Source organism: Triticum aestivum, chromosome 7A (genome assembly GCF_018294505.1).
Source record: "Triticum aestivum cultivar Chinese Spring chromosome 7A, IWGSC CS RefSeq v2.1, whole genome shotgun sequence".
Lineage (NCBI taxonomy): Eukaryota > Viridiplantae > Streptophyta > Magnoliopsida > Poales > Poaceae > Triticum > Triticum aestivum.
In genome coordinates this window covers 126,765,774-126,909,952 of record NC_057812.1, presented here as the reverse complement: position 1 = coordinate 126,909,952, position 144,179 = coordinate 126,765,774, and the positions used below count along the sequence as shown (strand labels likewise).

Sequence of the window (144,179 nt, the reverse complement as noted above, 5' to 3'; positions counted from 1 at the left end):
TAAGTAGCTGCGGTTGATTCTAAAAATCCACATCCAAAGCGATTCTCAAAAATCTGTAGCCCAAACAAAGAGAGCCTCAATGGAATGGCATATTAAACAGTAAAGGTGTCTCTCCTATCATAAGCTTTCCCAGCTTGGTTAGGACCCATATAGTCCTGGACAAATGATAATTGGCAAGGGATGAATGGCCTCAGCGATGAACAATACTGCTCAAAGAAAGGATGACAATGGTGGCACACGCTTAGTAACATGCAAGATATATCATTGGAGATTCTCTAATTTCTAGACTTTAATTTGGACATGTCAATATAGAAAAATAACGTGTTAGCTTGCTCTACTTAGGCTTTCACTTTTTCGTATCAGGCTATTAGCTTCCCCCACCTTACTATTTTATATTTTATGTGTATGTTGTGCGCTGACATCTTGCATCTTCATATGCAAAGCCCGAGAGGTAAACTATTGTGCAGATCTATCAGCTTGATGTGATGGTAAGATTAGTAAAATTCATTATCAACCAAAATATGTATGAAAAACTATTTGAATTTTTAGTTGAGGAGAATGACACCTGAATCTAAGCAGCAGAACTAGAAAATGGAAGGGAAATGTATGTTACCTAATAGTTGATCCCCACTATCTCTAATTCTCTCAACATGAAGTTTTCCACATCATCAAACATGTCATGTCATCATCCACTAAAACTATTTTGTAGCACATGCATACTTCAATTTAATTGTTTCATCTCCAATAGTCCAGCGCACATGCAGACTTTTTGTTATCCCACTAATTCTAAATCTCTCAACATGCAGCCCTTCACATCATCAAATGACGTACGTCATCATTCACTAAAATTATTTTGTAGCGCATGCACATCCCAATGTAATTGTTATGTCTCCAATAGTCCAACGTGCATGCATACTTTGTGTTCAGACACAATTACTTTAAAAAATAAAAGCTTTTGATTTAGGTCATCTCGTCCAGACAAAATTATCCAAAATTAATCTTCAAAAACTATAATAATTAAATAGTTGATCCCCACTAACTCATATTCTCTCAACATGCATCCCACCACATCACCAAATATGCCACATCATCATCCACTAAAACTATTTTGTAGCACATGCATACTTCACTTTAATTGTTCCATCTCCAATGGTCCAGAGTACATGCATACTCTCCATTATCCCACCAAGTCTAATTCTCTCAACATGCAGCTCTCCACATCATCAAATGAGCCACGTCATCATCCACTAAAACTATTTTGTAGCACATGCATACTTAAATTTAATTATTCCATCTCCAATGGTCCAGAGTACATGCATACTCTTAGTTATCCCACTAGCTCTAATTCTCTCAACATGCAGCCCTCCACATCATCAAATGAGCCATGTCATCATTCTCTAAAATTATTATGTAGCACATCTATATCACAGTTCCATCTCCAATAGTCCAGTGTACCATGCATATTTTCTGTTCACATACAACTACTTCCGAAAATAATAGCTTTTCATTTAGGTTATTTCATTCATACAAACTTTGTCCGGAATTGATCTTTCAAATCCCTCAGCAACGCTTAGGAAAATCACCTAGTTTGTCGAAAACTGCAGTTAGGTTCTAGTCCTCGAGGGATGGGAGAAGTTCCCCTATTGCCAAGTTTGCATAGATTAGTAGATGAAGATCTTGCACTTCCGCTTTCATATTCTTCGTCAATGCGGTCTGTATAGGGCGCCCCCATGTCTCGCTTCTAGCGAGACCTAGGGAACTCTCGCTGAAGGGGAGAGCCAGGTGGGCCGGCCTAGGCGCGCCGGAGGCCACATTTTTTTTTCTCTGTTTATTTTTATGTTTTATATTTTCGTTTGTTGCTTTATTTTTTATTTCTGATTATACTTTAAAATATTCCATATATATAAATATATACATATACTACAAAAATATTGACCAAGCATTTGAAAAATGTTAAATGTGTATAGAAAAAAAATTATCGCGTATACAAAAAAATAAAAAAACATTGATAAACTTGTATTTGAAAAAAATGTTAATCAAGCATTTGATTTTTTAAAAACAAGTATAAAAAATGATAAACTTGTATTTGAAAAATTTTAGATGTATAAAAAGTGTTAACCATGTACTAAAAAATGCTAAACATTTGTTTGAAAAACATTGATCATGTATTTATAATCTTAAATGTGTACAGAAAATATTGATCAAGTATTAAAAATGTTAAACACGTATTTGAAAAATGTAAATGTGTATAGAAAATATTGACCATGTATTAAAAAATGTTAAAACTTGTCACACATCACACCAAGGAAGGAGCGCATACTAGTCACTGCCGGGACAGAGGCGCCAATCTATCAGCTTCAAACTGGAGCTATAGCTGTGTCGCTGTCAATGGGGAAGAACATGCCATGCCGTGTGTCAGCGATAGCACCCAACCACCATCAAACGAGGCGTCGCCCGTCACAGTGACACTCTTTAAGCATCGCAACAGTAGATTGAGTTCGTGTCCGCTGATACATATACCAACCAAAAACATCGAATAAATACATACATGATGGTTCCTATGGAAACCGTGCATCACACGGTCGTTTCGCAGCACGGCCGGAAAAATCTCCTGTCCCGGCCTTTTCCAATCAAACGTTTGCATTGATGATGTGTGAATCGCCCCCGACACATAGGAACAAATAAACATGGCCTTGCAAGCCGGACTTGAACTACTCCTACAGGAAAACTTTTATTTCTACCGTAATGTTACGGCGAACGTCAGCTGGGAGAGGGATGGCAAGCGCACGCCATTTGATAGTAGTTTTAGTTTTTCTTTTCTTTTTTTGGAAGATAGCAGTTTTAGTTGTGAGAAAAGATCAAACGACGACAGTTTTAAAATAAAAAATGCTTTCTCTGAAGAAACGATCAGGTTGCTCTAAAGAAACTGTCATCCCCTCACAACTAAAAGTGTCACCTAAAACGTTCAGAAATGCCACCCACCCCGACGAACGTTCGCCAGTAAGAAAATGTAACACGGTTTAGATCACTATTTTTGAAACAGTTTAGTCGTTCGACATGTTTCGACGTGGCTGGTGTTTTACCACATGGCATCCACCTCATTCAGGCTTTGCATGAAAGAACAACATGACATCCTTCCACCTCCGGACCTCCACCTAGACCTCCCCTTCCTGTCTCTTTCCTCCCTCCTCCACTTCCCTGTAAAAAGAGAACAAGAAGAGAAAACAGAGGAAGCTTGTCTTGCACTCAGAGGATCAAGCAACGCCCACTCTCCCAGACCCAGTAGCTTGTTGTGCGATGACGACGCTCGATGATGAGCCAGAAATAACTTCTCCCCGCAAATAAATGTGCATTTGATCTTCGTAAATGGCGTGCATTTACACCACATCCATATGATATGGTGGGCTTCAATGTAAGTAATTCAAGTCGTCCGCCAGATCCCCTGCAGGTTTCAGCGACGAAATGAAAGGGGGGAAGTCGGAAGAGAGACACAGTCGCCTCCCCTGTTCTTAATGAGATGCATGCACGGCCTCGCAAAATCATTGCGGCTTAGACTGCCCGGGCAACGTCCGATGGATGAGCCGTAACATTTTTGAATCCGATCCTGCGTGAATGCATGCACGGCCGCGCGCGTACTACGTACCAAGTACCACTACTTGTTTGTGCAACCACTGAAGTACTGACGAGTACTAAACCCTAGCTACAGGCGAGGTGACTCGGTGTTCTGTACAGTAACCAACTCGATCGACTGAACCACTGAATGCGGCTGCTAGTGGTGTACTGGTGCTGCTCCTGCTACCCTTCACCTCACTAATGCAGACGTGCCGTGGTGCCTAATAAAGGACATCACGATCAATCAGACCGGCTCTGTTAGTATTCAAATACGATGGTATTCAATAGATCACAATAAAGGAGGAACAAGCCTGCAGGGTTGAAAGGTTTTTAAGGATCTTATAAATGATCATTTAGTGTAATATTTGCCTTGCCTTTTTTATGGTCAGGACACCATGTGTATCCAGGTTTAATGGCAGTACTCATTACTGTTTGTATTTCTAACTGATTGATGTTCAACATTTTCCATATGTCCTGCATTGAAAAAGCACTCCATTGATTCTAGTTGCTGTCTTGAGGGCCCTTATTGGGTGATGTCGTTGATCAGACTAGTGACCACCTCAATGACAGTGACCTTCTTCCATGCTATAACATCAGCATCAATGAACTGGATATGCACCTTAAATAGCAGAATTGACATTGGCTCATGTCTTCTCTGCCATAATTTGATTTCACGTTGAGTAATTAGTTCTTCCATCTGCCCTTTGTCTATTTCACATTTGAAGGTGATCGGCAGAGCTTAGTGGATAGCCAGGCATTTATGCCTGTGAGAAGTACTAATTGGTGTGTTATAGCGAAGCCTTTAGATTTTATGGCTACAGTTCTTAGGTGGTGTTTGGTTCTCTAATCCTAGGACTTTTTCTAGTCCCAACTGAAAAGTCCCTAGTCCCTAAAAAATCCCTCCCTGTTTGTTTCCAGAGACTAAAAAGTCCCTAGTCCCTTCCTAGAGGTTATTAAATGACCATGTTGCCCCTAGTATATAGAAAAATAACAATCAAACAACACCATGGGGTGGCGGGCCAATAGATGCATGAAGGAGCATTGTTGGAAAAGTCCCAAAAAGACTCTCCTTGAGAGTCTTCTTCATTTAGTCCCAAATGCCTAATTTAGTCCCTAAAAAGTCCCAAAAAGTCTCTAAGAGAGCCTTTTTCTAGTCCCTACACAAAAAAGTCCCTGAAAACAAACACCCCCTTACTCTTCTTTTTTCTTTTGCGGGGAGCTACAGTTAATACATTGAAGAGATGATGGAGAGTAAGTGTGTACTCAGTTATGACTCGTATGACCAGCTTCTGGATTTTAAAAAAGTGTGATGCATTCCTCGACAATATAACCAGATTTTTTTAGAACAACTCGCTAAGCTTTATTGATCATCAGGAATGTGTATAGGAACTATTGTCGGATCATAAGGCTCTACAAGCCATCTATAACGATATAATCTGACGATATAGCTGCTTCCGAGCTCAAATGGACCCTCGTAAACAGTTAAAAAGGGCAGCCCGATGCACGTAGCTCCCTCTTGAGCAGGCCCGGGGAAGGGTCCGACCCTCGTAAACAGTAAAATTGAAAGAAAAAAACAGAATATTTATGGAAACAAACATTATTGAATGTATCATACATGCAAATTTCCTTGAATGAAAATATTCATGATGCTCTGGGCAAAAAAATGATGTTCCAAAAAGACTATTTTTTGGAAGTATTTTGGAGTGCAGATTTAGTTCTTTTTGTAGGCCTTCACAAATATGATTTCATCACGAAAATTTGCACGCAGGAATAAACCTAAGGTTGTTTTCATACGAAAGCATAAACTTCTGGATTTGTTTTCTAATTATTTCAATTTTATTGTTCATAGAGGAGCATGTGAGCTCATCTATGAACACTAATGGGGGATTCGAGAGAGTTGTGGGAACATATAAAAGAGGCTGCCAATTCGGTGGTGTTAACAGATGAAAAAGATAAGATGAAGTGGACTCTCACAAAAAAAGGGATTTACACAGTGAAATCCTTCTATAGACATTTGATAGAAAATGGGATCAAATACCCACCCTTATATATGTGGAAGATTAAAATACCACCTAGAGTTAAGGTGTTCATGTGGTTAGCTCTTAGAAAAAGCATCCTCACTAAAGATAACTTGTTACACAGGTGCTGGAAAGGAGATGATAAATGTCCATTCTGTGGAAGAAAAGAAAACATCAATCATCTGTTTTTAACCTGTTCAGTAGCTAGGCTTCTGTGGATTATTTTGAAATGTGCTTTCAATCTCAAAGATATACCAGACGATTTGGATCTGGTGATGAGGGGCTGGGCTAAAACTTTTGGAGAAGAGGAAAGGGGTTTAGTTTGGATAGGTATTTCTGCTATTTGTTGGACTATTTGGAAATTGAGAAACTGTGTGATTTTTGATAATAACATGGTAAATGATCCCTGTGTGGCTGTCAACTTGTTACTTAAAAACTTACATGATTGGAATCTCTTGCAGAAAAACCCCGTAAGAAATAAAATGATGGAGGCTGGACTAAAGCAGATCGGTGTGGTGGCTGAAGAAGTGTTTCGAGCAGCTCATGGGTGGCGACTGGCGACTAGAAGGATCATGGGGTGAAAAGCTTCAAGGGTCTTCTGGATTCGATGACGCTGCGAAGAACTCTACTGCCTCAAGCCTTCCCACTGTTTTTTCTGCTTTTGTCTTTGTCCTTCAGAGAAGACTAGTGTGTTGAGACTGTTTCCGTTATCGCTGTTTAGTTGTTGTTCTAAAGACTTTTTAAACTCTGTAATGCTAGTGCTGGGACCGGTTTTGAGCCCAGGCCTTAGGTCTCCCCCTTGGGAAGCTCTGCACTTTTTGAGGACCTATGGGCAGGGCAAGGGATGGCTTCCCTCCTACCTCAATGCAGTGCTGACAGGGACCAGGGGGAGACAGCTTAGTTTCTTTGCTTTTATTTTCTGCTAGTTGTAAGACTTGGTGATTTCTATTAATGGAAATCGGAGAGGAGAGCTCTCTTTTATCAAAAAAAAAAAAGCATGTGAGCTCATGATATGAAGGGCACTTTCAGGCCTTCTGGTCTGCTTTTTTCATCTATTATGAATTATGAAACGGCCTTCGGGTCTGATGAAAGCTGGACCAAATTACCTAGTGGGCTTTGGGCTCATTCCTGGACATGGGATTAATTTGTGTGCTTTATTTATACTTGTTCTTCGCTAATGCAGTCCTCACACATATGTGGTAAGCAATTCAAACTAATCAAAAAGAGTTTCCATCTTTTCATACACATCTAAAAAATGTTTTTCCTCAATAAAATTAAAAATAAATCATTTTTGTTTGCTCATCCGCCAGGAATATAAGACCGTCTATGTCCAAAGATTCGACTGTAAGAATTTTTCTGTAAAATATAGTTTGTTTGTTGTCCGGAACCAATTAGAACCATAATAAAAGGTTTCCAAACATAAATTTAGTTTGTATTATTTTTGTGTTATACTATAACCAACATATTATTTGATAAATTGTTGCTTAGGAATTGAACTTTCTTTTTTTGAACATAGTGCAGACGCAAGCGCTCATACATACGTGCATACACTCATCCCTATGAACGCACACATACACCCTACCCCTATAAAAACCTTCGAGAGACTGAGCCGGCATATTATCTTGAGATTTACGAAGTCATCGTAGGCGTCTCGTCGTCCATGGGAACATCTCCTCTCATTGACAGCGCATCGCCGAAAATTCTGAAATAAATTCAGAAATAATGCAAGCACCAAGACTTAAATTCTGATGGGCTAGGGATACCACTGTCCCTCTAATCATACAACCACAGGTTTTAAATTTTAATGGTAATAATTAAACCCAAGCAAAGGAAACCCAACTTGATGACCCGGGAACCCCTAGTTAGCGCCTTCAGCGCCACGAACGGCAACTGGCCCTCACAGAAATCCCTCATGGGCCAGCCCACGAATGCGAGGCGACGCGAATTGAATTCTTTTTTATAGCGCAAAAAATACTAGAAAAAGGCACTACTAGGAATCAAACTCTCACCCTACACTAGTACACACGCCTAACCATTGGACCTTATGAGCTATAGTGACTAAATTCATGGCGTATTATTTAAGAACGATGGCAGCCACGCTATCTATTGCACAAAATATTGTACGATTTACTTTATAGCTTAGATTTTCGAATTTTTTGAATACATTTTTGAAAAATGTTATTTTTTTGAAAAAAGTGAACAACATTTGAAAGTTCTCAGGTTTCAAAATAATTTCGTCTATTAAAAAAAAAGTTCATGAAATCAAAAGAAGTTCATGTATTCCAAAAAGAGTTCACAAATTAGAAAAAACATGAAATTTCGAACTAAGTTCGCAAATTTGAAAAATATTATTTGGAGAAATTTCATCAAATTTGAATTTTTTTATCGAATATTTAAAGAAAGGTCATAAAATTTGAATTTGTTTTAATTTAATTTGAAAAGGTTCATCAAAATTTAAAAAGTTTTATCAAGTTTTTAAAAAGTTCATCAATCTTTTTTAAAAAATCATTGAATTTCAAAAAGGTTGATCAAAACTGAGAAAAGGTTCATCGAATTTGAAAAAAATTCGTGGATTTTGATTAAAAAAAGTTCATTGGACTTGAAAAAAGTTCATGAATTTTTGGAAAAAGTGCACAATTTTAAGAAAAAAGTTCATCGTCCATAAAAAGTTCATCAAATCAAGAAAAATTTCACATATTTGCAAACAATTCATCGAACCAGGAAGAAGAAAAAACAAAAAAGGAAAAGGAAAACAAAAAAGGGAAAGGGGAAAACGAAAAAAAGGAAAAAAGGAAAAGAAAAACAGAAAAGGAAAATGAAAGAAGAAAAGGTTAAATCTTAACCGTTCGCACTAGGTGGCGTGGTGGTTAGATGAGCCTAACTAGAGGAGGGAGGTCGCTGGTTTGAATCATGATAAGAGCACACAGAAGCTAAAAACTCTAGATGGGCCGGCCCAGCGCGAGAGCGCTGCAGGCGCCCGTTAGCAAAATGCCCTATAATGGGCGCATGCAGCACCAAGTAGGGTTTACCTAATGACCCGGCCTGAGACTGGCTCAAAATTTCCATACCAGGACGGGTGGGGGTTGTCTCCATTGCTAGGTTAGGGCCTCTTTTGTGCCTCGAAAGATAATGTAAGGCATGCTTAGACTTCTATTTTTAGCCCAGAAGTAGTGACGGCGCCTCTCCGGTAACATAAGATTGAAGCAAAGTCCAGAGGCCCAAAAGTCCATCCTGCACAAAGCCATGAGCATATTTACCCATCCCTCAAAACATTATGCAATAAAGAGTAGGCGATGATTTTAAAAAATATGAGCACATTATTGCGCTCCCCACCCGTTTGTAACCCTAGTTACCATGCCCCCTCCCCCGGTGCAACGATGGCACCACTCGCCAACCCTTTTCCTCTATACTGCCTCCGCTGCAGGGCCAACCCTACCTCCTGGTCTCATTTGCCATCATAGTGGATTCATGTTGTAGAGGTTGACACCGCTTGCTGAGGCTGACAACGACCTAGACGTTTTCGCCCTCATCGAGTGGAAGATGCGACGCAAGTGTCGTGCCATTGAGCTCGCCGGCTCCGACAACATCACCTCCTTTGCCATCATTGAGGTGCTTGGCTCCACCATCAACAACAACTCAAGAAGTACTCCCAGGGTATCATGAAGCTTGTCGACCTCACCCTACTCTGTCGGCAATGGAGTTTCATCCACCCCATCCTCCACTTCTACCCTCCACCTCGATGTTGTTGTTCGCGACCATCATGTTCTCCCTCAGTGTTGCGGCGCTCCACCGACCTAGTTCACCTCAACCGGTGTTTGTGCTCCTAATCCGGCAATTTTGTTTTGTGACGCTACTTTTTCGTTCTATAATGATGTTGTTCAAATATGTTTGTGAAATTGAATACATTTCAGAATGAGGGGAGAATAAAATAGTAGAAATAGTCTTATCATTGCCCATTTATACATGTATTGATATGACCATAAAGAACAACACATAATAGTATTACCTCTGTCCCAAATTAGTTGTCTAAAATTTATCTTGATACGGATGTATCTAACACTAACACGTGTCTTGACGGCAAATCTAAGACAACTAATTGGGGATGGCAGGTGACTCCGTGTTCTGCATAATTGACCAACTTGACTGAACCACGTGGCATCCCATTTCAAAAAGAAGAAGAAGAAAAAACTTGACTTAGTCGCTGAATGTCAGTAGTACTACTGCTAGTGCTGTACGTTTGCTGCTACCCTTTACTCACTATGCAGACGTGTCATAGAGCCTAATAAAGGACAACAGAATCAATCAAACCGGCTCTGTTATTCAAATATGATAGTACTCAATGGATCCCAATAAACAAGGAACAAACCTGCAGGATTGAAAGGTTCCTAAAGATCTTATGAATGATCGTTTATACTAATATTTGCCTTGCCTTTTATCATCAGGACACCATGATTGTTTATGTTAACAATGGAGCATCTAGGTTTAATAGTAGTACTTTCTCCGTCCGGAAATACTTGTCGGAGGAATGGATGTATCTAGATGTATTTTAGTTTTAGATATATTTATTTTTATGCATTTCTATGACAAGTATTTTCGAACGGAGGGAGTACTTATTAGTGTTTACTATACTTCTAATCGGGTTGGGTTGATGTATGTCCTGCACTGGACAGCACTCCACTGATTCTACTCGCTTTCTTGAGAGCCCTTGTTCGGTGATTTTGTTGATCGGGAGTGCTGGAGTAGTGACCCACTGCAACGACAATGACCCTGTTGGCTTCTTCCATTCATCAATGAGCTAGATATGCATCTTAAATAGCAGTTTTTTTTTTTTTGCGGAAACCTTAAATAGCAGAATTGGCATTAGGTTCTGTCTCTTCTGCTATAACTTGATTTCATGTCGAGTAATTAGTTCTTCCTTCTGCCCTCTGTCTATTTCACAGTTGAAGGGCAGAACTTAGTGGAGCAGGCATGCATCTGGTGAGCTAAAGTTCACACATTGAATAGATGATGCAGGGCAAGTACTTGGTTTGAGTGAGTTAATGGCATCTTCAATGCCGACTCTTAAACTGTCCGCATACGGGCTATGCGGTCCAGACCTGTTCTACCATCCAATATGGACTTATATCGGTCCGCCGATCGGTCCGGACATACTTTTTCCCGCAAATTGAAAGCAAAGTTGAGGGGGCTTTACGGTGGTACAGACAACAGCCACATAGGACTCTGTCACCCTGGCCCACTAGACCTCCCCTCCCGGTCACATTTTCTTCCAATCCGCGCCTTCTCCCCTTTTACTTTGCATACACACCCTATTCCTCCGACGCTACTGTTGTACCTCTCCAACCGCCGCACAAGCACTGTCAGACCTCTGCAACCAGCACCTACGTGCCCGCTCACCTTTTACGACGGTGTCGTCCACCCAGTACCCGTCTGTAGGCAGGTCTCAAGAAAGTTTTATAAGATCTTGAGATTGAAGTTTGTTTGTAAAGATTGAAATATGTCTATGATTAAAATTTTGTCATGTTCGTCGGGCTTCTCACTTTTGTCTTCGGCCAAGGTCGGGCATCTAGACACTTGAAGTTTGGACTTCTGTAAGCCCCGCCTGAAATACGTAAACACACTTGAGCTAGACACTTGATTTAGAAAGGTGAATCATTCGTTGTTCACCGCTAAAAATCCACACATTATTTCCTTTTTGTTTAGCTCAATGTTAAATTATTTTGTCATCAAAACTATACATATGTGTAGTATATACATCCATATTATCGTGTAAAATTTGTTTTAGCGGTTTTTAAAACTTAAAAAAATGTATGTTTTGAACTATTTGAAACAAAGTGCTCGCTAGCGCCCGTATTCCACGGCAGTGGCGAATCTAGAAAAAAATGGAGGGCGGGCTGAGCTGCCTGGGTCATGCAAATATGTATTGAATTGGGCCTGCAAATAGCTGGGCTGGGCCTTAAAATTAGTAGTAGAAACAAATTTTACAGTGCTGGAGGGGGGCTTGAGCCTGTTAAAACCCCCCAGTAGAATTGCCCCTGTTCCACGGTGACTTTTTGATAATTAGCGCTCTTTGTAGACTCCCCGGCACCTTTAGGACACAACATGCTACTCCGTCCGTTCCTAAATACTCCCTCTGTAAACTAATATAAAAGCGTTTAGATCATTATTTTAGTATTCTAAACGCTCTTATATTAGTTTACAGAGGGAGTAATTGTCTTTCTAGACATTTCAAATGGCTACTATATACGGATGTATGTAGACATATTTTAGAGTGTAGATTCACTCATTTTGTTCGTATATAGTTATTTGTTGAAATATGTAGAAAGACAAATATTTAGAAACAGAGGGGTAGATTTTTGCCTTGTTTATTACCTTATCTTTGTGGAGAATCATACTGATTGGCATGACTTGTATTTGTATCCTATGTTAACAGCTTTTGACTTGACTCCGACGTCATGTCCAATCCAAGTTTGCATTCGATTTCGCTAAGCATGTCATCACGGACTCTAGAACATCATATTTCCAAACCTGGGGTCCACAGTCAGTGTCCCATCGGTGGAAGGCTCCGTGAAGCTTCAGCATACGGAAGAACACGGCTCCGTGTATTATTTCAGGCAGCTCTCGCGATGCCATTGCCATGAGCTTCTCGTCCTAAAGCCTGCTTCCATTTCAGGCTGCGCGGCGCCCCAGCCTCCGTCGACCAGCATGGACCCCACCGATCAGTCGCCGGAGGAGATGTACTCCGTATGGGCCCTCCCGCCGGAGCCCGTCCGCCGTCGCCTTCTCGGCCTCATGGCCAGCCTCCGTGCCGCGCACGGCGGCGCGGTCTTCGAACCGCACGCCACCGTCCTCGGAGCCATGCGTCTCCGCCGCTCCGCCGCCATCGAGGCGTGTTAGACTCTGTATATACTGAGCCTACATGTGTTATAGTTGTAATTGTATTTGTACATGATGATGTACCCCCTATATAATACAAAGGTCACCCCATGTTGAAGGTGTGCCACAAACCCTAAAACCCTTTGTTTTACATAGTATCACGCCTACCGATCTAACCTAAGTCTTCCGCTCCAACCCCGCCGCCAGCCGCCGTCGTCATGTCGCATCCGGCCGCCGACACTGCCGCTGCTCTCGCAGCGTCCCTCGCCGCCGCATCGACTACTGCTGCCGCTGGTGCGGGTCTCCGATCCGTCGCCACGGACCATGCGTTCCTACCGCCGTCGCTCGCGGCTCTCCTCTATGGAGGGGCTGCGCCCTACACGACGGAGGGTTCGCTCGGCCCCCTGTCGACGCGATCTGCAGGCCACCAGTACGCCGGCCCCGTCGCCTACCAGTACGCCGGCTACTCCTCGTCGCCCTCTGCATCTATCCTGCTTCCGGCCGCCTCGTACCCGCTGGTACCTGCGCCGCCGCCCTCGGCCGCCCCGCATCCGATGATGCGCCCGGCCGTGTCTGACCCGACTGCTGTCATCTACCCCGCAGCGGGCTCGTCTGTCGCCGACGCCCCTCACGTGGCCTACGACGGCTATGGTGGCCTTCCTCTATATGGTGCCCCGTACGGCTCTTCGCCCGCGCCTCGGTCCGGCGCCCCCGCGGCCTCCTCGATGTATGGTCCGCCGGCAGCGTACGGTGCACCGTCGTCCCACGGCGTTGCGGCGTATGGCGCTCCACATCAACCCCCGTCCGCGCCGCCGCCCTACATGGATCTTGAAGCTGCTTTGGCTGCGATCTCCTCGCCACCGTTCCTGTTCTCGCACCTCCTCCCGGTCAAGCTCAAGCCGGATAACTACCTCTACTGGTGTGCGCAAGTGCTACCTTTGCTTCGCAGCCATTACTTGGAGGGCTTCGTCGACGGTACCCTGCCATGTCCGCCGCCGCATCATCCGATGTTTCGTGCGTGGATTGCTCAGGACCAGGCCATCCTCTCGGCGATACAATCCTCCCTGGGCGAGGGTGTTGCCGGCCTGGTTCTCTTTGCCGCGACATCTCATGAGGTGTGGGACATCTTGGAGTCGAGTTTTTCCTCACAGTCTACTGCGCAGAGCATGTCCATCCGCGCTAAACTTGCTGACACTCGCAAGGACAACGGGTCGGTGACCGTCTTCTACAACAAAATCAAAAAGCTGGCTGACACTCTTGCTTCCATTGGCGAACCTCTTCGTGACACTGAGTTCACATCCTACATCCTTGCGGGCCTGGATAGCGACTATGACTCGTTGGCGGAGGTGATCAATGAACGCAAGGTTCCTATCCGTCCTCAGGATCTCTACAGCCGCCTCCTCTCAACGGAGCAACGGCTCAACGCACGCCGCCCGGACACTCCCGTGGACCTCTCTGTTAACGTTGCGTATCGTGGCAAAGGAGGTGGCCGCGGCCCTTCTGCTTCCTCGGCTGGGGGGGGGGCAAATCCGGTGGCAGTACATCCTCGGGTCAGCAGCCGCCCTCGCGTCCTGGCTCCTCTGTGGTCACTATTGATGGTCGTCCACGTGCATGTTGTGCTGCGTGTGGAGCGGCCCAGCAGTGCCAACTCTGTGGTCTGCCAGGTCATGTTGCCTCTCGCTGTCATCGTCGCTTCAAGACCGACTTCCTCGGCCTCGGCAACAACGGCAAGGGCAATGATCGCCAAGTTCTTATGGCGCAGCAGGGACATACGCAGCAGGGACATACGCCTTCATATCCTATTGATCCTTCCTGGTACATGGATACTGGAGCAACAGCCCATGTAACGAATGAACTGGGCAAGCTCAACGTTCAGCAACCCTACCATGGCCACGACAAGGTTCACACAGCGGATGGGGTAGGTATGCGCATCTCTCATATTGGTCAGGCATCACTTCTCATGAACACCTCTAGGAATTTGCATCTTAGAAATGTTCTTCGTGTTCCCTCTGTTACTCGTAACTTGCTCTCTGTTCCTAGACTTACTCAGGATAATAATGTCTTTTGTGAGTTTCACCCGTTTCATCTTTTTGTTAAGGACCGAGCTACGAGGGACATACTTCTTAGAGGTCGTTTTCGCCGAGGCTTGTATGCTCTGGATGCACCCACCACCGTGCCTGCTGCCGCTGCTGATCTTCAGGTCTTCAGCGGGGTTCGCGTGTCTCCTGCATTGTGGCATTCACGTCTTGGTCACCCTGTGTTACCCATTGTTCGCCATGTTCTCCACCGTCATGAGCTACCGTCAGAGGAAATAATGATGCTGCTATCTGTGATGCCTGTCAGCAAGGCAAGAGTCATCAGTTACTTTTTTCTGTTTCCAACCACATAGTCAAAACTCCTCTTGAGCTTGTGTTTTCAGATGTATGGGGCCCTGACCAGCTGTCTGTTAGTGGTCATGAATATTATGTCAGTTTCATTGATGCTTATAGTCGGTTTACTTGATTATATCTTCTTAAACGCAAGTCTGATGTTTTGGTGTATTTCTTAAGTTTCAAGCACATGTTGAGCGTCTTCTCAATCGTAAAATCATTTATGTGCAGTCGGATTGGGGGGATGAGTACCGCAATCTTAGCACTTTCTTTGAAAAACTTGGGATTGCTCATCGTGTGTCCTGCCCACACATACATCAGCAGAATGGTTCGACTGAACGTAAGCATCATCATATTGTTGAAACTGGGCTAACCTTGCTAGCACATGCATCTGTTCCGTTTCATTTTTGGAGTGATGCCTTCACCACAGCCTGTTTTCTTATAAATAGGCTCCCTCCACGGCTCCTTCATATGAAAACTCCACTTGAACTCTTGCTTGGTCAAACTCCTGATTACATGTTCCTTAAGGTGTTTGGGTGTGCATGCTGGCCACACCTCCGTCCTTATAACAATCGCAAGCTTGAGTTTAGATCCAAACGATGTGTCTTCCTTGGGTATAGTTCTGTTCACAAAGGGTATAAATGTCTTCATGTTCCATCTAATCGTGTGTATATTTCCCGCGATGTTGTCTTTGATGAACATGTTTTTCCCTTTTCTGCTCTACCCGCATCTGTTGCTGCCTCCACACCGCCTGTGCACCCCTCCAGTACCTTGCCTGGTCAATTTTTAGATGCTACACATTCGCCCCTTTTGTTGTCTAACCATGGCGCAGGTATTGGAAGAGGCGCACGCTTGCAGCTTCTGGACGAGGAAGAACCACCGGCTCCCTCCTCCACGACCCCGCACGACGACCAGCCGGCCACCTGCATGCCCCATGCAGCTTTCCCGCCATCTGGCCATGCCCCGGCTCAGCGGACTGCCTCGCCTGGGCCCGGGACTCCTCCGCCGGCTGCATCCACGCCGGCCTCACCTGGGCCGGCCTCAGCTAAGCCGGCCTCCCCTGTTCGGCATGCTACGCCGCACTCGCCTGGGCCGGCCTCGCCTGTCGGGTCTCCTACGCTGAGCTCACCTGCGCCATTCGTGTCGCCTGGGCCAGCTTTGTCCTCCGGTGGACTGTCATCCCTTGTTCTGTCGCCATCGGCCACGTCTTCACCGGCTTCCTCACTGTTGGACTCTTCTGAGGCGGTGGTTCCTTGCCGCTGTCACTGGCTCCTTCACCACCACCTGCCCCTGCTCCTGTATTGCGTCCTCATACACGCAGCAAGAGTGGCGTGGTTCAACCGAAGAAGCGCACGGACGGGATTGTTGCCTGGCTCGCGACTTGCATGGCGCAAGCACAGGCGGATCCTACTGCTGAACCAAGGCATTTTCAGGTAGCTATGAGCATTCCTCACTGGCGTCTTGCGATGGAACAAGAATACCAAGCTCTTCTTCAGAATGGCACGTGGTGTTTAGTTCCTCCCAGGGCAGGTGTCAATGTTATTGATTCTAAGTAGGTGTTTAAGGTTAAGCGACATGCCGATGGTTCTATTGAGCGATACAAGGCTCGGCTGGTTGCTAAAGGATTCAAACAACGTCAGGGTCTTGATTATGAGGATACCTTCAGTCCGGTGGTTAAACCCACTACCATTCGACTTTTGCTCTCACTGGCTGTTACTCGTGGATGGTCTCTTCGTCAACTTGATGTTCAGAATGCCTTTCTTCATGGGGTATTAGAGGAGGAGGTATATATGCGTCAGCCTCCTGGCTTTGTTGATCCCGCTCGACCGCAGCATCTGTGTCGCCTTGTTAAGGCGCTCTATGGCCTGAAGCAGGCTCCGCGTGCTTGGCATGCATGTTTTGGCACCACTCTTCGGGCTCATGGTTTTGTTCCCTCTACGGCTGACACCTCACTGTTTCTTCTTCAGCGTCCTACAGTTACTATGTACCTGCTAGTTTACGTTGATGACATCATTCTTGTCAGCTCTTCAGTATTTGCTGCGGATCGCCTGGTGTCTTCCTTGCGGCTGATTTTGCGGTTAAGGATCTTGGAAAACTGCACTATTTTCTCGGTCTGGAGGTCTTGTACTCTGGTTCTGGTTTGACGCTGACCCAGCAGAAGTATTCTCTTGATGTTCTTGGACATGCTGGTATGCTCAAGTGCAAGCCTGCTACTACACCTATGTCCTCTACTGACAAACTGTCTGCCCTCGATGGTTCTCTTCTTTGTGCTGATGAGGTCACTGAGTATCGGAGTATTGTCGGTGGTCTGTAGTACCTGACTATTACTCGTCCGGATATCTCTTATGTTGTCAACCGTGTCTGTCAGTTTCTGCATGCACCTCGAGATTCTCATTGGACTGCTGTTAAGCGTATATTACGCTACATTCGGTTGACACCTTCATATGGTCTGCATTTGCAACCGGCGACCTCTGGAGCTCTTTCCGCGTTCTCTGATGCAGACTGGGCTGGGAATCCAGATGACAGGCGATCAACGGGGGGCTATGCAGTGTTCTTTGGTGCTAACTTGATCGCCTAGAGTGCTCGTACACAAGCAACAGTGTCTCGCAGTAGCACTGAGGCTGAGTACAAAGCAGTTGCAAATGCTACAGCTGAGCTGATTTGGATACAGTCCTTGCTTCAAGAGTTGAGGATCTCTCAGGAGCAACCTCCTGTTCTTTGGTGTGATAATATCGGTGTTACGTATCTGTCTTTGAATTCTGTATTCCATGCCCGAACAAAACACATCGAAGTTAACTATCACTTTGTCAGAGAACGTGTTGCCCAGAAGCTGCTTCTCATCAAGTTCATCTCTTCAAAGGATCAACTTGCTGATATCTTCACCAAGCCACTGCCGCTTCCTCAGTTTGAAAGGTGTAGGCGTAATCTCAACCTAGTAAATTCTTCTGAGCTCGGTTGAGATTGAGGAAGGGTGTTAGACTCTGTATATACTGAGCCTACATGTGTTATAGTTGTAATTGTATTTGTACATGATGATGTACCCTCTATATAATACAAAGGCCACCCCACGTTAGAGGTGTGCCACAAACCCTAAAACCCTTTGTTTTACAAGGCGCTACGAGCCGCGGCGGCCGGTCTCCGCCCATTCACCGCCCGCGTCGTCTCCATCGGCCGCTACGGCGTCAACCTCCTGCTCGAACCAACCCGTGAGGTCGGCCTCCGGTATCCCTAGCTCACCCCTATCTGCGCCGGTTTGCTTTGCTCCCATCAAATTATCTTGATTTTGCTTGCAGATGATGGCCACGAGCGACCACTGCCGCGCCCACTTCGATTACCAGACCAGCTCGTGAGTCTTCTGCCTGAACTAAGTCCGTCTCCGTAAAATTACAAGCTGATGACAGCTGATTAAATATACTCGCAGCGTACGTGCCGCATCTGAGCCTCTTGTATGGGGATCACCTGACGGAGGAGGAGAAGGCAGCGGCGAGGAAGAAGGCAGGGGAGATGGACAAGGGAATATTTGGGCTGCAGTTCGAGATATCTGAGCTCGCGCTTTACAAAACGGATCCGAAGGACAAGAGCTTGGAGTCGTGGGAACTGGTTGAGTTGTGCCACCTTCAGAAGAAGTGATCTCAGTTTGCTCCCAATGCATGCTGATGCTGCATGCTGCATGCTGCCATGTATCTATATTTGCGACTTATGTTGTGTACGTGTAGTAATAACCTCATGTATAATATGTCTCCCAGAGACCAGAGCCCGGCTTGGAATAAGGAAATAATGTAATATAAGGGGTTGCAACTGTTTTGTCTTCTTAAATGTGCAAAGAAGATTTATGTAGGAGTACAGTTTAATTACCTAATGTTTTGTTTTGCCAAAAAATAGAGCTGCTAGTCGGCTCGTAGGACGATGGGGAGCCAGCAAACGCGCACCATCGTTCTCTTTTTTGCATGGTAATACGTGTCTTATTTATATAATAAGGATCATAGTACATCACGTACGCATTGACCTGTCAAATACGCACCCCTCCTGACGCGATAGCTAACTACACCGGGCCAATTAAAGGATAGCCAGGGCCATCGACATATTCTCTGGATTGTTAGATATATGTTTTATTTATGTCAGCTTTCTATTATTTATTTTTAAATGCTTAGGCATTCAAAACTGTCTACAAATTTTAAAAACATTCAAAAAAATGAAAACATGTTCTTGAATTTTAAACATGTTTTCTAAATTAAAATATATTTGTGATTTCATAAAATGTGAATGAACTTAAACATGTTCTTACATTAAAAAAAATCAATTTTAAAATGGAAAAGGGGGAACCATAAAATGAAAGCAGGTAAATAAAAATCCGGAAGAAACCCGTTAAAACCAGCAAAGAAAATACAGAAAGAACCTTCTTTGACCGGCCCCAGTAACCATATAGTGCACTGAGGCATGCATTTGGTCGACAATTGTTCACATATGCGCAGAATCGGGAATCCTTGTCTGCGTGCACTGCGTTAGCTTTTTTTAGAAGATCGCACTGCGTTAGCTAGTGAGCAAACGCACACCCCTCAACACTACATGGGCCAGCCCAATTGGTCATTTTTTTGCCATGTGTTTATCTTGTTTTGGGATTTTCTCAAAAGAAAAATCTGGTTTTGTGAAGGTTCTCCCTGAACCTGTTTTGTTTTACTTATGGGTGTAGGTATCCCTGAACCTGTGTGTGTGTGTGTGTGTGCGTGTGCACGCGCGCGCGTGTGTGCGGGTGCCAATATATAGGAATTATCATTTTTTTAAATGTCAGATTTTAAAAAAAATCTGAGAAAAATATTCAGGTTAATGAACGTTTAAAATTTTGAGAATAATTTTAAAATTTGTGAACAACTTTTTGAAATCAAAAATAGTTTTTCAATACATGAACACATTTGAATTTCAGCATCATATATTAAATTCAAAAAATTGAATTTTTTTAACATCAGTACAGACGCAAGCACTCATACATACACGCATACACTCACCCATATGACGCACACACGCACACCCTACCCCTGTGAGCGCCTCCAAAAGACTGAGCCGGCATGTCATCTTGAAATTTAGAGAGTCACCGTAGGTGCCTCGTCGTCGACGGAAATGTCTCCTCCCACTGAAAGCGCATCGCCGGAAATCCTAAAATAAATCCAGGAATAATGCGAGCACCAGGATTTGAACCTTGGTGGGCTGGGGATATCACTGCCCCTCTAACCATCCAACCACAGGTTGGTTCACTCTTGAATATATTCTTAAATTCAAGATTCTATATTTAGAAGGTATTTAATAAAAAAACAGCCCATATAAATAAAATGACCGAAAAACCATTTTAAGAAAAAAAAATCATGAAGCGGGCGCACACTGGGCTGGCCCGTTTACCATTCCTCGCGTGGAGGGGTTCCGAAGCGAGTGTGGCTGAGGTGCGCGTTTGCTCGCGCTCACTCGCCCTACGGCGTTGTTTGGATAGGCAGTATATGCAAAACCGGATCTCCACAAACCAGGGAAACTGTGTAACAAACTAAAATCTTGTTTGGCAACTCTAACCAATTCGTGAATATAGAAAACTTGGCTTTCCAAAAACCCAGATTTCAGGTATATAGAAAAACGACTAATAGTCGTTTTTTCATAAATGAGATTTACATAAACTGGATCCCAACTGAGAGCAGAGCAAGTGTTTGCCGGCAGTTGCATGCCGGGTCGTGCAAGACGGAGGGGACGCGACGAGGCGGTTGGTCCGACGACCTCGGGGAGCAGTGCAATCGCTCGCCGGCGGCTGTGCATGGAGTCGTGCAGGCCGGAGGGGACGCGAGAAGCAGCTGACGGCAGAGTCAGTGCATGGGGACGACCGGACGACGACCTCGGAAACCAGCAGATGCCCTCGCCTGCGGCCGAGTGTGGAATCAACGAAGGTTGAGGGGAAGCGAGAAGCAACCCGAGGAAGAGTCAGTGCAGGGGGGCGACCACCCAGGGGCCAACGGATGCCCTCGCCGTCTGCCGCGCGCGGAGTCAGTGGAGGTCGGAGGGGATGCGAGAATTAGCCTGGGGCGACGACCTCGGAGACCATGGGAAGTGCGAGCAGGAGGCCGCATGCAGAGTCATGGAGGCCGGAACGAAGTACGGCAGCAGCATGGGATTCGTACGGCATGTTGTCGAGCTTGTATGTCTCGTCAATGGGAAAGCAAGGATGAAGGTCATGGACGAGGTAGGATAAAGCTAATGTTTGTTATCCAAACAAAAAACTCTAAGGACCTTAGTTTATTAATTCTCTACCCAAACAAAATTCCTGTAAACACGTTATTCATAAAATGAATAGTAAAACCGGTTTCCCTAAAAATGAGCTAAAAACTTGTTTTCTACAACCCCACCACTAATCCTCGCTATCCAAACAACCCTTACGCAGAGATTAGATGCATTTGCATGGATTACAAACAAGCCAATGCTTTGGAGGCGCGGCAACTTTTCTTAATGGCCCTTGTTTCTTCCCATTTTGACGCCCGTGTGCGTCTTCAACTAGGGGTTATTTCACCGATGCCAAGAAAAATATGGCAGCCCACTATGCCCGTAAACTGCTTTTATTTATTTTTCGGTTCTCTGTCTCAAAAATAATTTATTTTTCGGTTTTTTAGTTGGGTTTCCACGAATAAAACTGGATGTTCTTTTTTAAGAGCTAGAAATTTTTAAAAATATTAAAAATTAGAAATGTATTTTACACAATTTTTCAGTTTTTATTTTATATAAATTTCATTGCATATTGAAAACAGTTCACCATAGGTTAAAAAATATTAAGTGTGTTTAAAATAACGTTCATCATGTAATTATAAAAATTCATAGTATATTTCAAAAATGTTTAAAGTAAGATCAAAAAATTGTTCAAAGTATATTATAAAAATTATTTTCTATTTGAAAAATGTTCACCACATACTTAAAAAATACAATTTGTACTAAAAGTATATTCATCATAATTTGGAAAAAGTTCACCGTATATTGCAAAACCAATAAAAATATGGAAAATAAAAAAACATAAGAAATGCCAAGATCTGAAATAGAAAAGGGAAATGAAAAAGAAGGAATAGGAAAAAAATCAGGAAAAAACGCACCAGAACAGCCGTTACGTGTGCCAACCGGTTTGAACATCTATACGACGCACGTGATTCTCAAAAAATCTATACGACGCACGCGGGCTTCATATAGGATTGTCGGAGGTCCGTTTTCTTCCTGAAAGGACACGAACTGAACTTATTTCTTAGAAAGAATGACCTTCTTTTTTAGAGGGACGCAAAATGAACTTAAGAGAATAGAGTTTGCGCATGATCTGGACCGTCCGTCGATGGTAATATGAGGACCGCGTTCGTTGAGCTTTGGCATTTCACCAACGCATGATCACCTCACCGAAGTAATGGTCATAGTGATGGCTCCATTTGCATATTCATGCATGCTCGAGCGCCTCACAAAAAACAAGAGCTAAAAGAAGAAGAGTAAGACGACATCGACATGGATAACTAGAATTCACCGCAAATACGATGAAATTCAGCCCATCAAGAACGAAAAAACGGGTATATGTGCTATATAAAAGAAAAAAACAGAAAAATAACAAGCAACATGCCGTCACTAAGCGTGTGGTCCATGTATATGCATCCAGTATTTTAAGCAACAAAATAATAACCAATGAAACAATAGTATTAAGTTGACTGACGACCGGAGGCCGGATGCAACACTTGTTTTTCTTGCACCATCATAAGCCCCCCCCCCCCCCCCCCGATAGCTTGACTCGTTGACCCGTCTATGTCTTAGCCAGCCAGGTCACCGCTTGTGACACCGGCCCAGACCGGACGTGTAATACTTGACCCTGAAATGAATTTTTGTACATCAACGCCAACAAAAAGTTCATGCATGTTACGTCAAGATCGAACTGGATAGATAAAACTCGATAACCAGGATGACAACATTTGGCCCTCAGTGGCACTCAATATCCTCTGGAAAATCTGGGACTCCAGAAACTCATTGGGCTTTAAGGGCACTGTCACACCGCTCATGTAACCTTACAAAAAGTTGTTCATGACTTTAGTCTTTGGACTGCTAGATTTAGTGGTACTCTTTAGGAAGTCGGCAATTAAAAAATTCCATCCTATATTTGAAAACTGTTCAAAGTAATATAAAAACAATGTTCATTGTATATTATAAAAAATCCATTTTCTATTTGACAAAGGTTCACCATATACTTAAAAAGTACAATTTGTACTGAACAAATATTCATCATAAATTCGGAAAAAAAGTTCACTGTATATTGCAAAACCAATAAAAAAGGTTCAAAATAAAAACAAAAAAACAGAAGAAAGACCAAGATCTGAAATAGAAAAGGAAAAGGAAAATAAGAAAAAGGAAAAGGGAAATGTCAATAAAAAATGCACCAGAACAGCCGTGACATGGGCCAGCCCGTTTAAAGGAGTCTTCGCTATACGGCGCACGCGGGTGTCATATAGGCTTGGCGGAGGTGCGCGTTTGGTCGCCCTCGCTGGCCTTACAACGCAGGATCATTTCACCGAAGTAATGGTTCCATTTGCATATTCGTCCATGCTCGAGCGCCTCACAAAAAACAAGATCCAAAAGAAGAAGAGTAAGACGACATCGACATGGATTATCAGAATTCACCGCAAATATTATGAAATTCGGCCCATCAAGAACGAAAAAACAGGTATATGTGTTATATAAAAGAAAAAAAACGAAAAAATAACATGACCTATTACAGCGTGGAGACACATGCACGCCCCACGCGAACAGCAAGAGATGCCGTCAGTAAGCGTGTGGTCCATCTATATGTATCCAGTATTTTATGCAACGAAATAATAACCAATGAAACAATAGTATTAAGTTGACTGACGACCGGAGGCCGGATGCAACACTTGGTTTTCTGCCACCATCCTGAGCAACCCCGATAGCTTGACTCGTTGACCCGTCTACGTCTCGGCCAGCTGGGTCACCGCTTGTGACGCCGGCCCGGACCGGACGTGTACGACTTGACCTGACCTGAAATGAATTTGTATATAAGTTACCAACGCCAGGAAAAAGTTTATGCATGGTCCGTCAAGATCGAAGCGGACCGAGAAAACTCGAGGAAAACCAGAAGGGAAAATGAACTGAAATTGCCCGAGCACCAAACCAACCAAAAAGAGTGATGGGTAAAATAACGGCTTGAGGACAACGGCGTCTATGTAGGTACGCACGCCCGTACCTGCAGAATAATTGACGGATACACTCCAGTTGAGGAGAGGTGGTGGTTGATGGTTAGTACTACGTGCCACGACGGCCCGGCGGCGCGGCGGCGCCCCTGCCGGGACAGGGGCGGCCGGCACGGCGGCGGCGGCGGCGCAGCAGCCACGAGAGGAGGCTTTTGAGCACCCGCTTCAGCACCAGGCCCCTCTGGGGGACGTAGCGTCCCGGTGTAACTCTAGGGGAGTCGGTGGCTCGTGGGGCTGGGCGCGTGAACGGTGCCATATGGGAGTATCGGAGCGCAGGACGGTGGAGAGAGCAAGGGCAGAGGAGGGCGAGAGGCTGGCCGAATGGTGAGGTCTGAGGTGCTCGATAGCCGTGAGCCCAGGGCCATGTATATATAGGGGATTGAGTCGTTGGGACGTCCGATGCAGAAAGCGAACCTGCAAATGGGAGGGATGGTTTGCGCCAGTGCCAATCTGGGCGAAGCACGTCCGCACGCTCGATTTGGTTGCTACGTAAACATGCACGTTCATAACAAGAAGAAGAAATATTCGATATGCATCGGAGTACAAGTTGCACCGATGAAACCCAGGCCGTAACTGTACACGTCGGTACGTGCGCAGCACGCTCGCGCGTGTATGTAACCATCGTCGGATGTCTATCTTCGTAGGACATCCAAGAGCCACATGTGCATGACACATCTAAACGGAGAATCCCACGACGACCGCGTGGAGATTTCATTCGTCCATGCAGGTATTACCTACGCTTGCAAGACCGAACCGCGTTAATTCGATCGATCGATCCATTATCCTTTGCTTTCCTGCACTGCGCTGCATGTGGCTCAGCTCGCTCCCTTCCTTCCCCGAGGCTTCCTCAGTTGCTTTCACTTGCGTAACGCGGTAAGAATTCCCGGGCCGATCGACCCCTTATTTACGTAGTACCTTTTTTGATAGTGCAAACACGTCCTTCAGCTTACAAGACAATTGAACATTCATCAAATTTGGCCATGTTCATGAAACACAAATCACTTGCATGAGAGTTAGCAAATGCGTTTTAGTGGGCAGGGGTGTTTTACCCGTGCAATCCGGGCGCACGCAAATCAGTTGCATCGGCTCATCGTGCCTGATACCGCGTGCCGATTGGGACGTACGCGTCCGTAGTATGTTAAATCGCCTGTCGCTCATGCCAACTAGGAAAAGCGCGTCCGTCTCGTTTGGCTACACTTAGAAGCGTCCGTGTCAGACTGTCAGTATCATACTGCTTGGGGTTGGATCGGATACATCGATGGGACACGGTTAGCTTATAGATAACGCGCATGAGCAGAAGAACCAAGTGAGCCGCCAGGTCCCTAGTGTACTGCGACTGCGTGATTAGCCGCCATGCATCGTCTTGTCTCGATGTCTTTTCTGCGTGTGTTTCTTCGGAGCTTGTATCACGGTTGCGCGCTGCGTCAGCGCGTACGTGCATGCAGATGGACGTTATCATGCCCCGAAACCATGCATGCATGAGAGAACTCCCAGCTGCGTGTGTTCTCTAACCTGTTTTTGAACCAATGACCACCCAACACCTTGCCCATCGGCAATCATACAATTTCTTTTTTGTTTCGGTTTTAACAACCTATTCAATCTGGAGAGGCTGACAAAGCAATGAGTCGGCCCGTACGTAGACTTGACGGCTCACTTAAACTTTGTTTAGACAGATTTTTTTTAAAGACGAATTTAGTAAAACAGATTGGGAACGACTAGTCCAGATATGGAAGCCGCCCATGGTTTTCCTTCCATCACAGACATCCGGGCGCCCGACTGACTGACACGGCCAGTGAGATCGGGGCAGTGACGGTTCTGGAAGATCCCCTGATTTTACCGTGCGTGCTTGCGTGGAAGTTCAGTCCTTCCTCCTACTAGATAGTACGTACTATCTCAGTGAGTTGCCAGGTTCCAGGAACGTTCCAATTTCCTCTCCAAAGATGCCCTTTTCAGACATCACTCTCGCTCCGACCTCGGCGGCGTCCGCCGGCCTGTTACGCGGGTCACGCCGGCGCCTCGTGCCAAAGCGCGTCAGTGACAGAGCGTGACTGTGCAGGTGTAACTCTCGCCACGAGCGGATGCGGATGGTCAAGGGTCAATACAGAGTTTCCGTGTCGCTCCGCCCACGGCCCTAAATTCTACGCAGCGCGCGTCCTCTCGATGTGATATGTCCCTGGCCTCGCTCCTCTCTCTCTCTCTCGACAGTTATCACCACCAGAGCCGATCATGAGTGTCTGACAAAAAACTAGCAGGGGTTACCGTCCAATAAAGCTACATTTTTTGAAAACTGACTAAAAACTGCTAACTTTTTTAAATTTTATGACTAAAAACTACTCCCTCCGTCCCAAAATATAAGAACGTTTTTGACACTATGCATAGTGTCAAAAACGTTCATATATTCTGCGACAGAGGGAGTATCATTTTCGGAAACTAGTCAGTTTAGGCAATTTAAACAAGTTTATGACATGTGGGACACACCCGTTAGATCAGACGTGACGGCAAAATCAACTTCATTTATTTTGACCGTTACTACAGATGAGGCCCGCATGTTAGTCTAAAAAATATGCTTATTTTTTTAATCTCCAGTCTCAGTTAAAAAAATACAACTGCTGCCCCTGACCCCGCACTGCACCTCTACTCCATCCCGCACCTCTGCTCCCGACCCCGCACCTCTCCTCCTGACGATGGCGGCGGCGCAATTGTGGACGAATGTTTGGCCGGTACGTGCCGCGATGGCCGACACGTCGCCGACCGTGTCGCTCTCTTGGATGAGTTGGAGCTGGTAGCTGCTGCCCGATTAATCAAGGTAATTACGCGAAGATGGAGCCGATTATCAGTTCACGTCATGCATGACAATCGGGTCATAGATTCGTGCATGGTTGCGCGGCGTAGTGTTCATGCCCAGACTTGACCCTTGAGACATGCGGATGGGTGGCTGAGGCAATCATCGGTTGGAGCGGTCATGCATGGTTAGTGATGAGAGAGGGACGTACTACTCCTCCCGCCGTCTCGTGAAGAAAATGGACTGACTAGCAATCCAGCAACATTCGTATGAAACTTGTGTGAAGGAGAAATGAGGGCAGTTTGGTCATCTCCCGGAATTGGAAATCCAGCAACATTCTCAAGTTTTTTTGTTTTTGAATTGTGGATTCTCAAGCTGAATTAAGGGTGTTTGCTTCGCGGAAAAGAAAAATCCGTGGAGACCTTTTCCGGACACGACTCTCCTGACGTGCCGTTGGCACCATACTACCAGAAAATCCCCCAAAAATTAAGCTCTTCACGGAATCGACCTCGCAACCCTTGGAGAAAAGGTACAAATTCTTACCCTTTGAGCAACCAAGTGTAAGCGACTAATACACAGCGCGAACATTTAAGAATAAATGCAGCGGCAGATTAAGAAAAAATCAAAAAGTTTCAACCATTTGTTGGAAAATTGTAAACATATTTTCTCAAAAATGTGAATAATGTCTGAAATATTGAAAAAAGTATAGAAATTCTAAAAAATATATATAAACGTGAGCAGTTTCTGAAAAAAGTGAACAAAAGTTGGAAAACATGAACACAAATTTAAAACATGATTTTTTTTTGAAAAAGTGAACAATATAAGCATGGCCAATTTTCTAAAACATGAACAAAAAGAACAAAGTTTGAAAAAGTGAACAAAAATTAGAAAACGTGAACAAAAAAATCAATGAAATTGTGAACAAATTTCGATTGCAGAACATTATTTTCAACTATGAACAACATTTGAAAAATCAATTTAATGTAAGGTGAACAGTTATTTGAACGGTGAACATGTTTTATACACAGTGATCATTTTTTCCAATATGGCGAACATTTTCCTATACACAGTGATCATTTTTGTAATGTACGATGATCATATTTTTATACACAATGAACATTGCTTTATCATACGGTGAACATTTCCCGGACATTTTTGAAACCTGAATAAAATTTGAAAAAAATGAACAAAATTTGTTATTCTAAACATTTTTTGAAGGTTTAAACAATTTTTTAAAAACTTGATCAATTTTAAATTTTTAAATTTTTGAATTTATGAAAAAAGATACAAGATAAAAAACAAAAGGTGAAAAAAGAAAATAAAAGAAAGAAAAAATCATAAAACATGAAGAAAATCGGAAAACAGAAGAAAAAACATGAGAAAACTGGTTCAGGGAACCTTCTAGAAGATTCCCAAAACAAGTTGCCCCCGAAGTGGGCAGGCGCGTGTGGCATCGTCGTCGCTAGTTCAGCGAAGCCGCGGCTACTTGATGCACGCGCGCGTCAAATAGGATCCGCCCTTCTCCACGCCGACCTTTGTTTTGATCCTGTTCATTCTGGCTTACATGGGCCTGGGACATACTTTGGATCAATGCTGTGGGCCAAACCTCGCCACGGCGACTATATCTCGCATTAAGCAAGTCCGTAGAAAGTCTCGCGTCGAGGTTTTTCGTGGTCGTGGTTGTTACTTGGCCGACCCATTTTCGTGGAAAGTTTAAGAAAATAGAAGCGAAAAGGGGAGTACGAAGGATCAATCCCTGGTCGCCGTGAACATAGCAAGCGCGACTAGCCACCGCTCCCGCTCACAGTTCATGATAACTAAAAGGGAGTGACCTACTTGAGGCAAGTTGATCCGAGTTTCTCCATTTTTTTTCTTTTTTGGTTTTCTTTTTCCATTTATTTCTTAGTTTTTTAATTTTTTTTCTTTGGTTTATTTCATTTCTTTTTTGGTTTTCTTTGTTTCTTTTTGTTTTCATTCAAGCTTTTTTGTATATGTCAACAACAATTATCTAATACACGTTTAACATTTTTCATATACACACATTTAAACTTTTTCAAATGTTTGATTAAAAAATTTCAAATACAAGACTAACATTTTTTGTATGCATGATTAACATTTTTCCTATACACACATTTTTTAAATGCTTGATTAACATTTTCCAAATACAAGATTAACATTATCTAATACATGGTCAACATTTTCTATGCACATTCTAAATTTTGGTTCAACCACTTGATTAAAAAATTTAAATTTAATATTCATATTTTTTAACACATGATCAACATTTTTCTAAACACATTTAACATTATTGAAATGCTTGATTAACATTTTTCAAAAACTTGTTCAACATTGTTTCAAATGCTTGATTAATATTTTTATGTACATGATCAAGTTGTTCCATCATTTTAAATATATGGTCAACATTTTTTTATAAACATTCAACATTGAAATACTTGTTCAGCATTTTTTTCAAATTCTTGATTAGAATCTTTATATACATGATAAAAAAATTCAGCATTTTTTAATACATGGTCAACAATTTTTCTATACACGTTGAATATTTTTCAAATGCTTGATTGACATTTTTAAATACTTTTTCAATATTTTTCAAATATTTGTTCAACTTTTTTCAAATTCTTTTGAAGAGTGTTTTCCGTAATACATATATTTTTAATATTTTGAAGTATGAAAAAATACAAAAAAGCAAAAAAAATTAGAAAAAGGTGGTTGTGGCCTTCCTTTTTAGACACCACTCTCGCTCGGCGTCCGCCGGCCTATTTCACGGGTCATGTCGGCACCTCGACCCTCGTGTCAAAGCGCGTCAGTGACAGAGCGTGATTGTGCAAGTGTGACCATTCGTTTCAGTGACTCGTTGCGGGCGTGCGGATCAGATGGTCTAACAGGTCAAGGGTCAAGACAGAGTTTCCGTGCCGCTCCCACGCATCGCCCACGGCCGTAAAATTTCTACGCAGCGTGCGTCCTCTCGATGTGATATGTCCCTGCTTTGCTCCTCACGACGGTTACCAGCACCAGACCAGATCACTGATCCTGCTCATGCTTCTTCCTTCACATTCGCACATGCGCAGGCGATGCCGATCGGTCGGGTCGGTGCGCGCTCGGCTCGTTCATACGGCGGCGTCGGCGCAATTGTGGACGAATGTCTGGCCGGTACGTGCCACGAGGGCCGACACCTCGCCGACCGCGTCGCTCTCTTGGATGATTTGGAGCGGGTGGCTCTTAGCTGCTACTCGATTAATTAAGGTAATTACGCGAAGATGGAGACGATTTTCAGTATACGTCATGCATGACCCATCGGATCATAGATTCATGTACATCGTTGCACGGGCGCCGTGTTCATGCTGAGACTTGACCCTTGAGAGCGCGGATGAGCGGGCGAGGCAATCATCGGGTGAAGTGGTTGTGCATGGAGATGGGAATTTGAGATAGGGACGTACTACTCCGGCCGGTCTCGTGAAGAAAATGGACTGGACTCTAGCAATCCAGCAACATTCGCACGAAACGACTTGCGTGATAGAGAAATGGTGGCACTTGGTCATCTCCCGGAATTCTCAACTTTTCTTTTTCTTTTTTCTTTTTTTCTTTTTTGATCTAGCAAGATGCCCTGCGTATTGCACGGAACATCAAGATGCATTTTCTTTTTTACAAAACACCTGTTGTGATTGACCCATGCATAAGTAATCTCATGTGTAAAAACTAATGATATCTTTAGAATTTTATCAATAAAATGATATCTCGAGAATTTCATCAAAAAAATGATATCTCGTGAGAGATGAGAAATAAGGTGAGGAGGAGTGGGGCGCGGTGGTGATTGGTGGTCGGACTTAGTGGAGGCATGGGGATGAACGACGCCGTCAGCGGCACCATGCCAGATTGTTTCAGAAGCTTTCTTTTTTAATTACTCAACAGCGAAGTTGTGGTAGATAAGGATGAACGAGAGAGCTGCGGGTATCTTTTTGCAAAATTTTCATAGTTTGCTTTCTATCCATTAAATATAGATCAAACCGTCTATATTATAAGATGGCAGGCACACCATCATCATCAACTTGACTTTTATAAGAGTAAAGATTATGGATTCTCAAGCTAAACGGTGTTCACTGTTTTACGAAAAAGAAAAATCCGTGGATACCTTCTCCACAACTCCACGCCTGCTTCTGATTGGTCCATTCTGGCTTACATGGACCTGAGATACACTCTAGATCAATACTGTGGGCTTGACCAAGCTGGCCTACATGCGCGCCCCTATGTCTCGCTATAAGCGAGATAGAGCATGTGAACGCTATTTCTCGCATCAAGCGAGATAGGCGGTAACTCTCGCAGCGAGCAACAGCAGTATCGGGCTGGCCAGTGAACGCATTTTTTTAGCAACAAAAACATGTTGAACAAGTATTTAAAAAATGTTGAACAAGTATTTGAAAAATGTTAAATAGATATTGAAAAATGGTGAACAATAATATGAAAATTGTTGAACAAGTAATTAAAAATGTTGAAAAAGTATTCAAAATATTGAATAAGTATTAAAAATGTTGAATAAGCATGTGAAAAAATTGAACAAGTATTTGAAAATGTTGATGAAATACTAAAAATATTGAAAAAACATTTGAAAAAATGCTGAATAAGTATTAAAAAATGTTGAAAGAGTATTGGAAATATTTTGAACAAGGATTAAAATATATTGAAAGAGTATTTGAAAAATATTTAATAAGTATTTGAAAAATGTTGAATTTATATTAAAAATGTTGAATGAGCATTTGAGAATGTTGAACAAGTATTTAAAAATGTTGATTAAGTATTGAAATGTTAAAAAATTGTTTGAAAAAATGTTGAACAAGTATTTAGAAAATGTTTAAAAAGTATTAAAAATGTTAAAAAGAATTACAAAATATTGAACGAGTATTTTAAAAATGTAGAAAAAGTATTTGAAAAATGTTGTATAAGTATTAAAATATTCGAAAAATGTTAAATAAGCCTTCGGACAATGTTGAATGTGTATATAAGAAAAGATTATCGCTTATTAAAAAATGTTCGTGTTTTGTTATCATTCTTTTTCTCATTTTTTCTGCAAGCAAAAAAACAAATCAGAAAATTTTATAAAGAGAGGAAAACGATGGTGTGGCCTTTCTGGCGCGTGGGCCGGTCCAATTAGCCTTATCCTTCAGGGAGCTTTCCTTCTCTCTCTCGCAGAAAGCGAGAAATAGGGGCCTCTGTCGCGTCGGGGGGCTCATGGGGCACGGTCCAGCGGCGCGGGAAGCTCCAGCTTCCCATTCTGTTTCTTTTTCTTTCCATTTTCCGTATTCCTTTTTTGTTTTTTGGTTTTTTTTGTTTATACTTTAATATATTCTATATATATATATATATATATATTGGAATAAAAAATCTATAAAAATATGTTCAAAAAGTATTTTTAAATTTTGAATAGGTATTAAAAATTGTTGAACACGTATTAAAAATTGTTGAGAAAGTATTAAAAAAGTTGAACAAGTATTGATTTTTTTGAATATTTATTAAAAATGTTGAAATGATGTGTGAAAAAAATTTCAAAAAGTATTCTTAAATATTAAAAATGTTGAAAAAGTATTTTAAAAATGATGGATAAGTTTTAAAAAATGTTGAATGAGTATTTCGAAATGTTGAACAAGGATTAAAAAATGTTGAAATAGTATTTGAAAAATATTGAATAATTATTTGAAAAATGTTGAATTGGTATTAAAAAAATGTTGAACGAGTATTTGAAAATGTTGAACAAGTATTTGAAAATGTTGATTAAGTATCAAAATGTAAAAAAAATATTTGAAATTTTTTTGAAGAAGTAGTAAGAAATGTTGAACAAGTATTTTAAAAATGTCAAACAAGTATTAAAAAATGTTGAACAAGGATTAAAAAATGTTGAACGAGTATTTGGAATATATTAAAAAGTATTTGTAAAATGTTGTATAAGTATTAAAATGTTAAATAAGCTTAGTAGAAAATGTTATTGCTTATTAAAAAAATGTTTTTGACATATACGAAAATATAGAATGGAAACAAACATAAGAAAAAACAAAAAGAAAAACAAAAAATGAAGAAGAAAGAAGAAAACCAAACAAAAAATGGAGAAGAAAAATAAAATGGAAAAACGAAAAGAAAAATAACAGAAAAAGGAACCTGTGAAAACAATGAAAAAACGGCTTCATTTGCCTCAATTACAAAACGCGCCTCAGAGTTATTACGTGCGAGACTTCGGCGTAGTGGATAGCAGTGCTAGCTATCGCCCACGCTTAATCTAACTCGGTGGCGGTAGTTGATTCCCTGCCGAGTAATATTGAATAGCCCAATTGAGTTGATGTTTGGTTCTCTAGTTCTAGGACTTTTTCTAGTTTCAACTAAAAAGTCTCTAGTCTTTAAAAAGTCTCTTCCTGTTTGTTTTCAGAGACTAAAAAGTCTCTAGTCCCTTCCTAGAGGTTTAAATGACCATATTGTCCATAGTATATAGAAAAATGTCCATAGTATATAGAAAAATGACAATCAAACAACACCATGGGATGGCGGGCCAATGGGTGCATGGAGGGGCATCATTGGAAAAGTCACAGAAAGACTCTCCTTGAGAGTCTTCTTCATTTAGTCCCAAATGCCTAATTTAGTCCCTAAAAGGTCTCCCCCGTTTGATAAAAAAGTCTCTAAAAGGAACTTTTTTTAATCCCTACACAAAAAAGTCCCTGAAAACAAACACCCCTCACTCTGGAGTCAAGCAAAAGTTTCCCGGCAAGAATCTCTTGAAATAGAAAGCTTTTAATATGCTGCGCTATCCACTCATTGATACCCAAAGGGCTTGTTGCCTTTAAATAAGGGAAACGCTTCCATCCAGCGCACCGGCCGCGCGCGGAGCCTACGATACAATGCGATCGAAACGTTTTCCTGCCCCCCACGTCGCACGCACTATGCAGCCTTATTCCTTCACAAGCAGTTCCCTCCACTGCTTTTTCTTCCTCCTCGTACCTCTACAGCCACCGCTCTTTTCTTCTCCATCATCTCCGCAGCCCCCCTCTCCCTTCTGCTGCAGCCACTTCCGGCTATGCACTTGATGAGTGTGCTGCGACGAGACTTCTCTCGAGCAGACGCCCAACACCAGGAGTCGGCACTGTGCGTTTGTAGGTGCCACAAGCACAGGCTGTCGGGCTGGAACAACGACGGCACCATGTCGCGAACTGACCATGCCGGCGAGCTGAAAAACGGGTGCTTCAACCATAGATGAGGTATGCTGAAACCTGCCGACGGAGAAGCTGCAACGGCCACACCAAGAGCTAGAACCAGTGCGTGCCCTGCTGGAATCGACACACGCATCGTGCTGGAACCGTGTTTTGGCGATGCTGGAACCATGTTCAGGCAGTGCTGGAAGGGAGGCTGACGATGCTTCAGAGCTCCAGGCCGATGGGCGAAATGCTAGAACTAGCAGACAAAAATGCTGGAACCAGCAACTCCCGAAGCTGCATCAGAAGCAATGGTGCTATGCCCGGCGATGATTTTTTTGCTGAGAACCGGCTATGAGCGGAGTTGCAACCATGCGATGCATATGCTGGAACCGGTGTGTGTTTTTGCTTCAACCTTGTTTTGATTTTACTGGAACCGGCTCATGTTTTTGCTTCCACCCACCCCCGCCCAAAATCTCCTCCCACGGTGTTTTTTGCTGGAACCGGCGGACGATTTTGCTACAACCGTTTTGATTTTTTGTTACTGCCTGTGTTTGTCGAATTTTTTGCTACATCCCATTTCCATGACATGCGAGACCCAGGACTGTGTTTCTTGATGCAACCTTTTGTCAGTTTTTTGTTACCAACGGGTGTTGACGATTGCTACATTCATTCTCACGAGATGCTACGTCCCTTTTTTCCGATCGATTATTTTTGCTACAACCATGTTTGATTTTGCTGGAACCGAAGTCAAATTTTGCTACTTCCATCCACGGCGGCGTTGCTCGACGGTGGCGATGGATTTTTGTTGCTGCAACCGTATCGGAGTTTTGCTACTACCAGAGATGTCATTTGCTACTAACAGACACTAGTAGAAAAGGGGGCTTTGGTCCAGGCCGGGTAAGCCCATTAGTCCCGGTTCAGTCCAGAACCGGGACCAATGGGTGCATTTATCCCGGTTCGTGCGACTAAGGCATTAGTCCCGATTCACCTGGGCCCTTTAGTCCCGATTCGTGCCACGAACCGGGACTAAAGGGTGCGATGCCCATTAGTCCCGGTTGGTGGCACCAACCGGGACTAAAGGTTAGACCTTTTGTCCCGGTTGGTGCCACCAACCGGGACTAATGGGCTTTGAGGCATTAGTACCGGTTCATGGCACGAACCGGTACTAAAGGTCCAATTTTCAAACTCTCCCACCCTCCCGGTGGACCGCCTTTTCAGTTTTAGAAAAAACAAAAGAAAATGATGGAAATGTCAAAAAAAAGTTTCACATGTGATATGTGGTTTAGTTGTTGGGAAAATTTACAAATATAAATTTCGACTTTATTTACAAAATCTCTCTGGAATTTCTAAAATGGGCATAACTTTTGCATACGAACTCGGATTAAAAAGTTTTTTATATGAAAAATCATCTACTCGAAAAGTTACATCCGATGGAGACCGCCTACGGCCTGTTCGCAAATTTGTAGAATCCTCAAATTCCAAAAGGAAAAAAAGTTATGCTCAAATTTCAGTTTTTTTAGATTTTCACTAAATCTGGTCAAACTATGGTCAAACTACTTATTCAAGAAGTATTAGTGTTACTAAATAATTATTTAAGAATATTAGTGTTATTAAATAATTATTTCAGTTTTTTTGAATTTTGGTCAAATCTGGTCAAACTGTGGTCAAACAATGGTCAAACTATTTATTCAAGAAATATTAGTGTTACTAAAAAATTATTGTTTTTTTAGAACAATAGTTTCAAACTCAAACAGTGAAATGTGTGACTTCATGCTCAAGCTAAACTCCTGAGGGTTAATAGGATTGACATTTTACTATTGTCAGGAAAACAATGGTGCAGACTTGGAAACGAGGGAGAATAGAACCCGAAAGTTAAGCGTGCTCAGACTGGAGGAGTGGGAGGATGAGTGACCGTCCGGGAAGTTAGATGATTTAGAATGATGAGGGGTGATTAGAGATTAAACTGAGCAGTGATGAGGGGTGATTAGAGATTAGAGGTTAAAATAATTCAGAAATTTGAAAATAAAAAAAATTCAAAAAAGATTCAGAAAATTTCCTTTAGTATCGGTTGGTGTTACCAACCGGGACTAAAGGTGGACCGGCCACGTGGAGGGCCTTTAGCCCCGGTTCTGGTTTGAACCGGGACTAAAGGGTCAGGGCATTAGTAACGACCCTTTAGTACCAGTTCAAGAACCTAGACTAAAGGCCCTTTTTCTACCAGTGAGAGTTTGCTAAGATGGTGGTAGACAGTGGACACAATGATACTGCGACCTTGACAGCGCGATGTGGAACCTGTGGGGAAATATGCTGGAACCAGGTGGCCTGAATACTTCGACCATTGCAAAATGAGCTTCAACCAGCGACTTGAAATGCTACAAGCGGCAAATTTGGTTGCTGGAACCATATATAGTGATTTTTTGCGAGTTACTTCGTCGTCTCCATCGGTCCATCGACTGCGGAGATAAGCTGTAAGCAGGGGACGGCGTCGGAGCTGCAGGCAGGGGACGACGGCGGAGCTGAGCTGCAAGCAGGGGATGACGACGGAGCTGCAATCATCGACGGGGCGGGAGCTACATCTGGTGGCGCGCATGAGGATTTTTCATGCTTGAACCGGCGAGGATTCGTGCCTCCATGGATCATTTTTTTTCGAGCAGGAGGAGGAGATTGCATGAGGGCGGCGAGCGGCGGCGAACGTCGGCGAGCCCGGCGTGCGGCGGTGCTTCGGACTCGGTCGCCTCACGGGGGATTATGACATGGGGTCGATAGCGCCGGAGCCTCCTGTCGCTGATGTGTGGCGCTCGCTAAAGAAGGACAAAGCGGGGGAGGCATATCCGATGGCTAGCAATCTAGGAATCCTATGGTCCTAGGTGGACCGGCCGAATTGTTCCGCCGGTGCGCCGGCGCAGAGTAGCGCCCTTTGAATAAACCCAGCGTCCACACCAAAATACTTTAAACCGAATGAACAAAATAGATCCATCAAATTAAAGCAATATAAAAAGGATTACACACGAATATGCTGTGGTTTGTTTTATACTCCAAAAGGATCCATCAAAATAGATGCCGTCACATACCACACGAGAAAATTGTATTGCATCAATAGTAAACACAAGTCACACAAATAATATACCTTCGAGGTTTTAACATAGGGTAAACATCAGGAAACAACTAGTACAAGCTCTTGAGTACAAAATCATAGGGTATTACATAGGGCAGTCTTATTTTGGTTGAGAGGTTCTTGCTCTTACATCATATGCTGATAATTAAAATACAACTAGTTCATACGGTGGCTCACTCGCTCCCCGAAGCGTTCCAGCAGCAAAAGGCGCGCAAAATGCGCCTCAGAACATCACCTCGGCGGTGGTGCTGGCGTCGCGGATGTTTCTTCTTGCTACCGGGGCCGTCGCTGTTGCCGCCGGTGGCATATGCCTCCGTATGCATATCTTGTTCTTCCTCCGTCCGCGAATAAGTGTACATCTAGTTTTTGCTCTAAGTCAAAGTTTTAAGATTTTGACCAACTTTATAGAAAATAGTAGTAACATATATGACATCAAATTGATATATTATGAAAGTACATTTCAAAACGAATCTAGTGATACTAATTTGGTGTCATAAATGCTTTTACTCTTTCCTAGAAAGGTGGTCAAAGTATTAAAACTTTGACTTAAGACAAAAGCTAGATGTACACTTATTCGCGGACGGAGGGAGTATATGGACTGTTAGCTAGTACAGGAAATGTTCCGAAGTGGTTACTTGCTCCAAGAATGATGGATGAGCTTATATATACGGGGGTTCAGAGCAACAGATGGTTAGAACATAATGGACGACCGAACAAATGCAGTACCTAAAAAGGGCAGTGCGCTTTCGGCAGTATCGAAGCTCCAAGAGTTCAAGTGAGTGGGGCAGTAACTCGTTTTGCATTCCGGATAAGCTAAGGCCAGATGAACCGCCTAACAAAAAGTTTACACTCCCATGGGAAGGTAACGGCGGATCTCTTAATTTAATCATGATTAGTTCAGGTATGAGGTATCTATACCAAACATGGGCTCTACAAAACGGGTCGAGGTGTGCAGAGGTTATGGCATCTAATCTTCTCTCGTCAGAGACCATTATGCGCTGTGGCATCTAATGATGTGCGCTTTAGTCGCTGTACTGGTAAAGATGGATTACTTAACACTTGTTGTGATTGCGGTATCTGAACAAGGGCATCAATAACCTAAATGGTCGGCGAGTTATGGAAGGGTGGCGCTGAAAGTTTTCCTGGTAATTCCTGTGTTTGCATTCGACGCTGAATAGTCTCGCTTGACCAATGACCGTATATAGACGTTGATCTCCATTTTGCGAGGAAGGAATCATACATTGTTCAGATCGCACTTTTCGACAGAAAGTGCGATTCGGATGATCTGGAGAAACAGATAGGCAGTACGTGATTTTGCAAAAACAACATTACGAAGACCCATGGTTGACCTTGACCAAGTCTACTAATTAATCTTTCCTAGCTCCGGTGCTGGATTCAGAATTTTGGGCCGAGGCCGATATGAATTGTCGATATGCAACTAGCCTGACCCAATTTTTATGTTCAGCCTCAACGAGTAACTCCTTACTCTGACTCAATTATGGATTTAGAGTGAACATGCAACTGAGTCAGGATCATGCGGCAAGTTACATGTCGAGAGTGTACATGCAACTTAGTCAGCAAGTTTGCGTACTGCTCAACTAACTCTGGAGTAAGCAAAAGTCTTCAATCACTAGTCAGGGCATCTCTCTAACACAGATCCTTATATGACTCGCAAAAATCAGGACCGAGCTGCCCGAACATAGTTTTTCTGTAATTCGGACGCAAACCAGGGAGAGGTTTGCGGGCATCTGGACCTCCTTCATGCACGCGTCCGACAACACGGTCCCACCCAAAACTGTCTCCTGCCCAACCACACCTCCACTCCCCCGCTGCATTCATACCGTTCCAAAGCAAACGCGGTCGGTCAATACAGCCGACATTGGAGCAGCGCGCCAGCCGTGAACGCGGCCCATGCCTCTTTTGCTCGGTCTTCGTGCCTATCCATGTTGGAAATATGCCCTAAAGACAATAATGTTGTATTTTTTATTTTCACGTTTATAGTTAAGAATTTATATTCTATACTAGAACTGCTATGATCCTGGAATGTGCGATTCGGTGAAAAGAAATCATAAACATGTGTGGAATGATAACCAGTATAACCCGATTCCTAGTCTGTCTTCTAGGACTAGCTCAACTGTTGTTTGTCATCATGTTTTTTCAGATCTTGGGATATTATTAATTGTAATGTTAATTGCAAAACAATTTTAAGAGTATGACTTTATAAGAATGATCGTATTGAACTGACCCTACTTGTTTGTTATACTTTGAGATACTATCGTCACAAGTCAATCAATATAACACAGACTTAACATATGCTTTAATTTTTTAAACCATGAGATATCTAAGTCATTTCTTACCGTACGATGGACTTTGGGGTTGCTCAAACGTCATTTATAACACGGTGACTAGGTCACATGGATGGTGGAACATGTCAATCAGAAAGACAAACAAAATCGGTAACGAAGAGACCGGTATAGTGAGCATGAGAATGACTAAGGGCCAGTTCTTTTGGGCAATTCTCCCAGAATTGACCCCCTCCCCAGCTTCTCCCAGAATTGCCACTTAATATTTTTTTTACAATTCCTAGCTAGTTAAGGTCTAATTAGCTAGGAATTGTAAAAAAATATTAAGTGGCAATTCTGGGAGAAGCTGGGGAGGGGGTCAATTCTGGAAGAATTGCTCAAAAGAACTGGCCCTAAAGAGGATACCGATACATCTCAACTCGGATTTTGTAAAGTATCGCGAAGCAAAGGGAATAACACATGATAACCAACAGTTCATTCAAATATGATTCGTGTATTCATAGAGATCAATATGGATGTCCACGGTTTTGCTATTGGCCATTGAACGAAAGGAGTTTGGTTCATATCTATGTTTTACTGAACCTATAGGGCCACAAGATTAAGGGAATCATGATTTGTTGAGTATTAGTAGAGTAAGAGTTATGAGAATATATTCACGAAATAGTTTCAAGAATATTATAAATAGTTTCGAGAGAAACTGATAGCATTTCGGAGTTACAAGAAGAGTTTTGGGGTTTACTGGGTAATACCGGGAATTGGTATATAGGTGGGAAATATTTCCAAAGATGTTAAATTAATAATAAAATGTTATCATATTAATTAGGAATATTTTACAATTAATTAAGTTTTTATCAATTTTGCCATCGGTTATATAACACTACTCAGTTTTGTCACTAAAAAATTTCACTATTAAAAAATGTCATTGTTCCGTTAGACACAACCTCAAAAAGACTATTTTTCAATCGTCAGGTCAAGGGACATTGACCGAAGGTAGATGACAGGAATACCCCTGATCTCAATTTGCACTCTCTCTCCATAGTATAGCCCCACTTGTCAGAGTAAATAGCATAAAACCACTACTTTGCAGGCTAGGGTTTCAAAAAACTACCGGTTTTTAATTTTTCTCAGATAACTGCCAAATAGTTGGCCGGCTGTTTCAAAAAACCCAAAATGCATGTTGTTTAAAAATTAAACCTGTTTATGACAGGTCGGGCCCGCACCTAAATGGTCCGTCTCTTTGACCGTGTGTTTGACCGTTAACTGACATCTGGGGCCCACATGTCAGTGTCTCTTTCATAGATTTTTTTACAAAATAACCCCTCCAAATATTTTAAAAAAGCAATCAGGTCCCTATAATTATTTTAAAAAAGCAGTCGGGTCCTTGCACATTGTAAAAGAGCAATCCTGCTGGCATGTCGTGGCCATGGAGTTGCTGTCGTCGCGCTGCCATGGCGCACTACCTGGGGTCGCTGCCGTGCCGCCTAGGGTCGCCGTCGCGCCGCCATGGCGCTGCCTGGGGTCGCCGCCGCGCCGCCATGGCGTGGGCTGGGGTCCCCGCCGCGCCGCCATGGCGCTCCACCTGGTGTCGTCGCGCCGCGCCGCCTGGGGTCGCCGCCGTGCCACCATGGGGCGCCGCCTGCTGGAACTGCCGCCCACCACGGGTCGGGCCTCGCATCTTCGGGAGTCGCCTGTGTTGCGAGGTCCACGCGCGGTCCAGCGTAGCACGAGGCGGCCGCTAGCCCGGCGCTGGGTGTAGAGAGCTCGGTGAGAAGGAGGAATGGCCGGGGTTGAGCCCCGGTGATTGCCGGCGGCGAGCGGGCGAGCAGGCGGCGGAGGGAGCAATTCTTCTTCCCCCTCGTTTTGGTCCTTGTCCTTCACCTGTTCGCCTGGGTGGGGCTTTTTTGAAAACTCACTTTGATTATTTTCTCCATGGCTGACATGTGGGTCTCAGATGTCAGTTAACGGTCAAACAACTGGTCAAACAAACGACTTGTTTAGGTGTGGGCCCGATCTATCATAAACTGGTTTAATATTTAAACAACATGCATTTTGGGTTTTTTAAAACAGCCAACCACTTATTTGATAGTTATCTGAGAAAAATTAAAAACCGGTAGTTTTTTGGAACCCTAGCCTGTAAAATAGTAGTTTTATGCTATTTACTCCACTTATTAGGATAAAGAATTTTGAAGAAAAAAGAGACCTGTCGGGTTTCGAACCCGACACCTCGCTGTCGATAGGGGCGCATGATTACCATTCCAACGAACCCAAGAATTGATTCAAAAATAGAATTCTGTTCTGATAGTGTAATCTACCTTGTCCTAACTAAAGAACCTAATCCTTTGCACGACCCGCTCATGCCATTTTTCCCAGTCGGAACCACAATCCCTGCCACGGCCGTCGCCTGCCTAACCCCTCACCTGGCACCGCCGGTCGCCGGGCTGGCCGCCCAGCTCCGGCGCGCCTCCACTCGCCACAGTTGTGGCGCCTCCGGCCGAGCGCCGCCGTGCTGCTCACCGAGTGCCGCCACCCGCCGCAGCTCAGCTCTGCCTCTGACCTAGCAGGCAGCTCCGGCGCTTCTTTCGGTTGACTCTGCGGCTCCTCCTGGGTCTTGAAGTGCAATTTTCCACGGCAATGACGACGAACAGCAGGCCCAAATCGGAGAGTTGTATCGGCCACCGAACGCCCCAACATGGCATAGGCTCTCAAATTCCTTCATTGTTAGTATACTAAGAGCAACTCTAACGAGCTGACCCAAACAGACGGCGCATTTGTCTGCCTTTTGTCCGTTTAGATCGTCCGTCCATCCAGTATCCGCTCAGTTTTGCATTTGGATCGGCAGTGCGCCCAACGCGTCGACCCATATGTGCCGGCGTGGCCGGCTGGCCCCCCAATTGTACATTGATTTGCATTCAACATATTATCAAATGACAATGTTTAGTCTGGCCGTCCAAATAAATAGTATAGTTTTACAAGCCAAATAAAAATAAAATGTTTCACATAGTTTTGCAAACGAATAAAAAAAGATACATCCATTGGTTGCCAACATAAGCCCACATATGCTCAACCAAATTATTTTGCAGGTGCACGTGAGTTTTCCAATCACGCATGTCTTCATGAAATTGAGTGAACTGTTCAAATGTTGCCGCTATTCCATGCTTAGGCACAACATTCTCACCCTGAAACTGAAAATCTTGATCGTACAGACGTTCCGGACGCTCGTCTTTTACGATCATATTGTGCATGATCACACAAGCAGTCATCACCCCCCACAGTTTCTGCGTGCTCCAAGTATTAGCAGGATATCGAACGATCCCCCATCGAGATTGCAAAACACCAAAGGGACGCTCGACATCCTTTCTAGCACTCTCTTGCTCTTGGGCAAATCTTTTCCTTTTCTCTCCGACAGGGTTGAGTATTGTTTTGACAATAGTGGTCCACTGAGGATAGATACCGTCACCCAGATAGTACCCTTTGTCGTAGTTGTGGACGTTGACGGTAAAGTTCATCGGTAGGTTGTTGCCTTCGGCAAGCCTAGCAAACACCGGCGAGCGCTGAAGCACGTTGATATCATTGTGTGATCCAGCCATGCCAAAGAAAGAGTGCCAGATCCAGAGATCTTGAGACGCCACGGCCTCTAGTATGACAGTGCAAGCCCTAACATGTCCCTTATACTGCCCTTGCCAAGCAGAAGGGCAATTCTTCCACTCCCAGTGCATGCAGTCTATGCTGCCAAGCATCCCCGGGAAGCCCCTGCTGGCATTCATCGCCAACAAACGGGCTGTATCTTCAGCTGTCGGCTCTCTCAAGTACTCAGGGCCAAACACAATAATAACAGCCTTGCAGAACTTATACAGGGACTCTAGGCATGTAGACTCACTCATACGGACGTACTCGTCATTGAGACCACCGGGCACTCCATATGCAAGCATTCGGATGGCGGCAGTGCATTTCTGATAAGAGAAGAAACCAATCTTGCCGAAGGCATCCTCTTTGCACTTGAAGTAGTCATCATAGCCGACCACTCCCTCTCTAATACAGTTGAAAACATGCCTACTCATACGGAACCGGCGGCGGAATTTATGATGTTGGAATAACGGGTTTGTTGCATCAAAGTAATCCTTCCAAAGAAGGAAATGTTCGCACTCTCGGTTGCGATTCAACGCCGGAAGGTGGCCCGGAATGGAGCCACGGAGCAACCGAATGGACCAACACGGCAGCCAATATCTCCTCCTCGTCGGACGACGAATCATCGGAGTCGCAAAGGAAATTTTGGAAAAAGAACTCGTCGGCGGAGTCCATTTCGTACCTTGGCAAACTGTCGAACAACTTGCGGGATGAAGGAGACGGCCGTCGAGGGGAGTCGCGGCGCCCACAGACCAGCTAGCTGCCCTGCCGGCGTCCGACGAGTGTGACGGCGTCCGACGAGCGTGCCGGTCGGATGTGGCAGGGGCGGCGAGGCAGCTTCTTGGTCACGGGCGGCTGTGCAATGGGGGAAGCGGCGGTGGGAAGCAGTTTGCTCCCCAGCGGCAAAACGACGGCGGAGGGCGACGGGGGGGGGGGGGGGGGGAAGGGGGGAGGGGCGGCGTTGCTGGGCAGATGTGGAGGCGGTGGCAGCTGGAAGAGTCGCCGGAAAAAATTGGCGACGACTTCGGCGACGGAGTAGGCGGGTGTTGGCCGGAGGGTGAGACGGGAGGCCAATGTGCCACACACCAGCGGGCCCGAGGACAGGAGTAGGCGAGCATGCGCACGTCCGTCGCGTGTCCGCGCCGACGCAAATCCGGCTAAAAAATGGGCCAGGAATGGATCGCTCGCGGACGAAAAAACAGAAGCGCGTCCATTTGAATCGGCGCGTTGAGCCGCCTTTTGTGTCCATGTTAACCCAAACGGACGGCCGCGGACAAAATAGATCGCCCCATTGAAATTGCTCTAATTTTCAGTGTGCGTGTGTGGTTCAATATAGCTTGTAGAGGTCAAAATTCCTGTGTAGAATTTGTAGTAGCTGCCGTTGCCTTATTGATAACCGCGTGCTAGGCTGCTAGCTAGCAACAAGAAAAGACACGACACGCTGCTGTGTTAGAATACTATTCCATCTACACGATATAAGGGATGTATCTCCTTTCACATAAAAAGATTTCTGTAGCTCAGCTGGTTAGCTCTCGCGACATGCAGGCCGTGGTCTTGGGTTAGAAGCCCCGCCCTGCCAATTTTCATTTTCTCTTTTCATGTGCCCCTGACAGATGGGCCTATAAGTCAAAAGAGAGAGAAAGGGGGTTGACAAATGGGATAAGAGTATTTTCGTCATCTACCTTCAGTCAACCTCCATTGACCTGACGGCAATGGTGGAAAATGATATTTTTGAGGTTGTGTCCAACGAAACAATGACATTTTTGAGTAGTGGAAATTTTTAATGGCAAAACTGAGTAGTGTTATACAACGGATGGCAAAACTGATAAAAACCCATTAATTTAATATCAATAGGTCAAGGAAATAATAAAAGGCCAAATGGTGGAGAGTTATTGGGCCCTAGGGCCGATAACACTTGGGGCACCCAACCCTCTAGCTTGTATGACAAGCTAGAGGATGGCAAATTGGAGTGGGGGAGGGACAACTCCTCCCCTCTAGGGCCGGCGCAAGGGGGGGAGATTCCTCCACCTTGTGGTGCCCGTCCTCTCCCCTCCAACCTATATATGTTATAGGATTTGGCCCATTTGTCTACACAAGTTTTGGAGCCTCCTCTATTTAGGACTCCATTTGCAAGCTGCTCGGATAATTTCATTATCTTCGCGAGCAAGATCGCGCCCTTCGTTACGAGCTTGTACATAGGCTTCTAAAGCGACCCATTTAGCTGCGATCTCTAGTTCTAATTATAATTCTAAATTGGAGTTGATCTAGTTAGAGCTAGAGCTAGATCTCTTTAATCCTCATAATAGAAAAGCCTTGTGTGGTTCTCTTCTTCTCTCTCGAACTCGTCACCTATGATTAGTTATGTACGGCAAAGCGCTGCCGGATCGTGAAGCCTGTAACGCTTCCAATTGTAGAGAGGCTGTCCTTTAGATCGGTCTTCGGTTTGAGGGATCGTTCATGAACGGTTCGAGGGACTTCAAGTATGATCTACACCAACTCTTCTTCCGCTCCAACTCGAAGTTGGTAACGATCCGATCTAAACCTGTAATGCATCTTCATAGTGTTCCTGGTTTGATCGTAAGAGAATTTTGTTGTTTTCTACTACATTTTCCAACAGTTCAATGTCGGAGCGTTGTAACCGGCAACAAGACTGCTTTCTACCCATTGAAGCCGATTGCCCATCCGTCTAATCGTCGACATTAAATAGGCGTGCCGGCGAGCCTTGCGTCCGCACTGAAACAACCCACCGCTTGGCCTAGCCAACACCCGCTATTTAAACGTGGCCATTCACGGCACGATCCGCACCAGACCAGGTCCACTTCCTTTTCTCCTCCATGCACCCCCGACAGAATGACGTCGAGCTCCAGCATGTTGTGGGAGGGCCTCTCGATGGAGCAAAAGAACAAGTTGGCCAGCCATCCGGCCAACTCGCTAGACCGTCGTGCGTGGCAGATAGAGGCCGGATTGTCGGTGAGCTTGTCAAAGGTCAGCGACGACGAACTGACGATGGAGGAGGTGGCCGACGTTAAGTCAGCGCTCGTACCCACGTGAGTCCATGCCAGCTTCACCATGGAGTAGGTGCAGGATCACTTCAACATCGTCATGACGGAAGTGCAGCCGGCGCCGCCGATGTCGGTATTTCAGATGGAGCATGAGGGGACCAACGCTACAACCTCGACCTCCTCGCGCATCACCGGACGGTGCAGGGGCAAATCTACGGCGAGTTCGTGAGCGAGGAGGCTGCGGCAGCCATGGTCGCGGAGGACCCGAACTTCGTCGACTAGCAGAGGGCGCTCTACGAGGCCACATGTAGTGCTCTCGCCGTCTACAACGCAATCACAATGAAGGTAGGCGTGGAGGAGGCGCAGGCGATCACAGACGGAACGTGACTACTGACATCGGCAACTCCGTGTCCTTCGTGCCGCCCGCGCTGTTCTCGTCGGGCAGCAACGACCACGAGGCCGACCCATCCACGTCGATTGTGGACCTCACCTCAACTAGCGATGTTCCAAGCCAGGCGGCGAACTCCAACGAGGAAGAGTAAGACATGGGATACAGACGTGGGCATGTCTGTGTCCCATGTCTTACTCTTCCTCGCCGGACGTGGTGACGGTGTCATACACCAGGGGTGGCTCATCGAGGGGAGCCTGACAGAAGACCAGCCAAGGAGCCCACAAGGCCCAACGACAGTTATGGTTCGCTGAAACACAACTGTGCCATTCAAAAAGTGAAATGCAAAATTGTGCTTCACGGTGAAACATAGTTGTGCTTGCGCTTGTAGCATAGTTGTGCTTCTCAAAAAAGTGAAAAGCACGGGCTTCCACGTGAAGCACGACCGTGCTTTCTGAAAAGTGAAACGGCACAAAAACATGCTTCAAGTTTTTTGTTTCGTTTCTTGGTTTCAGGTTTATTTTTGATTTCCCCTTTTTTATGTTTTCGGATTAGTTCATCCAAACATATTAACATGAGGTCCTCTTTTGAAGACCCCGACGCGAGAAATGTAACGGTGAAAATGGTGCGTGATTTGGACACACGGTTTGATAATAAAAAAAAACAAATTTACGAAAAAGCACAAAACTGTTTGGTTGTGGGGTGGATGTGCTCTCTTTTTGGCACCAAAACTGTTTGGTTGTGACAAGTGTGTCACATGCAGCGCACCACTTGTAACCACCCGAAAAGGCGGGAGTGAGCTTTGCAAAGAGTATCAACATTTTTTTTTCAGGAATGCAAAGAGTATCAACTAGTGTTTTCGATATTTTCTAGGCCCTAGTCAGGTAAATGCTTCCCCAGCCAAATAAAGTTGAATAGTCCAACTGACTCTTCACTAAAGCAAAAGTTACCCCGCATGGATCTCCTCAAATAAAAAGCTATCGATATGCAACGCTATCCACTGATTGATACCAAAAGCACTTCAAAAAAAAAAATCCGGCAAAAAAGCGATTACTTCCTTTGAATAAACCCTTGTAAAACAAGCAGAGCATCTACACAAAAAACTTTAAGGAGAAAGAAGTAAATAGTTCCATCAAATTAAAGCGAAATATAAAAATGATCACACAAGAGTATGCTGCGGTCTTTTAGATGCCGTCACACGCCACATGTGAAAATTGTACATCAATACCAAAACAAGTCCGCTGGAAAAAAATTACAAACACAAGTCACACAAATAAGAGTGAAGTGCACTGTAGGTCCCTAAACTATTCGAGGGGTGTCAACCAGGTCCTCGAACTATGAAAATCGACATGTGGGTCCTCGAACTATTGTAAGTGTCTCAGTCACGTCCAAAACCTGCCCGACCCAGTCTGACCTACCGTTGACTGTTGCCACGTCGGACAGGGGTAACGGAGGTGGATGGATATTTACAAAAAACACCCCGAATCGTTTCAGATCTCCATTCCACAGGCGTCGATGGCTCCGGTACGGCGGCTCCCTGGAGATCCTCCTCCACAGGCGGCCGGCGACTAGGATCCGATCGAGTAGCATCTAGCATAGGAGGATGAAGAATCATGGCAAGGGGAAGAGGAAGAGGAAGAGGTTGGACGGCGGCGGTGGCGGCACAAGAAACAGCGATAAGCTCGAGGAGCAGTCGGTCACCGGCACCGAGGGCGAGGGCGAGTGCCGGTCGATCTTCTTCGTTGTAAATATCTTGATCGGCAACAGTCGCGCGGTGGCCTCCCTCTACAAGGTGGATCATCCCTACCCGTGCTCCCCGAGTCCCAGGCGGCTTCACCCGGTCGCCACCATGGATGCCACGGCCGGCATCACCTACGTGCCCCTGCAGACACGCAGCCGCAGCCGCAGCCGCAACCGCAGGTGGATCCTCGCCATCAGCGCCCGCCGCACCATCGTCTTCGACGCCGACACCGAGGAGCTCATCCCTGGGCCGGACCTCCTCAGCGAAAAGGAATCCCCCGCGCTCGTGTACGTGGAGGACAAGATCTACGCCCTCTCGACCTTTCCCCAGATAAAGGGAGAACGGGATTTGGAGCCCTGGTTCGAGGTCCTTGACCTGTCCACTGCCAGAGTCATCGACGGCCGCCTCCAGGGCTGCTCCTGGGAGGAGCTTCCCAGCCCGCCATGCTTCCCTTCTCCGTCTCCAGGGAGCCGTACTGTGGAGGAGGATCTCCAGGGAGCCGCCGTACCGGAGCCATCGACGCCTAGGCAGGCGCCGCCGTCTCCGTGCGGCCACACCAAATCGCCAAGGCGCCGCCGCCCCCAAATCGCCGTGAGAGAGATCGGGAGAGAAGGAGAAGAAGAGGCAAGGACTGGGGAATGGAGATCTGAAACGATTCGAGGTGTTTTTTGTAAATATCCATCCACCTCCGTTACCCCTGTCCGACGTGGCAACAGTCAACGGTAGGTCAGACTGGGTCGGGCAGGTTTTGGACGTGACTGAGACACTTACAATAGTTCGAGGACCCACATGTCGATTTTCATAGTTCGAGGACCTGGTTGACACCCCTCGAATAGTTTAGGGACCTACAGTGCACTTCACTCCACAAATAATATACCTTTGAGGATTTAACATAGGGCAAACATCAGGAGAACTACCGGTACAAGTTCTTCGAGTACAAAATCGTAGGGTATTACATGGGCTTGCTCTTACATCATGTGGTGATAATTAGAATACGAGTATTACATACGGTGACTCACTCGCTCCCAGCGTTCCAGCAGCAAAATGCGCGCAAAATGCGCCTCAGAACATCACCTCGGTGGTGGCGGCGGCGCGGCAGTTCCTTCTTGCTATTCGCACCGTCGCTGTTTCCGCCGGTGACATACGCCTCCGTATGCATATATCGTGTATGGACCGTTAGCTGGTGCAGGAAATGTAAGAAGTGGTTATACCCACTCCAAGAGTGATGGATGAGCTTATATAGGGGTTCAGTGTAACAGATGGTTAGAGCATAATCGGCCACCAAACAAAATGCAGTCGCTTGGAACCAAAAAAGGGCAGTACACTTTCGGCAGTATCGAAGCTCCAAGAGTTTAAGTGAGTGGGGCAGTAATTAATTTTGTAGTATGGATAAGCTAAGGCCACATGAACCTTGCATCCAAAGGTTTAAACTCCCATGAAAAGATAACGGTGGATCTATTAGTTTGAGGATTAGTTGAGGTACGAGGCATCTATACCAAACATGGGCTCTACAATGGGTCGAGTTGTGCAGAGATTATAGCATCTAATCTTCTCGTCAGATACCATTAGATGGGCGCTGCGGCATCTAATGATCTGTGCTTTAGTCGCTGTATTGGTAAAGATGGATTACTTAACACTTGTTGCGATTGCGGTATCTGAAGAAGAACATCAGCGGCTTAAACTGGCCGGCCAGCTTGTAGTGTACGAGAACTTGCACTTTTGGGTTCTGGACTCCTTCGTTGTCGATGCGCAGGATGGATGGGTGGCTCTAAATGTTTCTCTGGTATAATGCCAATGTTTCCATTCGACGCTGAATAGCCTGGCTTGGCCACCGACCGTATATAGACGCTGATCTCCATTTTGCGAGGAAGGAATCATATATTCTTCAGATGGCACTTTTCAACAGAAAGTGCGTTTCAAATGATCTGGAGGAAAAGATAGGCAGTACGTGATTTTGCAAAAATAACATCATTACGAAGACCCATGGTTGACCCTGACCGAGTCTACTAATTAATCTTGCCCAGATCCAGGTGGACCCAAAATTTTGGGCTAGGGCAAATTTGAATTGTGGGCCAACTTTTTATATGAATTATATGCAAAGGTCTGGTGTGTGTTCATAGTATTTGTATCCTTTCTCGAATTAGTATTTGTATCATCTTGATTCTCTATTTTGAGCTAATAAAATTCATTGTTTGTTAGAAAAAGAAAGATGAGCATATTTTTGTCTCATCAAACAACTTTTTTTTTGACAAACAACTATTCTAGGGTATCTCTCAGTGGCGAATCAACTGGGCAGGCTTTAACAGGCTTGAGCCTGCCCTCCAACGATGCATTTTTTTTACTACTGGTTTCAAACCCCAGCCCAGCCAATCGTTACTATAAGCTAGAGGAAGAGAGATTGTTTGCTGCACACTTTGTTCATTGACATCATAGGTATTTATACATGTACAAGAGTTGAATGGATCAGCTAACTACCGAGCTAAGCTAGGAAGATAGGATAAGACGTTAGCTGATCATGTGCATGCGCTAACAAACTGGCTGCCAAGGCAGCGATGATCTGTTGCCACTGTAGCAGGTTACACGGGCAGTTTCAACTTTCAACACCCCCGTCTCGCCGGTGGTGATGCGGAGACTGGACCTGAACTCTGTGAAGACGGACGGCGGCAGTCCCTTTGTCATAATGTCGGCGAATTGCTACGAGGTAGGAACATGAAGAACCCACACGTGGCCGAGCGCGACCTTCTCTCATACAAAATGGATGTTAAGTTCAATGTGTTTTGTCCGGCGATGATGCACTGGGTTGGTAGACATGTAGACCGCAGACACGTTGTCACAGTACACCATCGTGGCATGACGGACGGGACATTGAAGCTCCGAGAGCAGTTGGCGTAGCCATGAACACTCAGCGACGGCGTTCGCCACGGCACGGTACTCGGCTTCGGCACTCGAGAGCGAGACCGTGGGTTGCCGCTTTGAGGACCATGAGATGAGTGCCGGGCCGAGGTATAGGTAGGCAGTACCCCAAGGTAGAGCGCCTTCGGGCGTCGCTTCCCTTCGTGAAGCGTCATTGGGAAGCCACCTTGCCCGCTCATTTGTGTGCCCCGGGCGAGAACCTCAGACCCACCTCTAGATCGGACAACGATGGCGTCATGATGTCGTCTCTCCCTCTTGGGGCGTTGTTTTTTGGAGCCACAGATCCATTGTTGGTAGCTTGATGTCTGAGTTGGAGTGCTTGTTGGGTTGTTGGAGTGTAGGGTGATGGCGGCGGAAGTGATCTATGGTAGCGACAATTCCTAAGTCATTCTGTTGCTGCTGGTCGACCTATCTCCTAGGGCCTCCTGGAAGCGGTGAGGTCTTGAAGTTTGGTGCTCTTCGACGAAGCCTGTGGTTTGGTTGCCTTGCGTAGTGTTCTGGTTCTCTCTATTTGTGATGGTGGTCATGGTGTGGCCCAGAGGAGGTGCAGGGCTGTCTCAGTGGAAGGCCAACAACAAAGGTCGAATACAAAAAAGCACAATGTGCCCCCTCTCCTCTCTCTCTCCAAGCCATGTCGCCCCAGCCACCATGGATGGGCAGCTCGATCTCGGCTTCGGCGCCTGGGGCGCGCTGATGTCTACTACACAACCTTCTTCTTGTAGATGTTGTTGGGCCTCCAAGTGCAGAGGTTTGTAGGACAGTAGCAAATTTCTCTCAAGTGGATGACCTAAGGTTTATCAATCCGTAGGAGGCGTAGGATGAAGATGGTCTCTCTCAAGCAACCCTGCAACCAAATAACAAAGAGTCTCTTGTGTCCCCAACACACCCAATACAATGGTAAATTGTATAGGTGCACTAGTTCGGTGAAGATAGGGTGATACAAGTGGTATATGGATAGTAGATAATAGTTTTTGTAATCTGAAAAAATAAAAACAGCAAGGTAACGAATGATAAAAGTGAGTGTAAACGGTATTGCAATGCTAGAAAACAAGGCCTAGGGTTCATACTTTCGCTAGTGCAAGTCCCCTCAACAATACTAACATAATTGGATCACATAACTATCCCTCAACATGCAATAAAGAATTGTTGGGGAACGTAGTAATTTCAAAAAAATTCCTACGCACATGCAAGTTCATGGTGATGCATAGCAACAAGAGGGGAGAGTGTGTCCACGTACCCTCGTAGACCGAAAGCGGAAGCGTTAGCACAACAAGGTTGATGTAGTCGTACGTCTTCACGATCCGACCGGTCAAGTACCGAACGCATGGCACCTCCGAGTTCTGCACACGTTCAACTCGATGACGTCCCTCGAACTCCGATCCAGCCGAGTGTTGAGGGAGAGTTTTGTCAGCACGACGGCGTGATGACGATGATGATGTTCTACCGACGCAGGACTTCGCCTAAGCACCGCTACGATATGATCGAGATGGATTATGGTGAAGGGGGGCATCACACACGGCTAAGAGATCAAGAGATCAATTATTGTGTCTTTGGGGTGCCCCTGCCCCTGTATATAAAGGAGTGGAGGAGAGGGAGGGCCGACCCTCTCTATGGCGCGTCCTAGGGGAGTCCTACTCCCACCGGGAGTAGGATTCCCCCTTTCCTAGTAGGACTAGGAGCCCTTCCAAGTAGTAGGAGTAGGAGGGAAGGAAAGGGAAGGAAAAAGGAGAAGGAAGGAAGGGGGTGCCCCCCTTCCCTAGTCCAATTCGGACCAGCCCATGGGGAGGGGTGCGGCCACCCTTTGAGGCCTTTCTCTCCTTTCCGGTATGGCCCATTAAGGCTCAATACGAATTTTCGTAACTCCCCGGTACTCCCGAAAATACCCGAATCACTCGGAACCTTTCCGATGTCCGAATATAGTCGTCCAATATATCGATCTTTACATCTCGACCATTTCGAGACTCCTCGTCATGTCCCCGATCTCATCCGGGACTCCGAACTCCTTCGGTACATCAAAACACATAAACTCATAATATAACCGTCATCGAACTTTAAGCGTGCGGACCCTACGGGTTCGAGAACTATGTAGACATGACCGAGACACGTCTCCGGTCAATAACGAATAGCGGAACCTGGATGCTCATATTGGCTCCTACATATTCTATGAAGATCTTTATCGGTCAGACCGCATAACAACATACGTTGTTCCCTTTGTCATCGGTATGTTACTTGCCCGAGATTCGATCATTGGCATCTCAATACCTAGTTCAATCTCGTTACTGGCAAGTCTCTTTACTCGTTCCATAATACATCATCCCGCAACTAACTCATTAGTTGCAATGCTTGCAAGGCTTAAATGATGTGCATTACCGAGAGGGCCCAGAGATACCTCTCCGACAATCGGAGTGACAAATCCTAATCTCTAAATACGCCAACCCAACAAGTACCTTCGGAGACACCTATAGAGCACCTTTATAATCACTCAGTTATGTTGTGACATTTGGTAGCACACAAAGTGTTCCTACGGTAAACGGGAGTTGCATAATCTCATAGTCATAGGACCATGTATAAGTCATGAAGAAAGCAATAGCAACAAACTAAACGATCAAGTGCTATGCTAACGGAATGGGTCAAGTCAATCACATCATTCTCCTAATGATGTGATCCGTTAATCAAATGACAACTCATGTCTATGGCTAGGAAACATAACCATCTTCGATTAACAAGCTAGTCAAGTAGAGGCATACTAGTGACACTCTGTTTGTCTATGTATTCACACATGTATTATGTTTCCGGTTAATACAATTCTAGCATGAATAATAAACATTTATCATGAAATAAGGAAATAAATAATAACTTTATTATTGCCTCTAGGGCATATTTCCTTCAGTCTCCCACTTGCACTAGAGTCAATAATCTAGTTCACATCGCCATGTGATTTAATATTAATAGTTCACATCACCATGTGATTAACACTCAAAGGGTTTACTAGATTCAATAATCTAGTTCATATCGCTATGTGATTAACACCCAAAGAGTACTAAGGTGTGATCATGTTTTGCTTGTGAGAGAAGTTTAATCAACGGGTCTGCCACATTCAGATCCGTAAGTATTTTGCAAATTTCTATGTCAACAAAGCTCTACATAGAGCTACTCTAGCTAATTGCTCCCATTTTCAATATGTATCCAGATTGAGATTTAGAGTCATTTGGATCAGTGTCAAAACTTGCATCGACGTAACCCTTTACGACGTAACCAATGTCCAGTGATCTACTCCTAGATCACTATTGTACTCTCTTGCCAAACTCAGGGCAGGGTATACAATAGGTCTGGTACACAGCATGGCATACTTTATAGAACCTATGGCTGAGGTATAGGGAATGACTTTCATTCTCTCTCTATCTTCTGCCGTGGTCGGGTTTTGAGTCTTACTCAACTTCACACCTTGTAACACAGGCAAGAACTCCTTCTTTGACTGTTCCATTTTGAACTACTTTAAAATCTTGTCAAGGTATGTACTCATTGAAAAACTTATCAAGCGTCTTGATCTATCTCTATAGATCTTGATGCTTAATATGTAAGCAGCTTCACCGAGGTCTTTCTTTTAAAAACTCCTTTCAAACATTCCTTTATGCTTTGCAAAATAAATCTACATTATCTCCGATCAACAATATGTCATACACATATCTTTATCAGAAATGCTGTAGTGCTCCCACTCACTTTCTTGTAAATACAGGCTTCACCGCAAGTCTGTATAAAACTATATGCTTTGATCAACTTATCAAAGCATATATTCCAACTCCGAGATGCTTGCACCAGTCCATAGATGGATCGCTGGAGCTTGCATATTTTGTTAGCACCTTTAGGATTGACAAAACCTTCTGGTTGCATCATATACAACTCTTCTTTAATAAATCCATTAAGAAATGCAGTTTTGTTTATCCATTTGCCAGATTTCATAAAATGCGGCAATTGCTAACATGATTCAGACAGACTTAAGCATAGATACGAGCGAGAAACTTTCATCGTAGTCAACACTTTGAACTTGTCGAAAACCTTTTTGCGACAATTCTAGCTTTGTAGAGTAACATTACTATCAGCTTCCGTCTTCCTCTTGAAGATCCATTTAATCTCAATGGCTCGCTGATCAATGGGCAAGTCAATCAAAGTCCATACTTTGTTCTCATACATGGATCTCATCTCAGATTTCATGGCCTCAAGCCATTTCGCGGAATCTGGGCTCATCATCGCTTCCTCATAGTTCGTAGGCTCATCATGGTCAAGTAACATGACCTCCAGAACAGGATTACCGTACCACTCTGGTGCGGATCTCACTCTGGTTTACCTATGAGGTTCGGTAGTAACTTGATCTGAAGTTACATGATCATCATCATTAACTTCCTCACTAATTGGTGTAGTAGTCACAGGAATAGATTTCTGTGATGAACTACTTTCCAATAAGGGAGCAGGTACAATTACCTCATCAAGTTCTACTTTCCTCCCACTCACTTCTTTCGAGAGAAACTCCTTCTCTAGAAAGGATCCATTCTCAGCAACGAATATCTTGCCTTTGGATCTGTGATAGAAGGTGTACCCAACAATTTCTTTTGGGTATCCTATAAAGACACACTTCTCCGATTTGGGTTTGAGCTTATCAGGTTGAAACTTTTTCACATAAGCATTGCAACCTCAAACTTTAAGAAACGACAGCTTAGGTTTCTTGCCAAACCATAGTTCATACGGTGTCGTATCAACGGATTTAGATGGTGCCCTATTTAATGTGAATGTAGCTGTCTCTAATGCATAACCTCAAAACGATAGCGGTAAATCAGTAAGAGATGTCATAGATCGCACCATATCTAATAAAGCATGGTTACGACGTTCGGACACACCATTACACTGTGGTGTTCCAGATGGCGTGAGTAGTGAAACTATTTCACATTGTTTTAACTGAAGGCCAAACTCGTAACTCAAATATTTTATTTCTGCGGTCATATTGTAGAAACTTTTATTTTTGTTACGACGATTCTCCACTTCACTCTGAAATTCTTTGAACTTTTCAAATGTTTCAGACTTGTGTTTCATCAAGTAGATATACTCATATCTGCTCAAATCATATGTGAAGATCAGAAAATAATGATACCTATCGCGAGCCTCGATATTCATTGGACCACATACATCAGTATGTATGATTTCCAACAAATCTTTTGCTCGCTCCATTGTTCCAGGGAACGGAGTCTTAGTCATCTTGCCCATGAGGCATGGTTCGCAAGCATCAACTGATTCATAATCAAATGATTCCAAAAGTGCATCAGCATGGATTTTCTTCATGCGCTTTACACCAATATGACCTAAACGGCAGTGCCACAAATAAATTGCACTATCATTATTAACTTTGCATCTTTTGGCTTCAATATTATGAAAATGTGTATCACCACGATCGAGATCCAACAAACCATTTTCATTGGGTGTATGATCATAGAAGGTTTTATTCATGTAAACAGAACAACAATTATTCTCTAACTTACATGAATAAACATATTGCAATGAACATGATCCAATCATATCAATGCTCAACGCAAACACTAAATAACATTTATTTTAGGTTTAACACTAATCTTGAAAGTATAGGGAGTGTGTGATGATGATCATATCAATCTTGGAACCATTTCCAATACACATCGTCACTTCACCCTTAACTAGTCTCTGTTCATTCTGCAACTCCCGTTTCGAGTTACTATTCTTAGCAACTGAACCAGTATCAAATACCGAGGGGTTGCTACGAACACTAGTAATATACACATCAATAATCTGTATATCAAATATACCTTTGTTCACTTTGCCATCCTTCTTATCTGCCAAATACTTGGGGTAGTTCCGCTTCCAGTGACCAGTCTCTTTGCAGTAGAAGCACTCAGTTTCAGGCTTAGGTTCAGACTTGGGTTTTTCACTTGAGCAGCAACTTGCTTGCTGTTCTTCTTGAAGTTCCCCTTTCTTCCCTTTGTCCCTTTACTTGAAACTAGTGGTTTTGTTTACCATCAACACTTGATGCTTTTCTTGATTTCTACCTTCGTCGATTTCAGCATCACGAAGAGCTTGCGAATCGTTTTTGTTATCCCTTGCATATTATAGTTCATCACTAAGTTCTACTAACTTGGTGATGGTGACTAGAGAATTCTGTCAATCACTATTTTGTCTGGAAGATTAACTCCCACTTGATTCAAGCGATTGTAGTACCTAGACAATCTGAGCACATGCTCACTGCTTGAGCTATTCTCGTCCATCTTTTATTTATAGAACTTGTTGGAGACTTCATATCTCTCAACTCGGGTATTTGCTTGAAATATTAATTTCAACTCCTGGAACATCTCATATGGTCCATGACGTTCAAAATGTCTTTGAAGTCCTGATTCTAAGCCGTTTAAGCATGGTGCACTAAACTATCAAGTAGTAATCATATTGAGCTAGCCAAACGTTCATAACGTCTGCATCTGCTCCTGCAATAGGTCTGTCACCTAGCGGTGCATCAAGGACATAATTCTTCTATGCAGCAATGAGGATAAACCTCAGATCACGGATCCAATCCGCATCATTGCTACTAACATCTTTCAACTTAGTTTTCTCTAGGAACATATCAAAATAAACACAGGGAAGCAACAACGCGAGCTATTGATCTACAACATGATTTGCAAAATACTATCAGGACTAAGTTCATGATAAATTTAAGTTCAGTTTAATCATATTACTTAAGAACTCCCACTTAGAAAGACATCCCTCTAATCTTCTAAGTGATCACGTGATCCAAATCAACTAAACCATAACCGATCATCACGTGAAATGGAGTAGCTTTCAATGGTGAACATCAATATGTTGATCATATCTACTATATGATTCACGCTCGACCTTTCGGTCTCAGTGTTCCGAGGCCATATCTGCATATGCTAGGCTCGTCAAGTTTAACCTGAGTATTCTGCATGTGCAAAACTGGCTTGCACCCGTTGTAGATGGACGTAGAGCTTATCACACCCGATCATCACGTGGTGTCTGGGCACGATGAACTTTGGCAATGGTGCATACTCAGGGAGCACACTTTTATCTTGAAATTTAGTGAGAGATCATCTTATAATGCTACCGTCAATCAAAGCAAGATAAGATGCACAAAAGATAAACATCACATGCAATCAATATAAGTGATATGATATGGCCATCATCATCTTGTGCTTGTGATCTCCATCTCCGAAGCACCGTCATGATCACCATCGTCACTGGCGCGACACCTTGATCACCATCGTAGCATCGTAGCATCGTTGTCGTCTCGCCAATCTTATGCTTCCACGACTATCGCTAACGCTTAGTGATAAAGTAAAGCATTACAGCGCAATTGCTTTGCATACAATAAAGCGACAACCATATGGCTCCTGCCAGTTGCTGATAACTCGGTTACAAAACATGATCATCCCATACAATAAAATTTAGCATCATGTCTTGACCATATCACATCACAACATGCCCTGCAAAAACAAGTTAGACGTCCTCTACTTTGTTGTTGCAAGTTTCACGTGGCTGCTACGGGCTTTAGCAAGAACCGTTCTTACCTACGCATCAAAACCACAACGATAGTTTGTCAAGTTGGTGCTGTTTTAACCTTCGCAAGGACCGGGCATAGCCACACTCGGTTCAACTAAAGTTGGAGAAACTGACACCCGCGAGGCACCTGTGTGCAAAGCACGTCGGTAGAACCAGTCTCGCGTAAGCGTACGCGTAATGTTGGTCCGGGCCGCTTCATCCAACAATACCGCCGAACCAAAGTATGACATGCTGGTAAGCAGTATGACTTATATCGCTCACAACTCACTTGTGTTCTACTCGTGCACAACATCAACGCATAAAACCTAGGCTCGGATGCCACTGTTGGGGAACGTAGTAATTTCAAAAAATTTCCTACGCACACGCAAGTTCATGGTGATGCATAGCAACGAGAGGAGAGAGTGTGTCCACGTACCCTCGTAGACCGAAAGCGGAAACGTTAGCACAACGCGGTTGATGTAGTCGTACGTCTTCACGATCCGACTGATCAAGTACCGAACGCACGGCACCTGCGAGTTCTGCACACGTTCAACTCGATGACGTCCCTCGAACTACGATCCAGCCGAGTGTTGAGGGAGAGTTTTGTCAGCACGACGGCGTGGTGACGATGATGATGTTCTACCGACGCAGGGCTTCGCCTAAGCACCGCTATGATATGATCGAGATGGATTATGGTGGAGGGGGGCACCGCACACGGCTAAGAGATCAAGAGATCAATTGTTGTGTCTTTGGGGTGCCCCCTGCCCCCGTATATAAAGGAGTGGAGGAGGGGGAGGGCCGACCCTCTCTATGGCGCACCCTAGGGGAGTCCTACTCCCACCGGGAGTAGGATTCTCCCTTTCCTAGTAGAACTAGGAGCCCTTCCAAGTAGTAGGAGTAGGAGGGAAGGAAAGGGAAGGGAAAAGGAGAAGGAAGGAAGGGGGTGCTCCCCTTCCCTAGTCCAATTCGGACCAGCCCATGGGGAGGGGTGCGGCCACCCTTTGAGGCCTTTCTCTCCTTTCCCGTATGGCCCATTAAGGCCCAATACGAATTCCCGTAACTCCCCGGTACTCCCGAAAATACCCGAATCACTCGGAACCTTTCCGATGTCCGAATATAGTCGTCCAATATATTGATCTTTATGTCTTGACCATTTCGAGACTCCTCGTCATGTCCCCGATCTCATCCGGGACTCCGAACTCCTTAGGTACATCAAAACACATAAACTCATAATATAACCGTCATCGAACTTTAAGCGTGCGGACCCTACGGGTTCGAGAACTATGTAGACATGACCGAGACACGTCTCCGGTCAATAACGAATAGCGGAACCTGGATGCTCATATTGGCTCCTACATATTCTATGAAGATCTTTATCGGTCAGACCGCATAACAACATACGTTGTTCCCTTTGTCATCGGTATGTTACTTGCCCGAGATTCGATCATTGGCATCTCAATACCTAGTTCAATCTCGTTACTGGCAAGTCTCTTTACTCATTCCATAATACATCATCCCGCAACTAACTCATTAGTTGCAATGCTTGCAAGGCTTAAGTGATGTGCATTACCGAGAGGGCCCAGAGATACCTCTCCGACAATCGGAGTGACAAATCCTAATCTCTAAATACGCCAACCCAACAAGTACCTTCGGAGACACCTATAGAGCACCTTTATAATCACTCAGTTATGTTGTGACATTTGGTAGCACACAAAGTGTTCCTACGGTAAACGGGAGTTGCATAATCTCATAGTCATAGGACCATGTATAAGTCATGAAGAAAGCAATAGCAACAAACTAAACGATCAAGTGCTATGCTAACGGAATGGGTCAAGTCAATCACATCATTCTCCTAATGATGTGATCCGTTAATCAAATGACAACTCATGTCTATGGCTAGGAAACATAACCATCTTTGATTAACGAGCTAGTCAAGTAGAGGCATACTAGTGACACTCTGTTTGTCTATGTATTCACACATGTATTATATTTCCGGTTAATACAATTCTAGCATGAATAATAAACATTTATCATGAAATAAAGAAATAAATAATAACTTTATTATTGCCTCTAGGGCATATTTCCTTCAAGAGTCACTCCAAAGTCACTAATAGCGGAGAACAAACGAAGAGATTATGGTAGGGTACGAAACCACCTCAAAGTTATTCTTTCCAATCAATCCGTTGGGCTATTCCTATAAGTGTCTCAAACAGCCCTAGAGTTCGTACTAGAATAACACCTTAAGACACAAATCAACCAAAACTCTAATGTCACATAGATACTCCAATGTCACGTCAAGTATCCGTGGGTATGATTATACGATATGCATCACACAATCTCAGATTCATCTATTCAATCAACACATAGAACCTCAAAGAGTGCCCCAAAGTTTCTACCCTAGAATCACGACGAAAACGTGTGCCAACCCCTATGCATAGGTTCATGGGCAGAACCCGCAAGTTGATCACCAAAACATACATCAAGTGAATCACGTGGTATCCCATTGTCACCACAGATACCCACAGCAAGACATACATCAAGTGTTCTCAAATCTTTAAAGACTCAATCCGATAAGATAACTTCAAAGGGGAAACTCAATCCATTACAAGAGAGTAGAGGGGGAGGAGAAACATAAGATCCAACTATAATAGCAAAGCTCGCGATACATCAAGATCGTGCCAAATCAAGAACACGAGAGAGAGAGATCAAACACATAGCTACTGGTACATACCCTCAGCCCCGAGGGAGAACTACTCTCTCCTCATCATGGAGAGCACCGGGATGATGAAGATGGCCAGTGGAGAAGGATTGCCCCCTCCGGCAGGGTGCCGGTACGGGTCTAGATTGGCTTTCGGTGGCTACGGAGGCTTCTGGCGGCGGAACTCCTGATCTATTGTGCTCCCCGATAGTTTTAGGGTATATGGAGATATATAGGTGGAAGAAGTACGCCAGGGGGCCACGAGGGGCCCACGAGGGTGGAGGGCGCGCCTCCCTACCTCGTGGCCTCCTCGAAGCTTCCTTGACGTAGACTCAAAGTCTCCCGGGTTGCTTCCCTTCCAAAAACGAGTTCCGTGAAGTTTCAGGTCAATTGGACTCCGTTTGATTTTCCTTTTCTTCGAAACCCTAAAATAGGCAAAAAGCAAAAACTGGCACTGGGCTCTGGGTTAATAGGTTAGTTCCAAAAATGATATAAAAGTGTATAATAAAGCCCATAAACATCCAAAACACTAGATAATATAGCATGGAGCAATCAAAAATTATAGATACGTTGGAGACGTATCAGCATCCCCAAGTTTTATTCCTGCTCGTCCTCGAGTAGGTAAATGATAAAAACAGAATTTTTGATGCGGGTGCTACGTGGCATAATTTCAATGTAATTTTTCTTAATTGTGGCATGAATATTCAGATCCGAAAGATTCAAGATAAAAGTTCATATTGACATAAAAATAATAATACTTCAAGCATACTAACTAAGCAATTATGTCCTCTCAAAATAACATGGCCAAAGAAAGTTCATCCCTACACAATCATATAGTTTAGTCATGCTCCATTTTTGTCACACAAGAATGCTCTCATCATGCACAACCCCGATGACAAGCCAAGCAATTGTTTCATACTTTAGTAATCTCAAACTCATAAACCTTCATGCAATACATGAGCGCGAACCATGGATATAGCACTATGGGTGGAATAGAATATGACGAGGGGGTTGCTACCTCTTGAGCACTATGTTGGATTTCCCCGAAAAGGAGAGGATGATGCAGCAAAGTAGCGTAAGTATTTCCCTCAGTTCTTGAGAACCAAGGTATCAATCCATTAGGAGGCTACGCGCGAGTCCCTTGTACCTACACAAAACAATAGCTCAATGCAACCAACGCGCTTAGGGGTTGTCAATCCCTTCACGATCACTTACGAAAGTGAGATCTGATAGAGATGATAAATAATATTTTTGGTATTTTTGGTATAGAGATGCAAAGTAAAAAGTAAAAGGCAAAGTAAAAAAGCAAAGCAATAATAAAGTGATGGAGATTGATATGACGAGAAAGAGACCCGGGGGCCATAGGTTTCACTAGTGGCTTCTCTCAAGAGCATAAGTATTCTACGGTGGGTGAACAAATTACTGTTGAGCAATTGACAGAATTGAGCATAGTTATGAGAATATCTAGGTATGATCATGTATATAGGCATCATGTTCGAGACAAGTAGACCGACTCCTGCCTGCATCTACTACTATTACTCCACTCATCGACCGCTATCCAGCATGCATCTAGAGTATTAAGTTAAAAGCAGAGTAACGCCTTAAGCAAGATGACATGATGTAGAGGGATAGTTTCATGCAATATGATAAAAACCCCATCTTGTTATCCTCGATGGCAACAATACAATACGTGCCTTGCTGCCCCTTCTGTCACTGGGAAAGGACACCGCAAGATCGAACCCAAAGCTAAGCACTTCTCCCATGGCAAGAACAACCAATCTAGTAGGCCAAACCAAACTGATAATTCGAAGAGACTTGCAAAGATAACCAATCATACATAAAAGAATTCAGAGAAGATTCAAATATTATTCATAGATAGACTGGATCATAAACCCACAATTCATCGGTCTCAACAAACACACCGCAAAAAGAAGATTACATCGAATGGATCTCCACAAGAGAGGGGGAGAACATTGTATTGAGATCCAAAAAGAGAGAAGAAGCCATCTAGCTACTAACTATGGACCAGTAGGTCTGAAGTAAACTACTCACACTTCATCGGAGGGGCTTGGATGATGATGTAGAAGCCCTCCGTGATCGATGCCCCCTCCGGTGGAGCTCCGGAACAGGCCCCAAGATGGGATCTCGTGGATACAGAAAGTTGCGGCGGTGGAATTAGGTTTTTGTCTCCGTCCCCGATCGTTTGGGGTACGTAGGTATATATAGGAGGAAGGAGTACGTCGGTGGAGCTTCGAGGGGCCCACGAGGCAGGGGGCGCCCTCCACCCTCGTGACCGCCTCGTGGCTTTCTTGATGGAGGGTCCAAGTCTCCTGGATCTTATCTGATGAGAAAATCACGTTTCTGAAGGTTTCATTCCGTTTGGACTCCGTTTGATATTCTGTTTCTCCGAAACACCGAAATAGGCAAAAAAACAGCAATTCTGGGTTGGGCCTCCGGTTAATAGGTTAATCCCAAAAATAAATAAAAGTGGATAATAAAGCCCAATAATGTCCAAAACAGTAGATAATATATCATGGAGCAATAAAAAATTATAGATACGTTGGAGACGTATCAACAATCCCCAAGCTTAATTCCTGCTCGTCCTCGAGTAGGTAAATGATAAAAATAGAATTTTTGATGCGGAGTGCTACTTGGCATAATTTTAATGTAATTCTTCTTAATTGTGGTATGAATATTCCGATCCAAAAGATTCAAGACAAAAGTTCATATTGACATAAAAATGATAATACTTCAAGCATACTAACTAAGCAATTATGTCTTCTCAAAATAACATGGCTAAAGAAAGTTCATCCCTACAAAATCATATAGTTTAGTCATGTTTCATTTTCGTCACACAAGAATGCTCTCATCATGCACAACCCCGATGACAAGCCAAGCAATTGTTTCATACTTTAGTAATCTCAAACCTATAAACTTTCACGCAATATATGAGCACAAGCCATGGACATAGCACTATGGGTGGAATAGAATATAATGAAGGTGGTTATGTGGAGAAGACAAAAAAGGAGAAAGTCTCACATCAACGAGGCTAATCAATGGGCTATGGAGATGCCCACCGATTGATGTTAATGCAAGGAGTAGGGATTGCCATGCAACAGATGCACTAGAGCTATAAATGTATGAAAGCTCAACAAAAGAAACTAGTGGGTGTGCATCCAACTTGCTTGCTCACGAAGACCTAGAGTACTTGAGAAAGCCCATTGTTGGAATATACAAGCCAAGTTCTATAATGAAAAATTCCCACTAGTATATGAAAGTGATAACATGAGAGACTCTCTACTATGAAGATCATGGTGCTACTTTGAAGCACAAGTGTGGTAAAAGGATAATAACATTGTCCCTTCTCTCTTTTTCTCTCATTTTTTGGGCCTTTCCTTTTTTATGGCCTTTCTCTTTTTTTGGGGCCTTCTCTTTTTATGGCCTTTTTTTATTATTCCTCACTTGGGACAATGCTCTAATAATGATGATCATCACACTTCTATTTATTTACAACTCAATGATTACAACTCGATACTAGAACAAAGATGACTCTATATGAATGCCTCCAGCGGTGTACCGGGATATGCAATGAACCAAGAGTGACATGTATGAAAGAATTATGAATGGTGGCTTTGCCACAAATACTATGTCAACTACATGATCATGCTAAGCAATATGACAATGATGAATGTGTCATGATGAACGGAATGATGGAAAGTTGCATGGCAATATATCTTGGAATGGCTATGGAAATGCCATAATAGGTAGGTATGGTGGCTGTTTTGAGGAAGATATAAGGAGGTTTATGTATGAAAGATCGTATCATATCACGGGGTTTGGATGCACCGGCGAAGTTTGTGCCAACTCTCAATGTGAGAAAGGGCAATGCACGATACCGAAGAGGCTAGTAAGGATGGAAGGGTGAGAGTGCGTATAATCCATGGACTCAACATTAGTCATAAAGAACTCACATACTTATTGCAAAAATCTTGTAACATCCCAAATTTTCAATTTGGAATATTATACACTAGATCATCATTGCAAATCATATTTATTGCATTTTGGTTGATCCTAGAAATTTTTCGCAACTCAAGGACCCTCGGAGAGAGTTGGGGATTTCGTTATTTTCATATTTGAGTTGTCTCAAATTTTGAAAATAGGATCTTTTGATTTTATTTATTTTATCTTCAATTATTTCTATTACAAAAATATGAGAGAGGGAATAAAATGACTTTCCAAAAATAAACAAATATTGAGGATTTAATAAAAAATCAAATAAGATTTTATTTGGTTTTATTTGCTATTTCATTTGAATTTAGAAAAAATGTGCGTTTTCCAAAATTGCAGTTAGGCCCCAAATAAATGTTCATCCTGTGCGGCTTGATTTTAGAAGCCGGGGAAAATTCATTTCAGGATTTTTGGAGTCCGTTTAGTAGTCCTTTTGTTTTTTTCCGAGTGTAAGTTTTTTAAAAAAAAAACGTCCGAACCGACCTACGGGCCGTGCTAGGCCCGGACTCCTCCAGGCCTCAGCCTTTATAAGCCGCCGGCCCACCCCGGGCCAAAACCCTAGCCGCCGCCCGCCTCGGACCCCGCGCCGCGCCGCCGCCCCGTACCCTCACCGCCGCCGTCGCGCCCGACGCCGCCACCCCGCGCCCTCGCCGCCGCCCGCCGCCGCCGCCTCACCGGAGCCGCCGTCGCCCGTCTCGCCGCCGATTCACCGAGGTTGACCCGCCGGTTTTTGTTCGGTTTTTTAGTTTCGTTTCTTTCTTTAGATCGGTTTTTCTCGGTTTAGGCTAATTAGCGAGCGTTCGCTCGTTCGTTCGTTTTAACGAATGTGTTCTTCATTTAGATCCAGTTAATGAACATTCGTTCGTTAAACTGTTCATCGTTTTTCTTTTTCTCGGAATAAATTCGCGATTTTTCTGATCGCGATTTCTGATCCGATTTTCGTTTTAGTCTAACTTTTCGCCCGTTTATCGGAATCAGGCGATTCAAGCGCCTGGTGTTTCGTTTCATTGTAAAAAAATTGCCTTAGATCCAGAATAGTAAACGAAGCCTGTTTCTTTTGCCTTTTGTCTTTCGTTGTTTCGTTCGATTTGACTTTTGCCAACCAGAGTTCTTAAGTTGAATTTTCTGGTTAGATCTCTTATTTGAGTTTTACCTGTGCATTAGTTGAGTACTTATTGTATGCTTGTTTGTTTGCGATAGAGTACCCGGAGTGCGCCGCTTGCTACTTCGAATCGCTAGGTTTCCCGGATCATCAGCAAGGCAAGTAACACTTTGATCATACCTCCTACTACCCAGTTTTATTGCATTAGATCAATCCTTACACACTGCATGATTAGGATCTAATTAAATTGTGGGTTTGGGAAGTAGTTGAGGTAGTACCTATTACCTATTATTATCAAACCTTTGGGAGTTACTTCTTCGTTTGCTTATTATGCCATGCTATGCTAGTAGACGTGGATTGGGTGAGTGTATCCATGACAGATGTGAGATTGTTAATTAATGGTTTATTTATGGTGGCAACTTAAACACACATCTGGGTGGATTGAGGTACCTGGGTATTCCAGGATTGCCTGTTTTTATTTATGGACCGCCACCCAGGCTCAAAGGGATCATGAGATTATTCATGCTAGAAACTTCCGTGTGCAGCCACAAGCTATTATGGGCTCTAGCATAGTTGACTAAGTCGTGCGAACTCTTACAGTGGTAGACTAGCAGATGTAGGGGATGTAGGTGGTACGGTCTACCCATCGTAAGGTGCTAGCGCTTCTGAAAGACTATGTCTCGGTCATCCGTTTATCAAACACCATGTAGTGTGAGAAACCCAACGGAGGAGATCGAGTCTTGTGGGAAAAAGTGCGCAAACCTCTGCAGAGTGTATAAACTAATCATGATTAGCCGTGTCCCCGGTTATGGACATCTTGAGTATCTAGTACCTGGATTATCATCTGAATCTCAACATGTTACTATAAAATTAATTTTGATGGGTTTGTTTAATGATGATGCTTAATTGGGATTGAGAATGCTATCAACCATTCTCAATATTTAACAACCACCATGATAGTTAAATAAATGTATTCCTTTGCAGTAGGGAAAAATTGGCTTTACGCAAAACTGTAGCCATAGAGCTTTCCACCAGCCAAATATGCATATAGAATAGCTGTTTCATTCCATTACTCTCTATGTGTTACATTGCCAGCATATTCCATGTGCTGACCCGTTTTGGGCTGCAACGTTAATGTTGCAGACTTTTTAGACGACGATTAAGGAGTTTTAGGTCGTGATTCTATACTCAGTGATGCCGTTGGAGTTAATGGACTCACTTATCTTCCAAGCCTTCCGCTGTTATCGTTATTAGATGGCCTTAAGCCATATTTATTGTAATAAGTTCTCTATTGAGACACTCGATGGAATAAGTGTGTGATTGCTACTCTGTTATAAATCCTTCAAGTACTGTGTGGTGTCAGCATTACTGATCCAGGGATGACACCGGAGCATAGAGATTGGACCGTTTGAGGTCTGGTCGCTACAAATCTACAAGTCATCAAAGACCTCGGCACTACGCCCATGCTCCTAGGGGGGATAGATTGGTAGGAAAAGACCATCGCTCGTCCCCGACCGCCACTCATAAGGAAGACAGTTAAATAACACCTCATGTTTCAAATTTGTTGCATAACATTTACCATACGTGCATGCTACAGGACTTGCAAACCTCAACACAAGCATTTCTCAATTTCACAACTACTCAACTAGCACTACTTTGATATTATCACCTCCATATCTCAAAACAATCATCAAGCATCAAACTTTTCTTAGTATTCAACACACTCATAAGAAAGTTTTATTATTAATCTTGCATACCAAGCATATTAGGATTTTAAGCAAATTACCATGCTATTAAGACTCTCAAAATAATCTAAGTGAAGCATGAGAGATCAATAGTTTCTATAAAACAAATCCATCACCATGCTCTAAAAGATATAAGTGAAGCACTAGAGCAAAACTATAAAGCTCAAAAGATATAAGTGAAGCACATAGAGTATTCTATCAAATTCCAAGCCATGTATGGCTCTCTCAAAAGGTGTGTACAGCAAGGATGATTGTGGTAGACGAACAAGCAAAGACTCAAATCATAAAATACGCTCCAAGCAAAACACATATCATGTGGTGAATAAAAATATAGCTCCAAGTAAAGTTACCGATAGAAGTAGACGAAAGAGGGGATGCCTGGCATCCCCAAGCTTTGGCTTTTAGGTGTCCTTAGATTATCTTGGGGGTGCCATGGGAATCCCCAATCTTAGGCTCTTGCCACTCCTTGTTCCATAATCCATCAAATCTTTACCCAAAACTTGAAAACTTCACAACACAAAACTTAAAGTAGAAAATCTCGCGAGCTCCGTTAGCGAAAGAAAACAAAAGACCACTTCAAGGTACTGTAATGAACTCATTATTTATTTATATTTGTGTTAAAACTACTGTATTCCAACTTCTCTATGGATTATAAACTATTTTACTAGCCATAGATTCATCAAAATAAGCAAACAACACACGAAAAACAGAATCTGTCAAAAACAGAGCAGTCTGTAGTAATCTGTAGCTAGCACAAGATCTGGAACACTAGAAATTCTAAAATAAATTTCTGGACGTGAGGAATTTATCTATTAATCATCTTCAAAAATAATTAACGAAATAGCACTTTCCAAATAAAAATGACATCAGTTCTCGTGAGCGCTAAAGTTTCTGTTTTCACAGCAAGTTCAACAAGACTTTCCCCATGTCTTCACAACGGTTCTACTTGGCACAAACACTAATTAAACACAAAAAACACAACCAAAACAGAGGCTATTTAAATTATTTATTACTAAACAGGATAAAAAAGTAAGTAATAAAAATAAAATTGGGTTGCCTCCCAACAAGCGCTATCGTTTAACGCCCCTAGCTAGGCGTAACAAGCAAGAATAGATCTAGGTATTGCCATCTTTGGTAGGTAATCCATAAGTGGCTCTCATGGTAGATTCATATGGCAATTTTATTTTATTTCTAGGGAAGTGTTACATGCCCTTTTTTAATGGAAATTTAAATCTAATATTCCCTTCCTTCATATCAATAATTGCACCAACTGTTCTAAGGAAAGGTCTACCGAGAATAATAGGGCAAGAAGGATTGCAATCTATATCAAGAACGATAAAATCTACGGGCACATAATTCCTCTTTTCAACAATAAGAACATCATTAATTCTTCCCATAGGTTTCTTAATAGTGGAATCCGCAAGATGCAAGTTTAGAGAGCAATCATCAAAATCACGAAAATCTAGCAAATCACACAAATTTTTGGGAATAGTAGACACTAGCACCCAAATCACACAAAGCATAAAACTCATAATCTTTAATTTTAATTTTAATAGTAGGTTCCCACTCATCATAAGTTTGCATCAAGGCATCAACGATATGTTCGGTAAAGGCTTTATTTTGACTATAAGCATGAGGAGAATTTAGCACGGATTGCAACAAGGAAATACAATCAAATAAAGAGCAATTTTCATAATTAAATTCCTTGAAATCCAATATAGTGGGTTTAGCAACATCTAAGGTTTTATTTCTTTTAATCCCACTTTTATCAATTTCATCATCAAGATCTAAATACTCCGAATTCTTAGAACGCCTTCTAGGTAAGGGTGGATCATATTCAGTCCCATCATTATCAAGATTAATATTGCAAAACAAAGATTTAATAGGGGACACATCAATAACTTTTAGATCTTCATCTTGATTTTCATAGGAATTGGAAGAACACGCTTTAATAAAGGCATCTTTCATAGCACGCGTCCTAGCGGTTCTTTCCTTACACTCATCAATGGAAATTCTCATGGTTTTGAGAGACTCATTGATATCATGCTTAGGAGGAATAGATCTAAGCTTTAAAGAATCAACCTCAAGAGAAATTCTATCAACGTTCCTAGCCAAATCATCAACTTTAAGCAATTTCTCTTCAAGCAAAGTATTGAAATTCTTTTGTGAATTCATAAACTCTTTAACAGTACTCTCAAATTCAGAGGGCGTTTTATTAAAATTTCCATAAGAGTTGTTGTAGGAATTTCCATAATTATTAGAAGGATTACTAGGATAAGGCCTAGGATTAAAATTCCCTCTATACGCATTGTTACCAAAATTATTCCTACCAACAAAATTCACATCCAGAGATTCATTATTATTCTCAATCAAAGTAGACAAAGGCATATCATTAGGATTAGATGAAGCACTCTTAGCAGCAAATAATTTCATAAGTTCATCCATCTTTCCACTCAAAACATTAATTTCTTCTATCACATGCACTTTTTTATTAGGAGATCTTTCAGTGTGCCATTGAGAATAATTAACCATAATATTATCTAGGAGTTTAGTAGCATCTCCTAAAGTGATTTCCATAAAAGTGCTTCCCGCGGCCGAATCTAAAAGTTATCTAGGAGTTTAGTAGCATCTCCTAGTTCGAGGGACGTCATCGAGTAGAACGTGTGCAGAACTCGGAGGTGCCGTGCGTTCGGTACTTGATCGGTCGGATCATGAAGATGTACGACTACATCAACCGCGTTGTGCTAATGCTTCCGCTTTCAGTCTATGAGGGTACGTGGACACACTCTCCCCTCTCATTGCTATGCATCACCATGATCTTGCGTGTGTGTAGGATTTTTTTTCAAATTACTACGTTCCCCAACATACAAGTCATCACAATAATCATCATAGATAGCAACTTTGTTCTCATAATCAATTGGAACCTCTTTGAAAATAGTGGATTCATCACAAAATAAAGTCATGACCTCTCCAATTCCACTTTCATCAATATAATCATCATAAATAGGAGGCATGCTTTCATCATAATAAATTTGCTCATCAAAGCTTGGGGGACAAAAAATATCATCTTCATCAAACATAGCTTCCCCAAGCTTGTGGCTTTGCATATCATTAGCATCATGGATATTCAAGGAATTTATACTAACAACATTGCAATCATGCTTAAGGGAGTCCTGGATTAGGGGGTCTCCGGACAGCCGGACTATATCCTTTGGCCGAACTGTTGGACCATGAAGATACAAGGTTGAAGACTTCATCTCGTGTCCGGATGGGACTTTACTTGGCGTGGAAGGCAAGCTAGGCAATACGGATATGTATACCTCCTCTTTTGTAACCGACCTTGTGTAACCCTAGCCCCCTCCGGTGTCTATATAAACCGGAGGGTTTTAGTCCGTAGGACAACATACAATGATACCATAGGCTAGCTTCTAGGGTTTAGCCCCTCTGATCTCGTGGTAGATCTACTCTTGTAATACTCATATCATCAAGAACAATCAAGCAGGACGTAGGGTTTTACCTCTATCAAGAGGGCCCGAACCTGGGTAAAACATCATGTCCCCTGCCTCCTGTTACCATCCGCCTTAGATGCACAGTTCGGGACCCCCTACCCGAGATCCGCTGGTTTTGACACCGACATTGGTGCTTTCATTGAGAGTTCCACTATGTTGCCACCATAAGGCTTGATGGCTCCTTCGATCATCGCTAGCAATGTGGTCCAGGGTGAGGCTTTCCTCCTCGGACAGATCTTCATACTCGGCGGCTTTGCACTGCGGGCCAATTCGCTTGGCCGTCTGGAGCATATTGAGAGCTACGCCCCTGGCCATCAGGTCAGATTTGGAAACTTGAACTACACGGCCGACATCCGCAGAGACTTGATCTTCGACGGATTCGAGCCCATGTCAGACGCGTCGTACAGTCTTGACGAGCATGACGTAACTCTGCCGTCGGACAGTATTCAGGAGATCGCATCCGCAACTATTCCGTCCATCAATCTGGAGGAAGTCGCGCCATCCGAGAGCGGAGGGACGGACGCCGCCATGGAGGCCGCATTCTCAGTGGCGATAGAGCCAGATACTGACTTTACCCCTTATGAGAGCCGTGTCACCAAACCACTGGATTCATCCACGGCCACGGACTCCGAGCCGCTCATATCACTGCCCGTCGAGTCCGACTGGGCGCCGATCATGGAGTTCACCTCCGCGGACATCTTCCAGCACTCACCCTTCGGGGATATGCTAAATTCATTAAGGTCTCTCTCCCTGTCAGGAGAACCTTGGCCGAACTATGTCCGGCTAGAATGGGATGCGGGCGACGAGGAAATTTGCTGCCCACCCACCACCCACTTAGTAGCCACTGTCGATGACCTAACCGACATGCTCGACTTTGGCTCCGAAGACTTCGACGGTGTGGATGACGAAGCCAGAGACGAACAGGATCCACCACCCTCAGGGCACTGGACCGCCACCTCCTCATATGATATATACATGGTGGACACCCCCAAAGAAGCCAATGGGGATGAGAAAGCGGAGGATGACCCCTCCAAAAAGCAACCCAAGCGCCGACGTCAGCGGCGCCGCTCTAAGTCCCGCCACAGCAAGAGCAGTGATACCGGCACGGGAGATAATAACACTCCGGATAACGCCGAAGACAACAACAATCCCCTCCAGCATAGTGCAGAGCTAGAGGATGAACAAGCTAGCCCCCCAGAGCAGGCAATAGATGAAGAACCGGAGGAGGACAATTATATGCCTCTCTCCGAAGACGAGGCGAGCCTCGGCGACGATGAGTTTATCGTGCCTGAGGACCCCGTCGAGCAAGAGCGCTTCAAGCGCCGGCTTATGTCCACGGCAAGTAGCCTAAAGAAGAAACATCAACAGCTTCAAGCTGATCAAGACTTGCTAGCAGACAGATGGACTGAAGTCCTTGCGGCCCAGGAGCATGAATTCGAGCGACCGTCCAAGAGTTACCCCAAACGCAGGTTGCTACCTCACCTTGAGGAGGAAGCATTGAAGCCTCATTCACCAGTGTACGATGCGGCTAACCGGCCACTACGCGGCCGAGCGAGAGAGGCGTTTCAGACTAAAGTTCAGTCCGCACCCCGTCGCCACTCAGTTAAAGATACTAAGGCCTGGGGCAACACAAAGGACCTGCGAGATATCTTGGACAGCAAGGCAAAAATCGCAAGGTCAATATACGGGACAAGAACACATGCGCCCACACGGGACGATGATCGTCGCGTCGGATACACCAAGAGTAAATCCGTCCGGGCTGAATACAACAGACAAGACTCATATGAACTACGTCGGGATATAGCCCGGCACAGAGGCACTGCACACCCTCTATGCTTCATTGATGAAGTTATGAATCATGAATTCCCGGAGGGTTTCAAACCCGTAAACATCAAATCATATGACGGCACAACAGATCCCGCTGTATGGATTGAGGATTTCCTCCTTCACATCCACATGGCCAGAGGTGATGATCTACATGCCATCAAGTACCTCCCACTAAAACTCAAAGGACCAGCTCGGCATTGGCTGAATAGCTTGCCAGCAGATTCCGTCGGCACTTGGGAGGAGTTGGAAGATGCATTTCTTGATAACTTCCAAGGCACTTATGTGCGGCCACCGGATGCTGATGACTTGAGCCACATAACCCAGCAGCCAGGGGAATCGGCCAGACAATTCTGGATACGGTTCCTGACTAAGAAAAATCAAATTGTAGACTGTCCGGATGTAGAAGCTCTAGAGGCATTTAAGCATAACATCCGCGACGAATGGCTCGCCCGCCACCTCGGCCAGGAGAAGCCGAAATCTATAGCAGCCCTCACAACACTCATGACCTGCTTTTGCGCAGGTGAGGACAGCTAGCTGGCTCGCAGCAACAACACATCAAGGAATCCGGATACCTCGGATACCAAAGACGTTAACGGTAGGCAGCATCGTAATAGACCAAAGCGCCGCAATAACGGCTATAACTCCAAAGATACGACAGGCAACGCCGGATTCAAAGGCTCTAAATCCGGTCAGTGGAAAAAGCCATTGAAAAGAAATACTCCGGCTCCGTCTAGTCTAGATCGCATACTGGATCGCCCGTGTCAAATCCACGGCACCCCCGACAAGCCAGCCAATCACACCAACAGAGAGTGCTGGGTGTTCAAGCAGGCCGACAAATTAAATGCCGAAAACAAGGACAAGGGGATGCATAGCGATGACGAGGAGGAGCCACGGCCGCCGAACCCAGGAGGGCAGAAGGGGTTTCCCCCACAAGTGAAGACAGTAAACATGATATACGCAACCCACATTCCCAAGAGGGAGTGGAAGTGTGCACTAAGGGATGTCTACGCGATGGAGCCCGTCGCCCCGAAGTTAAACCCATGGTCTGCTTGTCTGATCACCTTCGATCGCAGGGACCATCCCACTAGCATCCGTCATGGCGGATCCGCCGCACTAGTCCTAGACCCCATCATTGACGGATTTCACCTCACTCGAGTCCTTATGGACGGCGGCAGCAGCCTAAACCCGCTTTATCAGGATACAATGCGAAAGATGGGTATCGATCTCTCAAGGATCAAACCCAGCAAAACCACCTTTAAAGGCGTCATCCCAGGTGTAGAGGCCCATTGCATAGGCTCAATCACACGAGAAGTGGTCTTCGGATCACCGGATAACTTCCGAAGCGAAGAGTTAATCTTTGACATCGTCCCGTTTTGCAGTGGCTATCATGCACTACTCGGACGGACATCATTTGCAAAATTCAATGCAGTGCCGCATTACGCATACCTCAAGCTCAAGATGCCAGGACCTCGCGGGGTCATAACAGTAAATGGAAACACAGAACGCTCGCTTCGTATGGAAGAGCACACTGCGGCCCTTGCAGCAGAGGCACAAAGCAGCTGTTCAGATAGACAACTCATTCGGCGTTACAGCCTCCGGACACCTTCAAGCGCGTCCGGAATAATCTGCAACAGGATCGCCTGGCGCGATCTACGCTCGCCTAGCAATTCGGCCCCCGTCCCAGTCCCAGTACAACAACGAAATTCGTGCCGCGCGTACATAACTACACATTGAAAATACCATGGACATAGGCGGGGGCACAATCAGGACACACCCCGCATTGTGGCTTAACGACACCAGGGGCTGTATACCTTTGACATTCCCTCTCTCTTTCAGGGCCTAATTCTTCGGAAGGCCTTTCCGGCAGTTCGACGGTCGGACACATTCCGGAAGCAACAACCAAGGCGGCCAGGTGGTCTCTAGTAATACTTGATATACCTGCTTTTCACTATTATTGCGTAGCTTGCCTTGGATAGGACATTTTGAATTGTCCTACTTTACGCTTATTGCACTACTTGTACCAGTGCGCTTCGACGTATTATTCAAATAACAATGCATATTATTAATCTGTTATTGCATTATTTAAGTTTTTCTCTTTCTCTTATATGTCCATTTACGACATTCCGCACCTGCATGCTCGGGTACGGTCAGTACGCCAGGGGCTCTCGTTCACCCCGTAATACGGTGCAAGAAGTCCGAACACTTTCGACAATGCGGCTCTCGTTTTTATAAAGCACACGCTGCATTTTAAAATATTCAGCCCGCAATCCTTTTTGATGCGCTCGGGCGTCGCATCAGACAGCGGCAGCGAGACAGGAGGCACGCACGGAGATGGAGGAGAAAATGGAGAGTCATCCGGGGGCGAGGAGTTCGCCGGAGTCGACGCCACGGACCATGACGGCGCAATCTTGCAGGGGGCAGCAAGAAGACTAGCAGAGGGGAGCGTCGGAGATGGGGGATGCCGGCGACGGGGCAACCGGGAATGCATCGGCGAGGGCAACCGACAGCGGCGGCGCGAACTGAAAGGAGGCGGCCATGGCTTCCTTCAGCGCTGCAGCAGGGAAGAACAGAGAAAGGGTGAGAGTGGGACGATGGGGCGCAGAGGGAGGAGGAGAACGTGCACGAGATGCGGGTGGCTGCGGTGGAGGACCTCGCCGGCGGCAGCGGCCGGCCGGTTCAGGGGGTCGGTCGCGTGCTGCTTCTGTCCTGGCGGCGCTAGGTGAGGTCGAGGGATCGAAGGAGGGAGGCAGACGAGTGTGAAAGCGATGAGAATCGGGCTAGGGTTCTCTACTGGCGGGGATAAGTGGAGGCCCGGCTGGGCCTTGGGCTGGCTGGGATTTGCTGGAAAATGTCCCGCAAAGAAAATAATTGGGCCGGTCGATTTTTAAAGAAAAGAAAAGAAGGGATTTTCCACTATCGGGAAGGTAGAAAATCGTGCGACAGTTGCGAGAGCTGCGTTCTTTTATTCTTGGTTCTTTTATTCTAGGTGGTGTGGGTATTACATTTGTGGCTGAGAAAAAGGGTGGGGAAAAGCTCCTTGTAGTTAATTTGGAAATTCGGTCAGCAGATTCCAACGACTGATCTCAACGAAATAATTCCGGTTTTTGTCGTTCGCTAACCGATTGAACAATCAAAGTTTCAGTCCTCGGTTTTTTCGCTTTGGTTCCTGTTTTTCAGCTCTGGTCTTTGGTTCTTGGTTTTTATGCTCACCCTTAGGCATGAGGGAGGGAGGAGGGGGTCAAGCTGCGCTAGGGTTCGTTGGGCGTGGACCGGCTAAAAAGGGTGGCCGGGTAGGCCGGTGTTGGGCCAAGGAAGGCAAATTGTGGTAGGTTAACTCTTTAGAAATAAACAAAACATAAAGTAAGGTGTGGCAATAATTTGACAATGACATGCCCAGTAAAGAAGGAATGCGGGTTGTGTACAGTGTTGAGGTGTGTGTGGCTATAATGTGGCAATAAGAGTGACCCGGTAAAAAAGAATGAATGTTATGTGGGTTGATGTATGTAGCTATAACGCGACAATAAAAAAGACTGTGTGGCTATATAAAGTGGCTACAAGACAGACTTGATAAAAGGAATAAACATTGATGATGTTTCCTCCCCCAATGATATACAATGCTACTCAAGATGCCCAAGTCGATAATGCTTTAACTGAAAACTATCATGTGTGATTTTTTCCTGTTGCAACGCACGGGCCCTTTTGCTAGTTAAAAAAAAGAGTTCTTCTTTTTGCGGGGGAAACCAGGAGTCCTTAGACTCGATCCTTTCATTGAGAAGAAAAAAAGCTATCGCCAGTTTATTCGTCTTAGTTTTAATATCGTAGACTATGTGTTTGCATCTCGTGATTATAATAAAGTTGCCCATGCACTTGCTGCATTGGGGAGTATTGGCCAGGTTTCTCACCGTCTGTGGATGGACGCTGTGCCGAATGATGTAAGTCTGTTGGTGGCCAGCGATGTTGCTGAGCCAGTCCAGTAATGGAATCCATGTTGTTTCAGGTAAAAAAGAAGAAGCATGATTAATTACGAAAAACTAAACTAAAACCAATAATATCTTCCTGGCCATTGAAGGCAACACCGTCCAACGTGGTATACAACAAACACCATACACATGGCCGAGAGAAGCACATACGAGGTAACACGCGACATCATCATCGTCGACACTCCTTCCGGAGCAAACAACCCCGACTTTGCATTAGCACAATCATTGGCAACACCCTCACAACAGCATACACGCGAAGCCACAATAGGATCAACCTAATAGTCGGCTACGCTGCTCCAAAACTAAGGGTGGGATATGAAGGGGAACTATGCAGGATTGGTGCCAACATCAAGTCAGGCCACCCATCACATGTCATTGTCACCATAACGACCCCGTTGCGCAGCTCTGACTCCACTGCAACAAGTAGACCATGACGATATTGCGGACACGCCGAAGAGCTAACTACCGCATACCTGACGCGACCCTAACCTCGCGGATCCACATAGTAGTTGCCAGATGAGCCACCAACGGCCACCACTTTGCCATGCAAATAACATGAAAAATCACCACCAACCATCGGCCTCACCAGTCAAGTCCATCTTTAAGATGAATTCCACGAGGGGTGCACGACACTGAGGGTCATCATCATCCGATCCAGGCATACCTAGACCCAGGGAAGCATTGCATGAGGGAATCCGAGGACTGCATCTCGACGTCTTCAACAAGGAAGCAACGCTCGCAGATGTCGCAGTTGTTGCTCTGGATACAACCGAAGTCTGGCTTTCACCATAAGCTAAAAAGGCGCTATGAAGGGGAACTATGCAGGACTGATGCCACAGATGATCACCAAGCTAGACCATACATCGCCCATCATTGTCACCACAGTGACCCTGTTGCGTAGCCAACTCCACTGCAACAAATAGACCATGGAGATACCACGGACATACCAAGAGCTAACTACCATAGACCTGGCGCGCCCTGACCTCGCGGATCCATATAGTTGTTGTCAGACGAGCCACAAATGGCCACCACATTGGCACGCAAACAACATGATAAACCACCACCAACCATCATTCTCGTCAGCCAAGTCCTTCATCACGACGATTTCCCCAAGGGGCGTGTGACACTGAGGTCGCCATCACATGATCCTGGCAGACCCAGACCTAGGGTTTCCCTTGGAGCATTCCGCGAGGGGATCCGAGGACTCCTCCTCGACGCCTTCAACAAGGGAGCGATACCTACAGGTGCCGCCAGTGTTGGCTCTCTCTTGCTCACTCCCCCAGATGAACTTCACTTCTCCACCATGCCCATCAGCATCGCTAATTGGACCACCATGGAAGTAGCTCACCCAAGCCCATTGGTTTTGGGGCCTGCAACCCCAGATTTGAGTCTTAGATCTAGGGTTGTGAGGTACCGCACCTCGCGGCGAGAGAGATTATTGGGCCGAGCTGGAGCAGCCTCGGGGAGGATGGAGTAGGCCACACTGCCACCTCCCCACACCATCAAGAGTCATATACCTAGCGTCGAAGGAGGGCCGCCGCACCTGGCTCACCATGCCGCACCATGGGATTCCGCACTAAGATGCAACACCAATAGAGGAGGAGGCCGCAAACATGGGGCCTGTACAGCCAGGTGATATTTTATAAAAAGATCGAAAGTTTTACCCGCAAAAAAAAATTCTACATTGTGGTTGATCACTATCTTTGACTTCCGCCGCGCTCACATCCAACACCATCGGAAGGCGCGGCCCAGAAACGACGCGCGCTAAATTTCGCGCTATACACACCCACACCCACGAGAGCTTACGTGTTGTGGCCTGTGGCGCTAGCACGGTTGGGTCCCTCGGTCAGCGAACGGTGCGGGGTGGCTTTCTCTTCCTACCACTGTCTCTCTCTAGAGCGACGATTCAAAATTTTGGAAACTGCCCTGGGGGAGAGGAGGGAGAGGTGCGCATGGCGCCGTCTCCGTCCCCCCCACCCCACCCCCAAATCCACTCCCCTCCACCTCCGCACCCTCACCACCCCACCGCGCCTTCGCCGGGATTTTTTTTGAAACTATGATGATTTTTATAGCAAATTCGGAAACTATACATCCTAATGCATAAAAATCGAAACTATGACCCCATCGGCCTTCTGTTGAACGAAGAGGGAATTTTCGGCCTACAGTTAGCCGAAGTGGGCTCCTCAGCCTCCCGTCAATCGAAGAGTGCCGAGCTGGGCCGAAGAGCACTCTTCGGCTTCCCGTTGGCCGAAAAGTGTCAGGGGCACAAAATGTAATTAAAATAGCCTCAAATGAAAAAGTTATCAACATAAAAAATCTTCGTCTCGTTGAAACGGTTGATTTTGATATAAAAATCGTCTTAATCCAACATCATATGCAACCTGTAGAGCCAAAACAAGGTCAGGGGCAGAAGCTGCAGAGTTACTTCGGACATACCGAATGGATGTCAGAAAATTTGTCACGGGACACCGGGTGCACTCGGTGAGACCATGTGGATTACAGAAAAGTACGCAAGTTTGGTCACGTTCACTCGGTGAGACCGAACCAAACCACTCGTAGTCTTCGAAAATTTGCCATGGATTTTTTGATAGAATTTTTAGTCCCTTTATTGTACGGGAAGTCTAGCCGCCTCATAGATCGATGTGGACATTGTTCGTCTGCACCGGGAAGACACATGCCGGCATTGAAGAAATGTCTCTATCGCGATGACATGAATTGAGACCAAAACTTTCGGCGATGACGTCATCCACCATGCAAAATAGAGGCAATGGTCACCTCTCAGGCCCGTCATCGTGTACCCTCGACGCCGGGGGTGATACACACAAAAACGTCACCGTGTATCTTCGACGCTGGGGGTGATGCACCGTAGCTCACGTCGAAGGAGACCCGACCGGAAGCGCGGTACGCAAGCAGTCTTCCTGGTGCAGACGAACAATTTTTCAGATCAAAAATCCTAACTTTAACTCGGACAGGAATCTTTGGCAATTTTTCGGATCCATTCGGAGCCTCCGAGTGGTTTGGTTCGGTCTCACCGAGTGAACGTGACCAAACTTGTGTACTCTTCTATATTCCACACGTTCTCACCGAGTGCATCGAGTGTCTTGTGACAAATTTTCTGACATCCATTCGGTCTGTCTGAAGTAACTCTGCAGCTTCTGCCCCTGACCTTGTTTTGGCTCTACATGTTGCATACGACGTTGGATTAAGACGATTTTTATATCAAAATCAACCGTTTAGACAAGACGAAGATTTTTCATGTTGATAACTTTTTCATTTGAGGCCATCTTAATTACGTTTTGTGCCCCTAACACTTTTCGGCCAACGGGAAGCCGAAGAGTGCTCCTCAGCCCAACTCGGCACTCTTCGGCTAAGGGGAGGCTAAAGATCCCACTTCGGCCAACGGTAGGCCGAAAAGTTCCTCTTCAGCCAACAGAAGGCCGACGGGGTCATAGTTTCGATTTTTATGCGTTAGGGCGTATAGATTCCGAATTTGCTATAAAAATCATCATAGTTTCAAAAAAAATCCCTTCGCCGGGCGGCCTACCGCTGCTCCCCTCACGCCAGACGCCGTGCTCGTGGAGGGTGTTTGCTGATTCGCTTCTGGGTTGGTGGATGTGTTTCCCTCGTGCTTCTACACATCTTTGCTTGTGTGATGGCGATGCACTTTCAGTTGCAACCCAGATTTATGCTAGTTATAAATTAGATTACATAGGATGTGTCTTATCTCATGGTTCTCTCGCGACAGATGATATGTTTGGTGGCTGCGTAGTTTTAGCTGCTACCTAGATGCATGCTAGTCATAATTTAGATTACACAAGATGTGTCTTATCTCCTAGTTTTGTTGCGACGGGATGATATGTTTGGTTGCGACATGTTTGGTTGCGACGTAGTTTTAGTTGCAACCTAGATGTATGCTAGTCATAGTTTAGATTACATAGGATGTGTTTTTTGCTTGCTATTTTTATGCAAGGGGTTGTACTTTTTCTATGCTATGTCGCAAGCAGGTTACATGCTACACATTGAGTTTTGCACCCTATATTTTTTTTACTTAGTAGACATAGATGCATGGGGAATGCAGCAATAGTTTTCCCATTGTTTTTAGCACCCAGGTATATAGCACTTTGGTCTCATGACAGGAGTTTTGTGGGACGGGGATGTAATAGGGGTTGGTTGATGGGGGATGTACTAGGATGGAGACGCACTTCTCTACATCCAGGTTTGTACATGTGTTCATCCATGCAGATGTAGGTGCACGTGTTATCTGTAGAAGTGCATGCTCTAGCCAATGCAACCAAAAGACCGATCTGATGAAAGAGACTAGACAACACATTATACGTCAACACTCCCCCTCACGTGTGGCTCCCTCAGGCCTAAACGTGGACCGAAAGTAGGCTGCAATATAATTGCGTCAGCCGGGTCTTGAACTCAAGACCTCTTGGCTCTGATACCATGCAGAAGTGCATGCTCTAGCCAATGCAACCAAAAGACCGATCTGATGGAAGAGACTAGGAAGCACATTATACGTCAACAGTCTCTTTCATTAGATCGGTCTTTTGGTTCGATTGACTTGAGCATACACTTCTACATTATCCATAGGGTTTTCTAGCATCAGCGATTTCGTCGAGGAATGGGAGAGGGGTGGGTGCAGTGCATCAGCATTTTTTTCTTAATGTGTAAAATGTAGCTGTGCTTGCTGATTTAGTTTGTGGCATGAGCTTGTTTGAATGTCAGAAGCGGGATTACATTCATGTACTGGATGTAAATGTTTTAAGGTGGTAGGATATTATCGTGAACTTTTATGGTACCAGCTTGTACATACGCCCACTAGTAGAAAAAATGTCATTTGTCCCGGTTCGTAAGGCCCATTTGTCCCGGTTGGGGAACCGGGACTAAAGGGTCGGTACTAAAGCCCTATAACTTTAGTCCTGGTTCTTACACCAACCGGGACGGATGGGGCTCCATGTGGCCGCTGTGGCTTGCCCTGGCAGGGGGGCCTTTTGTCCCGGTTGGTAGCACCAACCGGGACCAATAAGCTACCACGCGTCAGCATTTCAGGGGGCTAGGGTTTTTGTTTTTTTCTGAAAGGGGGAGGGGGGTTTTGGGGGGTTTTGTATGGTTAATTTTGGGGGCTTCATATATTGTGTTAGGTAGCTAATTAATTAATAGAGAGAAGTTTCCTCTCTTATCTCCGTGCTTGGTCGACCCTACGTACTATACGTATAGAGAGGCCCTCGACACGCTAGCTAGTAAGCAAATGAAGGAAACCATTAAGTACAGAAGTTCGTCATGAACATATGCATATAGAGAGAAGTGATATCGACCTCTCCTTGTCCGAGAGATTGGCCGAACAGCAAGTTTTCGTATATCTATCCGGCGCTACTGGCTACATATATATAGTATTAAGATCTCTTACAATATAATCCCCTAATTATATATGAACTCAACTTCCAGATGGTATTCTCCGGCTTTATTGATGACGTGATCAAGAAAGAATCCCGCCAATTCCTCTTGAATTGCTTTGATGTGATCTTGGGGTAGGAGTTCATCCCGCATCTGCGACATCTAATTTGAAGAAGGGGGTCAATACATATATATGAATGAAACTTAACACAAATGATGGTAATATAATGAAATTGTGAATATTATTGCTTACGCACATCAAATTGTCTTTTAGAGTAGCCCAGGTTTTTTGCAAGTCGTGTTATAGATGAACTTGCAAACATAGTATCCACAATAATCATTCCCTTGTTCCTGCCACAAGCACTTTATGAAAAATAGAGGTCAATCAAACTAATAATGAAGCACTATAAATGGCATTGATGAAAGTAGCTAGAATCAACGGGATCGAGATGCGCGGAACTAGCTAGCTAGTACTACTTACTTTCGGGTATGTCCATCGCAGCTCCCCCGGCAGTCCTGGAGCTTGTGCAGTGAGTACTTTCCAAACCTTGTGAGACAAAGAAAACAATTACTTGATATCAGGAAATGAACAAAAAGTTGCCGATATGGTGCGATAATGATCGATTGAACTTACTTCTCGAGCATTTTAGTCATGTCCGCATAGGTCTCGAGATCTTTTCGTCTTGAGTCTAAGACGGTTACTAGTCCCTGCTCAAGCTTAATCTCCAGAAGAATATAGTGGAAGCTGCATACTCATGCATAACTCATCAGTTACATTACTATAACCTCGAGTAATAAGGGAAACCGAATATGCACAAGACAGTAACACTCACTTGAAGTTGTAAGGAAAGAGTATTTATCTTTGTTTTGATTTATTAGCAACGGTTTGAGCAAGTTGGCCTTCGTTTCTTTGGCATCAAATTTAACCGTATATTCATCTATGAGATTTGTGTTAATGAACCCAATGTCATAGATTTCTGCTTTTCTGCATTCGGCGATCTTCAATCTGCATAATATAGTGAGGATAATTATATATACATGCAATGAAAGAGTTGAGCTATATATAGAGAGACTTAATGACAGAATTAGTACTTACAGACAGTAGCAAGTGACCGTTAATTTATCAAGGCCTTTTGATTGAACCACTGGAAGAACTCATCAAATGGAACAGACAACAGTTCAATTCCAACGAGGTCGTGCTCCTCTTTAACTCTCAGCGTCAAAGTATCTCTGCATGTTTTCATGTACCAATCATGGAATCTTCGCATCATCGTTGTTAGAGTAGTTCCATCTTTGACGAGAGGCTTCCCGTATTGGTATTTGTGTTCGTCCACCTCCATTATATCATAATGTGCATCGTCGGGCAGGTAATCTCCAAGATTGGTATAACCAGGCACCATCCTCGGATCATTAGCGACGATATCGCTAGACACCTCTAGCGCGGGGCACGATTGGTTCGCTTGTTCACCGAGCTCGGCAATTTTTTCCCAGCTCGTCGTTCTGCTAACCTTCAATCACTGATAGTACTTCCCGACCGCTCCGCTTCGATAAATAACTTTCCAATAATGCGCTCATAGTTGGTTTTCGGCAAAGACGGTGGTGGTTTCTTCAGGGCATCGAGTGTGTGCTTTGCTTTCACCAGATCTATCTTCTCCTCTGGAGGTGGATGTTTCTTTGCTTTCACCCATTCAAAGAAGTCCCTCACTTCAGCTTCCACGATCTTTATGTTTTCCTCCACGGTCCTCTCGTATGGTAACTTCTCTAGAGGCTTGAGATATGGACCAAATCTGTATTGCCTCCCGCCTCTGGCTGTACTGCAAGATGCCGAAGCAGACGGAGCGGCTGTGGCTGTCTTCTTTCCTTGCTTACGAGGCGGAGGAGAAGGACTATGACGTGCCGGAGTAGCCGGAGCGGCGGCGGGTCTCTTCCTCCCTTGCTGACGAGGTGGAGAAGGAGGAGGCTGGCTGCTCGGGCACGCCGGCATAGGCAGAGAAGGAGGCGGGGTGTCGCCACGCGCCGGAGAAGGAGGCAGAGTGCCCTAATCACTCATCGAAGGAGGAGGCGGAGTGCCCTGACTCGCTGGAGGAGGAGGAGGAGGCGGAGGTGTCCAGTTCGGAAGGTTGATGAGCTCCTTCCACCATAGGCATGGAGTCTTCAGAGCAGAACCCAACCGAGTCTTCCCTTCATTGGTAGGGTGGTCAAGCTCGAGGTCCTCAAATCCCTCCGTTATTTCATCCACCGTCACCCTAGCATATCCTTCTGGAATTGGACGGGAGTGAAAAGTTGCTCTGGGTTCAGGAGGTCAAACAGAGCCGATAGCCACCTTGACTTTGAAGTTCTGCCATTGCGTCATAAGGTGGCAATGTCGAGACTCCGCAATAGTATCCACAGGGTAGCTAGCAGGAGCCGTGAAGACAGGCTCCAGCTAAAGCAGCTCGGTGGAAGCCACGCTGCTTCTCCACTGAGATGGCGGGGTAGCTTCGGGGGTAGCTTCGGCAGGTCGCTTGCTGTGAACTGCTTCTCGTTCCTCTAGCGCTTGCACCCTTGCGTGCAGCTTCTGTAGTTCGGTTTGCTCCACTTTCTTCCTCCTCTCTTGGCATTTGTAACCGCCTGCATCCGGAAACCCAACCTTCCACGGAATGGAGCTTGGCATGCCTCGTGTCCGTCCAGGGTGCTTAGGATTCCGAGGGCCATTGTGAGCTCGTCGTTCTCTCTATCTGGAACGAACGTCACTTGCTGCACTGCGGCGATATAGTCCTGAAGCTTCGTGACGGGTATTCGCAGTTGCTCGTTCATCCAAACGCACTTCCCTGTTACAGGGTCCAAGCTTCCGCCAACCCCGAAGAACCAAGTCCGGCAACGGTCTGGCCAGTTCAATGTCTCTGGTTCGACCCCTTTATCAAGCATGCCATTCTCAGCCTTGGCCCACAACGGCCGGGCTTTGAGGTAGCCACCTGACCCCATGCGATGGTGATGCTCCTTGTTCGCAGCATTTATCTTGTTTGTTGCTGACATCTTCTTACTGTTATCCGATGTATTGTGGGCCACAAATGTGTCCCAATGATCTCTAATCTTCTCATGCCGGCCGGTGAATTCTGGTGTCTCTTCTTTGTCGACAAACGTTGTTTTCAACTCATTCTTCCACCTCCTGAATAGATTTGCCATCTTCTTAAGAGAGCGAGACTTGATCAATGGCTCTTTAACTGGCTTCTCTAGATCCTCCTCTGGCGGTAGGGTGAAATTTGCCTTCAGCACGGTCCAAAGATCATCTTTCTGCATATCGTTGACATAAGACACCTCAGGGTCTTCCTTCATAGGCTTATACCATTGTTGGATGCTGATCGGGATCTTGTCCCTAACAAGAACCCCGCACTGAGCAGAAAATTCTTCCTTGGTCCGGATGGGTTCAATCGGTTGGCCTCGTGTGTGATTGTTGTGATCGTGAACCTTTCATCCGGGCGCAACCTTTTCTTCGGGCCTCGTTTCTTTACCGAAGTTTTGCTTTATCCGGAGGGCTAGAGAAAAGAAGAAAGAGGAGAGTTAATATGTGTACATACCAAAACAATAAATGCATCATTTAGCTAGTCAGCACAGGCTTAATTAATATATATACCTGGCCGGACTCTGTTCGGTCACTGGAGCCGTCATCACGGTCTCGTTCTTGCACCGGCATTCGGTCACCGGAGCCATCATAATCATGTCCTTCCTCCACCATTGTTCGATAACCGTAGCTTGCTTCACCCTCTCCTTCCAGACCATCGATGTCGTTGAGATACGACATGACATCACCTCCGGCTGTGATTATGTCGCCCAACACCTGTTCTGCTGCCTCGTCTCGGCCGTGCTCCATAGTTTCTGCAAATATTACAACATGGCAATTATTATACAAACATGACAGATGGATATATTAGTGGCAAACGTAGACCTAGCTAGTAATCACAACAAGGAATCATATTAGTGGCCTCGATGCTTCTCTAGTGTTTGGGGTGGCCTCGGTAACGCTTCTAGGGTTCGGGTGGCCTCGACGACAATGCTCTTTTAACTTGGTAAACTTGAGTGGCCTCGGCAGCGCTTCTAGGGTTTGGATCAACTTGTGCACATCCATAATGGGGGCATTCTTGATAAATCCGGACCCTCGACCCCTGGACGACCCCGACCCTCGACCCCCTCATGTCACGTTTTTCTAGTGTCAAAGGATTCAACAAAACCATGTCTTCATCATTAGGCGAAAGTAACAGGCGCATGATGGTACGAAGTTCTGCAAAGTTGTTCTGGAACGGAGTCCCAGATAGGATAATTCGCTTTTTCATACAAAGCTCGGCAAGAGCCTTCCAAATATCACTATTTGGAAGGCCTTTGCTGAAATTCATACAAAAAGGCGAATTAGTCTATCTGGGACTCCATTCCAAAACAACTTTGCACAACTTCGTACCATAATGCCCCGGTTACTTCCGGCTAATGATGAAGCCATTGATTTCTTCAATACTTTGACACTAGGCAACCTCTTAACCCCTCGGTGATCTTCGACCCTCGACCGCTCGGACGATCCACGACCCTCTACCCTATTTCCCGACCCTTGACCCCCTCATGTCACGTTTGTCTAGTGTAAAAGGATTCAACAAAACCATGTATTCATCATTAGGCAAAAGTAACAGGCGCATGATGGTACGAAGTTCTACAAAGTTGTTCTGGAACAAAGTCCCAGATAGGATTATTCGCTTTTTCGTACAAAGTTCAGCAAGAGCCTTCCGAATAGGACCCCGTTCCAGAACAACTTTGCACAACTTCGTACCATCATGCCCCGGTTACTTCTGGCTAATGATGAAGCCATGGATTTCTTCAATACTTTGACACTAGGCAACCTCTCGACCCCTTGTCGACCCTCGAACCCTCGGTGACCCTCGAACTTCTACCCTAGTTCCCGACCCTCGCCCCTCGAACCCTCGGTGACCCTCGAACCTCTACCCTAGTTCCCGACCCTTGCCCCTTGAACCCTCGGTGACCCTCGAACCTCTACCCTAGTTCTTGACCCTCGCCCCTCGAACCCTCGGCGACCCCCCCTCATGTCGAAGTTATCGAGGAGGGGGGATATCGACCCCCCCACCCTCATGTCGAAGTTATCGGGGAGGGGGTATATCGACCCCCCCCACCCTCATGTAAGAAGAGGAAAAAAGATCGAAGAAGAAAAAAGGGGAGAAGAAAGGAATAGAGGAGAAGATCGAAGAAAAAAGAAGAAAAAAAAGAGGAGAAGAAGAAAGGAATAGAGGAGAAGAAGAAGAAATAGAATTATTCTATTTTTTCTTCTTCTCCTCTTTTTTTCTTCTTTTCTTCTCTTCTTATTTTTTTCTCCTCTCCTCTTCTTCTCCTTTCTTCTTCTCTTTCTTCCTTTTCTTATTTTCCTTTTTCCACTCCTTCTTTTTCTTCTTCTTCTTCCTTCTTCCTTCTTCCTCTTTTCTTCCTTTTCCTTATTTTACTTTCTCCTCTACACTAACCTAAAATTGATATTTACTAATTAACAACCTAAATAAAAAACTTAATACATATATGAAAAAACATCATATGAAAAAAACATCATATGCACAAAAAACATCATATGAACATGATATGAAAAAACATCATATCAACATCATCACATATATGAAAAAAAACATCGGAAGGCCGCCGGATCGTGGGGCGGTGCGGCGATGGCGTCCGGGCAGTGGTGGCGTGGGGCAGTGATGGTGTCGGGGCGACGCGGGGCGGCGACGGCGTCGGGGCGGCGCGGGGAGGTCACGGCGACGACGTCAGGGCGGCGCGGGGCGCGGGCGGCGACGGGGCAGGGCGCGGCGACGGGGGCGCGCAGACGGCGTATGGGCGGCATCGAGGCGGTGGGCGGCGTCGAGGAGGCGGACGGCGTCGATCGGGGAAGCCTGGCAGCGTCGATGAGCTCGACGTCGTCGGGCGGGGGGGGGGGGCAACTGGCGATGAATTCATAAAATTTTCCTAAGTGCTACTTATATACCAGGAGCATTGGTCTCGGTTCATAGCACCAACCGGGACCAAAGGCCTCTTTTCAGCAGCCCAAAGGGCGGGAAACAGAGGCCTTTGGTCCTGGTTGGTGGCACCAACCGGGACTAAAGGGGTGCATTGGTATCGGTTCATGGTTGGTGTCACCAACGGGGGACTAAAGGGGGGCATTGGTCCCGGTTGGTGCCACGAATCGGTACCAATGCACCCCTTTAGTCCCGGTTGGTGCCACCAACCGGGACCAAAGGCCTTGTGTAGGCCTGCATCAAAAGTTTAGTCCCACCTCGCTAGCTGAGAGAGATGGAGAGTGGTTTATAAACGCTGCTGCGCCCACCCTCTCGACTCCTCTCAATTGTAGGCTTTCGGGCTTAATCTGTCACTTGTGCCTGTGGGCCTACTGGGCCTGTTGCGGGCCTGAATCATGGCCCATGGTTGGGTTTCTAGTCGTATTCACGCCGTGCTGGCCCAGTAGGTGGCACTTTTTTGTTTTCTTTGTTGCTTTATTTATTTTATTTTGTTTCTACATACAACAAAATACTTACTATTGTTATTCTTATTTATTTTATTTAAAGTTTATTTATTTTTCTTTATTAAAGTTTATTTTTTTCTACTTATTTATTTTATTAAGGTTTATTTTATTTTGTTTCTACTTATTTATTTTATTTTATTTTTTGTTTCTACTTATGTATTTTATTAAAGTTTATTTTATTTTATTTCTACTTATTTATTTTATTTTGTTTTTGCTTATAATGATTTGAACAGAAAATACTTTGATAATTTTAGTTGCGTAAATTTTATATAATTTTAGTTTCAATAAAATTAGTGGTTTATAAAACTTTTTAGTTGATTCCTTTTGTTATTAGAGTTTCATTAAAGTTTTATAGTTTATTCTTTTTTATATTAGAGTTTCATTAAAGTTTTCTAGTTCATTCTTTTAGTTCATTATTTTTGCTATTAGAGTTTCATAAAAGTTTTTTAGATCATTTTTTATATCAGTTCATACTTTGAGCTAAATGACCCTGAAATTGAAAAGCGCTTCAGATGAACTTTGAAGAGGTTGAAAATTGGCATGGTATCATCATTTCACCCACATAGCATGTGCTAAAAAGTCAAGAGGGTTACGGAAAAAACTAGATGCACTTCATGTACAAAATGGACAATCTCTTTCGAAGTATCAGGGTTTCGAACAAAAGCTCATCTATTACAAAGGGATTTAATTTTTTTACAACTTATTTGAACTCCAGACTTTTTGTGTGTTCAAAATGCACCATTCAAAGCCACATCATCAATTTTCAACCCTTTCTGACTTCATTTGTTATTTTTCATGCATTTACTAATTTTTTGAGCTATATGACCCTGAAAATGAAAAGCACTACAAATGAACTCTAAAAAAGTTGAAAGTTGGCATGGTATCATTATTTCACCCACATAGCATGTGCTAAAAAGTTGAGAGGGTTACAGAGAAAACTGGATGCACTTCGTGTACAAAATGGATAATCTCTTTCGAAGTATGAGGGTTTCATAAGGAAACTCGTCTGTTACATGGATATTCTAGATCAAAGGCATCATCATAATAGTTGTGGAGAGAAAAGTCTTCACTTTTTCTTCACTTGTGCCCTTTGCTTATTGCGCCGTAACCATGGATAATATTCATCATTTATTAGGGTGCTTGGGTCAGCCTTGACTTTGAAGGGAGGAATTTCATGAAACTTTTCATAATCTTCGGACATGTCTGTCTTACCCTCCACTCCCATGATGTCTCTTTTTCCTGAAAGAACTATGTGGCGCTTTGGCTCATTGTATGATGTATTCGGTTCCTTATCTTTTCTTTTTCTCGGTTTGGTAGACATGTCCTTCACATAGAAAACCTGCGCCACATCATTGGCTAGGACGAATGGTTCGTCGGTGTACCCAAGATTATTCAGATCCACTGTTGTCATTCCGTACTGTGGTTCTACCTATACCCCGCCTCCTGACAGATTGACCCATTTGTACTTAAACAAAGGGACCTTAAAATCATGTACGTAGTCAAGTTCCCATATGTCCACTATGTAACCATAATATGTGTCCTTTCCCCTATTGGTTGCTGCATCAAAGCGGACACCGCTGTTTTGGTTGGTGCTCTTTTGATCTTGGGCGATCGTGTAAAATGTATTCCCATTTATCTTGTGTCCTTTGTAAGTCAATACAGTCGAACATGGTCCCCTGGACAACAAGTATAGCTCATCACAAACAGTGTTGTCACCTCTGAGACGTGTTTCCAACCAACTGCTGAAAGTCCTGATGTGTTCACATGTAATCCAGTCGTCACACTGCTCCGGGTGTTTGGAGCGCAGACTGTTCTTGTGTTCATCGACATACAGGGTCACCAAGGTAGAGTTCTGTAGAACTGTGTAATGTGTTTGAGACCAAGAATGCCCGTCCCTGCATATTATTGAGTCCCCTCCAAGCGTGCCTTTTCTAGTCAGTCTCCCCTCATACCGCGATTTAGGGAGACCTATCTTCTTAAGGCCAGGAATGAAGTCAAACAAAATCTAATGACATCCTCTATTTGATGGCCCATGGAGATGCTTCCTTCTGGCCTAGCGCGGTTACAGACATATTTCTTTAGGACTCCCATGAACCTCTCAAAGGGGAACATATTGTGTAGAAATACGGGGCCCGGAATGACAATCTCATCGACTAGATGAACTAGGACGTGTGTCATCATATTGAAGAAGGATGGTGGGAACACCAGCTCGAAACTGACAAGACATTGCGCCACATCACTCCTTAGCCTTGGTATGATTTCTAGATTGATTACCTTCTGAGAGATTGCATTGAGGAATGCACATAGCTTCACAATGGCTAATCAGACGTTTTCCGGTAGAAGCCCCCTCAATGCAACCAGAAGCAGTTGCGTCATAATCACGTGGCAGTCATGAGACTTTAGGTTCTGGAACTTTTTCTCTAGCATATTTATTATTCTCTTTATATTCGACGAGAAGCCAGACGGGACCTTCATACTGAGCAGGCATTCAAGAAGATTTCCTTCTCTTCTTTGGTAAGAGTGTAGCTGGCAAGACCTTCATACTGCTTTGGAGGCACGCCGTCTTTTTCATGCAAACGTTGCAGGTCCTCCTGTGCCTCCGGTGTATCTTTTGTCTTCCCATACACGCCGAAGAAGCCTAGCAGGTTCACGCAAAGGTTCTTCGTCACGTGCATCACGTCGATTAAAGAGCGGACATCTAGCTCTTTCAAGTAGGGTAGGTTGCAAAATATAGATTTCTTCTTCCACATGGGTGCGCATCCCTCAGCGTCGTTCGGAATGGATAGTCCGCCGGGACCCTTTCCAAAGATTATGTGTAAATCATTGACCATAGCAAGTACGTGATCACCGGTACACATGGCGGGCTTCTTCCGATGATCTGCCTCGCCTTTGAAATGCTTGCCTTTCTTTCGACATTGATGGTTGGTCGGAAGAAATCGACGATGGCCCAGGTACACATTCTTCCTGCATTTGTCCAGGTATATACTTTCCGTGTCAGCTAAATAGTGCGTGCATGCTTGGTATCCCTTGTTTGTCTGTCCTGAAATGTTATTGAGAGGGGCCAATTGTTGATGGTTACAAACAGCAACACGTGCAGGTTAAATTCCTCCTGTTTGTGCTCATCCCACACACGTACACCGTTTCCATTCCACAGTTGTAAAAGTTCTTAGGGCCTTGGATGAGAACTGACATCGTAATGAACTTCCGCTTCATGCACATCCAAGGAGGAAGGTTATACATACATAGAGTCATGGGCCATGTGTTGTGATTGCTGCTCTGCTCCCCGAAAGGATTAATGCCATCCATGCTTAAACCAAACCATACGTTCCCTGGGTCACCTGCAAACTCAGCCCAGTACTTTCTCTCGATTTTTCTCCACTGCGACCCGTCAGCGGGTGCTCTCAACTTCTCGTCTTTCTTACGGTCCTCTCTGTTCCATCGCATCAACTTGGCATGCTCTTCGTTTTTGAACAGATGTTTCAATTGTGGTATTATAGGAGCATACCACATCACCTTCGCAGGAACCCTCTTCCTGGGGGGCCCGCCGTCAACATCACCAGGGTCATCTCGTCTGATCTTATACCTCAATGCACCGCATACAGGGCATGCGTTCAAATCCTCATACACACCGCAGTAGAGGATGCAGTCATTAGGGCATGCATGTATCTTCTGCACTTCCAATCCTAGAGGGCATGCGACCTTCTTTGCTGCGTACGTACTGTCGGTCAATTCGTTATCGTTTGGAAGCTTCTTCAATATTTTCAGTAGCTTCTCAAATCCTTTGTCAGACACAGCATTGTCTACCTTTCACTGCATCAATTCTAGTACGGTACCGAGATTTGTGTTGCCATCTTCACAATTGGGGTACAACCCTTTTTTGTGATTCTCTAACATGTGATCGAACTTCAGCTTCTCCTTTTGACTTTTGCACTGTGTCCTTGCATCAACAATGACCTGGCGGAGATCATCATCGTCGGGCACATCGTCTGGTTCCTCTTGATCTTCGGCAGCTTCCCCCGTTGCAGCATCACCGTATTCAGGGGGCACATAGTTGTCATCGTCCTCTTCTTCTTCGCTATCTTCCATCATAACCCCTATTTCTCCTTGCTTCGTCCAAACATTATAGTGTTGCATGAAACCCTTATAAAGCAGGTGGGTGTGAAGGATTTTCCGGTCAGAGTAAGACTTCGTATTCCCACAATTTGGGCATGGACAACACATAAAACCATTCTACTTGTTCGCCTCATCCACTTCGAGAAAATTATGTAGGCCCTTAATGTACTCGGAGGTGTGTCTGTCACCGTACATCCATTGTGGGTTCATCTACGTGCATTATATATAACTAAGTGTGTCAAAAACCATTACAGAACATCATGAATAGATAAGTGACCAAATTAACAGAAGTTCATCATCACATTAAAACCAAAGTACATACATAGTTCTCATTGAACAACATATAGCTCTCCAGAGCATCTAGTTAAACCATACATTGAAACTATGTAAAACCTTTCAATGCAACAACAAATGCGATTATAATCACATTCAAGGTAACAATTGATCCAACGGCATAATGATACCAAGCCTCAGTATGAATGGCATATTTTCTAATCTTCAACCGCATTGCATCCATATTGATCTTGTGATCATCGATGACATCCGCAACATGCAACTCCAATATCATCTTCTCCTCAATTTTTTTATTTTTTCCTTCAAATAATTGTTTTCTTCTTCAACTAAATTTAACCTCTCAACAATAGGGTCGGTTGGAATTTCCGGTTCAACTACCTCCTGGATAAATAAAATCTATGTCAGCTTGATGGGCGTAATTATCATAAACAATAAATGAACCAAATAGTTATAAAAGATAATATATACCACATTCGAATCATAGCCAGGACGAGGGCCGACGGGGGCGGATACCAAAACCATCGCACTATATAATAACAAGCAATAATAAAAGTTAGAAAATTAGACATGTATCTATCTAAAGTAAGAATTTTTTTTCTTTCAGAAGAAGATAAGAACAAGAGGCTCACCACGGTGGTGCACACGACGAGATCAGCACGGACGATCGACGACGGTGAAGAGGGGGATGGGACATGACGGACTGCTAAACCTAGACAAATCTTGGGGAAAATGGAGCTTGGAGGTCGAGCTTCGAGAGGAGAAATCTTAACTAGTGTGGCTCGGGCATTTCATCGAACACCTTGTGTGCATAGGAGGTGAGCTAGAGCACCACAAAGCTCTCCCCTCACCGGCCAGAAAAAATAGAGCACTGTGCAGTGCTCTGCTCGCGGGCGAGGGGTATATATAGCCACCTCATTGGTCCCGGTTCATGGCTAGAACCAGGACTAAAGGCACCCCTTCTGTCCCGGTTCTAGGCACGAACCGGGACCAATGGCTGTGGGCCAGGAGAGAGGCCAATTGGTCCCGGTTTGTGCCTAGAACCGGGACAAATGGGTCCACATGAACCGGGAAAAATGCCTCCCGAGGCCCGGCCGGGCCCCTGGGCGCATGAACCAGGACGTATGCCCCCCATGGGTCCCGATTCTTGACTGAACCAGGACTAATGGGCTGGCCAGCCTCGAACCAAAGCCCTGTTTTCTACTAGTGGCCATAATAGCCAATACTTTTAATCCTGGATGTAGATGTTTCAAGGTTGAAATTCATGCTGGTTTTGTTTGTGGTATGAGCTTGCTTGGATGTCAGAACCGGGATTACATTCATATAATGGGTGGACGCCATCGGCGTTTCAGTTTGTATGCATGTCGTTCTTATGGCGTATGTACACAGCTATAAGAGTATGACAATTTTTTTGATATAGTATCAACAACGTGCATTATTTTGACACCTTCTGCTGAGAAGCTTTAGAAAATTTCACTTTCTCTAATTGATTATTGACTCACTGAAATAGAGCAAATGAATCCCAAGTTCTCTAATACAGAAAATGTTATACCTGCAGGATGCAGCAAAAAAAGATGTCTAATCATCAGAAACATGGTGTCCGTTTGCTCCAAAGAACCTTGGAGCTGCAGAAGTTTCCTATGGGAAGTGCACCAATGTGTATACCTGTCATAGATGACACATATGAAGACTTGTTGAGATCCAGTATTGGTCCTCTGATTGTTCATACACCTACTCAAGTTGCTTTTGTGCCACATAAGGTAACATCACCTTTCCCAGGAAAGCTGGTGAGGAAGGCAAATGCAGTCATGCCTGAAGAGATTGCATCAAGTGTCTATTCTGATGGTAGGCATGCTACAAAGAATGGGCACTTGAGGATTTCTAGACCTTTGGGGCAATATGATGAATCTGATTGTGTAGATTTCCCTTTTGCCTCTAAGAAAAAAATGCATTTCCAGAGAAGTCTAGCTCCTTTTGGTAATGAGGTGATATTTTCAATCTTGATCAGTAATCTTTCTAACTGCTTGGACACCCCTTTACCTTGTATCCTTGATGATTTGTGTAGGGATAAGCTAGGAGCTCCTTTTGTTTTAGATGAGACTAGGGTTGCAGTGTTTCATATGGAGCATAATAAGGCGATGGTTTTGATATAGTCTGTTACCCAAATATTTGGCATCTAGCCTCAATTGACTTGTTCGTGTTATATATATTTTTTGCTGAAGGAAACTTACAATGACAGAAGGTATACATGTTCACTTGTAGTACACACATTTCCTTAGAGTTAATTAGCTCTAGGTGGTGTATTTTTAGTTTTTCAGAACACAAACCTATGAACCGTAAATAGTTGGAGGTAAATATTTTGTAAACCTAACATCTGCTACATATTCATGGGGAATGGGCTATAGTGTAATTATTTCTTCCTTAAATTTGTTTGTGCAGTTTTGTATCTTCAATTTATTTATGACCATACTTTAATATGTATATAGTAGAATGGCTATGTACTCCTGGTTGTATGCACTCCCACTCACCATATTTTTGTTTATGGCCAGGGTGATGGGTGGAAGAAGATTGGGTCTTGCCTTCCATACATTCCAATTATAAACCCACATGCTAAGGTTGTTCGTCGATGGAACTAGTTTTTTGTAATATCATGCTTGGTTGCCATTTTCATTGACCCTCTGTTTTTCTTCCTACCTTTCATGGACAAGGTAAGCTTACATCCTTTTATCCAAGCTCGGAGCTCTGTTAACGTCTATAGTGGATCTAGGACATCCACACTGTTTAGATGCCACTTAGCCTCTAAGTTGGGTCCCACGAGATGGCTAGTTTTTATGGAAATTTGCTGCAATTTTAGATGATATTTTCCTCAATGATGGACCCCATATTTAACTTAAATAAAGCGAAAGCTAAACCATATCCTACTGGCAGGTGGGCACCTATAACCATTTTTGTAGTTCATGGATGGCTGGAAGCAGCCTCCATGCTTGGAAGTGGCTAGCAAATTTTGCATGGTGTCCATGTTTGAGCGTTTGGCAGCACCTAGGAAGTCTTTCCTCAGAGGCTGCATTTTGACAATATGTGGATGTCACGACATCCATTTGTATTTGCTTCTACGATCATGCGACTATTACAATTTGGGCTTTTTGAGCTAGTGCTAGACCTACAATCAAAGGAGTTCATGTCAACTGTACATATTCTTGTAGTGCTCGATATATGGAACAATGCAGTTTTAAATCTTTTTGTCTATTTGACAGCCAGAAACTTATTCTCCATATGTCTCTTTTCACGGTAAGACATAAATTTAAAGCATCCGATTTGTTAAGCCCTGTATTGGATTGGATCTCTGGTAAAATTACTGTGTGCACAACAAGATTGTACTTTGTAAATTCTAAACAATATAGCCTTGACACAAATTACCTATAAGTGTGCATTTTTTATTTTTGTGGTGCAGGATAACAAATGCACAGTGTTCAGTCGGTATTCGAAAGCATTAATTGTTGCAAGAACTCTGACTGATACCATTTATGCTCTTCACATGCTTCTTCAGGTGAATATTGTCACATAATTCGTTCTATTTTTAATCTTCCTTGTCTATGAAATGACTATGCAACTCCCCTGAATTTTAAGAAAAAAGGGTTTTCATAAATAGGTGTCAATCCATGGAAATAATCACCTCTTCTAAGTTTGAAATGTTTGTTTAGTATTCCACAAGCTTTTTTATTATGAATTAAAAATATTGCCACTTTTAACAACGAAAATCCCACTAACAGATTGAACCAGTTTCAAAGCAGTATTTTGGTTTTCAAATCTGGTACAATGTGGTGAACATTTTCAAATCCGGTTCAACCTGTCATTTGTATCTAGATGTATTTTAGTTCTAGATACATCCCTTTTCATCCATTTTGATTACAAGTATTTACGGATGGAGGGAGTATTAAATTCGCATATTTCCTTTAAAGTTATTATTGTACGTACAACTTTGGAATTCCCTTCTATTAAGCTTGATATGAACTTACTTTCCTTAAGACAACATGACTCCCTTCTACTATGTAGCAAGAATTCTCACGAGGGGGTCATCCTTTTCTGTAAAATGTTCATATTTGCAGAGTTTTAGAGTGAAGTTGCTTCACTTCCTTGTAAATTGTGCCTACAAAGTTACAATTAGTGCATCATGATATAAAGGTTCTACCATGTTTAGAGATTATTTAGTTTCTTGCAAAATTTGGAGGGAAAATATTGTTAGCGAGTCAAAACACTGATTGAATGAAAGTTGGCTAGCTTGAGTGTGACCAAGGAAAAACAACATGTTATTATACTAAAAAAATCAGAACTTTGATGTACACGTTTAAGCAAACGTTTAGACAATTAGTTGGGTTTTTCTTGATTTACCATCTCTTTTCAGTTCTAAAGCAATTCTTTTGATTAGCATCTGCTACTTTTTTGCCCTTTTATTGTTTGTTTGGTAGTAGCTGTAGCGTTAGTCTGCAGCATACACACTCATTTTGTTTGAGCTTGATTTTGTTCTGCTTTGACTCAAGAGGTCCCATTCAACATTCATCATGTAACGCCCTCGATGCGGCTATATCTCCCACGTGTCAAAGCACGACTTAGAGGCATAACCGCATTGAAAGCAATGTCGCAAGTGAGGTAATCTTCACACAGCCCATGTAATACAATAAGGGAAAAGATACATAGTTGGCTTACAATCGCCACTGCACACAATTACATGAATAAAGAATTACATCAACCAGATACAATCAAGGTCCGACTACGGAACCAAAATAAAAGAAGACTACCCCAAATGCTACACAGATCCCCGATCGACCCCAACTGGGCTCCACTACCGATCAACTAGAATGAAACAACACAAAGGATAAGATCTTCATCGAGCTCCTCCTTGAGCTTGGTTGCATCACCTGCATGGTATCATCAGCACCTAAAAACTGGTTTTTGGAAGTAAACTGTGAGTCACGGGGACTCAGCAATCTCACACCCTCGCGATCAAGACTATTTAAGCTTATGGGTATGGTAGAAGGTATGAAGTGGAGCTGCAGCAAGCGACTAGCATATTTGGTGGCTAACATACGCAAATGAGAGCGAGAAGAGAATGCAAAAGCACGGTCGAACAACTATGATCAAGAAGTGATCCTAGAACAACCTACATCAAGCATTACTCCAACACCGTGTTCACTTCCCGGACTCCGCCGAGAAGAGACCATCACGGTTACACACGCTGTTGATGTATTTTAATTAAGATCAACTTCAGGTTTTCTACAACCGGACATTAAAAAATTCCCATCTGCCCATAACCATGGGCACGGCTTTCGAAAGTTCAAAACCCTACAGGGGTGTCCCAACTTAGCCCATCACAAGCTCTCACGGTCAACAAAGGATATTCTTTCTAGCGGGAAGACCCGATCAGACTCGGAATCCCGGTTACAAGACATTTCGACAATGGTAAAACAAGACCAGCAAAGCCACCCAGATGTGCCGACAAATCCCGATAGGAGCTGCACATATCTCGTTCTCAGGGCACACCGGATGAGCCAGACGTCGGGTGGGCCAGCCCAGAGTTGCCCCTGGTAGCTCCGGACATCGCTCAGTTGGACCAACACTTAGAGAAGCACTGGCCCGGGGGGGTTTAAAATAAAGATGACCCTTGAGTTTGCAGAACCCAAGGGAAAGAAGAGGCTAGGTGGCGAATGGTAAAACCAATGTTGGGCCTTGCTGGAGGAGTTTTATTCAAGGCGAACTGTCAAGGGGTTCCCATTATAACCCAACCGCGTAAGGAACACAAAATCCAGGAACATAACACTGATATGATGGAAACTAGGGCGGCAAGAGTGGAACAAAACACCAGGCATAAGGCCGAGCCTTCCACACTTTACCAAGTATATAGATGCATTAATTAGATAAGAGGTATTGTGATATCACCACATATAAACATGTTCCAACAAGGAACAAAATCTCCATGTTCCAACAAGGAACAAACTTCAATCTTCACTTGCAACTAACAACACTATAAGAGGGGCTGAGCAAAGTGGTAACATAGCCAAACAACGGTTTGCTAGGACAAGGTGGGTTATAGGCTTGGCTCAACAATATAGGAGGCATGATAAGCAAGTGGTAGGTATCACAGAATAGGCATAGCAAAAGAGCGAGCAACTAGCAAGCAAAGATAGAAGTGATTTTGAGGGTATGGTCATCTTGCCTGAAATCCCGCCAGGAAGAAGAACGAGTCCATGAAGAAGACAAACGGACATAGTCGAACGGGTCCTCAAAAACGCGACGTTATCGGAACCAACCCGAAGAAGCAACACCGGAAAGAAGCACACAACATAGTAAACAAACCACACACGAACATGGTATGATATGCGGGATGCGGTATGTGATGCATATGCATGATTTGACAAGGAATGGTTTAAACTGGCCTCAACTTGGAAATCCAAGAGTGCCACTGGAAAGGTGAGGTGATTTCGGTTGAAATCGATATAAAGATCACCGGAATCGGATGCACGGTTTGGAAATGGCAAGCAAAACAAATATGGCACCGGTCTACGATAAACAGCAAGTGACCAACTAAATGCATCGAGATAAATATGCTACAACAGTCAAACATGACAACAAAATACATGTCAGGGATCCACTCATGATGCTTGACAAAAGATGAACACTGAGCTACGGCTAATTCATCCATTAACAGGTTCAAACAAGCATGGCAAAAGTGCAAATGATAACAGGTTTCAGATTTAGTGAAATTAACACAAGTCTGGAATTTAACATCAGGAAGCACACTTTAGAGCATGAAAACTGCATGCTACAGGAACTTAACATGGCCAAGAAAGGCATGGCATGAAGCTACTCAAAGCACTTAAAAAAGTCACTTAGTGACCTTGAGCCAAAAGGGATCGGAAAATACAATTGCAAGCATGTGAACATGGCAAAAACATAAACAGATCTCAGACTTGGTGAAAAACTGGAGCATGCAAATCAGTTAACGAGTATGCATGTTTACGAGCTCGATGCACTCACTACAGAGCATGGCATGACCAACTAAGCATACACCCATCAATAAGACATAGCATAGAAGCTATACATGGCAAGAACAACATCATAGCATGCACGGATCAATAGCAACATCCTCGGCAAAATCGCTAATCATGTCAACAATCTGCCAGGATTCACGATATAGCAAAAGTAGAGCTCGATTGACTCAAGATAGTGTACTCCATAATTGCAAAAAAATACATGGATTGATATAGCACCATAATGTTAACAAATCATCATTACTGATCATCCTCAAAAGAGGCATGGATCACTAGGAAACAACATGAACATATGGCCTAACAATAAAATCAGGACAAGGACTTAGTGAAATTCTAAGTCCCTGAAATCAGTATTACCGATTACACTACTTTGCAAGCTTGTGCTAGTCACCACAAATATCACAAAAATACATGGAAAGCACCTCTGTAAAGATGGCATGGCATTTAACAAAACACATGTTGAGCTCAGGATCATAGCATGCACACATTAAACATGGCAAAAATGACAAATAGCTATTTGATGCAACAGATCTGACAAATTCACCACATATCCCTCTCCCAATAGCATTTCGGGCATCAAGATGAGCTCAAATGAAAATGATGCACTGAGATGAAATGATGTACTCATCGGGACGAACATTTTGATATGCTACACGCGCAAATCGGAGCTACGGATGCAGAGATATGACATGATGAAGATGGCAAAAAATAAGGGGAGAGGGGAAAGTCAACCCTAGTGGATCTAGGGTTTACTGTGCTCCCGATCCAGACCCGGGTCGCGGTGGCACACAAAACGAGGTTCACCGGCCGGGCTGTCGCCGGAGATGCGGAGGTAGGCCGGGGTCGAGGCGGCGGACGGCGAGGGAGTCGCCGGACTCGGAGAAGGGCCGCGATGGTGGCGGCGACCTCGGGCGGTGTGGGGCGTGGCGTCATCGGCGGTCGCCAGCGTGGAATCGTTGGTGGTCGCCGGTGTCGGGGAGGACCGGCGACGAGACGGCGGGCAGGAGCGCAAGGGAGGACCCGGGCAGCGCGATAGGAAGAGGAAGCTCGGGCGGCGGCGCGAGAAGACCCGGGCCGCGGGGGCTCTCCTCGGGCCCGGCGGGCTTCGGCGCGGGGAGGACCCGGGGTGACATGTGGCAAGCGGCAGCTGGTGGCAGCGATGTGTCCGGCACGGCGAGAGGGAGAGGATCTAGGTTTACGGTAGGGGAGACCCGAAAATTTCGGGGGAGACCTAGTTTTATGGGTAGGAGGAGCTAGGAGGCTCCAAATTGAGCACGGTTTGTGGCCATGCGATCGTGATCGAACGCTCTAGATGATGGGAGAGGTTTTGGTGGGGTTTGGGCCAAATTGGAAGGGTGTTGGGCTGCAACACAAACGAGGCCTTTTCGGTTCCTCGGTTAACCGTTGGAGTATCAAACGAAGTCCAAATGGCACGAAACTTGACAGGCGGTCTACGGTAGTAAACCAAGGCCGCATGACAAGTCTCGGTCCAATCCGAAAACGTTTAACGCCCGCACACAAAAAGAGGTAGAAAGGGACACCGGGTGACATAGGAGCGGCAGATTGCAAAACGGACAATGGGGAAAATGCTCGGATGCATGAGACGAACATGTATGCAAAAGAAATGCACATGAAGACATGATATGCAATGCATGACACGCAAGCAATGACAAGGCAACAACAGCGAATAACTGGAAGACACCTGGCGCAACGGTCTCGGGGCGTTACACATCATTATTTGTGCATAACTACCAACGTGCGATACTTAATTCTGATATTCCCATTTAGGAGGGGTCAGGGCCCATCCTTTCTTTCTAAGCTCTGCTTTGTCATTACAAATTCCTGTTTTCAGAACTTTGAATATCTTTTGTTTGTTCTAAGGACTCGAGAATAGGGATCAACATGCATGAGATGTTTTTTTGCAGTTTAGGATGTCCTATGTGGATCCAGAGTCAAGAATAGCGGGAACATGAGATTTAGTTGACGAGCCTAAGAAAATTGCTATGCGCTATCTTCATGGTGCTTTCATAGCCGACCTATCTATTATGCTTCCAGTTCCTCAGGTACTATGTGTTTTGTTCGCTTGAATATAAGTTGCTTATATTAGAAATGAGTAAGTTGCCTTTTAAAATTATGTGACTAACACTTATTTTTGTTTAGAAAAATCACTGTCCATGTTTTCCTCGGAAATAATTTGTTTCTTCAAGTTCTTAACATTATTTTTTTCTATTGGAGGGCTAGTAACTTAGTATTAGGGTCTAATAAGAGACTCAGTTTGTATTCTAATAAGAGTCTGGTACAATTGTAAGCACTATAACTCTGTAAATAATGACGAGAATGCACATTAGAGTCGTTAGTATGTTGTTCCGTGTGGTTTGTGGTTGTTGAGAGTTTAATTGGCTTGATGCGGGAGGTTCAGGGCATGCTAGATATGCCATGTAATGAGGGGGGAATGTTGGTGACATTGAATTCGGTATCAACGGTGATGAATGTCGTAGGTTTGGAGGTGCCAGCGGTGGTAAGCTCGATGGTGATCTTGGTGGCTATGGAGGTCTTTCTGGTGGTCCAGGAGATGGAACTATAAGAGAGGTCTAGGAAGGTGATTGAACTTGGCAGAGGTAGCCGGGGTAGAGAGGTGAAGACCAGACTAGTGGTTGTGTTTGTAAGAGTTGGAGCATTGTATTCTGATAGAGGCTAGGGTGGAGGTGGTGATCATGGTGGGTACAGTGGTCTATCGTGATATTGGTATGTGAGTATACCAATCTCATATTTTACTTCAGTCATGGCAGCTGAAGCAAGCCTTGTAAAGTGGAGGCCTTGTTGCTGGTATTGGTTGTGCCTTTGATTGTTGGTTAGGTGACTTTAGTCAAGGAAACGTCTTAGTGAGTCTATTGCAATATGTCTAAAGATGGGCATGATTGCATCAGGCCCATATTGAGGGGAGTGTTGGATTATTAAGAGTATGCACTGGAGTCCATTGCAGTCTTGAACACTATATAAAGGGCATGTAGTCTTGGGGGACATAACACATTTTCAATTACGCATGTTGTATTCAATTTTCCTCTTACAATTTCCTTGAAAGCTCTTTCAGTCTTAGTTATTCATGCTAGTCCCAATAAGTTAGGTCCCAGGTGTTGAGCCTATTTTTCATAAGTAAATAAGAATATTCTGCTGGTTGGCGTCGCAAAGTATTCAGAGGCTTCTGCACTACAATTTGAGAGTTTCAAGTACTCGTCTACAATTAGCATTGCAGATATAACTCGGTTTTTCTAACGTTGTTGTTTTAGATATTGTACTAGTTGTGTGTTTGGTCTGTTATATCATGACTGCTTTGCTTATTTCCCTACACTTCTACATGAGCATGCACTGTGGACATGTGTTGGCCTTTGGCCCATTGGAAGAGAGTAAGGATCTACTCCAACAAGCTGGTGCATACAAATGTGTTTCTTCAACTGGTGTGGTTGGAGTTATAAAAAGCCACAAGCTTCTACAATCACATAAATTAATATGTTGTTGGAAATATGTTACCCACGTTTGACATTTTCATTTCTCCCTGATGCATGTGATGATAGGACGGGTTATCCCTAAGTACATTGGGGTATCCGGTGCAAACTATGCGAAGAATTTGTTGCGTTCTACAGTTCTTGTTCAGTATGCCCCACGTGTCTTCAGATTTGTGCAATTACTTGGTGGGAAATCTGCTAATGGATTCATTTTTGAATCAGCATGGGCTAATTTTGTGATTAATCTTCTTGTATTTATTTTGGCCGGACATGTGGTTGGTTCGCTTTGGTACCTCTTTGGATTACAGGTCAGTCTCTCAAACATATACCATATCATTCATGCGTGCTTCAAATGCATCCTTATTTTTGAAGATAATACCAGATTACCCAACTGTATATCAATTATATTTATGTCACCTGGGGATTTAGCAACCCAACTAGCAAAAAATAAATGGTGCAAGGTGTGGTGTTTGAGATATACTAACCAAAGTTTCTGATGTATAAAAAGGAGAACCACGACCTTGCACTGTTCATATGCATATAGACTGCCAACTTATCTTATTTGGTTGATGATATTAGGTATGCAGTTGAGTTTCTGTACTCGATTATGTTCTTCAATTTAGGGATTTATCTCTCCACAATGGAAAATATTGCAACCCGAGTGCTCATTTGGTTTTTCGTCATTAGTAGTTTGGTTCCCCAACCCTCTTAATTATTATCCCAGATGTTAGTTATGATAACATGTATCTTTTCACATTTTATGCAGAGTGTTAATCATTGTCTACATAATTCTTGGTTTGCACTTAATATAACATCATGTGCTCAGTTTATAGACTGTGGGTATGGCATTGGTGGGCTGGACAGAGTAAAGAGGCAGCGGTGGTTCAACAATTCGATGTCAGTTTTGATACTGCAAATGGTTTTTTCAAATATGGAATCTATGAACAATCTGTGTTGCTAACCACAGAACCTGCTATTAACCGCTACTAATATTCGTTATTTTGGGGGTTTCAGCAAATAAGTACTTTGGCAGGTAATCTGGTGCCAACCTATAATGTATGGGAAGTTCTATTCACAAAGGGTATCATTGCCTTGGGGCTTTTCCTTTTTGCGTTACTTGTCAATAACATGCAGATTTTCCTTCAATCACTTGGAAAAAGGTAAGCCGCTGAATAGCAACTTCATCCTTCTTATGGACTGGTTTTGTTGCCAACTGGAAAGTAATTCATAGGACTATTTTCTTACTCACAGGAGATTGGAAATGCAACTGAGGAGACATGATATTGAACAATGGATGAGCCACAGGTAACTCCCAGAAGATTTGAGAAGGAGGATTAGACATGCAGAAAGGTTTAGTTGGGTGGTTATGAGAGGAGTGAATGAAGAAGAGGTTTTGAGCAGCTTACCAGAAGATATCCAGAGAGATATATGCCACCATTTTCACAGATTTCTTAATAAGGTTTGCCATAATCATGTTTTTACAACCACTTGACTTCCTACCAGATCTATAGTCAAATGAACTTTTCTATCAAAAAATGAATCTTGCTTATCACGTGTAAATGGGATTTTTTTTGGACGAGGTAGAGGAAGCTCCCGCCCTAATGTAGTGTGAGTAGCAGTATGGCAAGATATGGCATCTTTTGAAAGCACCTTTTGCATTGATATGACATATTTTTCCTGCCTCCACTAGCATTATGTCTTCTCTTCCTTGGTTTACCAGCAGACCTTTCTAGGTTTGGAGGAATCATTTCAAAGCCAGGGTCAAATTTTGGCCATTGAGTCTTGTCACACATTGGAGTAACTCCAACTGATAATCCATCTTGAACCTCTACTAAATAGTAATCATCTACAAACTTCTCAATATTAAGAACTTTTCCAAATAGAGCTATAGCATGAGTGCATTGTTTTCCAGAAAGCTACCAATGTCCACATCCACAATTTATATCAACTGCTACTCTCCAATTCTTCCCATCTTTTGTTATTCCTAAAATCTCAGCTGACATTGCTCCACTCTTCTGGATTTCATAGTGCAGCCCTCGGCTCTTCATGTTCAACTCATGTAACACACTTGGCAGGATAAGCCCTTCCATTATACCGGCTATCTCTTACCTTGTGTAAATCTTCTCCATGATCTTCTTCCGGGGTAATCCCCTTTGTGAAAAAATGATCTTCTTCCTAATCTTATCCATATGATCAACAACTGGAAGGTCTTTGTAATCTTTAATCCAACTGATGAAGCATTATTAGATGTTATCATCCACATAATCAGCCTTGCACACACTTTGGAGAATCTTCTTAATAATTTCCTTAGGATTAGCTGTTGCAATTTTCTCCATTAGTGTATCATACCTATGTTCTGTACATGCCCATGCGCAAGGCCACATTGGTACGTCTCCAACGTATCTATAATTTTTGATTGCTCCATGCTATTATATATTCTGTTTTGGATGTTTAATGGGCTTATTTATACACTTTTATATTATTTTTGGGACTAACCTATTAACCGGAGGCCCAGCCCAAATTGCCGTTTTTTGCCTATTTCAGTGTTTCACAGAAAAAGAATATCAAACGGAGTCCAAACGGAATGAAACCTTCGGGAGCGTGATTTTTGGAAAAAAATGTGATCCAGAGGACTTGGAGTGGACGTCAAGCAACCAATGAGGAAGCCACGAGGCAGGGGGCACGCCTACCCCTTGGGCGCGCCCTCCACCCTCATGGGCCCCTCATGGCTCCTCCGACCTACTTCTTCCCCCTATATATACCTATGTACCCTGAAAACATCGGAGAGCACCACGATAACCTAATTCCACCGCCGCAACCTTCTATACCAGTGAGATCCCATCTTGGGGCCTTTTCCGGCGCTCCGCCGGAGGGGGCATTGATCACGGAGGGCTTCTACATCAACACCATAGCCTCTCCGATGATGTGTGAGTAGTTTACCTCAGACCTTCGGGTCCATAGTTATTAGCTAGATGGCTTCTTCTCTCTCTTTGAATATCAATACAAAGTACTCCTCGATTCTCTTGGAGATCTATTCGATGTAATCTTCTTTTGCGGTGTGTTTGTCGAGATCCGATGAATTGTGGGCTTATGACCAAGATTATCTATGAACAATATTTGAATCTTCTTTGAATTCTTTTATGTATGATTGGTTATCTTTGCAAGTCTCTTCGAATTTTCAGTTTGGTTTGGCCTACTAGATTGATCTTTCTTGCAATGGGAGAAGTGCCTAGCTTTGGATTCAATCTTGCGGTGCTCGATCCCAGTGACAGAAAGGGAAATGACACGTATTGTATTGTTGCCATCGAGGATAAAAATATGGAGTTTATATCATATTGCATGAGTTTATCCCTCTACATCATGTCATCTTGCTTAAAGCATTACTCTGTTCTTATGAACTTAATACTCTAGATGCATGCTGGATAGCGGTCGATGTATGGAGTAATAGTAGTAGATACAAGCAGGAGTCGGTCTACTTGTCACGGACGTGATTCCTATATACATGATCATACCTAGATATTCTCATAACTATGCTCAATTCTATCAATTGCTTGACAGTAATTTGTTCACCCACCGCAATACTTATGCTATCTTGAGAGAAGCCACTAGTGAAACCTATGGCCCTGGGTCTATCTTCCATCATATTAATTTCCCGTCAACTAGCTATTTCTGGCACCGTTTATTTTGAAATCTTTACTTTCAATCTACATCATAAAAATACCAAAAATATTTATCTTATTATTATTATCTCTATCAGATCTCACTCTTGCAAGAGGACATGAAGGAATTGACAACCCCTTTGTCGCGTTGGTTGTGAGGTTCTTATTTGTTTGTGTAGGTATGAGGTGGCTCGCGCGTGGTCTCCTATTGATACCTTGGTTCTGAAAAACTAAGGGAAATACTTACGCTGCTTTGTTGCGTCACCCTTTCTGCTACCTCTTGAGCACTGCGTTGGTTTTCCCCGAAGAGGAAGGGATGATGCAGCAAAGTAGCGTAAGTATTTCCCTCAGTTTTTGAGAACCAAGGTATCAATCCAGTAGGAGGCTACGCGCGAGTCCCTCGCACCTGCACAAAAGAAATAAATCCTCACAACCAACTCAAATAGGGGTTGTCAATCCCTATAGGGCCACTTACGAGAGTGAGATCTGATAGATATGATAAGATAATATTTTTGGTATTTTTATGATAAAAGATGAACAGTAAAATAAAGGCAAAGGAAATAGCAAAGGAAATAACTAAGTAGTAGGAGATCAATATGATAAAGATAGACCCGGGGGCCATAGGTTTCACTAGTGGCTTCTCTCAAGAGCATAAGTATTCTACGGTGGGTGAACAAATTACTGTTGAGCAATTGACCGAATTGAGCATAGTTATGAGAATATCTAGGTATGATCATGTATATAGGCATCACGTCCGAGACAAGTAGACCGACTCCTGCCTGCATCTACTACTATTACTCCACTCATCGACCGCTATCCAGCATGCATCTAGAGTATTAAGTTAAAACAGAGTGACGCCTTAAGCAAGATAACATGATGTAGAGGGATACACTCATGCAATATGAAGAAAACCCCATCTTGTTATCCTCGATGGCAAAAATACAATACGTGCCATGCTGCCCTTACTGTCACCGGGAAACTACACCGCAAGATTGAACCCAAAGCTAAGCACTTCTCCCATTGCAAGAAAGATCAATCTAGCAGGCCAAACCAAACTGATAATTCGAAGAGACTTGCAAAGATAACCAATCATACATAAAAGAATTCAGAGAAGATTCAAATATTATTCATAGATAGACTTGATCATAAACCCACAATTCATCGGTCTCAACAAACACACCGCAAAAAGAAGATTACATCGAATATATCTCCACAAGAGAGGGCGAGAACATTGTATTGAGATCCAAAAAGAGAAAAGAAGCCATCTAGCTACTAACTATGGACCCGTAGGTCTGAGGTAAACTACTCACACTTCATAGGAGGGGCTATGGTGTTGATGTAGAAGCCCTCCGTGATCGATGCCTCCTCCGGCAGAGCTCCGGAACAGGCCCCAAGATGGGATCTCGTGGATACAGAAAGTTACAATGGTGGAATTAGGGATTTGGCTCCTGTTCTGATCATTTGGGGGTACGTGGATATATATATATAGGAGGAAGGAGTACATCGGTGGAGCAACAGGGGGGCCACGAGGGTGGAGGGTGCGCCTGGTGGGGGTGGGCGCGCCCCCCTACCTCGTGGCCTCCTGTTTTATTTCTTGACGTAGGGTCCAAGTCTCCCGAGTCTTGTTCGTTGAGAAAATCACGTTCCCGAAGGTTTCATTCCATTAGGACTCCGTTTGATATTCCTTTTCTTCGAAACCCTAAAACAGGCAAAAACAACAATTATGGGTTGGGCCTCCGGTTAATAGGTTAGTCCCAAAAATAGTATAAAAGTGGATAATAAAGCCCAATAATGTCCAAAACAGTAGATAATATAGCATGGAGCAATCAAAAATTATAGATACATTGGAGACGTATCAAGCATCCCCAAGCTTAATTCCTGCTCGTCCTCGGGTAGGTAAATGATAAAAATAGAATTTTTGATGCGGAGTGCTACTTGGCATAATTTTAATGCAATTCTTCTTAATTGTGGTATGAATATTAATATCCGAAAGATTCAAGACAAAAGTCAGTATTGACATAAAAATAATAATACTTCAAGCATACTAACAAAGCAATTATGTCTTCTCAAAATAACATGGCCAAAGAAAGTTCATCCCTACAAAATCATATGGTTTAGTCATGTTTCATTTTCGTCACACAAGAATGCTCTCATCATGCACAACCCCGATGACAAGCCAAGCAATTGTTTCGTACTTTAGTAATCTCAAACCTATAAACTTTCACTCAATATATGAGCGCGAGCCATGGACATAGCACTATGGGTGGAATAGAATATAACGAGGAGGGTTATGTGGAGAAGACAAAAAAGGATAAAGTCTCACATCAACGAGGCTAATCAATGGGCTATGGAGATGCCCAGCGATTGATGTCAATGCAAGGAGTAGGGATTGTCATGCAATGGATGCACTAGAGCTATAAATGTATGAAAGCTCAACAAAAGAAACTAAGTGGGTGTGCATCCAACTTGCTTGCTCACGAAGACCTAGGGCACTTGAGGAGGCCCATTGTTGGAATATACAAGCCAAGTTCTATAATGGAAAATTCCCACTAGTATATGAAAGTGACAAAACAAGAGACTCTCTAACATGAAGATTATGGTGCTACTTTGAAGCACAAGTGTGGCAAAGGATAGTAACATTGTCTCTTCTCTCTTTTTCTCTCATTTTTTTGTGGTCTTTCTCTTCTTTTTATGGCCTTTCTCTTTTTTATGGCCTTTCTTTTTTATGGCCTTTCTCCTTTTTTATATATTCCTCACTTGGGACAATGCTCTAGAAAATGATGATCACCACACTTCTATTTATTTACAACTCAATGATTACAACTCGATACTAGAACAAAAGATGACTCTATATGAATGCCTCCGGTGGTGTACGGGATATGCAATGGACCAAGAGTGACATGTATGAAAGAATTGTGAATGGTGGCTTTGCCACAAATACTATGTCAACTACATGATCATGCTAAGCAATATGACAATGATGAATGTGTCATGATGAACGGAATGATGGAAAGTTGCATGGCAATATATCTCGAAATGGCTATGGAAATGCCATAATAGGTAGGTATGGTGGCTGTTTTGAGGAAGATATAAGGAGGTTTATGTGTGAAAGAGTGTATCATATCACGGGGTTTGGATGCACCGGCGAAGTTTGCGCCAACTCTCAATGTGAGAAAGGGCAATGCATGGTACCAAAGAGGCTAGCAAGGATGGAAGGGTGAGAGTGCGTATAATCCATGGACTCAACATTAGTCATAAAGAACTCACATACTTATTGCAAAAATCTACATGTCATCAAAAACCTCGGTACTACACGCATGCTCCTAGGGGGATAGATTGGTAGGAAAAGACCATCGCTCGTCCCCGACCGCCACTCATATGGAAGACAATCAAATAACACCTCATGTTTCAAATTTGTTGCATAACGTTTACCATATGTCGGTGTACTAGAATAGGGGTACCCTAGTACCCCGAACTTGTGCACGGGCAGTTGCAGCACCCCGCGGCAAGGCTTGCCAGGCTAACACCAAGATCCTCCGTGGTTCCCTTGGAGCCATTCAAGAACAAAGTATTTAAGCTCAGGAGACTAGGCCCCGGCAAGAGGAGCTTGCCAGGAAGGCCAACCGAGGCACTCCAAGGAACTTGCCGCGACGCGCCACGCGCTCCGCAAGGCAACAAGGCCCCGGCAAGAGGAGCTTGCCGGGAAGACCAACCAAGGTACCTCGAGGCCCGGTGAGTGACAAGCCTCCGGACGCGACAAGATAACAGCCGCGGCAAGGCGCTTGCCGCGGCAGGCGGCCACTCTGTGCCCACGCTCCAGCGCATCCACCAATGTGTCGCTCTGGGGGCCTCTCCAGGCGCGCGTGGCGGGAGGCTGTGCAGCCAGCGGTGCGCAGTGGCATGCGAAGCTGACAAGATCGCCATCGTGGCGAACGGTGGCGCCCCTAACGGTCCTTTTCTGCACTGTTTGGGCGAGTCAGATGGGCATTTAATGCCCTTGTCCCCTGCCGTCAGGGTTAGGTAGGGTGCACTGTACAAGTAACTGTACCAACCACCTCACTTTTTACATTTGTACCCTTCTCTGCGTTGCCACCTGTCGGTGACCCCTTTAGCGTATAAAAGGAGGCCCATGCGCAACGTAGAGAGGGTTCGGTTCGACCGGTTCGCGAAGTTCGACTCATTCATAACCCAGAAAAACACTACGCTCTCTCTCTAGAGCAAGAACACAAGATAATCAAACAAGCAGCAGTAGGAGTGTTATCTCTCCAGAGAGCTCCGAAGCTGGGTAAACTGCTCGTGTGCTTCGCCTCAATCTGCTCTTCGTGCGATCTCCGCCCCCTCGCCGAACCGAAAGGGGTCCGGTCCGCCGGCCCCATAGGTGTTCGTGGATCAGTTTCCCCCGACACCATACGTGCATGCTACGGTACTTGCAAACTTCAACATAAGCATTTCTCAATTTCACAACTAATCAACTAGCACGACTTTGATATTGTTACCTCCATATCTCAAAACAATCATCAAGCATCAAACTTCTCTTAGTATTCAAAACACTCTTAAGAAAATTTTACTAATCTTTAATACCTAGCATATTAGGATTTTAAGCAAATTACCATGATATTAAGACTCTCAAAATAATCTAAGTGAAGCATGAGAGATCAATAGTTTCTATAAAACAAATCCACCACCGTGCTCTAAAAGATATAAGTGAAGTACTAGAGCAAAACTATATAACTAAAAAGATATAAGCGAAGCACATAGAGTATTCTAACAAATTCCAAATAATGTATGGATCTCTCAAAAGGCGTGTACAGCAAGGATGATTGTGGTAAACTAATAAGCAAAGACTCAAATCATACAAGACGCTCCAAGCAAAACACATATCATGTGGCGAATAAAAATATAGCTCCAAGTAAAGTTACCGATAGAAGTAGACGAAAGAGGGGATGCCTTCCGGGGCATCCCCATGCTTTGGCTTTTAGGTTTCCTTAGATTATCTTGGGGGTTCCATGGGCATCCCCAAGCTTAGGCTCTTGCCACTCCTTGTTCCATAATCCATCAAATCTTTACCCAAAACTTGAAAACTTCACAACACAAAACTTAAAGTAGAAAATCTCGTGAGCTCCGTTAGCGAAACAAAATAAAAGATCACTTCAAGATACTGTAATGAACTCATTCTTTATTTATATTGGTGTTATACCTACTGTATTCCAACTTCTCTATGGTTTATAAACTATTTTACTAGCCATAGATTCATCAAAATAAGCAAACAACACAAGAAAAACAGAATCTGTCAAAAACACAACAGCCTGTAGTAATCTGTAGCTAGCGCAAGATCTGAAACCCCAAAAATACTAAAATAAATTGCTGGACGTGAGGAATTTATCTATTAATCATCTGCAAAAATAATTAACTAAATATCACTTTTCAAATAAAAATGGCAGTAGTTTTCGTGAGCGCTAAAGTTTCTGTTTTTTTACAGCAAGTTCAACAAGACTTTCCCCAAGTATTCCCAACGGTTCTACTTGGCACAAACACTAATTAAACACAAAAAACACAACCAAACAGAGGATAGATAAATTATTTATTACTAAACAGGAGCAAAAAGCAAGGAATAAAAATAAAATTGGGTTGCCTCCCAACAAGCGCTATCGTTTAACGCCCCTAGCTAGGAATAACAAGCAAGAATAGATCTAGGTATTGCCATCTTTGGTTTTCAACTTCTTAGCGGAATCAAGCTCAAATCCGGGAGGTTCTTTACGTTTCCCTTCATATTTTGAAATTTTTAGATCTAATGAATCCAACCGCTTATTGCAAAGGGTAATCAACATATTCATGCGGTGAATATTTCCACTAATGTTCTTAAGAGGTTCAAGAGATTTCTGCAAGATTTTAGTAACTTCACAATTTTTTTCAAAAACTTGTGTCTCTTCCTGAGTAGGATGAGGCCCCTTTTGTTGAGGTAGTGTTCCCACTATACCTTCTATAATTTCAAGTGCGATATGGGGATCGATTTCAATAAAATTGCCTTTGGCAATGCAATCAAGAGTTGTCTATGAGACATATTTAATCCAACATAAAAATTGCGAAGCAAAATTCTCAGGTTTATTTCAGAGGTACAATTACAATAAGACTCCATTATTCTCAACTAGGCATCTTTTAAGTTTCTCCTAGTCTCTATTTAAAGTGAAAGATTTCGAACTCAGGAGTCAACAGAGAAGATAAGGGACAAGCCATAACGAGAAGCAAACAACCTAACACACAAGCAAACAGAAAGCAAGCGGGCAAAAAGAGGCAAATAGAGAAAGAGAGGGAGGATAGAGAGAGAGGGCGAATAAAATGGCAAGGGTGAAGTGGGGGAGAGGAAAACAAGAGGCAAATGGCAAATAATGTAATGCGGGAGATAAGGGTATGTGATGGGTACTTGGTATGTTGACTTTTGCGTAGACCTCCCCGGCAACGGCGCCAGAAATCCTTCTTGCTACCTCTTGAGCACTGCGTTGGTTTTCCCCGAAGAGGAAGGGATGATGCAGCAAAGTAGCGTAAGTATTTCCCTCAGTTTTTGAGAACCAAGGTATCAATCCAGTAGGAGGCTACGCGCGAGTCCCTCGCACCTACACAAAACAAATAAATCCTCGCAACCAACGCAAATAGGGGTTGTCAATCCCTATAGGGCCACTTACGAGAGTGAGATCTGATAGATATGATAAGATAATATTTTTGGTATTTTTATGATAAAAGATGCAAAGTAGGCAAAGTAAATAGCAAAGGAAATAACTAAGTAGTAGGAGATCAATATGATAAAGATAGACCCGGGGGCCATAGGTTTCGCTAGTGGCTTCTCTCAAGAGCATAAGTATTCTACGGTGGGTGATCAAATTACCGTTGAGCAATTGACATAATTGAGAATAGTTATGAGAATATCTAGGTATGATCATGTATATAGGCATCACGTACGAGACAAGTAGACCGACTCCTGCCTGCATCTACTACTATTACTCCACTCATCGACCGCTATCCAGCATGCATCTAGAGTATTAAGTTAAAAACAGAGTGACGCCTTAAGCAAGATGACATGATGTAGAGGGATACACTCATGCAGTATGAAGAAAACCCCATATTGTTATCCTCGATGGCAACAATACAATACGTGCCTTGCTGCCCTTACTGTCACCGGGAAAGGACACCGCAAGATTGAACCCAAAGTTAAGCACTTCTCCCATTGCAAGAAAGATCAATCTAGTAGGAAAAACCAAACTGATAATTCGAAGAGACCTGCAAAGATAACCAATCATACATAAAATAATTCAGAGAAGATTCAAATATTATTCATAGATAGATTTGATCATAAACCCACAATTCATCGGTCTCAACAAACACACCGCAAAAGGAAGATTACATCGAATAGATCTCCACAAGAGAGGGGGAGAACATTGTATTGAGACCCAAAAAGAGAGAAGAAGCCATCTAGCTACTAACTATGGGCCCGTAGGTCTGAGTTAAACTACTCACACTTCATCGGAGGGGCTATGGTGTTGATGTAGAAGCCCTCCGTGATCGATGCCCCCTCCGGTGGAGCTCCGGAACAGGCCCCAAGATGGGATCTCGTGGATACAGAAAGTTACGGTGGTGGAATTAGGGTTTTGGCTTCTATTTTGATCGTTTGGGGGTACGTGGATATATATAGGAGGAAAGAGTATGTTGGTGGAGCAATAGTGGGCACACGAGGGTGGAGGGCACGCCTGGTGGGGGTGGGCGCACCCCCCTACCTCATGGCCTCCTATTTTATTTCTTGACATAAGGTCCAAGTCTCCCGGGTCTTGTTCGTTGAGAAAATCACGTTCCCGAAGGTTTCATTCCGTTTGGACTCCGTTTGATATTCCTTTTCTTCGAAACCCTAAAACAGGCAAAACAGCAATTCTGGGTTGGGCCTCCGGTTAATAGATTAGTCCCAAAATAGTATAAAAGTGGATAATAAAGCCCAATAATGTCCAAAACAGTAGATGATATAGCATGGAGCACTCAAAAATTATAGATACGTTGGAGACGTATCACTTTCCTCTTCAAGGGAAAACCAACGCATGCTCAAGAGGTAGCAAGAAGGATTCCTGGCACCGTTGCCGGGGAGATCTACGCCAAGTCAAGACATACCAAGTACCCATCACAACTCTTATCCTTCGCATTACATTATTTGCCATTTGCCTCTCATTTTCCTCTCCCCCACTTCACCCTTGCCATTTTTTTCGCTCTCTTTTCCTTTCGTCCTCTCCTTCCGTTCGCTTTTCTTCTTCTTTTCGCTTGTTTGCTTGTGTGTTGGATTGCTTGCTTGTCACGATGGTTCAAGATAATACTAAATTGTGTGAATTTGCCAATACCAACAATAATGATATTATTAGCACTCCAATTGCTCCTCTTACCGATGTTGAATCTTGTGAAATTAATATTGTTTTGTTGAATCTTGTCATGAGAGATCCGTTTTCTGGCTTTCCTAGTGAAGATGCCGCTACCCATCTAAACAACTTTGTTGATTTGTGTGATATGCAAAATAAGAAAGATGTGGATAATGATATTGTTAAACTTAAGCTATTTCCGTTTTCGCTTAGAGATCGTGCTAAAGCTTGGTTTTCGTCTTTGTCTAAAAAATAGTATTGATTCATGGAATAGGTGCAAAGATGCTTTTATGTCTAAGTATTTTCCTCCCGCTAAGATCATCTCTCTTAGAAACGATATTATGAATTTTAAGCAACTTGATCATGAACATGTTGCACAATCTTGGGAGAGGATGAAATTAATGATACGTAATTGCCCTACACATGGATTGAATTTATGGATGATTATACAAAAAAATTATGTCGGGTTGAATTTTTCTTCTAGAAATCTTTTAGATTCGGTCGCGGGAGGCACTTTTATGGAAATCACTTTAGGAGAAGCTACTAAAATCCTAGATAATATTATGGTTAATTATTCTCAATGGCACACCGAAAGATCTACTAGTAAAAAAGTTCATGTGAATGGAGAGGTTAATGTTTTGAGTGGAAAGATGGATGAACTTATGAAATTGTTTGCTAATAAGAGTGCTCCTACTGATCCTAATGATATGCCTTTGTCTACTTTGATTGAGAATAATAATGAATCTATGGATGTGCATTTTGTTGGTAGGAACAATTTTGGTAACAACGCGTATAGATGTAATTTTAATTCTAGGCCGTTTCCTAGTAATTCCTCTAATAATTATGGTGATTCCTACGACAATTCTTATGGAAATTATAATAAGATGCCCTCTGATTTCGAGTATTAAATAATTTATAAGTTCGCAAAAGAGTTTCAATGCTTTGATTGATGAGTTGGCTAGGAATGTGGATGGAATTTCTCATGATGTTGATTCTTTGAAACTTAGATCTATTCCACCTAAGCATGATATCAATGAGTCTCTCAAAGCCATGGGAATTTCCATTGATGAGTGCAAAGAAAGAACCGCTAGGATGCATGCTAAGAAAGATTTCTTTGTGAAGGTGTGTTCTTCTAGTTTTTATGAGAATAAAGATGAAGATATAAAAGTAATTTATGTGTCCCCTATTAAATCCTTGTTTTGCAATATTAATCTTGATAATGATGGGACTGGAGATGAGTCAACTTTAGTTAGATGGCATCCCAAAAATTCGGAGTTTTTAGATCTTGATGCAAAATTTGGTAAAAGTGGGATTGAAGAGGTTAAAACTCTAGATAGCAACGAACCCACTATCTTGGATTTCAAGGAATTTAATTATTATAATTGCTCTTTGATAGATTGTATTTCTTTGTTGCAATCCGTGCTAAATTCTCCTCATGCTTATAGTCAAAATAAAGCTTTTACTAAACATATCGTTGATGCTTTGAAGCAATCTTATGAAGAAAAACTTGAGTTGGAAGTTTCTACCCCTAGAAAACTTTATGATTAGTGGGAACCTACAATTAAAACAAAAATTAAAGATCATGAATGCTATGCTTTGTGTGATTTGGGTGCTAGTGTTTCCACGATCCCAAAAACTTTGTGTGATTTGCTAGGTTTCCGTGAATTTGATGATTGTTCTTTAAACTTGCACCTTGCGGATTCCACTATTAAAAAACCTATGGGAAGAATTAATGATGTTCTTATTGTTGAAAATAGGAATTTTGTGCCCATATATTTCATTCTTCTTGATATAGATTGCAATCCTTCATGTCCTATTATTCTTGGTAGACCTTTTCTTAGAACGATTGGTGCAATTATTGATATGAAGGAAGGGAATATTAGATTCTAATTTCCGTTAAGGAAAGGCATGGAACACTTGCCTAGAAAGAAAATTAAATTACCATATGAATCTATTATGAGAGCCACTTATGGATTGTCTACCAAAGATGGCAATGCCTAGATATATCTTCACTCTTATGCCTAACTAGGGGCGTTAAACGATAGCGCTTGTTGGGAGGCAACCCAATTTTGTTTTTATTCCTTACTTTTTGCTCCTGTTTAGTAATAAATAATTTATCTAGCCTCTGTTTTGGTTGTTTTTTTTGTGTTTAATTAGTGTTTGTGCCAAGTAGAACCATTGGGAAGACTTGGGGAAAATCTTTTTGATCTTGCTGTAAAAAACAGGAAGTTTAGTGCTCGCGAGAATTTCTGCCATTTTTTATAGGAGAGTGCTATTTAGTTAATTCTTTTTGCAGATGATTAATAGATAAATTCCTCATGTCCAGCAATTTAGTTTAGAATTTTTTGGTTTCTGTTGGGGATATTAAACCGGGCGGAGGCACCGGGAACAGGAGCGCCGGTTCAACCGCGCACGATGGACCCACCTCGCCAGAACAACATGGTGCCACAGTATGTACCAACACCTCTCGGGCATTATTCCAACCCGTTGGACAATATTGTGGCCGCCGCTTGATGCCTGGCAGCCCTCCCAACCGACGGCGAGTCACCAGTTGCGGTGGAAGCACGTCGGGCCAGGGATCTCCTTCAAACAGCGCTAAATCAACAGCAGGCATATTCACACAGTCATGAGAGGATTCATTCCACTCCCCGTCCAAGCCGGAGCTATAGCAGACACATGAAGGACGAACCGGTTGTGTCCAACAGTGCACGTCGCTGAAATTCACCACGAGGAAACAACCCGGCAGGGGGAGGTGCTAATGCGCAGGATGTTGTGGACCATGGCCGCGCGCGTCGGGGGGCCGAGTTAGCAGCTCGACACGGAGCACGACAACATACTCCGGTTCACCCTACCACTTCAGTAGAGCCAGGTGTGGTGTTCAGTTCCTTAGGGGTGCCGTGTCTCACCCCCGCTTTGCTTAATGTGAGACTGCCCAAGGACTTCAAGGGACCTCGCAAGGTACCAAATTACACCGCCGATTTGCAACCAGAGGCGTGGGTGGAAGGCTATGAGATGGGAATGGAGATGTTAGATGTGGATGAGGCAGTGTGTGCTAAATATTTCACCATGATGTTGGAAGGAACAGCTCATACTTGGTTGAAGAGCCTACCAACCAACTCTGTCGGATCATGGACTGAATTGAAGCACCGGTTTATCCAGAACTTCAAAGATACTTGTAAGCAGCCAATGTCAATCATGGATCTGGCCGCTTGTGTCCAAGAGGAAGGGGAGTCCACGACCCATTGGGTCAAACGGGTCTCAACGATTTTGCACTCATCAAATCGTATCAATGCAGACACCGTAGTGTTTACATTAGAGGGCAATTGACGTTTCCTGCCGCTCAAACAGAAATTAGGAAGGCTCAAACGTCACTGCAACGATATGTCAACGCTCATGGCCGCTTTGGTTAAGTATGCCGATTCAAATAATACCAAGGACCCGGATTCAGAGGAGGACAAATCAGGGAAAGGGAAAAAGAACGGCAACGCCAAGGGTCAGTAGCATAATCCGGCAAGCCATGGGAACAGCGGTAAGCGCAAGGCCGACAGCAGCTTGGACTTTGTTGCTAACACCAATGCTCAGGAGAATGGCCAGCGCCGTAAGGGCAAGCAGCCCCAGAGGGGTGGAGTTTCAGGCCCCAATTTGGAGCGCATGTTAAATCAGCCCTGTCCAAAGCATGGATCAAAGGAGAAGCCAGCGTCGCATCTTTGGAAGGCCTATTATATCATGCGGGATTTCAAGAATTCCAATATGTTCCAGTATGATAATGGCCCGCTCGGCAGTTCAGGAGGTGGTTTCCACGGGCCGGGTTATGGAGGTGGTGGTTCCAGTTCAGGGTTTCAAGGCAACCAAACCGGACACATCAATCAAGGGCACCAAGGCAACCAGGGAGGTTACAACCATCAAGGGAATCAGCAGCAACAGCAGCAGTCGGGTTACCAGAGCAATCCCAAGCAGCTAACTAGCGGGCAATATCATGTTTTCACTACTAGTTTGTGTAAGCGTGATCAGAAGATTCACAAAAGGGTGGTAAACTCTATTGAACCGGCAGTGCCTCAGTATTTACGCTGGTCTGAGCAACCCATTTTATGGAGTAGAGAGGATCACCCACCCCGGGTTGATAATCCGGGTCACTTGGCCCTGGTGGTAGCCCCGCAAGTTGGGGGTTACAAGTTTACTAAAGTGCTCATGGATGGGGGAAGCAGTATCAACATTCTATATTATGACACATTCCGCCGTATGGGGTTGACAGATAAGAATCTTAAACCATCAAATATGGTCTTTCATGGGGTGGTGCCTGGTAAGTCTGCATATCCTGTTGGCAAGATAGCCTTAGAGGTAGCTTTTGGAGATGATTATGACTCAAGGTCAGAAACATTGACGTTTGAGGTGGTAAAGATCAAAAGTCCGTACCACGCCTTGTTTGGACGGCCGGCTTATGCTAAATTCATGGCGAGGCCATGCTATGTTTATCTACAGCTTAAAATGCTAGGTCATAAGGGGACTATCACAGTACATGGAAGCAGAAATATCGCTTTGGAGTGTGAGGAAGGTGATGCGGATTATGCTGAGTCGGTTTGTGCCACGGAAGAATTGAAATTTTATAAGGAGCAAGTTGATCCAACAGATATGACCTCTTTGAAAAAGCCGACTACAAAGCATGATCCGGCGTTGAAGTTCAAATCGGCTACAAATACTAAGATGGTTGACTTTGTTCCTGACGATTCATCCAAACAGTTCAGCATCAGTGATAACCTGGATCCCAAATAGGAAAGCGCGCTCATCGAGTTCATCCATGAGAATCGGGACATCTTTGCATGGAAACCTTCTGACATGCCAGGTGTACTGAGGGAACTCGCTGAGCACACACTCAACATTGATCCTAAGTTTAAACCGGTCCGGTAGTTTCTCTGCCGCTTCAATGAAGAAAGGCGTAAGGCTATCAGTGAAGAGGTAGCCCGTTTGTTGGCCGCAGGGTTTATTGTAGAGGTCTTTCACCCAGAGTTGCTGGCTAATCCGGTGCTGGTTCTCAAGAAAAATGGCAATTGGCGTATGTGTGTGGATTACACAGATTTAAACAAGGCTTTCCCTACAGACCCCTTTGCTCTCTCTCGCATTGATCAGATAATTGATGCTACAGCAGGTTGTGACTGTTTGTGTTTTCTGGATGCGTATTCTGGTTATCATCAGATCAAGATGGCAGTTAAGGACCAGGAGAAGACAACTTTGATAACTCCCTTTGGAGCCTTCTGCTATGTTCCATGCCTTTTGGACGCAAGAGTGCCCAGGCAACTTACCAGTGATGTGTTCAGAATTGCCTTCATATGCAAATTGGGCGCAATGTTCATGCATATGTGGATGACATTGTGGTAAAGTCCAGAAAGGAGGAGACATTGATAGATGATTTGAGACAAACCTTTGACAATCTCTGGGTTTACAATATGATGCTCAATCCGGAGAAGTGTGTCTTTGGTGTCCCGGCAGGCAAGCTCTTGGGTTTTCTGGTGTCAAACAGAGGCATTGAGGCTAATCCGGAAAAGATTGCAGCAATTACATCCTTGGCTAAACCGGCGTGTATCAACGGTGTTCAACGTCTGGCTGGCCGGATTACAGCCTTGAGCCGGTTTATTAGTCGCCTTGGAGAGAAGGCCATCCCTTTATATCAGATGCTCAAGAAAACAGATAACTTTGTTTGGAGCGAGGCAGCTGATAAAGCGTTCGAGGATCTGAAGAGGCAGCTAGCTGAACCGCCCGTGCTTGCAGCGCCGATCAATAAAGTGCCGTTATTACTATATGTGGCTGCTAATGCCCAGGCTATTAGCGTAGCCATTGTGGTAGAGCGCAAGGAGCTTGGCAAGGAATATCCAGTTCAACGGCCGGTTTATTATATCTGCGAGGTGCTCATTGAGTCAAAGCAGAGGTATCCGCATTGGCAGAAGCTGGTGTATGGAGTGTTTATGGCAAGCCGGAAGCTTAAACATTATTTTCAGGGCCATCCCATCACAGTGGTCAATTCAGCTCCTCTGGGCGATATCATTCAAAACGGAGAAGCAACTGGCCGGATTGCCAAGTGGGCTATTGAGCTTGGACCTCATGAGCTCAAATATATACCCCGCATAGCGATCAAATCCCAGGCACTCGTGGACTTCATCAATGATTGTACAGAGTTACATGCGACTGAAGAGAAACCAGATAATACATATTGGACTATTCATTTTGATGGGTCCAGGCAGTTGGAGGGCTCGGGGGTTGGAGTCATACTAACTTCCCCATGAGGTGACAAGTTTTGTTATGTCCTCCGTTTAATGTTCCCTTATACTAACAATGCAGCTGAATATGAGGCTTTGCTCCATGGTCTTCGGATGGCTAAGGAGATGAATTTAAGCCGGGTTAAATGCTTCGGCGATTCAGATCTAGTGGCGCAACAGGTGTCTGTCACTTGGGATTCTAAGGACCCACTCATGGCTGCATATCAGCGAGAGGTGGACACAGTGGCTGGTCACTTTAAGGGTTATCAGGTGGACCATATAGACTGGCGGAAGAATGAAGCAGCAGACGCTTTAAGTCGTCTTGGTTCCCAGCGTAAACCGGTCCCGCCCAATGTCTTTCTTGATGTATTGCATAATCCATCAGTCAAGGTGCCAACCGAAGAAGATTTGGCTATTCCTGATCCGGAGGCTCAGTTGGTGGCAGCTCTGCATGCCATACCGGATTGGACAATCCCCTATATGGCTTACATGAACCAGGGCGAGTTACCAGACGATGAAACGTTGGCCCGACAGATAATTCGGCGTTCCAAGTCCATGACCGTACTCAGTGGGGAGTTACATCGCTACAGCGTTTCAGGAGCAATTCAGCGTTGTGTTTCTCCTCAAGAAGGTTGTGAGATTTTGTGAGAAATCCACGAAGGGGACTGCGGTCACCACGCCAGTTCAAAGTCTTTGGTGGCTAAAGCTTTTCGCCACGGTTTTTACTGGTTGACGGCGCATGCTGATGCGGAAGATTTAGTCAAGAGATGTGACGGGTGTCAAAAATTCGCCCGCCGTGCGCACATTCCGGCTCAAGAGTTGCGGATGATTCCAATTACGTGGCCGTTTGCGACTTGGGGGCTTGATATGGTTGGACCCTTCAAGCGATCCAAGGACAAAAAGACCCATCTGTTATTAGCAGTTGATAAATTCACCAAATGGGTGGAGGCAGAGCCAATCAGCAAGTGTGATGCATCCACAGCGGTTCAATTCATCAAAAAGGTGATATTCCGGTTTGACTTTCCACACAGCATTATAACTGATAATGGTACTAACCTGTCAAAAGGGGAGATGGAAGAATTTTGTCAACGTGAGCACATCCAGCTTGATCTAGCATCGGTGGCTCACCCCTAGTCTAATGGTCAAGCAGAGAGGGCAAATTAGGAAATTCTACGAGGTATCAAACCCAGGCTTATGGTTCCCTTAAAGCGGACGCCGGGTTGTTGGGTTGAGGAGCTACCTTCTGTGTTATGGAGCATCAACACCACACCCAATAGATCTAAGGGTTACACACCTTTTTTCATGGTCTATGGAGCGGAGGCAGTTCTTCCTAGTGACATCCGTCACTACTCGCCCCGTGTGACAGCTTATGTTGAAGCTGATAATGAGAAGGCACGTCAAGATTCTCTGGACCTGTTGGATGAAGAGTGTGATCTGGCCGCAGCATGATCGGCAATTTATCAACAAGATCTCCAACATTATCACAGCCGCCGTGTTAAAACCAGAACCTTTCAAGAAGGCGATTTGGTGCTCCGGCTCATCCAGGATCAGACTGATATGCACAAGTTATCCCCACCTTGGGAAGGACCCTTTGTGGTCAGCAAAAATCTGCACAACGGATCTTACTACCTCATTGATGTTCGAGAGCATAAAGACTCACGTCAATCGGAGGAGGAGACCAAGCGGCCATGGAACATAGCTCTCCTTCGGCCTTACTATACTTGAAGCCATAGGCTCTTCATCTGTGCATATTTATGACAGTGTATATATTATATAATAAACCGGAGACTCCGGTTAAGCGGGGTATCTGTTCTTTTTACATCCTGTGTATGCTATATGAGCTTACTGACAAAGCGGAGTTTTTTAATCCGGTCTTAGCAGTTGCACAGGTATAAAGAAAATCACTAGGGGGCTTGGTCATATTTGAACTACAGCTACACCTCTTGATCGGTTTTGAAACAACGAAGGGATATCACTAGGGGGCTTGGTTGTTATCACACCATAGCTACACCTCTTGATAGGCATTTAGGCCACAAAAGAAAAATATGTGGAGCCAAAGAGAGTGTTGCACAAAGCACAGACTCAAACATGGGCACACACTGAGCACAACTCACAAAGTTACTTGGGGGCTCTTTTTGCAAAGCAACAAAGAGTTTGAAAGGACCCTTGTAATTGGCTATCAAGCCACGTCTTGGAAGCCTGGTGTATTCACCTAAAAACCCGGGTTAACCTGCCTTCATCAAGTAAGCCACTCATGTCCAGGTAATCCTGGTATGACCCATCGAACGTTTGACATGTCAATCTTTTATAGACCCTGAACTTGTCAAAGTTAAAATGATGATTGGTTAATTGGAGGCCCATCTTAAAAGGCTTTGTTAAATGGTTTAACTCAGAGGCCTGGCAGCCCATGAAAAGCCTCGATTTGGAGCCTGGCAGCTTATAAAAAGCCTTGTATATTTTCCTTTTTGAGTTTTATTTGTTGAAATTCATCAGTCTTTTTTGATAAACCGGCGTCCTTGACCCGGCTTGCTTTTCAACTGCAAGTTGTTGGCACATGATCAGTTATAAACTGGTGTTTATTGACCCGGTCTGGTTTGACTAAATCACCAATGTTATAAAGAAAACCCGGTAGTTTTCCCGGTCCGGTTTAATATATAGAGATGGGGTTATCAACGTCCCGGATGGGTATTAACACCTTTGTCGTATAAATCTTTGGTCAACCAATGAGGTATGTTATGTATATTGCTTTTTGTACAAACACTTTGATTATTTCATCTATGTACTGTACACTTCTTGGACATAATGACCCGTCTAGCGGTAGATCGCTAGACACTTTTAAGTTGTTGAACCCAAGAACACAATTCATCATGGGTTATGCATAAATATATCCCAAAAGGTGGCACACGTTGTCATGAGGCATTACAAAGCATGCTCGATGGCATGGCAAATAACGGAGTTTTGGCTATCCTATTACAAGAAGCTTTCAAAGCGGCTCCAATGGCATAATTGTTTTTCACAAGATCGACACACGGTGGCCAGTAAACCGGCGACCGGCTTAGGACGCTTCGTCTGGACGGTTTTATGGTTGAGGGTCAGTTGGTGTGGGCACTTCTTCATCCCTCCCCAGACGCTGGAAATCAACCGTCGACCAATCGATTCCAGTTAAAGCTTGAAATACTGCTTCCTCATGGATAAGATTGGAGGGGTTAATATCAGGAGCATAAGTGTGCTTACGAATCGGAGGCACAAGTTCTTCAACTTCATGAATGTCGGTCGGCTGTCTTTTCCCTTCAGCGTCATAAACCGGTTGAAAATGGGACAAGTCTGTATCATCGGCCAGTTTGCTGGCTACTGGCCGCATCTGTTTGGTCAGCCGCCAGAGGTCATCATTATCAAAGTTTGAACCGTCTTCCTTCACAGCTAGGTATCCTTTAATGATATCCTCCGCTTCAAGATCTGGAATCCAGGCTTTGGCTCGAATAAGTGCGGTTAAAGCTCCTGACCTGGCGGCTGCTTTCTTCAATTCGGCAATACGGGCTGGTAACATGGCCAATTTCTCAAGTGTTTCCTTAATCAATGTTGGGGTCGGTTTGTTATAAGCTGCCGTACAAATAGCCCGCTGAGACCCAGAGTACAGCTATTCAACCAATATATATGCCGCTTTGAGCTTCATCCGCATGTCTGTACCAAGATGAGCAATCTGAGTACCTACCAAAGATTTGTATCAACATTCCGGTCAGTGATAAGGTTCATTGACTTACGCAAAACACATAAGCAGACACTTACCAAAGATAGCAGAAGTCATAGCATTGATTTGCCATTTTAAACCAGCTAGTTCATCTGCAACTGGCTTCAGGGCTGCTTCGGCGTCTTCAGCTCTTTTGGGTAAACCGGACTTTTCGGATTCCCAATTAGCACGATCTTTGGTGAAAGCTTCCTTCAGCTTTTCCATTACGGCCAGGGCTTGGGTCAGCTCCTCTTTGGCTTTTGCAGCCTCTGCTTGTTGTGACTTCACATTTTCTTGCAAGTCAGAGTTTTGAGCGTCATTGCTTCTCAGTTCAGCCTGCAACGCTGAAGGCATATTAAGCAACAGGTTATATATGTTCTAAGTACAAAGCGTATAACAAGTTATGCACTTCATACTTGGGGGCTAATGCCTGTTCGCTCTAAAGTGCTGCATTTTATACAAGTCTCCAGAACAATACAAGCATTATACTGGACACTTGGGGGCTAATGTGCGTCTGTTCTAAAGTGGATGCATGGATTAAAACCCGGATTAACTTTCCCAGTTAAACCGGCCTTTGGGAGTTATGCTACACAAGGTTATCTAATTGTTAAAAGATGAGTCTTGGTTATAAAGACTCGGTTTATGATTAACATCATAAAATGGCCCTTGGGGGCTACTTGGGCTACTGTTTCAGCTATGAGTCAATAAACAAAGGGAGACGAATTTACCTCGTATCGCTCTTTCATCAAGTTTACCAAACCGGCTTCATAGTCCCGGTTTGAGTGAAGACAGTTCAAGAAGCCAGAGTGAAGCTCTTCAGTGTTGAAATGAGCATAGCTTGATAAATCACTGCTCCACTTGCCTTTTTCCTTAGCAGCTTGCTATTCTTTGGCACTATGTTGAGCCAAGATGACGGGATGGCCAGGAGAGCTATGGCCCATTCCAGTAATGATAACATCATCTCCTTGACCTTCAGTAGGTTTGGCTGGTGACAATGGAGTATCAGCATTTCTCACCGGACTAGCCCGATTTGGCTCTGCCGGTTCAACGTCAGGTGCGGCAGGTTCAGCGTCAGCTAGTTCATCGGTGTTTTCACCTTGAAGGGGCGGTTCATCAGTGGCAGCTTCAGGATGAAGGCCCTCCAGTTCACAAGTTTGTTCCGGTTCACCTCTGGGTTCTTCTTCAAAAGTGGCCGGGTCTTCGGGCGGATTGGTGACCCGAGCTTTCTTGCTGGGTCTGGCTTTGGCCCTGCAAACAAAAATATAAAAGGATTAATATCTTATTCAAGTTCTATGATGCATTGAAGGAAAAGGTTTTACAACTTACCCGGCCACAGTTTTCAGAGGAGGGAGTTGAGTTGCAGTTGACTAGCCAGATGATGAGGGAGGTGTCACTTGATAATTTGAATCGGATGGATTAAGAGGTTGTCTGAAATAACCTGCCTTGGGGTAAGAATGGTCAGGAGAAGGGGAGACCTCAGACCGGCGCTTCCGAACCGGGGTGTCAGGTAAACTGGCTGAAGTGACCTATTGGCCACTGTGCCGGGTTGTCCGGCGAGCTTCATGCTGCCGAGTCTTCAAAATAAATGTTGGATCCAAGTGAGCAAGAGGGAGAGAAAAGCTTACTTTCCGGACTGCTTGGCGGGTTTTTTGTGTTGGCATAGAGTCTGAACCGGAGGAAAGGGTAATTACCTCTACATCATCAGCTTGACTGCCTTCTACGTCCCCCTGAGGAATATCATTGTTAATGAGATGCATGAAAAGAGAGCCAAGTGAGTCAAGTTCTACCTCAACTTCCGGATCATCAGTATCGTCATCAAGCTCCATGTTGATCCAGTCAGCCATTTTCTGTTTTGACGTCCGTTTGACGGCTTTGGTTTTGGGGCGAGATGGTTTGACCACTTTGTCCCCAGTTGGCTTTACCGCTTTTTCTATGGTTTTTCGTTTCCAAAAGGGGTCATCACCCTATACATACATACACAGAAGAAGGATTACAGGTTGCACAAGATAAAAACATTAGAGATGAAAAGGAAGTACAATGCTTACAGCAGGCGGTTTGTTCTTGGCATAGAAGGGACTCAAACCGGTTTGACTACAGACCAGCTCCGATTCATTCAAAATCTTTTTTACGCGTTCAGTAACTTCTTCCTCGGAGAGTCGAAGGTTGCAATGGCGTTGAGGATCGTCAACCTCACCGGTATACTCACACATTAAACCGGGACGCCGGCTTAGAGGCAAGATGCTCCAAGATATCCAACAGCGCACGAAATCCATGCCTATTAAACCATTGGCCATAAAGGCCCGGAGTTTGGCGAGTTGAGGGACATATTTTGCCTTTTCGGCGGAGCTCAAGTGTTGCAGCATCGGATGGGTATTGGAAAGCCGGTGATCACGAAAGCCTGGTAGGGAATTTTTGTCTTCAGGCGAAGTATCTCTGCAATAAAACCAAGTTTGGTTCCATTCCTTTGGGTGGCTGTGATGTTTGGCATGAGGAAACTCAACTTCTTTCCGCTTTTGAATCGAGACACCACCAAGTTCTATGTTCGGGCCATTTACAAACTCTGTGCGCCATTTTAAGTGAAAGAAATCCCGGAACAGTTCTGCAGTTGGTTCTTCCTGTAAGTATGCTTCACAGAAGACCTGGAAGTTGCATAGGTTGGATACTGAATTTGGCCTAATATCTTGGGGATGGAGTTGGAAATTGGCAAGCACATCTCGGTAAAACTTTGATCCTAGCGGTTTGAAGCCACGGCTTATGTGGTCAACAAAGACCACCACCTCACCCTGCCTTGGGGTCGGAGGATTTTTTGTTCCTGGAACTCTCCATTTAATTTCAGTTTTCTTAGGCAAGGAGCCAATGCTAACCATCTCATTCAGCTGAGTTTTAGTAACCCGAGAATGAGCCCAGTTGCAAGTAGTGAATTGTTTGGCCATTGTGAAACAAACAAGCTGAAAACGAAAGGTCGGTTTATAAATCACGCATGATGATATGCAAGATACAATGGAGTAAGAAACGTACTGATATGCGAAATGGCATAAACCGGAGACCAATGCAATAAGGGAAAAAGGTAATACCAGGACAGGGGTACTCAGACACTGTTAAACCGGAGTATAACTATAAAGGTAAAGGGCTCCTCCGGTTTATCAGAGGGCTAATGGTATAGATTGATTATGCAAAGTTAAACCGCCTAGGTTGGCGTGAGGAGAAACAGATTTCACAGAGACATATGAAAATATCAGATCTAAGGTAAGACAGAAAAACAAAAAATATTTTGACCTAAAAAGGGGGTAAGACTCGAAATAGTTTATGAAGGACTACATCAGCTTTTGCGCATAAGGATCTATGGTGGTAATAGAAGATTAGCCACGGCAAGGGATACGATAAGTGCGAAGCATTCATCTACAGGCCAAGGAAGAACAACACCAAAAGCTCCGATGAACTTCAAGAACCGCGAAGAACAGGGAAACCCTAATGGATCTAGAAAGGAAGGGGGAAGGACTTACTACGGCCGCGGAAGCAGCGGAGGTGTGCTGCAGAACTCTGGTGCGAACAGGTCGATGCAGCGGCCGATGGTGAAGCAGAGGCGAGGCTTGGCGATGACGGCGGTGCTCAGGTGCGAAGACGTCGCGAGGAAGAAGAAGGGAGGAAAGGAGAGCGTAAAAGAAAATAAAGGGGTCCTCTACCCCTATTTATAAGGTGAAGCGATAAAACGGCAAGTGCGAGAATCGAGGAGCCCAAAAATGGATAAGTTAATAAGGGTGTCGCCTCGGCGACTGAATACACATTAAATGAAGGTAATCTTCGACATCAACGGATGGATGATGTCAGGGCAGTTTATCATGATCTTGAAGTATGATGTCACGGCGGTTTACAAGATCAAGGTGAAGATATGAGGGAGGAATTTTTCTAAGTGTAGAAGATTGACATGAACAAGTTCAAACCAATCTGGGGCCTAATGTTGGGGATATTACTACTGGAGGTAAACCAGCCTTATGTAGCCGGGTTAACTCCTTGAAGATTAGAAGCCTATGAAGATCCAAGGATGATGCCGCTTCACGAAGGCCCAAGTCCCAAAGGCGGGTTAAAGCCTATAAATGTAAACCGACCTAGTCATGTAACTTGTATTGTAAGATAGGAAGGATAGAGACCGAACCGGACATGTTTATGATCCGGCTTCGGGACTCTGTAGCTCGGCGGGCGTCAACCTATGTATATAAAGGGACGAACCGGCAGCGGTTTAGGGACTAACAACAACTCGAGAGCCAGACAATGCAGATTCGCTCCCTGGCCTTCGAAACCCTAGCAATACCAATCACAACTAGACGTAGGCTTTTACCTTCCTTGAAGGGGCCGAACTAGTATAAAAACTCCACGCGTCCCCTTGTCCGGTTTAACCCCTTTAAGCTAACCCGTAGCGATGGTCCACGATTAAGTCCTTCCACAAGGACATCTGCCGTGACAAACCCATGACAGCTTCCATAAGTAGGCGAAACCTACAGATTACTATAGACTGTTCTGTTTTTGACAGATTCTGTTTTTCGTGTGTTGTTTGCTTATTTTTATGAATCTATGGCTAGTAGTGGAATTTATAAACCATAGAGAAGTTGGAATATAGTAGGTTTAACACCAATATAAATAAAGAATGAGTTCATTACAGTACCTTGAAGTGGTGTTTTATTTTCTTTCGCTAACAGAGCTCACGAGATTTTCTGTTAAGTTTTGTGTTGTGAAGTTTTCAAGTTTTGGGTAAAGATTTGATGGATTATGGAACAAGGAGTGGCAAGAGCCTAAGCTTGGGGATGCCCAAGGCACCCCAAGGTAAAATCCAAGGACACCAAAAAGCCTAAGCTTGGGGATGCCCTAGAAGGCATCCCCTCTTTTTTCTTCGTCTATCGGTAACTTTACTTGGAGCTATATTTTTATTCACCACATGATATGTTTTTGCTTGGAGCGTCTTGTATGATTCGAGTCTTTGCTTTTTAGTTTACCACAATCGTACTTGTTGTACACACGTTTTGAGAGAGACACATGATACGTCTCCATCGTATCTACTTTTCCAAACACTTTTGCCCTTGTTTTGGACTCTAACTTGCATGATTTGAATGGAACTAGCCCGGATTGGCGCTGTTTTCAGCAGAATTGCCATGGTGTTATTTATGTGCAGAAACAAAAGTTCTCGGAATGACCTGAAACTCCACGGAGATTATTTTTGGAAATAATAAAAAATACTGGCAAAAGATCAAGACCAGGGGGCCCACACCCTAGCCATGAGGGTGGGGGTGCGCCTGCCCCCTGGGCGCGCCCCCTACCTCGTGGGCCCCCTGGAGATCCTTCGACCTCAACTCCAACTCTATATATTCATGTTCGGAGAGAAAAAAATCAAGGAGAAAGATTCATCACGTTTTACGATACGGAGCCGCCGCCAAGCCCTAAACTCTCTCGGGAGGGCTGATCTAGAGTCCGTTCGGGGCTCCGGATAGGGGAATCCATCGCCGTCGTCATCATCAACCATCCTCCATCACCAATTTCATGATGCTCACCGCCGTGCGTGAGTAATTCAATTGTAGGCTTGCTGGACGGTGATGGGTTGGATGATATTTATCATGTAATCAAGTTAGTTTTGTTAGGGTTTGATCCCTAGTATCCACTATGTTCTGAGATTGATGTTGCTATGACTTTGCTATGCTTAATGCTTGTCACTAGGGCCCGAGTGCCATGATTTCAGATCTGAACCTATTATGTTTTCATTGATATATGAGAGTTCTTGATCCTATCTTGCAAGTCTATAGTCACCTACTATGTGTTATGATCCGGCAACCCTGAAGTGACAATAATCGGGACCACTTCCGGTGATGACCGTAGTTTGAGGAGTTCATGTATTCACTATGTGTTAATGCTTTGGTCCGGTACTCTATTAAAAGGAGGCCTTAATATCCCTTAGTTTCCGCTAGGACCCCGCTGCCACGGGAGGGTGGGACAAAAGATGTCATGCAAGTTCTTTTCCATAAGCATGTATGACTATATTCGGAATACATGCCTACATTACATTGATGAATTGGAGCTAGTTCTGTGTCACCTTAAGTTATGACTGTTACATGATGAACTGCATCCGGCATAATTCTCTATCACCGATCCATTACCTACGAGCTTTTCATATATTGTTCTTTGCTTATTTACTTTTCCGTTGCTATTGCTGTCATCACTACAAAACACCAAAAACATTACTTTTGCTACCATTACTTTTGCTATCGTTACCACTACTATCATATTACTTTGCTACTAAATACTTTGCTGCAGATATTAAGTTATCCAGGTGTGGTTGAATTGACAACTCAGCTGCTAATACTTGAGAATATTCTTTGGCCCCCCTGTGTCGAATCAATAAATTTGTGTTGAATACTCTACCCTCGAAAACTGTTGCCATCCCCTATACTTGTGGGTTATCAACACACATGAATCAAAATTTATTAGAATAATCTATGTGTTTCACTTATATCTTTTGAGCTATATAGTTTTTGCTTTAGTGCTTCACTTATATCTTTTAGAGCACGGTGGTGGTTTCATTTTATAGAAATAATTGATCTCTCATGCTTCACTTATATTACTTTGAGAGTCCTTTAGAACAACATGGCAATTTGCTTTTAGGCATAATAAAAAAGCTTTCATATAAGTGCATTGAATACTAAGAGAAGTTTGATACTTGATGATTGTTTTGAGATATGGAGATAGTAATATTAAAGTTGTGCTAGTTGAGTAGATGTGAATTTGAGAAATACTTGTGTTGAAGTTTGCAAGTCCCGTAGCATGCACGTATGGTAAACGTTGTGTAGCAAATTTGAAACATGAGGTGTTATTTGATTGTCTTCCTTATGAGTGGCGGTCGGGGACGAGCGATGGTCTTTTCCTACCAATCTACCCCCCTAGGAGCATGCGCGTAATACTTGGTTTTTGATGACTTGTAGATTTTTGTAATAAGTATGTGAGTTCTTTATGACTAATGTTGAGTCCATGGATTATACGCACTCTCACCCTTCCATCATTGCTAGCCTCTTCGGTACCGTGCATTGCCCTTTCTCACCTTGAGAGTTGGTGCAAACTTCGCCAGTGCATCCAAACCCCGTGATACGATACGCTCTATCACACATAAACCTCCTTATATCTTCCTCAAAACAGCCACCATACCTATCTATTATGGCATTTCCATAGCCATTCCGAGATATATTGCCATGCAACTTTCCAACGTTCCGTTTATTATGACACGCATCACCATTGTCATGCCTTGCATGATCATGTAGTTGACATCATATTTGTGGCAAAGCCACCGTTCATAATTCTTTCATACATGTCAATCATGAGTCATTGCACATCTCGGTACACCGCCGGAGGCATTCATATAGAGTCATACCTTGTTCTAGTATCAAGTTGTAATCATTGAGTTGTAAATAAATAGAAGTGTGATGATCATCATTAATAGAGCATTGTCCCAAAAAAGGCCAAAAAAAGAAGGCCCAAAAAATAAAAATAAAAATAAAAAGGGGCAATGTTACTATCCTTTTTTCCACACTTGTGCTTCAAAGTAGCACCATGATCCTTATGATAGAGAGTATCTTGTTTTGTCATTTTCATATACTAGTGGGAAATTTTTCATTATAGAACTTGGCTTGTATATTCCAACAATGGGCCTCCTCAAGTGCCTTAGGTCTTCGCGAGCAAGCAAGTTGGATGCACACCCACTTAGTTTCTTTTGTTGAGCTTTCATACATTTATAGCTCAAGTGCATCCGTTGCATGGCAATCCCTACTCCTTGCATTGACATCAATTGATGGGCATCAGCCCATTGATTAGCCGCATCAATGTGATACTTTCTCCTTTTTGTCTTCTCCACATAACCCCCTTCATTATATTCTATTCCACCCATAGTGATATATCCATGGCTCACGCTCATGTATTGCGTGAAAGTTGAAAAAAGTTTGAGATTACTAAAGTATGAAACAATTGCTTGGCTTGTCATCGGGGTTGTGCATGATAAGAGCATTATTGTGCGATGAAAATGGAGCATGACCAAACTATATGATTTTGTAGGGATGAACTTTCTTTGGCCATGTTATTTTGAGAAGACATGATTGCTTAGTTAGTATGCTTGAAGTATTATTATTTTTATGTCAATATTAAACTTTTATCTTGAATATTTCAGATCTGAACATTCATGCCACAATAAAGAAAATTACATTGAGAAATATGTTAGGAAGCATTCCACATCAAAATTTCTATTTTTATCATTTACCTACTCGAGGACGAGCAGGAATTAAGCTTGGGGATGCTTGATACGTCTCCAACGTATCTATAATTTTTGATTGCTCCATGCTATCATATATTCTGTTTTGGATGTTTAATGGGCTTATTTATACACTTTTATATTATTTTTGGGACTAACCTATTAACTGGAGGCCCACCCCAAATTGCAGTTTTTGCCTATTTCAGTGTTTCACGGAAAAAGGATATCGAACGGAGTCCAAACGGAATGAAACCTTCAGGAGTGTGATTATTGGAAAAAAATGTGATCTAGAGGACTTGGAGTGGACGTCAAGCAAGCAATGAGGAAGCCACAAGGCAGGGGGCGCGCCTACCCCCTGGGCGCGCCCTCCACCCTCGTGGGCCCCTCATGGCTCCACCGACCTACTTCTTCCTCCTATATATATACCTACGTACCCTGAAAACATCGGAGAGCACCACGAAAACCTAATTCCACCACCGCAACCTTCTGTACGCGTGAGATCCCATCTTGGGACCTTTTTCGGCGCTCCGTCGGAGGGGGAATTTATCACGGAGGGCTTCTACATCAACACCACAGCCTCTCCGATGATGTGTGAGTAGTTTACCTCAGACCTTCGGGTCCATAGTTATTAGCTAGATGGCTTCTTCTCTCTCTTTGGATCTCAATACAAAGTTTCCTCGATTCTCTTGGAGATCTATTCGATGTAATCTTATTTTGCGGTGTGTTTGTCGAGATCCGATGAATTGTGGGGTTATGATGAAGATTATCTATGAACAATATTTGAATCTTCTCTGAATTCTTTTATGTATGATTGGTTATCTTTGCAAGTCTCTTTGATTTTTCAGTTTGGTTTAGCCTACTAGATTGATCTTTCTTGCAATGGGAGAAGTGCTTAGCTTTGGGTTCAATCTTGCGGTGCTCAATCCCAGTGACAGAAAGGGAAACGACACGTATTGTATTGTTGCCATCGAGTATAAAAAGATTGGGCTTATATCATATTGCATGAGTTTATCCCTCTACATCATGTCATCTTGCTTAAAGCGTTACTCTATTCTTGTGAACTTAATACTCTAGATGCATGCTGGATAGCGGTTGATGTGTGGAGTAATAGTATAGATGTAGGCAGGAGTCGGTCTACTTGTCGCGGACGTGATGCCTATATACATGATCATACCTAGATATTCTCATAACTATGCTCAGTTCTATCAATTGCTCGACAGTAATTTGTTCACCCACCGTAATACTTATGCTATCTTGAGAGAAGCCACTAGTGAAACCTATGGCCCCCGGGTCTATCTTCCATCATATTAATTTCCCGTCAACTAGCTATTTCTTGCATCGTTTATTTTACAATCTTTACTTTCAATCTATATCATAAAAATACCAAAAATGTTTATCTTATTATTATCTCTATCAGATCTCACTCTTGCAAGTGGCCGTGAAGGGATTGACAACCACTTTGCCGCGTTGGTTGTGAGGTTCTTATTTGTTTGTGTAGGTACGAGGTGACTCGCACGTTGTCTCCTACTGGATTGATACCTTGGTTCTCAAAACTGAGGGAAATACTTACGCTGCTTTGCTGCATCACCCTTTCCTCTTCAAGGGAAAAACAACGCATGCTCAAGAGGTAGCACACATATACTTCAGCACATCACCCCTAAATATGTTTCTGAAATTAGTCATGAGATGCCTGAAACACTCACAGTGCGTGTGTGTCTGCCTGAGCCTGGTTCGTGTTGAGTTGTTTTTGCACAAGGGCAAAATCTGAAATTGGAAAATACTTAATCGATTAAAAAAAGTGTAGTAGCAACGAGAGTAATAGAAACAAACAGAATGGCAGATGGCTATAACGTTGCAATCTTTTGACGGTATATATCTAAAGATGAATCTTTCAATGGTATATATCTAATGTAGGTTCTTTTGATTGTACAAACCCAAATTTCCCTATATTAATCGTGAGAACCATGTTGTCTTTATTTGTAGATTCGATTATTCGCTTTGAAGGATTGTGGACTTTGCGACGCTGTCTGTGACAAGTTGAAGCATAAGTTATATGTTAGGGGAAGTGACATTCTTTCTCAGGATCATCTTGTTGAAAAAATCATCTTTGAAGTGCGGGGTAAACTAGAAAGCATCAGTGCAGATGGAAGCAAGTCTCCATTACATGAAGGAGCTGTGTGTGGGGAAGAGCTGCTTATGTGGTGGTTGGAGTAGCACGCTGCAGGCTTGCAAATATTTACCTTAGCTTATTGCTTTGTATTTGTTTTTTTAGTTCGACTGATCTTTTCTCATATTCTTCTCTATATTACATCGTCCAAATTTCTATCAGATGGGGAGAGGATGAAGTTGCACTGGAAGGCAATACGTACGATCAGATGCCTAACAAATGTTGAAGCTTTTGTGCTACAGTTCACCGATTTGGAAAGAATCACTCTGGAGTTTTCAACAGTATTGCAAAATCCACGTGTTATTGCGGCAATCAGGTATCATCATTAAGTTTCTGGTCGGCTGAAATATGTACACATTAAGTTTTCAGTTGATGAAGCTGATTCAGGCCCCATATTAGTTTGTTTACTGATGCTTGGATCATGTCGAACAGGTATGACTCACCGTCCTGGAGGACCGCTGCAGCAATCCATATCCATGTCGTGTGGAGGCACCGTCAGAGGCGACTGAAGGGAGCTGCACTGTTGCAAGGTTAGTGATACTAGATTTAGCATAATTGATGTCATTGGTGGCTGTGTGGATATGCTAGAGCTTGAGCTACTGGGAACCAAATAAACAATGTAATAGCACAAATCATAATTTTAACTAGTTTGTAGGGCACGGCCGTATGCTAATGGAGGTTAGATTCGAAAGGAGAACTGGCATGGTCATGCTACATTCACTTGTTCCTTATTGGTGGGGATCATGTAGCTTCAGAACCCAGAAGAGTGTTCTATGTTTTCTACTTAAGAGTGCATGTTGTAGAACATTGCAACTCCAATGGTAAATTGCTGATATCGTTTCTATTAGGCAGGCTGTTTGTCACAACTTTCCTCTTAGGTCTTTTGATATATGCCATTAAACAGTTGTACTTAATCCACAAAAAGTCTCCGTAACTTTACATGATGCTAAATAATTTTCAGGTGATCTGTAGCATGTCCATATGCAGTGTATTCGTTTACACGTATTTATATCCCATTGCTTTATCTCATATTTATTAACTTGCGCATATTTTATTTCATTGGCCTCTCTTTGTAGGTCCCGCCGTGCTATCTGAGCTCTTAACTTGATTTTCTATTCTTATTTTTGGTACAGGAATGTAACCTCAACTAATTGCTCCCTGACCACACCATCATTTGACATACCAGATGTTGAAGATCTTTTTGCTTCCCCATCTCTCCTTCTTACATAGGTTTTGCTGCTATGCTGGGAAGTTTCACAAGGAAAAGAGAATCAAATGTATATGCAATCGAAGATCCACATGTAAATTTCCAAGGGCCCTGTCAGCACAATCTCGTGGTGCCAGGAATGCTGCTGCTTAATACAATGTCGTGACCTACAATCCTCGTTGAGCTGCTTTCGCTGAAAATACTTTTTTCAAAGAAGTGATGCGAGTGAACTAACATGAGTGTTTTGCCAACTGTGTTGAGAAAACTTCTTCCATGTTGTATATCAGCATTTGATGTCCCTGAATAGTGTTTGCCTTTTTGGCTTTGACAGGAGTAACGTTGTTAGATGTGTGCAAACTGTTGACAGATGATGTTGTTGGCTCTCGTGGACAAGGGTCGTCATAACTCTTTTGATATGGAATGCTCTCTTTTCTGACATTTGTTTGGTGCCTATTTCTTTGGTGTTCGCCTGCTTTTTGGTTGCGGCGGTGGTACATGCTCTGTTAACTCTGTTGGGAGTTATAACCAGTAGATAACGTTCACTCTACAAAGAGAGCCTAAATATGTCATTTGTCTTTTGATTAATAGTGAATGGATGGATTATGGAGGGAGTGTGGCTTTCTTTTGAAAATTGCAGGTGTACGATTCATCTCGTGCTGAATGACCTTGTTATAACCAGGTGCAGTTCCAATATGTAAAGGAAACCACAAAGCCTTAAATCTTTCAAACACATTGCAAAGACACGTATGAATTTTAGAACATCCTAGCTAGATCTTGTAGAATATGTCTATGACTGCAGGGACAGAACAGTAGCCGGCAATTCTAGAGCAAGGATTGATGGCTTTCCTGGTGAAAACCACGATGCCGCTGAGCACCCTCTTGATCGTCAACTGTTGAAAATGTGAAGAGTGAAGTGTGTTTTAAATTACTAAGGCCCTGCATGTCAGTGAGAGTGAGAGGAGGCAGGTAGGGGATCCGCATGTCAGAGAAGCTACGCCATGCCTCCGCGGTTTTGTTAATGCCAAGCCAATGTCCTGCTATAAAACAAGCCCAGCGCCACCACTGCCGCGAGCACGAAAAGTTTCTCCTCTCGGGGTTGGTTGGTTGTAGTGTAGCCTTTGTCCTCTCTCCTTGCATAGTGCAGGTGTGCTCTCGCGTGAAATGCATCTGCATTCCCACGGGCAAACACGAGTGTTGCTCTCACTGACAGTGCAAGTGTGCTTTTCGTGATAGAGCACAAACCATAAAAGGGAAAACAAAGGAGGTGTCCTCCCACCCACAGCATAGTTGTGCTCCCACCGGCAGCATAGTTGTGCTCCATGCATGGTGGAGCACATCGACACAAGAAAGGAAAAAATGAAAGATGTGCTTCCACGAGAAACACACCTATGCATACATGGGCAACATAGTTGTACTCCCAGCGGTGCAACACATTCAACCACGAAAGGAAAAAAGAAACTTGCACGACAACCTCACCTTCCGCCACATGTCGAACACAAAGCGCACACGAGGTCGACCTTGTCACGTGATGTCGTGCCACTTGTCACACGGATAAGTAGGTGCTGATATATATCGCCTACATCTCGGTCGCTAGCGTGTGGGGTGGGTTAGCCCATTGGCGCACACCTTGTACAAGTTGTGGTTTCTTTTTGCCTTTTATTTTTTCCCACTATGCACGGTTTAAAAATGTTCATGAATTTTAAAGAGTCTTCACCAATGAAAAATTTATTCATGAATTCAAAAAATAGTAAATTTTAAAAACTAGTCATAAAATGGGGGAAAAGTTTGAGAATTAAATAAATGTTCGTGAAATAGGGAAAATCCACAAAATTCAAAAAAGTTCACCTATTTTAAATATTTTCATAAATTCATAAAATATTCGTGTATATGAGAAAAAATTCATGAATTAATTTTTTTTCATAAATTTAATAAATGTATGAATTTGAAAAAATAAAAAAATGATAAAAAGAATAAACCAAAGAAAACCAGAACATAAAAATTAAAAAGAAAATAAAACCAAACATAAGGTTCTGGAACCTTCAAAACCATGCTACTCCATACACTTCTGCTACCTCACTAATGGGTCGGCACTGAAGGGTACAAACTGGTCTTACACACTTCCATGCGGGTATTTCCCTTATTTTTCCCTTTTTCTTCATGGTTATCTTTGGTTTTTTCGTTTTCCCTTTTCCCCTTATCATTTAAAAAATGCATATCTACCTTTTCAATACATGTTGTATATTTGTGTATGCACGTGGAACATTTTTCTGATAAACGTTGAATATATTGTAAATACACGATGAAAATATTTCCAAATACATGTTTGAACAATTTTGTGAATACATGTTTAACATTATAAATGCATATTGAATATATTTTTTGAATGGCAGAAGCTTTTTTTAATTACACGCATTTTTTATTGTATAAATATTTTTTAAATTGTCACTAAACATATTTTTTCAACCGTATGGCCATTTTATGAGACATTGTTAAAATTGTCTTAAAATTTTAAAACCGCATAAACAATGTTTTTTACAAATGAGAACATTTTTTTAACTAGTGAATGCTTATAGATGTCGCGAGATTTTTTTTAAAACATAGCGAGCAAAACCTTTACACTGCATTAAATTTTCCTAAATAGCAGGGAACGTTTTTAAATGTATTATGTAATATAGGTTTTAAAAATATATATTACAATATTTTTATTTTTTAATAAAAATAAAGGAAAGAAAGAACGAATGGAGCTACTGGATCGGCCAATAGCAACGACCCTAGGTGCCCCGTGCTAAACCGGCTAAATGCTATATGTCGCTTATACTGATCAAAGGAAGTCTCGCCTCTTAAGCTCGGGTAATGGCCCGGCGCGGTACTGTAGCTCGTTTGAGCTGGTTCGGCTTGTTTTTCTACTCATTTCGTGTTGTTTATAACTGTTTTTGACAAGTTTTCTTCAGTTTTCTGTCTTTCTTCACCATTTTGTCTTCAGTTTGCTTTTTTTCTCCTTCATTTTCTTTGTTTTCTGTTTGTTGTTTCTTCACCACTTTTCTCTTTTATTTTTATTTTCCCTATGTTTATCTTTGTTTCTTCTTGTGTTATTCATGATTTTCTGTTTTCCTTTATCAGTTCATGGTGTTCTTCGTTTCAATAATTTTCTTTTGTTTATATTTTAGTTCTCACCTTTTTTTCCTTTTTCTTCAACACATGTCTAGCCTCTCCCGTTGGCATCGCTATAGGTAGTGTATAGCCGCGCCCGCTCAACAGGAGAGGCTGTGTTCCTCCCTCCACTGGACACAAGCACACGTGACCGCAAGAACGGCGTTACCTATACCCCTTGAAGGAAAACACACACCCCCCTTCCGCTCGCACACATGTTTTGGGCCGGCCCAATAGTGCAAATCACACTGTTTTTTTTGCTTTCATTTTTTTCTTTTTCCTTTACTCCTTTTTTTCCTTTCTTTTTATCTTTTTTATTTCGGGAACATTCTTGGAAAAAAGCGAACAATTATTGTTCATCGAAATCAGAAAAAGTACATAAAATTAAAAAATGTTCATAAAATTCAAATTTTGTTCGTGCAATTCAACATTTAAAAGTGTGAACTTTTTGTACAAATTCGCTTAGATTTTTAGAAGCAGTCAATATTTTTCTTAAAATTGTGAACATTTTGAAATCATGAATATTTTCCAACTTCGCGAACATTTTACAGGGCATAGACATTTTTAGAAATTATGTTATTTAGAAATCAATAATATTTTTTCAATTCACAAACATTTTTCTGGAAACCATGAAGAATTTTTGAATTCGTAATTACTGTCTAATTCCTGAATATTTTTTTTAAAATTCAGGAATATTATTTGAATTCTCGAACAATTATCAAAATCACAAACATTTTTATGAATTTGTGTATATCCTCTATAACACTAACCTCCCTAGTTTAAAAGAGCCCATATCCAGTTGAGGTCTCTATTCCTTTCAATTCTTTTAATTCAAGATGTCTAATAATTTTGAAGCCCTTTCATTCGATTGAGGTATTCAATTTTGGATTATGTTTACAATTTTGGTCGGTCCCATAATTTTTCAAATCAATCAGCAGAAAGCGATCTATAAAAATATATTAATCCTTCACACCGTCTCACCGCCTAGGAAAAATAAGACTCTATAACACTAAGCTCCCTAGTTTTAAAGAGCCCATATTAAAGGTCTCCAATTGGAATTGGATCACCCAATTTGACTGGGTCGAACAATTTCTCAAAGCTCTCTTATTTCATTTGTTTATACTATTTTTTAAGGCCTCGCGATCAATAGAAGTCTCCAGTTAGAATTGTGTCAACCGATTTTGACCAGGTTAACTATTTCTCAAAGCTCTCACCTAATATTTTATACTATACACTATGCTTCCTAATTTTGATAGGCTCACAATTAACCGAGGTCTTCATATTAGGATTGGGTCATCCGACTTTGAACGGGTCAACAATTTTTCAAGGAGCTCTTCCATTCAATTCTTTTAATTCACTATGTCCAATAATTTTGAAGCCCTTTCATTCGATTGAGGTATTCAATTTTGGATTATGTTTACAATTTTGATCGGTCCCACAATTTTTCAAATCAATCAGCAGCAAGCGATCTATAAAATTGTATTAATCCCTCACATTGTCTCATCACCTAGAAAAAAGAAGCCTCTGTAACACTAAGCTCCCTAGTTTTAAAGAGCCCATATTAAATTGAGGTCTCAAATTGGAATTGGATCACCTGATTTTGACTGGGTCAACAATTTTTCAAAGCTCTCTTATTTCATTCGTTTATACTAGTTTTTAAGGCCTTACAATCAATAGAAGTCTCCAATTATAATTGGGTCACCCGATTTTGACTAGGTTAACTATTTCTCGAAGCTCTCATTTAATCTTTTATACTATAAACTATGCTTCCTAATTTTGATAGCCTCACAATTAACTAAGGTCTTCATATTAGAATTGGGTCACCCGATTTTGACCGGGTCAACAATTTCTCAAGGAGCTCTTTCATTCAATTCTTTTAATTCACTATGTCCAATAATTTTGAAGCCCTTTCATTCGATTGAGGTATTCAATTTGAAATTATGTTTACAATTTTGATCGATCCCATAATTTTTCAAATCAATCAGCAAGCGATCTATAAAAATATATTAATCCCTCACATCGTCTCACCACCTAGAAAAAAGAAGCCTCTATAACACTAAGCTCCCTAGTTTTAAAGAGCCCATATTAAATTGAGGTCTCCAATTGGAATTGGATCACCCGATTTTGACTGAGTGAACAATTTCTCAAAGCTCTCCTAGTTCATTCGTTTATACTAGCTTTTAAGGCCTCACAATCAATAGAAGTCTCCAATTAGAATTGGGTCACCCGATTTTGACCAGGTTAACTATTTCTCAAAGCTCTTATTTAATCTTTTATACTATACACCATGCTTCCTAATTTTGATAGCCTCACAATTAACTGAGGTCTTCATATTAGAATGGTCACCTGATTTTGACCGCGTCAACAATTTCTCAAGGAGCTCTTCCATTCAATTCTTTTAATTCACTATGTCCAATAATTTTGATGCCCTTTCATTCGATTCAGGTATTCAATTTTGGATTATGTTTGCAATTTTGATCGGTCCCGCAATTTTTCAAATCAGCAGGAAGCGATCTATAAAAATATATTAATCCCTCACATCATCTCATCACCTAGAAAAAGAAGCCTCTATAACACTAAGCTCCCTAGTTTTTGCCCATATTAAATTGAGGTCTCCAATTGGAATTGGATCACCCGATTTTACTATGTAAACAATTTCTCAAAGCTCTCTTATTTCATTCATTTATACTAGTATTTCCAATTCACGAATAATTGTTGGAAATCACGAATATTTTCTGAATTTGAACATTTTCCAATTTGAGAACATATTTTTTTGAACTCATGGATAATGTTTTAATTCAACAAAATAATTTAAAATTGGGAATTATTTGATATACAACTTCATTTGAAATCCAGAATAC

General features: G+C 43.6%; 2 pseudogenes; both read left to right on the top strand.

Moving 5' to 3' along the window:
- The first annotated feature begins 12,082 nt into the window (after positions 1-12,082).
- On the top strand, positions 12,083-18,657 carry LOC123153161 (cyclic phosphodiesterase-like; annotated as a pseudogene).
- A 29,713-nt stretch (positions 18,658-48,370) lies between these two features.
- LOC123153160 (probable cyclic nucleotide-gated ion channel 20, chloroplastic) lies at positions 48,371-138,102 on the top strand (annotated as a pseudogene).
- The last annotated feature ends 6,077 nt before the right edge of the window (positions 138,103-144,179 follow it).